The sequence below is a fragment of the Canis lupus genome, chromosome X (assembly GCF_011100685.1).
Source record: "Canis lupus familiaris isolate Mischka breed German Shepherd chromosome X, alternate assembly UU_Cfam_GSD_1.0, whole genome shotgun sequence".
NCBI classification, from domain to species: Eukaryota; Metazoa; Chordata; class Mammalia; order Carnivora; family Canidae; genus Canis; species Canis lupus.
In genome coordinates, this window is record NC_049260.1 from 1,433,234 (window position 1) to 1,577,412 (window position 144,179).

The 144,179-nt window shown below is 46.2% G+C and overlaps 5 protein-coding genes and 2 long non-coding RNA genes across 11 annotated transcripts in view; 3 read left to right on the plus strand and 4 right to left on the minus strand.

The window, feature by feature from the left end:
• Positions 1–10,665: 10,665 nt before the first annotated feature.
• On the plus strand, positions 10,666–47,232 carry GYG2 (glycogenin 2). 5 transcript variants are annotated; one of them, XM_038586729.1, is made up of 11 exons: positions 10,666–10,720; positions 11,690–11,793; positions 16,559–16,700; positions 27,368–27,542; positions 28,529–28,691; positions 29,608–29,734; positions 31,140–31,362; positions 32,588–32,719; positions 41,322–41,426; positions 42,551–42,658; positions 45,377–47,232. In XM_038586729.1, the coding sequence occupies exons 2-11, from the start codon at positions 11,787–11,789 to the stop codon at positions 45,536–45,538; spliced, it is 1,344 nt and encodes a 447-aa protein (XP_038442657.1). In that variant the 5' UTR covers positions 10,666–10,720; positions 11,690–11,786; the 3' UTR covers positions 45,539–47,232. The 5 variants fall into 5 exon arrangements, with proteins under 5 accessions (XP_038442657.1, XP_038442660.1, XP_038442661.1 ...); XM_038586732.1 differs by having other exon boundaries at positions 42,554–42,658; XM_038586731.1 differs by lacking the exon at positions 10,666–10,720 and adding an exon at positions 10,756–10,816.
• A 3,641-nt stretch (positions 47,233–50,873) lies between these two features.
• ARSD (arylsulfatase D) lies at positions 50,874–70,350 on the minus strand. Its single transcript, XM_038586734.1, is given in 11 exon segments — positions 50,874–52,195; positions 53,223–53,344; positions 54,643–54,805; positions 56,968–57,102; positions 58,194–58,330; positions 58,514–58,937; positions 61,196–61,318; positions 63,623–63,680; positions 63,682–63,745; positions 67,794–67,943; positions 70,036–70,350. Coding segments are annotated over 11 exon segments (1,794 nt in total). The 5' UTR covers positions 70,089–70,350; the 3' UTR covers positions 50,874–51,830.
• A 1,265-nt stretch (positions 70,351–71,615) lies between these two features.
• On the minus strand, positions 71,616–89,074 carry ARSL (arylsulfatase L). The gene is given in 10 exon segments (NM_001048122.1): positions 71,616–71,974; positions 75,122–75,243; positions 77,560–77,722; positions 78,466–78,600; positions 80,785–80,921; positions 82,451–82,874; positions 84,668–84,790; positions 86,726–86,847; positions 87,711–87,860; positions 89,052–89,074. Coding segments are annotated over 10 exon segments (1,758 nt in total).
• Positions 89,075–102,542: 13,468 nt separating this feature from the next.
• ARSH (arylsulfatase family member H) lies at positions 102,543–121,362 on the plus strand. Its single transcript, NM_001048123.1, is given in 9 exon segments — positions 102,543–102,634; positions 104,128–104,249; positions 106,597–106,722; positions 108,814–109,237; positions 110,620–110,760; positions 114,757–114,887; positions 118,090–118,252; positions 119,253–119,374; positions 120,995–121,362. Coding segments are annotated over 9 exon segments (1,689 nt in total).
• On the minus strand, positions 119,999–132,422 carry LOC111094673. The gene is made up of 4 exons (XR_005386056.1): positions 132,287–132,422; positions 124,858–125,016; positions 122,234–122,313; positions 119,999–122,043 (listed from the first exon to the last, which is right to left on the minus strand). It is a non-coding gene; the product is annotated as an uncharacterized LOC111094673 (long non-coding RNA).
• A 1,691-nt stretch (positions 132,423–134,113) lies between these two features.
• Positions 134,114–139,716, minus strand: LOC111094830. The gene is made up of 2 exons (XR_005385888.1): positions 139,458–139,716; positions 134,114–134,685 (listed from the first exon to the last, which is right to left on the minus strand). It is a non-coding gene; the product is annotated as an uncharacterized LOC111094830 (long non-coding RNA).
• A 64-nt stretch (positions 139,717–139,780) lies between these two features.
• ARSF (arylsulfatase F) overlaps positions 139,781–144,179 on the plus strand; it is a 31,718-nt gene continuing 27,319 nt past the window's right edge. The window contains 2 exon segments of the mRNA XM_038586735.1: positions 139,781–140,076; positions 141,009–142,596. The gene's annotated coding sequence lies outside the window, so the exon portion shown is untranslated.

Sequence of the window (144,179 nt, forward strand, 5' to 3'; positions counted from 1 at the left end):
GCGCGTTTCCAGCTCTGCAACCTGAAGCCAGTTGCACGACCTCTCGGGGTTTAGTTACTCCTTTAGTATGAGGAATCCATATAATCATGGGCTCTGCTTCCCCCAAATGGACAGAGGTTGCATGGCTTGACGTGTGACAAGCATTTCCAGTCGTGCCTGGTAGGTAGCGAGGGCTGCAGGTGATATGGGGGGAAAAAACCCCACAAATAATTTTTTTTCTTAATCTAAATAGAATTAGGATCGTTGCAATATATGGGGTATTTCTTAGGGTCAGCGGAGACGTTGAGACCATGAAATCCAAACTGCAGACACGAACTAAAAACCGGGAGGGTTCGAGAATGCAGGTTTTCTGAATCCATAGAGCTAGGTGCAAGGCTTCCCAGCTGAACTACAGTTCCCAGCATCCTTTGCAGGCATGATGGTCATGTGACAGCTCTGGCCAATGGGAGGCCACCTCTGTCCCCAGAGCTGCAAGACCCTATTAATTCCCCCAAACTTGCACCCGTCAGCGTGAAGACCTTGTTTCTCCACAAGCATTTTTGCATGCAGGTGTCGCCATGCACGGATGACGTTTGCGGCGACTCTGGGAAGATTCTCCTGTTTCTTTGTGTAGGAAATCCACTATAAATGTGATATTCTGTGGAAATCCATTATATGTATAGAATTGCATGGATACAATATATCACATGTGTATATAGGTGTGTGCATATATATACACACAACGTATTTCTGTATAAATACCTATAAATACCGTATAAAATAAATACATAGAATATGCATGTGTATAAACACTTTATACATTATATATAATTTTATATACATATTGATGTGGTGCAGGGGTGGCTGACCTTTCTTTCTTTGTTTTTTTTTGTGGCTGACCTTTCAATGTGCGTGGAATGTGTGTGCATTACATGTTTGATACGGAATCGGACTTAAAATTTGCATTTTTTTCCCCCTGACTACCAAGAGGATTGTCCGTTTTGGAGACTTCATAACGGGAGCTGTCTGTGCACCATTATTTTATCTTGAATTGCATAATTCAGTGTAGACTGGGTTGCTTTAGCTTCCAGATAATTTTTTTTCAAAACATTTTATTTATGGGGGATCCCTGGGCGGCTCAGCTGGTTTGGCGCCTGCCTTTGGCCCAGGGCACAGATCGAGTCCCGCGTCGGGCTCCCGGCATGGAGCCTGCTTCTCCCTCTGCCTGTGTCTCTGCCTCTCTCTCTCTCTCTCTCTCTCTCTCTGTGTGTGTCTCTCATTAACAAAAAAATTTTTAAAAATTTTAAAAATGTTATTTATTTATTCATGAGAGACATACAGAGAGAGGGAGGCAGAGACCCAGGCAGAGGGAGAAGCAGGCTCCATGCAGGGAGCCCGACGTGGGACTCGATTCCGGGTCCCCAGGGTCACACCCTGGGCCGAAGGCGGCGCTAAACCACTGAGCCCCTGGGGCTGCCCAAGGGTTCCAGAGAATTTGAGCATTATTCATCTTCTTCGAATTTCTTCCTTGTGATTCATCATCATCAGAGCTCTCTCCAGTCTCATGCATTGTCCCCAGTTCCAAGGGCCCATTGTCGGTAGCAGCGTGACCTCCACCTGAAGCAAATGTTTCCTGATGAGTTTTACTCACGTTTTTCTTTGCCTCGTTGGGCTTCTTCGAAAAGCAGCCTCAGGTACCCCTGCAGGCGGGGAGTTCAGCCCGCGCCGTCTGTCCTGGCTGGGCCGTGAGACGGTCGGTCGTCCTTAACGCTTACAGATCTTTCGTCTGGCTCGCTGGCAGATGTCCTGCCGGAATGTGATCCGCAGGATGGAGTTCAGACCCGGTCAGACTCGTTCTCCTATCCGGCATTTTAAAGCGGTGATGACACCGTGTAGCCTCAAACCTGCACAGACGGGGCTCTGCGTGTTTGGACGCTTCTTCGGGATCCAAATTCTATCTTCACCCCCTGGGATGCTGGGCTCCCAAGCTAATTCTTGCCGTGCACCCCTCAACATTCTGGCGCGTGTTCATCTAGTTTCACGCGGGTCTCGAATGCGTGTTTGTACTGAGCCCAGTGAGACGGTCAGAAACAGCCAAACACATCGTTTGAAGGGAATGACTAGCCTGCGAACATCGGTGGCTTTAGCATTGTTTCAAAAACATAAAATTACTCAGTTCACTTTGCTCATGAGCTGCTGATGGAATCCTAGTTTTGGAGACTTTTAGGAAGAGCAGTCGGCTGGACTCTGAGCCCCCCCACCCCTGCCCTGTTCATCCTGTGAAGTTTGCAAGGACAGGAGTGAAGAATTTGGCTTTCCAGAGATTCACCATCCTGATGTGGGATGCAGATCTGGAGTGGACTTGTCATGGGGGACCTGCTTTCTGTGCTAAAAACCATGTTTCCCGAGTCTCTGGGGTTCAGGGTACACCCTCGAGGCACATAATGCTTCCCTACCCTGTAGCCTTCACCTTGGCCCAAGTGTAGACGGTTCTTTGAAAATCGCTGAATCTCTTCAGTGGGATTCTTGGGCATCCCCCCGCCCCCAGCATGATCCATTCCCAGTGGATGGCTTTCCACGCTTCTTAGGTCCTTTCACAGGGGCCAAGGGCAGGCCACCCCAAAAAGCACCACTTTGGCATATTATTTTGCGGTTTTGAATTTTTTTAGATTCCAATATAGTCAGCACGCAGTGCTGTGTCGGTTTCGGGTGTACAATATGGTGATTCAAAAATTCTCGACAACAGCCAGTGCTCGTTAGGACAAGCACACACCTTCATCTCCCGTCACCTGTTCCACCCATCCCCCGCCCGAAGGCAGCCATCAGTGTACTCTATGCATTTAAGAGTGTTCTTGTGTTTGTCTCTTTTTGCTTTGTTCATGGATAAAGAAGATGTGATATATATATGACATATATGTACAAGGATATTATATCCCATTGTATGTATATGTATATATCATGCATATGGTGATAGATTTTATATAATATATAGTATGTATGTGTATATATATTATATTCCATTGTATGTATACGTATATATCATGTTTATGGTGATAGATTTTATATGGTATATAGTATATATGTGTATATATATTATATTCCATTGTATGTATACATATATACAATATATATACACATTGTAATATATTTTATATAATATATGCTATATATGTATATACTATATTCATCTATATGCATTCTCATATATACAATATATATACATTTTAATATATTTTATATTACATACAGTATATATGTATATATCTATTATATTCCATTGTGAGTTTACATATATAATACATATATACATGGTAATATATTTTCTATGATATATATAGTGTATATGTGTATATATTTATTGTATTCCATTGTGTATACATGTATATTATATCCTATTGTATATGATATATACACATGGTAATGTATTTTATACGGTATGTATAGTATATATATGTGCATATTATATTTCATTGTGTATATATACATTATATATGCACATTGTAATATATTTTATATAATAAACATTATATAAAACACATTTTATATAATAAAATATATAATCAACATATATTTTATATAATAAACATCATAAACATTGTAATATATTTTATATTATAAGAAACACTGTATATATATTATATCCCACTATGTGCATACATATATACACAAAACTATACATTGTAATATATCATATATATTGTATATATATACATACACCCAAAATGGAATATTATTCAGTCATACAAAACAGTGAGATCTTGCCATTGGCAAAGACGTGGATGGGTCTAGAGGATATCACGCCAAGTAGAATAAGGCAGCCAGAGATAGACGAATACCATATGATTTCACACATATGTGGAATTTAAGAAACAAAACATGTCATTTAAATAGAAGCTACTCGATACACAGCCAGGGCAAGGACACCGAGACCCTCCTCTGTTCCCCTGCAAGCAGGAAACAGCTCTCCCGTATGAAAAGTGCCTTCCCTTTATTAAGAAATAAAAAGACACCCTTAGCACCAGAAACTGAGGCCGTAAAGCTGAGAAAGCTGTGAAAATAAATCTCATTTTTTTCTAATCTGCCTCAGCCCAATTTCTGCTCAGAATTCCTTACTCATGATGACAGCTCCCAAACACCTATTTTGTTTTGTTTTCATCCTGTCCCTTCTTCACAAATATATTGTCTCTTTGTCTAAAAATGTGTAAAACTGTCTGCCCTGGCCATTTCTTTGGGTCTCAAATATCCATGTTGGGCCTCCGTGCACACGTGATACACCTTTGTGCGTGGTTTTTCGCTGGCTAACCTGACTCATGTCAGTTTAATTCCTAAACCAGCCGGAAGTCCTTGAAGGGGTGGAAGAAGAAGTTTCCCTTCCCGACACGCTGGAGGACTTTTCTTCAGGAATTGTGACGGGGACGGTCCTCGAACACAGGTGCGTGGCTGCCCGTGACGTGCACCCGCGTGTGCAGAACACCTGCCGGGGGTGGGTTCTCTCTCTGCCTCGGGACACGCCCGAAACACAGCGGCCAAGAGCGCCGTGCACACCTGGCACCTTCTCCATCCGCTCAGCTTCCCCGCTGTGAGCACAGTGCGGACCTGGAGGTGAGAGATTCTACAGCTGAGGGAGGCATTTGGGTGCAGGTGATAATTGCTTCTGCAGCCGCAAGAGGCGACTGTCCCCAGGCTCCTGAGACGGTTGTGCTGTACACTGTGCTGTGGCGGACTCGTGGATGAGTTCACACTTCGTTGTGGGCGCACGGGAGGTTGTGTGGCCCAGAGCCGCCGATTCCCTGCTCTGGCTTATATTCTCCGTGCAGACGAGACCTTGGGGCTGAGGATAAAATTTGCGGTGCCGAGTTTCAAATGGACGTAAGGCAGGTTAGCGGATGATGGTGCTGTGTTGTCTTGTGATTCTAATGGGTTTGGGTAAAGGGGAAAAGGTGTATTTTTTAGATATATGATTACATATGTGTTATAAATATATAGTACTTAATATATTATAAATATATACATGCAAATAAATATATATTAAAATTAATATGACTAATATAAACAAAATATTTTGGTTACTATTTCTAATACAGAAAATACAGATTTTTAAAAAAGATTTTATTTATTCATGAGAGACACGGAGAGAGGGAGAGAGGCAGAGACACAGGCAGAGGGAGAAGCAGGCTCCACGCAGGGAGCCCGACGTGGGACTCGATCCTGGGGCTCCAGGATCACACCCTGGGCTGAAGGCGGCGCTAAACCACTGGGCCACCCAGGGCTGTCCAAGAAAATACGGATGTTGATAACACACGTAGAGCAATCTCTTGGGGTTCCTCGATTGTTTTTAAGAGTGTGAAGGAGTCTTGTGACCAGAGCTTCTGAGAACTTCTGCTGTGTTGTATCAGTCAGGACGTTGAAGTCATGGAAAGCCCATCTCGAAATGGATAAAACCATAAAGTATCGCCTAAGAAGACCTACTGAGGCTTGAGCCTCTGGGGTGGAGTGATTTGAGGGTTCAAAAATTTCCTCCAGTGGCCAGCAAAAGAGAGATTTTGCGGCCTGGCTTTTTTGCAAGGCCCTATGAGCAGGGTGCCTCATGGCCAAATGTGGCTGCTGTAGCTGCAGCCATCACAGCCTCACCCACTAAGATGCGGAGCCCTAATTCCAAACATCTCTTATCGCTTTCTTTTTTTAAGGCTAGAGATTTCCTTCCAGAAGCTGCCAGGCACCTTCTCCTTCCTGACTGACACACCACAGGCCACACCACCCCTAACCCAAATTGATCAGACGGGGATGTGTGCGTGAATCCTGGAGGAGGAGAATCCCAGCTCCGTCCACCCCAGTTATCATATCGCGACAAGGCCGACACCTCGCGGGGTTATCTTATTTATCTAGTTAGTGTTAAGGAAACCTCCACACCCAACGTGGGACTCGAACTCACAACCCCGAGATCAAGAGTCGCACGCTCTCTGGACTGGGCCAGCCAGGCGTCCCCGGGCACAGTTTATCTGAAGCTTCACGCAGATCTTTTTCCATTTATGATGCCGAGTGGGGGCAAAGTAGAGGTGGAGGATAACCCAGCAGCCTGTGCTATAAACGCTTTGCTTAGTTTTTATTCATTTTTTGTATCAAGTGGCTTTGCAACTGTAGCTCTTTCTTCCTCCCCCATGTGCGTCTTTGCAAACTGGTAGCATATGGATATATAGTTGCGATCGTGCTAGCCTGTGTAGACATCGGCAATATTACTGCAAATATCCTCTTGCTCGACTTTCACGTTGATTCCTAGGGCCACCGCCACAGAACAAACATGCATGTTGCGCAACCAGACTGGTTGGTGTCTTTTTTGCTGTTTCTGGGGTTGAAAGCTCTCCCAGCCCTGGAGGTCGTGTACTGGTCCACTAACGCGGTTTCTGGTGCATGAAGCGAGGTCGCCTTTTCTTGTCCCCACGGCTCCTTCGGGGAGAAGGCACGGCCCGCTTCTGCAGCCAGCACACGCCTCGTCACAGGAAGGCACCGGGGAGCCCACCTTCCGCCGGAGGCGCCCACGCTGGAGGTCGCTGGGTGTCCCCGGTGCGCGCCTTTCTGGAGCCTAAGGCGTGCAGGAGCCCCGACGGCCACCCACGCTCTGGGCAGCGGGGGGTGGGTGGGGTGGGGTGGGGTGGGTGCCTTTCGCACCGGTTTCTGTGCACCAGTTCGGAATGGTGAGGGTCCCAGGGGGCAGGCGGGCGTCTGGGGCAGAGGTGGGGACACAAGGCAGTTCCGTGTGCACAGAGCAGAGCTTGCGGCTGGAACGTGCATCCTGCCCGAGGCAGCCACCAGCCCCCACACTCGCTTTGCTGATCCCGGGGGGTCCCCTGGGGCAGCTGCAGGATGAGCATTCCCACATTTACTTCCCCGGGGCGGGGGGCTGCTAATGGGCTGACCCAGGGCTTGGAGGCCGGGGTGGAGCGTGGACGGGGAAGTGATGCTTACTCCTTTCACCCCCACCGTCTGCACCTGTCGCTGTTTCTTTCCGGTTCCCCGAGAGCCCCGCGGACACGGGCATTCCAACACCCCCTTCCCTAGAGCCTATGGGGCAGTGGGATGCGGAATGGTTGCTTTAGGGGCGGTGGGAGCCCTCCCTGACTCCTAACCCTCCCACCCTCTCTAGGAGAGGGTGTCCCCCGCCCCCACCCCGCGCGTCCTCAGCTCCTGTCTGTGTTTTGGAGGCTGCTGGCATCCCGGGGTGGAGACCAGGGAAGCACCCTGCACCCTGCGGAGCACAGGACGCCCCACCCCACAGGCACTGGAGCCCCTTGAGGACCGAGACCCCAGCACGGAGCTGCCGTGACCTGACTTTGGCTCCTGGTAATTCGCCCAGACGCCCGTGCCGTGCGTGCGGATAGGAGCCAGGGGCCTAAGCTCCACTTGGAGACAGATGTGCCGGCCCAGCGGGAGGCTGGGGAGGCAGGAGGCCACCCTCGGCGCGGCTGACCAGCCACCCGAGACGCTGTGGAGCACGCACACCCGCACACCCCCCACGGCAGTCACCGCCTCTGTCTTACTTGTTCCACACAGAGACCCCTGAGACATACGTCCAAGATGCCGTGGGGGTGACCGGGGAAGGGAGAGCACCCCCTTTCTTTCCTCAGGCCCTGGCAGAGGGTTATCCGGGTGACTCAGCCCCAAGCTGGCCTCCTCCCAGAAGGCTCTCTTGCTACAGGACAGAGTTTCTCAACGATGGGGTAACTTTGCCCCCAGAGGCCATGGGGCAATGTTTGGAGACATTTTCAGTTGTTACAACCGGGGGTGAGGGTGCTCCTGGCACCTAGGGGGTGCACACTGAGGATCCTACAGTGCATAGAACATCCCATAGCCAAGGATGGTCCAGCCCCAGATGTCAGTCCTGGTGATGCCAACAAAACCTGCTTTAGCACAAGAGACTATCCATCCATCCATCATGTCTATATGCAGCCAGCCAGCCAGCCACCAACCGACCACCCAACCCTCCAATTATCCATCCATCCATCCATCCACCATCATGTCCATCCATCCATCCATCAACAATCCACCCATCCATCCATCCATCCATCCATCCATCATATCTATCTATACTCCAACCATCCATCCATCATCATGTCTATCTAACTATAAGTCTGTCCATCCATCCATCCATCCATCCATCCATCCATCCATCCACCATCATGTCCATCCACCATCCATCCATCCATCCATCCATCCATCCATCCATCATATCTATCTGTACTCCAACCATCCATCCATCATCATGTCTATCTAACTATAAGTCTGTCCATCCATCCATCCATCCTAGTGGTTAGCACCCCAGGCATGATCCTGCCCCTTAGGAGGCCACTGGCAATGTGTGGAGTCATTTCTGGTTGTCACAATTGAGGGAGGGAAGAGAACGCTCCTGACACGTGATGGGTAGACACCACAGACACTGCTCCACACCCTAAAGCGCACAGGACATCCCACCTCAGAGAGTGACCCACTGCACACATCACTAGCACCCAGTGGAAATCCTGCTGGAGGGTAAATTCTAACCCATGTAAAGGGGACAATGTGGGAACCCCACTGCCCCATGTAGGACATCAAGGAGGCAGCAGCTGTCTGGGACTTTACAAATGGATCTCTTATTGTTGCAGTTCTGTCCCAGGCCCCAATCCTCGTAGGAGGGCGCTTGCACACAGGACCTCACAGTTTGCTCACTTGAGGCCAGAATGAGGCCAAATGGAATGAGCCCACAGCATGGGTGTGCGGGTACACGTGGCAAATATCGGGGCCAACAGCAAGACCAGCAGAGAGGCTGGGGAACCTGTGCCTTCCCCTGGAAGTGAGGGGGCTTGTCGGGGGCTGAGCAGGACTCATGTGGGACCTGACCCTTCCCGCACGTGTCCAGCTTCATGAGAACCTGTCTCCTGTTCCAGGCAGGTGTGCATTCTGGAGACCGTTAGAGGGGAAGCCATCAGTGTGATGAGGCAGGGTGCCACGCTCGTGTTTTCCAGATGGCGCTGCCCAAGCGCCTGCACCTGGTTGCAATGCCTTCGCAGCTCTGGGCCTGTGACGCGGGGTGAAAAACGCCGCCAACGTCTGTCCCGTAAGAGTGACGGTTACTGATCCAGGTGCTGGGTCTCTGGACAGGTGCATCTAGAACCTGGCGCCCTTCCCTTCTGTCTCCATCCTTGTGATGCCCAAGCCCCTTCTTTTCCGAAGCCAGTGAGCCTCGATGGCTTTTCACCCCGTTCCCCGTGGGGTCGTGAATGGGTAAGTTGGCACAATGGGGAACCAGATGACATGCAGCAGAGTCCTGCTCTGGGGAAGCCGAGATGCTGGGACAATAGTAATAATGATACTGGGATAATAATAATATGGCTTGGCAATGTCCCGGTCTGATGGGCTATGGATGACATCCCCGCCCTACAACGCTGATTCCTTAGTGGGGTTTAGGGGGGGCCATGTCCTCTTGGCCCTTTTCTCTTGTTTCTGGAGCATAAATTGTGTCGGTGCCCAAAGTGTGGGATGTGGAACGCTAGGAGGGGGTTCCCTGACACCCCGAAGTCTTTGGGGGGGCTGTTGGGACAGGCAGGTTTCATCAGAATACCAAGACATCATTCGTGTTTTTAAACTACGTCGGTATGCACACTGATGGTGTGGACACGACACAGGTGAGCCTGCAGGGCAGGCGGCTGGGTTAGAGGGGGCGTGACGCCCCCCTCTCTCCTCCTCCGTCACCCCAGGACGCATTCATTCATGAACACACGCATTCCGTCACTAGTTCATGTGTTCAAGTCCTTCATTCATTCCTGCGTGCAGCCGTGGACTCGTTCCCTGCACGCACCCATTACCCCCTTCGTGCTTGGGTTCATTCATTCACTGCCGCGCAGTGTCACTCATTCACGGAGCTGGGCGCTCCCGCACTCCTCCAAGCGTGCGCACGGGAGCTCATTCATTCATGCGCTGAACCCAGTCATTCATTCATTCCTAGATGGGCTCCTTCACCCATGCACGAGTGCATCCAGTTAGTCCTTCCGCCACCCACTCACGTCTCGGGCGCGCACGCATACCCTCCCCCCTGCAGTAGTCCTGCACGGATACACGGCTGCATGCATGCATGCATTCATTCATTCATGCATGCATTCGTGCATGCATGCATTCATTCGTGCATTCATTCATTCATTCATTCCTGCGGCCAGGCGCTGGCGCATCCGAGTGGGGGGCGCACGGCCGCACCCCGGCGCCCACACTTCGCGCTGCCCGCACAGTCGCACTCCTGCACGCGCACGCGCGTGCACCCCACGCACACACACTCGGCGGCGTCCGCCCACGCGCGCACGGATTCAAGCGCCGAGGCGCCAAGTGTCCATCGGCCACTTGCCTCCCCTTCCCGGCCGCCCGCCGTCCCCGCCGTAGGTTCCAGCGCGGCGTTTGCAGGGCGGCCCCTGGCCTCGGGCCCGGCCTCCGCGCCTCTGCAAACATCGGCCGTGGCGCGCGCTGGGTAAAGGTTAAACGTCCGGAGCTACCGACCCGGGGCTCCCGGATTCCGCGGGGAGGGAGGGGGCGGCGCCGGAAGGGAAGGCGGCCCTGTCCCTCCGCGGCCGGGTCGGGGCGGCGGGCGGGGGCTGCTGGGGACCCGGGCCCCGGGCGCCGGGCGGGGGTGGGGCCGGGCTTCCGGCGAGCGGCCAATCGCGGGGCGCGGGCCTCTGGGCCTCCCAGGGCGGGCCGGGCCGGAGGCCGCAGGAGCGCGCAGGAGGTGCGGGGGTCAGGGGCTGCGGGGGGCCGGGAGGACCCTGGGGACCCTGGCGCGGGGACTGCCCGAGCACCCCGGGGGTGCGGCGGCGCCAGCGAGGTGCGGGGCGCGGGCAGGGCGGGGGCTGCGGGGGCGTGGAGGCCTCTGGGGCGCGCCGGGGGCGCGGGCAGGGCGGGGGCTCCGGGAGCGCGCGGGGGGTGCGGGGGCGTGGAGGCCAATGGGGCGCGCCCGGGGCGCGGGGGGCGCGAGCAGGGTGGGGGCTGCGGGAGTGCGCGGGGGGGGGACCTCCCAGGAGAGGACGGGAGGGGGGCGGGCCGGGAGGGGGGCGCGGGCCGGGCGGGGGCCGGGCGGCCAGGAGCCCGCGGAAGAGGGGCGGGGCGCAGCCGGGCCGCAGGTGACTCGCGGGCGGGGGGCTCCGGGCGGGAGCGGAGGAGGGAGGAGGAGGAGCCGGGAGGAGGTCCCCGGGCCCCAGATCGCCGAGTCCAGGCGGGGTGCGCGGGGGGTGGGACGGGAGCGTGGGTGCCGAGGGGCGCCCGGCGGGAGCGCAGGACACCTTGGAGCCGGGAGGAGGTCCCCGGGCCCCAGATCGCCGAGTCCAGGCGGGGCGCGCGGGGGGCGCAGGTGACTCGTGGGCGGCCGGGGGTGGGGTGGGGGTTGGGTGCCGAGGGGCGCCGGGCGGGAGCACGAGACGCCTTGGAGCCGGGAGGAGGTCCCCAGCGCGGCGGGGACGCTTCTGACACCCGGCGGGCCGGGGCCCCAGATCGCGGAGTCCAGGCGGGGCGCGCGGGGGGCGCAGGTGACTCCGGGGCGAGGAAGGGGGTGCAGGGGGCCGGGCCGGAGGGCGGAGGAGGAGCTGCAGGGCGCCAGGGGCGCACAGGTGGCTTGGGTTCAGCGGCGCCCCGGTGCCGCGCGCGGGTGGGGGGCGCAGGGCTGCCGCGGTGGGTGTCTGGAATGCCGAGCTGTCGCCTGCAGGCCTGGAGGTCGGCGCGGGCCCCGGGAGACGCCGCTGCTAGGCCCTGCTCAGCGCCCCGGAGAGCACAGGCGCACGCCGCCCCGCTGCGCCCACGCCATGCCGGGTGAGTACCCCAGCGCTTCGCGTCCAGCGTCCCCGCCCCTTCTCCCACCTCGGACGGACATGGATCTGCTTTGGGGAGAACCCCGCTTTGAGGGCCCGGTCACCCCAAGCCCCTCGCCTCCCCTGTGTACCCCCGCGTGTGCAGAGACCCGCGCTGCGGGGGACAGATGGAGATGGGGTGGCTCTCCGCAGCAGGGAGGGGGTCCGTGCAGAGCCTGGTCGGAGGGCCCTGAGAGTCCTCAATGTTCCTTCTGTAAGGCGCACCCCGAAGAGCCATGCACTGGTTTTCTGGCCATCCAATTGCAGGGGGCCCAGTTCCTACACAGATAGGAAGCTCACGCCCCCAAAACTTTAGGAACAGAGTGCCTTTGGGGTTTCCCAAGCTCAGACCACAAGCATACTTGGCTGTTGCAGGAAAGTTTGGGGAGAAACCCCCAGCAGGGCAGCAGACTTGGGGTGGCCACGTGGCTGGGGCCTAAGGCAAGGCGTCGCCCCTGAGGGTCACAGGAGTCCTTTGCACCTGCCCTTTGGTTTTCTGGACATCACATGTGGGCAGTTCAGAGGGCCAGAAATTAGATAAGGGGCCTGTGGCCCTAACCTGAGAGAACCATGCCCGTCCTGCTTTTATCCCGGAGACGCCCCGGTCTTGCACCAGACCAGACCTGACCAACCACGAGCCCATTAAAAAAAACAAAAAACAAAGAACAAACAACCCCCCCCCCCCCAAGAAAAACAAAAACAAAAACCCAGACTACTTTTTGTTCAGAGGAGCGTTTGGGTAAAATCACTGCTTTCGTCCCGTCTGCTTCAGAAGGGAACAGGGTTGAGGCCGGGGCAGAGGCGCGGTTTCCTGCGGTTGGCGCGGGGACCGTGCTGGGAGGAGAAGCTCCGCCGAGTCTGTGTCCCAGGGGGCTTCGCCGCTCTCCGCCTGAAGCCGGCTGCCCCCGGAGCCGCGCGGGCCCATACAGTGGCAGTATTCAGCGTTGGGACACATCTCCATCAGCCCTGGAACGTGCTCGAAGACCCCAAGAGGGCATTCGACACGTTTCGGGGAACAAAAGCCACCTTTGAGTAAAAGAGGAGGGGCAGACCAGGAGGCTGGCCGTGTTATTTCGGGGTGTGCGTGTTGGGGGGGTGCGGATAGAAGATGGGTCGAGCGGAGGACCAGGCAAGGAATCGAAATGGATTGAAAGGAACGTTTCTCCCTGGTTCGATACGAAACCCTCAGGCACCATGTTCTTTGGGCCAAAGTTGATTTTTCAATAGTTCATTTTTTTTTTTTCTCTTAAGCCCGTGGTTGGAGTACAGCCACACGTGCTGTTTCCCCGCTCCGTGGCGGTGACGAAAGTCCCCACCCTGGTGCCGTGTGGGGCTGCAGCGGACTCTGAATGCGGTGTCCTTGGATGTTGTTTGTATCAAACCGAATCTTTGGTTATTGGTGGCTTCTTAAAAAGCAAGGCCGTGTGGCATCTGAAGACATGTTAATGAGTTTTCATTCTTTTTTGCCTTAAAATCCACTGGCCTGTCTTTGGGCCTCTGATGGTGCTCTTACCCATGGGGGATCTTGCACCGCAAGAGCGTGAGTTTGCGTGTCGGGGTCGCTGGAGAGAGGGCCTCTGCTGTCCGGGGGTGCCGAGCTGTCATCCTGTTGATATGACCACGAATCCCTCCATCCCGAGCGGGGGCAGAGCCTAGGAGCTGGGTGAACACAGTCCCCAGAGACCCAGCCGTGTCTTTGTCCATCCCGCGAATCAGGAAGCTTCTGGAGAAGTGACCTGTCCTCAGTGTATCATTTGGGGTCCCCAGAGCCCTCCCAGGTGACATGCTTCCCTCCACGGACCATGGCAGCTCTCCCCTTCCCCCTGCCTCACGTGCGACCGTGTGTCACGTGGAAGCAGCTGATGTGTCCAAACGAAGTAGGTCTGAAACGTGAGACGGCTGGAAATCCAACTGTTCTGGCGTCTGGCTCGATGGCTCTCCGGGGAAGGCGGCCCGCGCTTATCACCCGCGCGGACTCCAAACAGGCCTCGCGACTTGGAGAACAGTTTCCTTAGTGATCATTGAGAGGATAAATGAGTAGGAATAATCTGGTTGGGTCTTTTTCATGTCTTTGTTTTACCTTCCATTTAGAGAGAAATTTATTTATTTTCTGTTTTTTTTTTTTTTTTGGAAAGGCCAACCAAGCTGCTTTGCGAATTTGCTTTTTCTCTTTGAGGAGGATCCCGTTTAAATTGTTTAAATAGGAAATATGCAGCCAGTGACGATGATGCAAATGCAGCTTAGTGGAAAAAGGTAGTATCTCAGCCTGAAAAGGGCAGATGCATATAAACTTAAACCTGAAAGGGTCACCAGGTGATTGCTGAGCTTCTTTTCCCCAGGGTGGGTGGCATTCCTGGCTCTGCTTCCTGAGTTTAATGCTCCAATTTATTAGGGTTCTAGGGTTGCCGTAACCCACAGATGGGGTGCCTTAAAGGACATACACTTATTTCTCCTCATCCTGGAGGTGGGGAGTCCGAGGTCCAAGAGGGACCGAGGCTGGTTCCTCCTGAGGCCTCTCTCTTGCGTGTGTAGACACCATGTTCTCCCTGTGTCCTTACTTGGTTGTCCCTCTGTGCCTGTCTATGTCCTCCTCCCCTCTTCCTGTAAGGACTCCGGTCTTACTGGATCATGGCTCACCCCAGTGACCTCGTTTTACCTTAATCCCCATCTTTAAAGACCCCACCTCCAAATATATCTGCATCCTGAGGCCCAGAGAGAGAACTTCCTACGAGTTTGGCAGGAGGAACGTATTTCAGCTCACAATACCCGCTGATTACAGCAGTTACATCTACGTCCTTACAAAAATGCTGCGAAACCAGTGTATGCAGTTGCCAATTTTGATGACTTTGCTGTTTGTATTATGTTCCACCCTGTACATTCCCTTGGGCAAATGCAACTGCACCTTCTGGTCTGGATGGCTATCCCATTGCAGGGTGGTCCATTCTGGTTATGGGAATCTCTCATCACCTTGAACTCTCTTGGAGGAATCCAGTCTTTGTTCCCATGTCTCAGAAATGTCCACAGACAGGGGTGTCTGCTGCCCCTAGGCGTTTCTTAGATATTGGTAGATACATGATAGATACACACAAGGTAGATAGAGTGGATGGATAGAGGGTAAGAAGGATAGATGTAGTGGATGGATGATGGATTGAAAGATGACAGATGATAGATCAATCGAGATGACTATGGATGCATGGAGAGATAGATATGGATGGATGGTTGCATAGACGGTAGGTATGATTGATGGATGGATGAATAGATGCTAGATCTACATGATTATGGATGGATAGATAGATATGATGGATGGATATGTGGATGATAGATTGCCGATTGGAAGGATGAATGGATGGAGAGACGATAGATCTAGATGGTTATGGATGGATGGATGGATAGTAGAAGTGATGGATACATAGAGGATGCATAGATATGATTGGATGGATGGATGGATGGATGATAGATATGATGGAAGGATGGACAGATAGATATGATGGATGGATGGATGCATGGATGGATAGACAGATACTTTGGGGGGCTGCAAAGTTGAGTTTTGAAGTCTACTTTCTGAGTATAACCCACAAGTCACAGTGGAGACAGCGGGAGTGTGCAGACCCCTCTTAATCCAGCAAGTCAGCAGCAGCAGCAGAAGAACGTGCAGACAGGAGCGTGTTGTAACAGGCACATTTTGGAATTTACCCCCATGGAATGTAAAGGTCAAGGAGGCGGCCCTCGGGGGAAACAGGCCTCAGAAGCCTGCGTCTGCCACGTTATATTTAGCGTGAACAGGAGCCCTTCTAGGACCCTGCAGTGGGAGCCACTGGCCCGGGGAGGGGAGGACGCTCTGGTCTTTGAGAAGTGAGGTCTGTGTGTTCTGGCCCCGAGCTGCTGCGTGCTGCGCATTTTAATTTCTGCAGACAGCACGAGAGTCTGCGCAGGATTTCTTTCAACTGTTGTGTCTCTCCTGGCAACACGCTCTTGGGGGAGCAGGAATTAGAGTTGTTTGGAAGTCCCCGTAAACGCCACCACCACGAGGACGCACTTAGACTGGAAATCACCGTCAATTGAATCTGCCATGAGCATTTCTTCCCCTCCTAGCGGGACACTGTGAAACTGGTCATAGTTGGGGTTTTTTTGTTTTGTTTTTTGTTTTTATAGTTGGGTTTTTTGTTTTGTTTTGTTTTTTGGTTGTTTTTGTTTTTGTTTTGAGTTGAGTGGACATCTGCATCCTGGCTCAGCTAGTCGGGCGGTTGCCCACACGTTTTGATGTGTTTGTGTCTCAGATTCAGATATTTGGGGTGAGTTTTTCAGACTTGAATGTAGAGCAAAGCAAAGAGTCTTGGGTATCCATCCAGGCAATATATTTGCAGTATCAGGACATTTTAACCATATTCTGCTTGGCTTTGCCTCATGTATTGGGTTAGAAAGTGCTCTGTGTGTGTGTTTTAAAAGGAAAAGATGCAGGGGGTGCCTAGGTGGCTCAGTCATGCACTGTGTGACTCTTGATCTTGGGGTCATGAGTTCGAGCCCCATGTTGGGCAGAAAGATTACTTAAAAACAAAAAAGAAAAAAACAAAACAACAAAAGAAAGGATGTAGATGAAATGTTCCTAGTGAATGTTTATAAGATATGAAACAGCTACTTGGTTCAGACAGAGAGCGGTGACCGCCAAGCCCGCCACCTGCTGAAACCCCCCGGGGCTGTGACTCTGGTGTCTTTGTCCACATCCGCAGTGTCTGACCAGGCGTTCGTGACGCTGGCCACCAACGACATCTACTGCCAGGGCGCACTGGTCCTGGGCCAGTCCCTGAGGAACCAGAGGGCGACCAGGAGGCTGGTGGTGCTCATCACCCCACAGGTGTCCAACCTGCTCAGGTAAGTCGGGAAGACCCCCAAGCTCGCCGACGTCACGGGAAGTGTCGTGACTCTGGAGCGTTGCCGACACGCTTGTGCGCTCAAGCTCTTATCAAAGCAAGCAGGTCTCGTAGAGGAAGGGAGAGATCGCACGTTGGAAGTCATAGCAGGTCACATGTGCTCCTGCAGCATCCTGCATGGCCCAGAACAGGTTTCTGGTCTGTCCCCGTGTTGGCCGCTTCCCAGGGAAGATGAGTGGAGGTACGTCCGGGGCGGTGGGGGGGGGCTGTGCCTTGTGCGTGGCTGTTCTGCTGTGGTGGTGACTGTGTGTCTAGGAGCAAAGCACAGCTCTGGGCTTCTCTGGATTGCTCTAGAGCACAGAGGCTGGATACAGGTGGCTCGCCCACGTGTAGAGATGTAACCAGCAGGTGGGATGCAGGATGCAGGACGCGGCCGTGCATGTGGTCGGTGATAGATGAGCATCAAAGAGCACAGCTGTCCAGCCGACCAAGCCGATTCCCAGCTCCTGAGGTCTGGAACACACGGGACACTTGATAGCTGTGTGCATGGTAGCGGCATTGCCGTGAGCTTCGGACACAGCCTCATTCGTGTGAATCTCACCTTTTCTCTGGGCTTGTGTGTTGTTGGTGCCACTCAGTTGACACGGTGTCTGTAGAAGGAAGCTTCGGAGGCAGGGACAGGGATGCAAGGGCAGGTTCCTACCATGATGGGGCCATGACATGTCTCATGCAAATGGCCGGGCTCCCGTGGACTGATCTGAAGTCAGGTGGTTCCCAGTGTCCAGGAGCTGCGTGCACTTGGCTTGACATTGCCATGCAGTGCTTGAGATGGGAGGTCAACGATGATTCCAGACTTAGTTGGATAAGGATGCCTGCAGGTTCACGTGTGCGTGCTCGCAAATGCAGACACCTGAGCACCTCGGCATCCTGGTTCTGTTGAGCGGGTTGTGCATTCCAGCCTGAGTGTGGGGACGTTCCCATCTGTAGACACACATGGTGGTGTCCCCACAATATCATGAATGGCGTGAGTTACTGGGGAGACCGTTTGTTCCTTCCACATGCTCCCAGGTGAGTGATGTCACCATGGTGAAACCTTGTGCATGGAGAATTCATGAATTTGCAGCTTCTGGAGGCTGGTCCAGAGGCCTGCACTTTGGAAGGTGTGCAGTTTGCCACAAGGAAATACAAGCATTGGTAGGAGAGGTTGTGATAGCAGCGTGGGCATGAAGGGTCTTCCAGTTTGTCCTCGCCTGTGCGCATGGTGGACAGGGCCATGGCGCTCATGGGCAGAGAGAGCCTGGAAGGGGTCGTGGCCTTTCCTCCTCGTGGGAGGTCAGAGCCTTGAGGCCTTCTTGGAGCCAGGGTTTGGCAGGCGAGAGTCAAGCTCTGGCTGACCAGCACCTAAGGACACGGGGAGGCTCGTAGTTTGCAGGAGTGATGTCGGGTTAGCTCTCGGGGCTGAGATCTGAGAGGCCAGCTGTGATCAGGACTAGGTAGTGTGAGGGGAGGAGGAGAACCCAGAGTGAACTGAAAGTAGGTGTGGCTGTGAGCTGAGGAAATGTTCGCAGTCAAGAAAAGTTAGTAAAAAAATATAGTTCAACTTCTTAGAGACCCTGTTATGTGCAGTCGGCCCTGCAGACTTGTGTAGACTCCTTGTTGTGGAAGACGTCAAAGACTTCCCAGCGTGTGAGCAGAAGTTAGTAGAGTAGGAAGCTTTAAAGGAGACCTGGCCCTGCTGCAGAGCTGAGAGCAAGTGAAATCAACTCCGTCAACAACGATATACTTGAAGAAAACTTCCCAAGGTGAAGAAATATCAGAGAAAATGGTTATCGCCAAGGCGTGAGGGAAGCAAATGAAGACCCCACCTGTAGATATCTACATATCGAGGACTTACTCGTTACTGCTGCAGTGATAGAGGTTTCTGGATACACCCAAGAAGCCACGTGGCCAAGTTTATCGGTCATTGGCACCATGGTTGGAAGTGATTGTGAAGCATGTAGGTGCTCAGGGGCTTTGCTACTGAAAAAAAAATTGGTGTCTGCCGGCCGAACGTTACATCAAAACACAGAACTTAACGAGAAAGTTCTTTCTGGCAGGACAACGAGGCGAGGAAAGGCCTAGTACGGAGGGTGAATCACTGTTGTAAGTATATTTATGAAACTGGGCACAGTGAAAAGGGACCCGGGTTATCTGATTTATGAATTTTTTTATTTTTAAAATGTATTTAAATTCAATTAATTGATATAGAATGTATTATTAGTTTCAGAGGTAGAGGTCAGTGACTCATCAGTTGCACATAACACACAGTGCTCATCACATCATGTGCCTCCTTCATGCCCATTACCCAGTTACCCCAGCTCCCCACCCGTCTCCCCTCCACCCACCCTCAGTTTGTTTCCAATGATTAAGAGTCTCTTATGCTTTGTCTCCCTCTCTGATTGCATCTTGTTTTCTTTCCCTCTCTTCCCCATGCCCCTCTGTTTTGTTTCTTAAATTCCACATGAGTGAGATCATATAATTGTCTTTCTCTGATTGATTATTTCACTCAGCACAATACTCTCCAGTTCCGTCCACATCATTGCAAATTTCTGGATTTCATTCTTTCTAATGGCTGAGTACTATTTCATTGTCTATATATCACATCTTCTTTTTTTATTTTTATTTTTATTTTTATTTTTATTTTTAGTTTTAGTTTTAGTTTTTACACCAGATCTTCTTTATCTATCGTCTGTTGATGGACATTAGGGCTCTTTCAACATTTTGGCTAGTGTGGACATGGATGCTGTGAACATTGGGGTCCAGGTCTCCATTCAAATCACTATGTTTGTATCCTTTGGATAAATACCCAGTAGCACAATTGCTGGGTCCTAGAGTATTTCTATTTTTAACTTTTTGAGGAACCCCCCCCATCCTGTTCTCCGGAGCGGCTGCACCAGTTTGCATTCCCACCAAGAGCCTAAGAGGGTTCCCCTTTCTCTGCATCCTCACCAACATCTGTCATTTCCTGACTTACTAATATATTTTTTATTTTTATTTTTTTTAAGTTTTTATTTAAATTCCAGTTAGTTGACATACAGGGTAATAGTACTTTCAGGCATACAGCGTCGTGATTCAACACTTGCTTACGTCGCCCAGTGCTCATCTTCATCCCCATCACCTGCTTAACCCATCCATTCGCCCACCTCCCCTACCTGACATATTTGTTTAGGAAACGATGGACAGAGTCACTGCATCTCACATGTAGGAGAAAGGAAAGGCAGAAATGATCGTATGGTTTCCCGAGTGTAAGGATCCAGGCGAGAGACACTCTGATAATAAACTGGAGAATTCCTATTTCAAGGAATAGGATATGTGCTCAAGATCCCTTATGCACCAATGAATGTGTGCTCAATAGGAATAGGATATGTGCTCACGATCCCTTATGCACCAATGATCACCATATACAGCATGTAAAACAAAAAAAACCAAAACCTATTTGATACACAGGCAAATGCAAAAAAATGGTAGAGGGAGAGTCTTTTTTATATAGTTTTCCTAAGTTTAAATCAAAAGGCAGACACGTGAGTAAATTGGTGTAATGAATAATGCATGAGGTATCTCTTAAATGCTATGCATTATGTAAACAGTGATCTTTGTTCTCATCAGTATGGACCACTTAGAAAAACTGATTTTATACTCATGGTACAAGGAAGCATTTAATGTGTCGGTTGGAGCAGGAATTGAATGTTATGATCTCTGACTATAATGTAATAAACGTAGGCATTAAGAGCAAAACAAATTTAAAAACTGCATTACCCTCGGACATTTTAAATCAGAAATTCTCTCCTAAACACTTCATGGCTTGACAAATCAAAGCTTGAATTCTATGGTGCTTAAAAATATTAGCAATATAAATGCTACCTATACAAACCAAAGGGGAAAGCTGGAATCACTCCAGAGAGAAACACTAAAATCAGCGAAGAAATCAAATACCGAGTTCAAATAATTTTTAAATTAAAACAAACAAAAAAATATGAAAGGCAAACAATACAAAAAAGCAGTGAAGAAATTATCCAGTTCGAAAAGCTTTTAAATTAAAACAAACAAATAAAAAATACATTAGGCAGACAATACAAAAATTGAAATCGGCAAAGAAATTATCCAGTTGGAAAAAAATATTTTTATTTATTTATTTTATTTTATTTTTTATATAAATTTATTTTTTATTGGTGTTCAATTTGCCAACATATAGCATAACACCCAGTGCTCATCCCATCAAGTGCCCCCCTCAGTGCCCGTCACCCAGTCACCCCCATCCCCCACCCACCTCCCCTTCCAGCCCCCCAGCTCTGTTTCCCAGAGTTAGGAGTCTCTCATGTTGTTTCCCTTTCTGATAGGAAAAAAAATTTTTTTAATAAAACAAACAAAAAATCCGTAAGGCAAGAAGGGAGAGATTCATTAAAAACTGAAAACTGGGAACAGGAAACAAATCTAACTTCTGGATTATTTAGAAAGTAAATTAAGACTACAGAAAACATAAATACCCAAAACTAAAATGAAAAAGTAGTTATTTGCATGCAATTTGAATTTTAAAAGCAAATGGGACACAGAGCACTTTGCCGGTAACGTTGACAAAATGCTTGATCCTTCTAGGGAAACTCGCATGACCCCACGCTGAGACTAGAAGGCATAGGATACACTGCTAGCGAGTAGCCCAGGGCGGGAAATAGAGAATCGTATCAAAGGCTTATCTGGTAGAGGGTTCTGAGCCCCGGTGGTTTATAAAGGACGTTCTGTTACATGGGCCACTATGGATGAATTTCCGTGTGATAGGAGCTATCTCAGAGCTTCGGAGAAAAATGAGTGTGTTCATTTATTTAAAGAAGCTGCCCTAATCTTGATACCCAAACGTGATTTACAGGTTTGGTTGTGTTTTACTTATAGACCAAAAAAAAAAAAAAAAAAAAAAAAGAGCCACCAAATACACAACACCAACCAGACCGCTCCATATGTGTCGTAGAGAAATGAATGGTGCCCGAAGGAAGACAGCTCATGAGCGCAGTGTAATTCGTCCACATATCAGAGAAAGGCAACGATATGGTCCTTTTAATGTAGAGCTAATGTACCAAGATGAATTCAGGTAAATTATGAGTATAGACGGGACATTTCTTTTTTTTTTAGGTTTTATAATAATCTGTTTTTTAATTTATTTTTATTTTTTATTATTTATTTTTTATTGGAGTTTAATTTGCCAACATATAGCATAACACCCAGTGCTCATCCCATCAAGTGCCCCCCTCAGTGCCCGTCACCCAGTCACCCCCAACTCCACACCCACCTTCCTTTCAACTACCCCTTGTTCGTTTCCCAGAGTTACGAGTCTCTCATGTTGTCTCCCTTTCTGATATTTCCCACTTAATTTTTTTTCTCCTTTCCCCTTTATTCCCTTTCACTATTTTTTATATTCCCCAAATGAATGAGAACATATAATGTTTGTCCTTCTCCGACTGACTTACTTCACTCAGCATAATACCCTCCAGTTCCATCCACGTTGAAGCAAATGGTGGGTATTTGTCGTTTCTAATGGCTGAGGAATATCCCATTGTATACATAAACCACATCTTCTTTATCCATTCATCTTTCCATGGACACCGAGGCTCCTTCCACAGTTGGGCTATTGTGGACATTGTTGCTATAAACATCGGGGTGCAGGTGTCCTAGACATTTTTAAGGCAAAGAGAAATCTTAGAAGTCAGTAGATGAAGGTGTCTCAGCCTGGACACTATTGACATGTGGGGCATCCTGGGCACTGTAGGGCATTGACCAGTGTTCCTGGTCTCTACCCACCATATGCCAGTAGGATCACCACCTACAGCCCTCCTTGCCGTTGTGATAGGAAAGACTGTCTCCAGGCACTGACATGGATGGATGTTTCATTCATCTGAAAGTGGAGAAAACCATCTTAAATTAAAGCAAAGGTGGACATCAGGACCGTGATAGGCCAGAAATTACCATGTGTAAAAGTAAAAAGAGTAAAAAATCAAACGAATAAACTAAGGAACATATTTACAAAGTGCACAATGGAGAAGAGGCTTGTTGTCTACACACTATTCAAATAATTCTTACAATCAGGCCTCACAAATGGACGGATGGACGTAACCATGCCAGACGGTACGTCTTTGGGGGATCTTTACAACCAGCTAGGTTGGCAGTGGTGTTTGTTAATGTTGGTATTTTAGGGGGCAGACCTTTGCCTTTGACATCAAGTGACATCATCAGACCAGAGGCAACTTGGCTATAACCCATCCCCTCAAGAAGCATTTTAACTTAATTGATGCATAAAATGCATTTCCTCTTGCCAAAGATGAGCTCTTCGGGCCCCAGAGAGAAACACATTGAGCCGCAGTGACATCCACCTGCGTCTAGAGCCTTGACCTTCAGAGTCAGACCAGAGGTTCCAGCAGACACAGAGCCGGGAAAGCTGACCCTGAGGTGGACACACATCCTTATGTGTCTCGCTTGGGACCAAGACGGGAAACACGAGGTCTTTCTTGGTTGCCTGTTGTCCCATCAGTCCCCCTGGTGATTGGGGGCAGTCATATATATATATATATTTTTGGTAGAACTGTCCTGATAAAACCAAAAGGATCCCAGAAGAGCACATGATTCCCTCCTCCGTTCCTGTCTCATCAGGGTCAGTAAAAGCTGTCCGCACTCACTTTCTTCAATCTTCTGGTCCACTCACGATGAACTGTAACATCGAGGAATCCTGAGAAGGTTCAGTGTTGCAGAACCAGTTCGGTTTTCTAGGACCCATTATAGGCTTTGCAACCGTTGGGAAGGCTGAGGAAAAGTGCCCTGTGGTCCAGTGACAAACAGTGACAGGTGACCGTAAGTGAGCAAGGCTGTGGGTGTGGATGCCGACCACCACTGTGCTCTTCCGGGCTGTGGGCTGTGTGGTCCAAGTGCAGAGTGGGGTAATCTCTCCTGCAAAGAAACAAAGCCAGGAGCATATGCTCAGAGCTACAAACAGATTGTGGTCTTGAAACTGAATTCCAAGTCCAGGCGCTTATTTTGAGAAGACAGGCAGCGTTGAACAAAGGGATTTAAGGCCCAACGTCACAGTCTATTTGTAGCAGCACGGAGTGGGATTTGTTTGGCCCGCCACACCCCCGCTCCCGGATCTTGATACAACCCTAAGGATGCCATAAATTCCATAAATAATCGGGTTAAAAATAAGGGGAAAACTTGGAGATGAAATAGTACTTTCTCAGAGATGTAGGTACTTTCAATACCGTTCGATGAAAAAGCACAGAAAAACGTAAGGCACAAGCCTACAAGCCAGTCCGGGCTACAGCGGACAGGCCCCGGAAGCCCCAACACCTGCCTAACAATGAAGTTTCAAAAAAGAGCAAAAGAGAGAACGGACTGTGGGAAATAACTCCCCTCCTGTTTCGGCTGTGAGAATGCCCCGTGAGCGTCGAGCGGAATGAGTGAAGGCAGGCGTTGATACCGAGGGGTGGCATTCCGGAGCCCCAAGACCCGAGAAAGGTGCTAAAAGCACTTCAGCATCAGTTGAGTCGAGCCGGCCGATGTCTCAAATTTTCTGGAGCAAAATAATTTCATGTGTGTGTCTAGGAAAGTTATAGTTGATGGGCAGTATCACGGTAGTTTCGAGTGTTTGACGCGGTGATTCAATATTCTGTGTGCTACAAAACTTTCACCACACCAAGTACGGTCACCGTACAGAATTCTGACAGTATGATTGACTATGTTCCCTGTGCTGTACTCGTCATCTCTGTGACTTATTCACTTTTTTAACGACAAGCTTGTACCTCTTGATCCCTGTCACCTATTTCACCCATTTCCCCACCACCCTTCCGGGGCAAGGTGGTTCGGGAGGGGGGCGGGCAGCGCACAAAGTAGTTTTGGAATGAGATCTCTGTGTTCAGCCAAATTAGTGCAATTCGAAAGCAAATTAAAGATGTTCCAAATCCGTAAGAGCTTGAAAATGTTACCCCTCAAAGATGTTCAGGAACAAAATGATTTGAGGGGGATCCCTGGGTGGCGCAGCGGTTTAGCACCTGCCTTTGGCCCAGGGCGCGATCCTGGAGACCGAGGATCGAATCCCACATCGGGCTCCCGGTGCATGGAGCCTGCTTCTCCCTCTGCCTGTGTCTCTGCCTCTCTCTCTCTCTCTCTCTCTGTGACTATCATAAATAAATAAATAAAATAAATAAAAATAAAACAAACAAACAAACAAACAAACAAAATGACTTGAGGATGTAGTCCAGCAAAGTGAAATGTGAATCCAAGGAAGATCCTGTAACAAAGACGCAGCTCTAAGCGAGTAAGTGAGTGAAACTCAGAGTTAATTGTAAAAGGATTGAGGCATAATTGTGGAAATGATCTGGGATTTGCACTCCACACCGAGGTGATCAGTGGCGGCAGAGGGGTGAAGATACACAGGCTGTCTTTATATTCGATCAAAAATATAAGTTTAGATTCGTGTGCTGCCAGCTTGAGGGTGGAAACCACCAGAACACTAGAAAGGACGTGTACAACTTCCCAAGCATTAGTGGCAAATGTGTTGAATGGAAGCAAAAAAAAAAAAAAAAAAAAAAAAAAGAAAAGAAAAAAAAATTCTAATCCATGCAATGGAAGGTGAAAAAGAATTATGAAGACAGAGAAAGTATGATAACTGTTTAAAAAAATAAGGAAAAAAAAAACCTGTAGGATTCCATTTGAGTAGATCAATGATCATACTAAAGGTAAAGGCATTAAAACCCTTGTAAGGGAGAGAGAGATGTTTGTCGTAGCAAAATAAGCGGAAAAGGCCAGCCCTTCCCTGGACGTGTGCAGGAGGCACCTTCGACCACCACACAAAATGTTGAAAGTAAAAGATGTGTTCGATGTGATTATATGACTCGGTTCCCATGCAGGGCCCCACATCGCGTTAGTTAGCATGTCTGCCCTGTGGCTTCCCATCCACCATCTATGTAACATTTCCTCCTTCTTTCCTTACGTGTCGTGATCTGGACATTTTCGAATGGTACTAGTCATTTGTTTCATGGAATTCTTTCGGCTTGTGTTGGTCCCATATTTTCTCGTTAGCAGACCGAGGTTATAAATTTTTGGCAAAAAAAAAAAAAAAAAGTCCACAGGAGTGGTGTACCTTTTTCAGGGTATCCTTTTTTTTTTTTTTTTTTTTTCATTTATTATAGTCACAGAGAGAGAGTGAGAGAGAGAGAGAGAGAGAGAGAGAGAGAGAGAGGCAGAGACACATGCAGAGGGAGAAGCAGGCTCCATGCCGGGAGCCCGATGTGGGACTTGATCCCGGGTCTCCAGGATTGCGCCCTGGGCCAAAGGCAGGCGCCAAACCGCTGCGCCACCCAGGGATCCCCTGGGGCATCCTTTTGAGGAGTATGTGATGTTGCTGTGTCTTGTCCCTGGTGATATTAACCTTGAAAACATGGATGAGGTACTATCTGTGCGGTTATGATTTTTGTAACTGATAGTTATCTTGGGGGAGTTGCTTTCATCCTATGAAAACGTGCTGTTTCTTCTTAAAACCTTTACCCTTGATTTTAGCATCCACCAGTGAACAGTGTCGGCTATAGTTATTACTGTGGTGTTAGCCAAAGGGTGATTTTAAGAAATATTTTATTTAAGTTCAATTTGTGTAACATTCAGTGCTCATCCCGTCAACCCAATGATGATTTTCTATTTCCCTCATTCCTAATGTGTTTAGAGTTTGGAATCCTTCTGTAAGGAATTGCTGTTCCTTCTTCCCCATTTACTTACTTATTCAATTAATAAGTATTAGTATGGATGTTAGGTTAGTTTTAGATTAGATTACTATTACATATGTATGGGGACGCCTGGGTGGTTCAGTGGTTGAGCATCTGCCTTCAGCTCAGGGCGAGATCCCGGGGTCAGGGATGGGGTCTGGGATCGAGTCCCACGTCGGGCTCCCTGCATGGAGCCTGCTTCTCCCTCTGCCTGTGTCTCTGCCTCTCTCTTTGTCTCTCTCATGAATGAATAAATAAAATCTTAAAAAAATATTCCTTGAATATTCATTTTATACTTTGGGTTTCCTATTTGTTTCCTTGTTCAAATCCTGATCGTCACCCTGTATCCTTTTGATGTGCCTGCATCTTTTTTCTGGCTTTTCCTCAATTTTTTTTTTTGTCATCACAAGATATTCCAGCCTATGATAGAGTAGAATTGAAGAAAAAAATATATATATATATAATGGAACACAGGAAAATTTCATTTTGAGAAAAGGTACAGTCTTTCAAAATTTGAGTCCTGAACTTGTATGCTACTAACAATGTAGGTTTTGAATACATAAAATAAAAGCTGATGGAGATCGTAGTGGACATCTGTCAGTTTCTCCTGGCTCAGCATTCATCCCAAGGCCCGTGCATTTTTGAAAGAGAAATACCTTTCTGCGGGATGACTGGAATCAGCCTACCTAACACAGTTAGGTATAGGGGTCAAGATCTTCAAGTTTGCATAAGATTTAAGGATGAGCAGAACGGATGCAAAGCTCCATGGGAAGATTGCGCTGAGTTTGATGGGATCTTGGATGCACGCTTCACGTTTGTATGAAGCAAAGGGGACAGCACGTCCTGTGTGTTGAATGTTCCCTTGGTCTCCTAGTACTTGGTGCTATGTCTTTTCCAGGGTTATCCTCTCCAAGGTGTTTGATGAAGTAATCGAGGTAAACCTGATAGACAGTGCAGACTACATCCACCTGGCCTTTCTGAAGAGGCCTGAGCTTGGGGTCACCCTCACCAAGCTTCACTGTTGGACTCTCACCCATTACAGCAAGTGTGTCTTCCTGGATGCAGATACTTTGGTGAGTACAGAGGGATAATGAGGACCTGATACTCCACTTGGTGAGGAACCCTTCAAGGACATTGCCTTCCCCTTTTTAAGGGGGTTGCTGATTCCTACAGGTGGATTCCCACCAGGTAACATGCATCTGTATCACCAGCATTGGCCAAAATTAGATATGACATAGCACTAGCACTGCTGTAACCCTGCCCCCGAGGCTCCTTTCCTAGGAGGGGTTAATAATCACGTGATGTCATCTACACAAAATAGAATAATTAGAAAAAATATTTTGCCTTGGTTGCATATTGAGTTACATAGTTCTGATTGGACTGGTGCACCTGGCTTCTTAGGCTGTGGCATCCTCCGTGCGTCATTTGGGGTAGTGGCCTACGGTGTAGGAACCAATGACGACGACTCTGAAAAACGGCCATTGGAAAGTTGAAATGGGAAATGACGCTGGGGTGTTGGCATCCGTTCTAGATTGTCTTGGTTGTGTCAAAGCGGGTCTCTAGGAAGATGGAGAGGTTCAGAGGAAAGTGAGGCCAGTAACGCAGTTGGAGGCACGTTTTCTTTGTTCCAAACGGAGCACAATTTAGCAAGGCGGCGGGTGTTGGAGGGGGTCTGGCGTCAGTCAAGTTCTAGAAGGCAACAGATTACATCATACCGACTTGCAGGCCTCTTCACGTGTGCATTTTCAGAGGTTTGTTGGTCACGTTTGCTAGGTTAAAGAGGATACACAGCCAGGCGAGCTCGCTAGAGGATTTTAAGAACCTTGAGAAAATAGTTTCAGAGACGGTGTTAGTTCCATCACTCGAAATAAACCGGAGGGCAATCTTAGGGTCTCTCCTCCTCCTAAAGCAAGCCTTAGAGAAAGCGTCAGCTCAAAAAATGGGCACAGGTTTCCAATCACTACACGTTGGCCACCCTCGGGTTCCTGCTGCATTTGTCACCTGCATCCCGGAGGTAAGAGACGTGACGCTACGGGTTCCCCATGCTCTGCTCGGCCAGGTGCTATCCAACATCGACGAGCTGTTTGATAGGACAGAGTTTTCTGCAGCCCCCGACCCCGGATGGCCGGATTGCTTCAATAGCGGGGTGTTTGTCTTCCAACCGTCTCTCGAGACGCATGGCCTCTTGCTGCAGCACGCCACCGACCACGGCAGCTTTGATGGTGAGCGACGGGATGCTGGAGGTCGGTGGGAGGGGAGGGGGCCGTTTCCAGCGCCCATACCCCTGCCTCATCCTCACTCCCCCTGGATATGGGAGTGGCACTAATCAGTTAAAGAGGGGGTGGGAGCATGAGGACGGTCGGGGTGGGAGGGATAAGTGAAGTCAGTAACTAAGTACGCGACAAACCCATTGAGGAAAATATCCTCAGTGAGTAAGAAGAACGATTCCCCAAACCTGACCATACAGAAATAAGTAGGCGAACCTTTCTCTAAAGACCCGGTAATAGAGTTTTTTTCAGCATCACAAGCCATCCGATCTCTGGGGCAGATAGGGTTCTGTAGTTGTAGAGCGAAAGCAGCCACCGACAAGGCTTCAATGAGCATGGCTGCGTTCCTGTAAAACCTTATTAACAAAAACGGATGCCAGCCTCCTTTGACCAGCCCCTGACGTAGCATAAAGTCAAGCGAGCCACGAGAAGCCGATATTTGGTTTGATTGCGCGTTAGTAGATGCGGAAAATGCTAGAATTGTTGTCACAAAAAGAAAACCGTACACCGACCAAGAATCGTCTCTGGGTAAGGGCGAGGAGTTGCCCACCAGGCAAACACGGTTGGGGAAAGAGTGTGGCTACAAGATAAAATTCATTACGGGAGGAATGGAGAATTTTGGAGACAATGTGAGGGTATAATTATCAAAGGTTTGGGTTACGAGTGGAGAATTTTGGAGAGAATACGCACTGTTAAAATTAGTGATATGGGTGATCCATTCTTTTTGAGACAAACGATCATATTGTAATGGGCTTAGAGAAAAGAAGTACAATGGGACCGCACGTGCGACTGTGTATTTTAAGCCCTTCAAACACGTGGAAGGGCTGGACCACGCGTGATTAACCTCCTTGGGTGTACGTTCACCATTTAGGGGCAGATCAAGGCTTATTGAATAGCTTCTTCAGTAGCTGGTCGACAGCAGACATCCACAAGCACTTACCGTTCATCTATAACTTGAGCAGTAACACGGCGTACACCTACAGCCCCGCTTTCAAGCGGTAAGTTCTCCACTTTCTAGATCCTTCCATGCCTGGTGCCTTCCAGCAACCCTGTCTCTAGAATCCTTATCAGCCTTTGGCATGTGGGACAAAAACAAATTAGATCATCCCTCTCGTTGCCTCTTGCTTTAAATTATAGGTAGTCAAGGCGGTGAGGCTTAATGGTTGTGGTTCCCAAAGTATGGCCTAAGGAACCCCCGACGGGTTCTCCACAATTCTTTCAAATGTCTGCAGAGTCTAGATGACTTAAAAAAGTTATTCTAAGATGTTATTTTTTTCTTCTCTTATCATTTTTCTTTTTTTGTAAGTATACAGGGGGATTTTATAGGAATTCCATGACGTGGTAAAATAACACACTAAAAATTAAAAAAAAAAAAATAGAACCACGCACTAAATGCAGATGCAGATAAGAGAAAGCACCTGTCTCCTCTTGGGATGGTCAGCATCATTCCTTTGAGAATTGCTTTTCGAAAATACAATTATTTTTCACGAAAAAGTATGAAATGAGCGTCAACATCTCGTGAGTGGATTGATTTCTAACAAATTGGTTAAATCTGTCTTCAGATTTCTCGGCTTTGTTGTCCGTGACGGTAAATGCATACAGATAGGATCCACGTGAACAAAGCTCAACTCTCGGTCCTCGGTGTGTTTTAAGAATGTCAAGAAGAAAAAAAAAATTAAAAAAAAAAAAAAGAATGTCAAGAAGTCTTAGGACCAAAACATTTGAGATTCGCTGCTGTCGGTGATGTTGTTATAAACAAAAGTGGAAAGTTTGAGCAGAATCTAGGGAAAGAATAATTCTAGAAGCATGTATTTTTAACAGCGAACATATTGCCTCCAAGGAGCAGAAATGGGTCCTTGGGGAGTGAAAACATCCTATTTTTTCTGATGTATAAAGCAGAGATGTACATACAGAATGCGGATATACAGTGCAAATTTCATGGGAAGATGATTATGGGGAAAAAATGTTTAAAAACGTTGAGAGGAGAAAATTCACAATCTTGTAAGAGAACCCAGTTTTCTTGTTTGTAGCTAGTGTTGTCTACCATAAAAGCGATTTTTGGGAGGGTCCTTGTTGTTTTAAGATGATGTTTTGGGCAATCTACGATAATGTTTATCTTTATAAGACTCTTGATTTAGTCTTCTGGTTTGAGGATTCCCTCAAATGGGTTTGAGGATTCCCAATAGGTTATAGTGAAGTTTCTTGGTAGATAGAAAACAAAATACTCCAAATGTTCATTGTTTAAAAAAAATTAAGGAAAATTACCACCCGGTCCACCTAGTAGCGTTGAGACAAGTGTCCATGTACTGCTTTCTTTGATGTGTGTGGTGGTTGTGGGGTGCCTCCTGCATGCATGTGATCACTTCCACGTGCAAAGTAGATCGTTTTGTGTTTCTTCCTCAGATTTGGCTCGAGTGTGAAGGTCGTCCACTTTTTGGGGCCCACGAAGCCCTGGAACTACAAGTACAACCCCCAGACTGGCTCGGTTTTGGAGGAGGGCTCCGGGTTGGCCAACCAGCACCAGACATCCTTCCTTAACCTCTGGTGGAAAATCTACCAGCACAGCATCCTGCCCCTTTACGAAAGCTTCCGGGATGAAGAAGATCACGCATCTCCGGGACACACCGTAAGCCAGCGACACCCTCTAAAAGCAAGAGTTGAGGACGGGCATAGGCTCTGCGCGATCGATACCCGGTGTACTTACTCGGAACGCTCCCTTCTGTTTGAACATGCCGTATTTCATAGAGGACGCCGAAGATACAGACACCCTGGTTTGGTTTTTTTTTTTTCTGGCTCTAAATCATGAATGTTTAATGAGCCAAAATGTTGGTGTGATCTAGAGGGTTCGTGCATAAATAGATTATTTCAGTTGGCCGCCTTCATCAGGGAAAGAGCCACTTGCAGCTAAGTGGCTGCGGGTGATTGATTACCATGTTGTTCTAGGAGATACTTGCCAATTTACATCATCAATACAAGTGGCTTTTGGAGGACGTTGCTCAAGAGGATTTTTGAAACCGTTGATTGAGACCAATTTGATTTTTAAAAAAATGTAATGGTAACCCTTCATGCACTCAATAGTCCCGTTTGTGCAGCCAGTTTAGTACGGATACACCTGCCGCACAGAAGGCTTCTTGAAATTCGGTCCCAGGAAAGGTTATTACCTGATCGTTATTTACCAGCGCGTGTGTTAGTACCAAGCGGCCTGATTGAAAAGAATCCATACAAATTGAAAATAACCTCTGCCACAGTTTTTGTTTGGTGGAACTAGGGGCTGCTTCTCTTTGGAAGGACTGAGTTTCTCTGATCATGTCACACGAGGGAATAGGAGTTTATTTGTGTTTGTGTTGCCACTTATTTCCTGCCAGGTGGTTTGCAAGGTGTCACAGTTTACGGGGAGGAAGAAAAGATGTGGAAGTCAGGTGGTTCTGAGGAATAAGTCTAGGAGACGTGACCCATGTGGTGGTTCTTGCCAGAATGGTGGCAACTTCCTGGAGGACCACCTGTCACCTGTTTTATTAGAACTTACCTTTGTGAGTTGTCCCATGGCCACGAGCCCTACGGCCCTGGGGGTCTCTGTGTCGGTCCTGCGGCACGGCAGTGCTTGCTTTTGTTTCCACAGTGTCAGACCCTGGCCCTAGAAGATTTATAGGTTGTTGATAGGTTCTCAGGGCCTGGTTTCATAAGTCTGTGTGCATTCCTTGGGTGAGCTTATGTTTATTGAGTGCAGATGATTGATACGGTTGGGGAGCGCTGGCCTCATAGAGGACGGGACGGGTCCTGGGGTCCCCAGGGCAGCCAGAGAGTTAAAAAGATGTAAGGAGGACTTACCGGATGCATCCCTCTTTGTGCAGGCTGCTGTCGAGGAGTTGGGTGCAATATCAGCAGTGGGGTCCAGCCAGCCTTGGCCTGCTCAGGGCCCTGTGGAGCAGACCGTGGTCTCGGATGACACCCCACCCTCACCCAAGGGATGCCATGCGGAAGACGTAAGTACCCGCCCTCCACACAGGTGTGCCGGGAGAGTCAGACGCTGGCTCCCGGAGGAGACAGAGCTCCGAGCCTGCTCCCGGAGCTCCTGGGGCTCCCGGGGAGGGAGAGGGCGTGGCCCCGTCTGCGGGGTGCTCCGGCTTCGAGGGGCTCCTGCGTTCGTGTGGATCGTCGCACCGTTTCACATGGCGTACGTGGCGTAGTGCTCTCACAGGTGTGCGTCCCAATCCTGGGAACCTGAAACCGCTACCTTATCTGGAAACGGGGTCTAGGCAGCTGTGGTTAGGTTGAAGACCTCGAGAGGATGACTCTAGGTTTTCCAGGGTGGCCCTGTGTCGTCACCAGGGTCCTCAGACGGGGGAGGCAGAGGGAGATTTGCTGATAGAACGTGAGGTGATGGAAGAGGCCACATAGAGACGGGAAGAGCTGCGTGCTGCTGCCGTCAGGGGCGCGTGGCCATAAGCAGGGTTGGAGGGCCCTCGGGACGCAGGAAGAGGCCAGGAGATGGAGCATCTGGGGGAGCCGCCAGAAGGAACTCCACTGGGCCCACATCTTGGCTTCAGCCCAGGGACACCCGTGTCGGAGTTCTGAGCTCCAGAACCGCAAGATGGTCAGTCTGCATCGTTTGGGGCCACCCCAAAGGGGAAGCAAGAGTGAGCATTTGTCCCAGCGGCCACAAGAAGCTAATACCCTGAGAACAGGTGTCGGGTCTCATCCTGATATTGTGGGGTCCCCAAACATTCAAGTTCAAGAGGTGTCGCCTGCATCTCCCTGGAGCCCAGCTGCCAGGCCACGCAGTTCTGCAGCCGGAGAGCTTTCGCCAGCCCCTCGATGAGACTATGACTTGCAGATCCGTGCTGACCCGTGTGCTCGTTTCTCCTGAGCCTGGGTCTGCTGAGTGCTCCTCCTCGGAGAAGAAAACTAATACCGGGTCTTATTTGCAGAAGGGATAACACCAAACGAGGCCGTTCTTTCTCCCTCCCCGATCGCTGAGTGAGTACGTTGGAATAATGTCCAGTGTTTAAAGATTTCTGAATTTGAATCCTCATGTTGAAAGCCGGTTTTATTCCCTTAATTCCTCACCGAGATTATTAGGAATTTGTAGCCGGAGATGGCTCTCGGGGGTGGTAGGTTCAAGGGCTGTTGTATTTTTCTGTGTGCTTCACCCAGGGTTGGTGGAACTGTCATAGATTGGGAACAGCCAGCGTTTAAATTTTAGGAAACGTGTCTGTGGGAGGGACTCTACGCTTTATTATAATGTGGAGTAAATTACCTCGTCTGGGCAGCTTCACGCCGTAATAGTCTTTGAGTTGTGATTTCACGTCAACGCAAACAAATGGAGCAGACGCAGGGACAGCCGGGTCCATCCGTGGTGAAAGATTGTGGTGCCATTTGGGCAAGTTTGCTCTGGCCGCGAACCCTACCCCATCCTCAAGGGGCAGGACTGGGGGAAGGAAGATGGTGGGAGAGAGCCCAAGATTGGAGAAAAGTGGGCTCAGAACAAGTCCCTGTGTGGAAGGAGGAACGTCACTGAACGTCATTGAACGTGTGACCCTGCGGGCCGTGGGGTCTATAGATGGGGCCTGGGGCTGCCATCTTCCTGGGCTCCGTGGAGTCTGAGCCCGAGGCCCAAGGGATCAGTAGACGGGAGGCGACTCCCCAGGTGGGTTGAGTGTGGCCCGTTCAGGACAGTTCACTAGTCCTCACAAGTAATTGTGGGACTCCCAACTCTAGTCTTGGCTGCCGTCCCTGCTCCCGCTCACCTCCGTACGTACCCCCACGCCCCGGGCTTGGAGAACCTCTCCAGACGGTGGGTCGCTGCGGTCAATGACCCGTGTCTACAGATGGCGAGAGGAAGCGGCCGGGGGAAGGAATACAGAACAGTCCACCTGGAGGTGTGACTTTGATCCGTACTAACGTGGTGTTTCGGGGTGTCTGCTTCACTCTTCTCTCCTGCTCTAACCCACCCTTCCATCCTGCCGTCTGTGAATTCTGCGTTGCAGTGATTGACGGTTGAAGAAATCTGGGTGGCCTGCCTGATTGCTGATGAGCACGTGTCTCCAGAAGCGATGAAATCCTCACGCTTTTAAAAGGAAGGGATGCCCACCTCAGTGCCCGCCACCGAGGGAGGCACTTGACGGGATGAGCACTGGGTGTTATTCTGTATGTTGACAAATTGAACACCGATAAAAAATAAATTTATTTAAAAAAATAATAAAAAAATTAAAAGGAAGGGCTGAAAAAATAAATAAATAAATAAATAAAAGGGATGCATCACTATATTCTACTCCTGAAGCCGATATTATACTATATTGACTCACTAGAATCACGCTGTATGTTAACTCACTAGAATTTATTTTTTTTAAGATTTTATTTATTTATTCAAGACAGAGAGAGAGAGGCAGAGAGACACAGGCAGAGGGAGAAGCAGGCTCCATGCACCGGGGAGCCCGACGTGGGACTCGATCCCGGGTCTCCAGGGTCACGCCCTGGGCCAAAGGCAGGCTCTAAACTGCTGAGCCACCCGGGCTGCCCTCAGTAGAATTTAAATAAAAATTTGAAACAAGAATTAAAAAGGAAGGGAAGCTTCCACGGTATCTGGGGTATGGTTCCTTATTTGGGAATTAATTATGCATCATCACTGCCACCTACCGGCCATGTATTGAATCATTGACCCCGGGTCTTTAGTTTGCGGAGCTGGAACCCTGTCTAAAAATAAATTCAAAAAAATAAAATAAATAAATAAATAAATAAATAAATAAATAAATAAATAAACAAGTAAATAAGTAAATAAATAAAAAATAGAAGATCATTTTCATAAATTCCTGAAAGTGTACAAGAGCTGGGTCCTGAAATTGGGATCCTTATTGAAGATAGCAGCCTTTCTATATATAATGATGGCAACAGTATTGACAAGGTCTCGGTTTTCCAAAATAAAGCTAAATGTCTCATTTTCTTCCTGTATGAGTTAATGTATTCGCCATGTACTGTCTTCACAGCCAAGTGTTTTGTCCTCCAGTGTCTTGGGTGGGGAAATGTACTTAAATGGAAAGTGAGGAATGCCCTTTGTTTTTTTAGAGTTATTGGTTGTTTTTATTGTGACTTCGTAGAACATCCCATTTTGTTTTCGTAAAAGCTTTCGTGGAGGGATAACACACATGTAAAAAAAAATAGGAAAAACAAAAACAAAAACAAAACAAACAAAACAAAACAAAAAGGCCACACATGATAAGTATACAGGTTGATGCATTTTCAGAGTGAAAAGCGTCCTAAATCGCCGCAATCCAGGTCCAGAAACTCACCCCAAGGGACCTCTCGCACCCTCGCAGCCACTAGGAAATGCTCTCCCGAACCTTGACCCACACCACTTCCTTGCAGGGTGCTTTCGAGCGCCTTCTAAGGGGGGGCCCCACAGTATGTACTTTTGGGTCTGGTCTCTTTCAGTTGACATCTGTACGAGATCGATTCGTCCTGCTGAGTGGGTCGGTAGTTCATTTATTCTCATGGGCTGCATATTATCAAATCGTAGCAAGACCCGAAGAATCGATTAATTCCGGCGTTGATGGGCGCGCTGCCGTTTTGGGTAACACGGGTATCACCCTGCTAGCAGCAAGCCTATTCATGCATGTTGTTGCCCTTGCTAAGCGTTTTTGGAGACGTTATACCTAACAACGGTGCGGTCGTTACATCAAAGGGCATCGCGTGTTAGTAGATTCCGCCCAGGATTTTGCAAGCGGCTGCAGCCCTAGCGGGGTTTGGGAGCTCTGGATGACGCCACATCTTCATTCCGCAACCTTCCAAGGTGCCGGTGAGCACGTGGGGCATCTCCTTGTGGTTTTATTTTTTATTGCATTTTTTATACATTTATTTTTTTATTGGTGTTCAATTTGCCAACACCCAGCGCTCATCCTTGTGGTTTTAATTTGCACGGTTGAGATGATGTTCAGTTAACTCGAGCCAGTTCTTAGGTGCTTATCAAGCTTTGACTCTTTTGGAAATGCTTGTTCAAATACTTTGAACATTTTTCTCCAGAGTTTCCTTTTTTTCTTTAAGTTAGCGTCTGGACGACGTGTATATTCGAGATACAAGTTCTTTTTCGGTAGTAGAGTACGTATTAATATTTTTTTCCTACTCTGTTGCCTTTTCAGTCCCTAAACGGCATCTTTCTACGAAGAGAAGTTTATAGTTTAGCCACGTTTTAGTATTTCCTTTAGGAGTAGTATGTCTTGTTTATTCTTTAGGGTATCTGTCCGTAAACTAGGGTCATGAAGATAATCATCTTCGTTGTCTTACAGAATTTTTATTGTTTCCACTTTTTACACAGAAGCGCATCATCTACTTGGGATGGATATTAGGTAACGAATGCGTTTGGGGTCAACATTCACTAGTGTGACTTGGGTGTCTGTCATTAATTCACGGCACGGGTTATCGACCACACCAGTGCTCCCCGCCTGCTTAGTCATGTTTCCTTTGCCGTCAGTTTAGTGCCCATATGTGGATGAATCTATTTCCAGACGCGAGTTTTTTGCTTTATTTCTCCCTTTCTTGCACCGATAATTACTGCCCTGGTTACCGTGGCCTTAAAAGTCTCATTACCGGTCCTGCAAGTACTTCAACTTTTTTCTTCTTTCCTTGCCTCTTGAAAATTTCCTTTAAATTTCCATATGAATATTAGGATCAGCTTCACAGTTTCTTGGAATACAAAAAAAAAAAAAAAGAAATCATCTGGAATTTTGGGTAGGATTGCATTGATTCTATAGATGGGTTTTAGAAGAATTAATATCACCAAAGTTTGAGTCTTCTGCTCTATGGACTTCCTATTTTTAGATTTTTTAAAGGATTTTATTTATTTATGAGAGACACAGAGAGAAAGGCAGAGACACAGGCAGAGGGAGAAGCAGGCTCTCTGCAGGGAGCCCAAAGCGGAACTCGATCCCAGGACCCCGAGATCACGACCCGAGCAGAAGGCAGATGCTTGACTACTGAGCCACCCACAGATCTTCTTTAATTTCCTTCAATATGGTCATTTTCCTAGTAAAGATCTTGCATACATTTTACTGGACTTATTCCTAGTTTTTGAGGCCATTATAAATAGTGTTATTGTAAAACCTACGATTTTTGCCTGGATCCTTTTGGTTATTCTGCATACCTCATTACATCACCTGCAAGGAAAAAACAGTCCCGTAGTTTGCTAAGATGTCAATCATACATCGACCGTGTCACCTGTCCATTCCACTCCTACGGTATTTACTCAAGATAAATGAAAGCATACGTTCATACGAAGACAGCAGATTTGATGTGTAATAGCTCAGAACCAGGAGACGACTCAAGTGTGTGTCCATCAACACGTCAAAGTGTGAACACATTGCGGCCCGTCCATACACTGGAATGCTACTCGGCAATGAAAGGGAATGCACTCCGGAGACAGGCAACCGATGTGCAAAGCGTAATCATACCGAGTCAAAGAAGCCGGACCAAAAAAAAAAAAAAAAAAAAAAAAGGATATGTACCAAGTGGTTCCATTTCTCTAAAATACTAGAAGAGGTGAAATAATCTACAGTGTCAGATAAAAGATGAGAGAGGGCCCCTGGGGATGGTGGAGGAAGGAGGGAGAGATTACTGCGGAAAACTTTTGGCGATGACACGTATTTGCTCTCTTGACTGTGTCAAAATTTGCCCATTTGTACAGGTTAGTCCCAATTTATAGTATGGAAACGGTACTTCAGTAAAGCTGTTAACGAAGCAAGACGCGTGAAGTTACTATATGGTCTTGGCACATCTTCGTCTTGTTATGAAATAATTTCTACCAAAGTTTATTGCCTTAAAGCTTCGTTTTGCTTAGTACTTACGTGGTATGTTTCGCTCTGCCTTTTTCCTGTCAATCTTTCCATGTTCTTAACGTTGAGGCTGGAACTATCTAAAAAATTCGGAATGGGGTTCTGTTTTCTTTTTATCCATTTCCTTTTTTTTTGCCTTTTAACTGGGGTAGATTGTTAACATTTGATACAATTACTGGGATATTTATGTTTAAATCTCTCCTATGGTTGGTTTATTTATTTATTTTATTACCGATTTGAAAGATATTTTTCTCTCTTTTTAATCTTTCTTTGGATACACGAATGTATTTTTAGTTATTTCATTTTAGCCTCTCCTTCCATGTCACTGTGGCATTATTTTGATCGTTTTTTAGTGGTTACTTGGAGATTTTCCAATTGTCATTCCTGACTTTGATGTCACAGTAATGTATTTACGACTTAGAGACTTCCGGGAGGTAGAAGAACCCAGAAGGGTTTCAGATTGTTCTCTTCCCCCCGGCATTTTGTGCTGTTGTTGTCTGTTTTAATTCTGTAACCACTTCCTGCCGTCCAAGTCCACTTACCTATGTCATCTTATTTTCATTCCGTGTTTCATTCTATCAATAACAGCTGTCTTCTCCCCTTAAAGAACTTCCGTTATTATCCATTTTATTTTATTATTTTATTTATTATTATTATTTTATTATTATTCATTTTAATTCAGGCTTCATGCTGAAAAATTCTCTCCACTTGTATATCTGAAAATTCCTTTACTTAACCTTCATTTTGCGGCCAGGTTTTCCGGGATGCAGAATGCTCACTTGTCAGTTCCTCTTACGAGGCACTTTGACGATGTTGTTCCTGCATCTCCTGACGCCCATCATCGCTCTGCAGATTCATCTCCTAGATTCGTGTTTAGGCACTTGAGGGCGATTTATCTCTTCTCTCTGGCTGCCCTGAAGATTTTTCTCCTGGGCTTTAATTATCTGTTTTATAATCAACAGCTCTGGCTTTATTATTTTCCCTATTTGTCCTACTTGCAGGCTGTAGCTTGAGGCTGTATTCCTTCTGCGCATTCTGTGTCTCTGTATGTCTCTGTCTCCCCCTCCCTCTCCCCACTCTTCTTTCCTTTTAGGACTCTGATGACATCTCATTAGGACTTGTTACCATGTTTGCCGCATCTATGACTCCCTTCTCTACATCTTTCCTCCCATTTCTCCTTCCATGCTTCATTCCACTGGCCTATTTTCCAATTGATCGATCTTCTCTTTCATTGCGTTTCATCAGTTGTGAAACCCATGGTCTCAACACTCCATTTCAGCTATTTTTAACCCCAATTAACATAAAATGTTAATAGCACAGCTTCCATATTTCATTGAAATTCTCCAACTTGTCCCTTTATTTCATTTAAAGTATCTCTTACACTTGATTACAGTCCACGTCTGATAAATCCTATATCTGGGATTTCGTGTGGATCTTGTGGTTCTTGTGGTTTGATTTTGTTTTTCCTCTTGCTCTTCATTCATGTGGTCTTGTCTTGCTCTGTGCTAGGTGATTATTGATACCACACGACACATTGCTTATGGAGAAACTGCAAGGATCGTTGGGAGTTTTGAATCATCAACATCCAGTGGGCATTGCTTCCCCCCCACCCCCCAGGAAGGAAATTTTCATAGAGGTGATTTGCCCACACCCCGTGGGAGGTTGAGCTGGTGTGAAATTGGGCTTCTGTGTTTGTAAGAGCGCTCTATTTCTGCCCCTCTTTTTAGTGGAGTCCCTCATGAAAGCCTGCGGTGTACAGCGGGTCCCTCCTGAACACCTCATCATTTATGAGTTCCTCGGCCTCATAGCACCTCTGAAATGTCTGCTTAAACTCTTGTCTACAGCCTCTTGCTTGCCTAAAGGGGAAATAAGATGCCGGATGTACTTATGATATTGATATTACAGGCGCAGCCCAGCCTGCCCACATGACTTCTGCGTGTGTTTGCAGGGAGAATTGGGGCAATGTGTCAGCGTTCTCTAGCCTCTGGCAGACATGATTAGGTTAATCTTGTGGAAGCCTTTGGATCATTTACAGACCCCAGCCTGTGGGCACAAACTTGCTTCCTGACCATGAATTGATTAGGCGCGGGGTATTAACAGCCCCAAATAGGTAAAAATCTATGTCTGTGTCCCAGGTCAGCTTTGGTGGCAGAGGCATGCTGGGCTCCATGCAGTCATCGTGGGATCCAAAATCTTCCTGTTGTTCTGCTCCAGCTTCTTCTAGGACATTCCATGTCCACTGTGGCTCCCTGAGACAGAATTAGCCCTCCCCGCTGAAGCCAGCCATTGCACACAGTGCCCTGTATTTTCTCCTGTGCACATGGAATGACCGTAGCTATGGACCATCCTTGGAAGCATGGAGAAAATAATCCCTCGAGTTGCTCTCTGTGGGGGGTTGTTTCTTGTGGAACCTCAGTTGAAATAGGTTGGAGGGATCTTGTTCCTCATGTGACATGTGAAGAGCGAGAGTGAGAAAAGCATATCCCACCTCAGTGGAGGTGAGTCACAGTGCATCTCAGTGGCATGGGTGAGAAGTCGCCGTGCGTCTCCACTTACGTACAAAGAAGACGGGAGCCCAACACAGTGTGAACCCAACACAGTGGAGCAGCTGCAGGAGTTGGTGACCCTGGCCGTGTCTGCCCCACACCTGATCCTTGTCGTGCTGCCTTTGTATCATGGAATCCAACAACCTAGATATTTGCGTGTTTTCAGATATTTGCAGGAGGGTTATTCTAATGTACTTTTCTTTCTCTCTTTATGACAGACGATAGGGTGGCCTGAACTTGAGACATCCGCTGGAGTGAGGTGTGACCCATTGTCACCACCCTCCCCCCAATGTGCAGACTCCTCAGGGACCCAGAGCACCTCGGTACACCTCATTTATACTCCTCCTGCACATCTGTGTCTCCTAGTGTTGTTTTCTTGGTGTGTCTGTGTCCGTCGAACAGCAGAGAAGATGCCCCATGCTTTTATTCTTCATCCTGTGATCTTGCCGAATGGTTTTCCCAACCTCGAATACGTGTTGCGATTAGTCCATAAAGGACCCAAGTGTCTGTTCAGACTTCTGTTGGTCATTTGGTCAGTCCATTTCCCTTTAGGAAGCATTAGAAATGACAAAGGTGTAACATCACCATAACACATATTCCCCCTTTTAAAAAGTTTTTTTGGTAGGATTTTGGATCCATCTTTAATATCAGTATTAAGGGATTATGGGTCATACCCTTGTTTTTGCTAAATGTGCCCTCATGAATCTGAGCTTCTGTTACCATGCATCATCAGAAGACAGAACTCAGAGTCTGCTATGCTCATTGAGACACGAGCTTAGTAAGATACTTTCATGGGCACTTGGTATAAGCTATAGTCAACCCTTCAACAACACAGGGTTGACTTGCACGAGTGCACTTATACACATGGATTTCTTCCCAAAAAATGCATGATAGCACTATATAAATGTATTTTCACATCTTGTGATTGTCTTAATCACATTTTATTTTCTCCATCTCGTTTTATTTTAAGAATACACTCTATAATATGTAGAACGTGCAAAATACATGTTGATCGACTTTTCATGTTACTGGTAAGGCTTTCGATCAACAGTGGGCTATTGGTAGTTATGTTTCTGGGGCGTCAATCGTTATATGTGGATTTTCTTTTTTTTTTTTTTTATATGTGGACTTTCGACTGTGTGTCGGTCAATGACCCTAATGCCACGTCGTTCAGGGCTGAACTGTAATTGAATCCCTGTGTGAAAAATTACCTTTGGTGCATCCCATAGAAACTTCCAGCAACTCATCTTGTGTGGGAAATAGTGGGTGTCGGGGGTGGATGGTGGGAGCGGACAGGCCTGCCTTTTCAAGTCTTTGCAGAAAGGGCCATTTGGCACGAGATTCATTTGATCATATTTTCCTCTGGCAAAGAGTTCTCTGTCCTTGTGGTTAAGACTAGTTGCCCGAGGCCGTCTGCAGACTAACAATGCAATGGTTATGTTTCTAGCAGCCCACGGATAAAGCAGAAGGTGACCCATCTCTGGAAATTTTGGAACCAAGCCAGGAGCCCCCTGTGGATGTCACCGGGGACCCCAGTCCTCAGGATGCTTTGGAGGTGGTACCCTAACTGTCTTGTCTGGCACTCCTGGTGGACGCTAGCTATCCACCATCTCTGGGGCCGGCAGCACTCGTGCGGCAACTGCTACCTCAATTTCCAGCTTGATTTGGTTTGAAATAAGACTCTGCCTGCATCTCTTGGTACTTCTGATTTGTCTTCCTCCTTCCTGGCATTTGCGTGGGGTGCTTGGTCACTTTATTTCCCATCCTTAATCACTGTGGCCTTTCTCTCTTTGCACACTGTTCTGCAAAACTGAATTGACATTCAGGGCTTTGCTGTTCTGTACGGCGAGCATGGGTACAATCACCCAGCAAGCCATTGTCTCAAATGAAGAGGATGAAAGCGAGAAAAATCTGGGGATGAATGTTTTGAGCTAAAATGGCGCTAGTGGTGCCTTTCCTTCCTCTTCTGTGTTCTTGTCTTAAATGTTCTTCTTTCTGTGGATATGTTTAATCAAAGCAATTGCAAAACAATTTTCTTTTTCTAACAGTGATTGAATGACACCTTTTGGTTTTAAGTAAAGTTAATATGACTCCAGAGTCGGGTATTGGGTCTCCAATGAAAGTTAATATTGAACATGTATCCATTTGAGAGGCTATAGCAGCATACTATAGAAGGGGGGCTTATGCACATGGTACATTTATTTCTCACAATTCTGAGGGCTGGAAGTCCAAGGTCAAGGTGAGACGCGCTTCCTAGTTCATAGACCTCCATCTTCTTGCTGCGTCTTCATGCAGAGCAAGGGATGAGGAAGCTCCCAGGGGTCCCTTTTATAAGGACACTGATTCCATTCATGGGGGTTCCACCATCATGACCAGACCACCTCTCAAAGGCCCCCCTCCTCATACCATCCTATTGAGGATTGGCATGAATTTTGGGGGAGCACAAATATTTAGTTTATAGCAATAGTCACAATATGGCCTATTATGTAATACATATTTTAGTTTGTACAATGCCTCTACTAGAATTTACTGCTGGAGAAAACATGTACGCTCTTTGTCAGTGTGTTAAATGCCAAATGCAGTATTATGAACTTATTTCCAGAAGTGTCAGTGACAGGGTTTCTTCTCAACCTGTGCTGTCCGGCATGTGGAACATGAGCATATTCAGCTCCTGCACTATGGCTCTGAGGCTCTCTGATTCAGATAAATAGCAGTTAGGGGGTAACACGGTATGGGGGTGCTGCTGAGCAGACCTCATGTGACAGCCCAGCCGTGTGGTATGGTGGGTTTGGGACCGTTGGTGAGTTCATTACCTTCTCTGATCCATGAAGTGGAGACAGGGGTGCCCACCTGAGAAAGTGGGAGATGGGGGTAGGGATTAGACCCAGGAGTGATTTAGAAGAATCCATGACAGTGCCTTGCTCATAAGGATCAGCGCCACCCCTACCACCAGGGCTTTAGCCTGGCTGTTCCCAGCGGATGGCACCAGGAACACTCGCACCTTCTGGGGCGATGCACCTGCATGCACCTGATGCATCCCAATGAGGTGGTGTTGTGAGCACCCAGGAAACAGGCGCTCCACTACTTGTCTGCTTAACTGGGGCGTGTTCACTTTCTCCTCCTATGTGTGTCTCCACTGTCCTGTGGACGACCCTCACTGTTTTGTATAATACCGTGTGTCATAAAATCAAGGGAGTTTGTGGTTTTCCTAGATATGTACCTCTTCTTGGTATCATGGATGATGCGATCACCACACTGTTTTGTGTTGAGCAGTACTGTAGCATGTGTGCTATGCGTCCTGTTCATTCTAGAAAGTTTAACTTCCCAGACATGCACTGAGCCTGAATCCAAGTGCTCTTAGAGGAGAGAAGGGCTAAGGTATGCTGGAAAAGAAAAAAAAAAAATTAACTATTGCTATTATTTCCTTGACCAATAGGATGGCTATGTTTGAACATGACGTATGGAAACAAGGGTAGGACACGGAAAGTTATCCATACAACCTCTTCAAAGACACCTGCAAAAAGTTAGAGTAGAGAGTACGTACCATATGCCCAGTGGCATCGAAAATCAAATTGAACCATCTGGTATTATCCCACCAATGCACACGGCGTCTGGGGAGTACCTGGGTGTCCCCTGTAGCATCTGTGGGTGTGTATGTTATCACCATGTGCATATTTCTAGACGTCTTTTCCTAATCCTTGGTAAGAAATTTTTAGAACAAACGTATTTACTACTTTTGTTGGCTCATTGGGTGCCAAAGAAAAGGTGAGTGTGTTTGCACATGTGTGTGTTTATATATTCTCTCATATTTTGGCTTTAGGAAGATAAAAACCGCACCATCTGCAAGCAGAAAACCACTGGGGTCATTGCTGAAATGGCTTTGCCGGGTGGTCCAAACTACTATGGGCTTTATTCATATATGGCAACCATTCTCTTGATTTCACGTAGTTTCATTATATGCGGTGATGCAAGACATTGAGGTTTCGGGTGCGTGGAAGCATTAAATAGGTGCGAGTGTGTGCGTAAATCAGTTTAGTGGCCAGAAATTAAAACACTTGTAACGCAAAAGTGAACACATGTAGAATGGTATTTTGTAAGACTTCACAAAACGTGGCCAGGAAAAGCATCGTCTTCAAAGAGTGTGATATTCAGCTCAGCACGTATTTTGTTCAGAAGAACTGAGCTTCATTTGTAGAACCAGTGGCTAAAGCGGACGTTATGTCACCCCAGCGATGGCCTCAAAAACTGTCTCCTGTCTGTCTGTCGTCCCTAGGTTGACCTGGCCGTGTCGGTTTTCGAGATTTCCATTGAAGAGAAGGTCAAGGAGCTGAGTCCCGAGGAAGAAAGGAGGAAGTGGGAGGAGGGACGCATCGATTACATGGGGAAGGATGCATTCGCGCGCATCCAGGAGAAGTTGGACCGGTTTCTGCAGTAACCCGAGCGATCCTGTTACGCCGTGTGTGGTTAGACAGTGTTCTGTTGCATGATCCCATGAACGCGGACATCTCCTCCACGCCCTTCAGAGGGAACAGGTGTTCAACTATGTGCCTCTATTTGTGGCTGACCAACTTGAGTGCCTCACAAAAATTATGTAGACCGCCAAAAACTCAGCTTAAAGCCCCCTACCTCCCCGCTCCCGCCCTGCCGATCCAAGCTACCCATGCCTTCTTGGCTTCCCTGAGCTGCCAGTTCTTTTCAGCAAATGGGAGCAGGAATAAACTTCTGGTAGACCCTTCTTTGTGCTCTCTGGTCCTGCTCCAAAGAGCTCTGGGATGCTGCCTTGGGCAGGTGCTACCATGACCTATCCTATGTAGGGTTAGACGTCCCTGCAGATTCTCTTCTGTCCCTGAGCTAATGACACCAGTGTATGTATTCAGGACCTCAGGAAGCCTCAATGATGGAAAGTCTTTTCCTTGAGGACTAGGGAGACGTTCAGACGAGGGTAATTCTCATGGAGACACTACAGCTGCTATTTCTCTTCTGCAAAACCCAGTGGGACTGCCAGGTGCCATTAACAGATGCCCAACTGGGGAAACGCTGGAGGTAACGTGGAAGGGAGACTCTAGCTGGCTTGGGACATAGAGCGTCGTCTTGGTTTGGGAGAACCAAGGGTTTACTCCTGCTGGTTCTAATGACACCTCGTTCACACTAACAGGATCTGGGGAGGCTCTTGGTTTAGAGGCAGATCCGTTTGCCGTCCCGTGCACTTCACTGCTCTATGCTGGATATCACTACCTCAGTCCCAAGTAGTGAGTCAAGTCACTGTGTTCTCCAGACCATTTCAATGCACCTGTTTGCATCTCACTTTTATGAGACTGGATGCTGTAGGAGAAATCCTCATCTTCCGAAGTACCCCAATTTTGTGAATTCATGCAGTGTGTTGGAACAGCTCACAGGGTCACTGCTCATGGCCACCACAATCATAATTAGAAACAGGCATCACTGTCCTAAAGAGAGGGAAATGTGTGTGGGTTTTTTTTTTTTTGAAGTTAGAATGCATTATCATGCACATGGTGTGGAACATCAAAAGGTTTCGTACAGATAGGTTTGGACCAAGTGGTGTTGGCCCTGCTATAGCTGGGTGGGTGTGTTTGGCCACATTTTACATCATGTCGAGCAGGTGAGCCCTTGGGTAGGGGAATCTGGGGGAGTGCATGACATGAGTTGTGATGTGAGCTTCCGCAAGATGTGAGTTATGCAGGGGTTGTTTCCTTTACGTCTGGGTGGCTAATGGTCTGCAGTCTTGGTTGGCATCACACCTAGGATGCTTCCAGAGCTAAGTGAAGATAGCCATATGGATATAGCCTTATAGGGATTGAGCTGGGACGGTCATCAGCCATTAGAATGACACTATATTTATTCTGGGGAAAGACCGTGGGTGCTGTGTGCTGTGGTGTTGGGTTATGGAAAACAGAAGCCTGGGTCTGCATACTGAGAAGGAGGAAAGAGTCCAGATGATGGATATTTGAATCTGGTTCAGCTTCTGTGGGGAAGAGAACTCCTGTTTCTGGACACAAGTTCCTTGCTTTAAGGTGTCCGTTCAACACGGACTTCTGTTCTGCATTCTGGTCTCTATCTTCTGATGTGAATGGATGTTAATGCACTTCAATTAAAATTTTAAAACAGCGACATGGTGTCCCTTCTGGTGTGTGTTTGCGTGCGTCCTGAGCCATCAGAATGATATATTATATGTAACAGAGGGAAGGGATGTGGGTGTCTTTGTCCTACACTAAATTTAAGTCACCAACATTTTTTTTTCCAGAATTCCTAATTGCAGTAAAATGTGTAGAGCTATTTACTTCTCAGTTTGTGAAATTCCCTAAGGTCTCTCTCTAGGGAAGCTGCCCATTTCCTAACACTGTTTTTCAGTGTTGTGAATTCATTCATTCATTAATTCATTCATTCACTCAGTCTATCCATCCATCCAACCACCCATCCATGTATCCAGTCATTCATCCATCCTTTCATCCATCCATCATCCATTTATCCACCCATTATACCTCTTTTCATCCATCCATCATCCATTTATCCACCCATCATACCTCTTTTCATCCATCCATCTACTGGTATATCCATCCATACACCTATCCATCTATCCTTTCATCCATCCATTATCCTTTCATCCAGCCATCATATTCCTATTCAGCCAGCCACCCATCCATTCATATATCCATCCATCCACTCACCCATCCACACATTCATGCATCCTTCCATCCTCCAGTCATCAATCCATCCATCCATCCACCCACCCATCCTTGTATCCATCCTTCCACCCATCCTTGCATCCATCCTTCCATCCACCTATCCACTCATCCTTTCATCCATCTACCCATCAGTCCATCCACCTAACCTTCCATCCATCCATCCATCCATCCATCCATCCATCCATCTATCCCTCCACCCATCCTTCCATCCAGTCACTCACCTATCCATCCAACCATCCACTCATATATCCATCCATCCATCCACCCATCCATCAATCCATCCATCCATCCACCCATCCATCCCATAGTTATTGAGTTCTCTGTATGGCAGACACTTGTGACATGTTCATATGTCATATCATGACATATTCAATAAATGAATAGTTCATTCTGAGGTTTCTAAATAACATATTTGTAAGAGGTGTAATATGGTGTTGTTCTTTGAATAATGCCAACGCCAGAATCTATTCTACGTAAAGTCAGGACTACACGGTTGTAGAAGTTGAATCCGCAAGAGATTTGACCTGTACTATAACTAATATTTTGGTGCATTAAAAGAGGGTTGTGTGGGTTTTTTTTTTACATTGCATTTTCCTAGTAATATTTTTCAATTATTATTTGGGGGCAGGAGGCAATGGCATGTGGGAGAAGCACTTGTAGATATACTGACGTTGTAGGGTGGGTGACAGTGCGTAGATATAGAGGAACAAAGTATAGTGTCCTCAGTTGGTCGTATCCTGCTGAAACCATTGAGTGCTACCTGAATGCACGCGAGCAGCCCGAGTGCTGATGGGTTTTGGCGTTGGACTGGAGACAAGTTGAAGCAGAACAGGGGTTCTTTGGGGCCACCACTCCTGAATTAGGAAACACAGACCAATTATCATTTTACATGCTTATTAGTCATTCGTATCTTTAGTAAAACGACTGCATGTCTTTGCTCATTTACCGGATGGTTTGTCTCCTTATTATGGATTTGTATTCATTTGGAAATATTTTTCTCCACGGTCCCGAGCTTATCTTCTCCTTTTCTTCACGGTGCTCTTTGAAGCACTCAAGCTTTGACTTTTGATAAACTCTCATTTATCAAGTTTTGAATAGTAGATCAGGCTTTGGGTATCCTTAAAAACAAAAATCTTTTCCCAATCCCCCAAAAATAAAGATTTTGTCCTGAGTTTTTTTTTTCTTTTTTGAATGTTTTGCAGATTCTTCTCATAATGTTTAGGTCCCTGGTGGGTTTGGCATTCACTCTTGGGGACACTGTGAGAGGTAGAGTGTCCAAATATGTGGGGTTTTTTGCACGTGCTGGTGAGCACCCCACTGGATGTTTAACCAGCTGATCTTTGGGGCCACCCAAAGCTGAGCACATCTGCAAATTTTCCCCAGTTTGGATGTTGGAGTGCACCCCCGGGACCCCTCTGGGTGTGCTCACACTCAGGCAGAGCTGGGTACAAGGGTGTGGGAGGGGAAGGCAGGCAGCCGTGGGGATTCAGCAACATCCGACACCACGTGCAAAGCTCCCCATTTGCTGTGTGGGAGGAAACTCCTCTCAAGCTGGCTCAGAGCGGACAGCGGAGGGGAGGGGTCTGTCCTGCCCCTTAGTTAAGCCACAGCCAGTCTAACCGGTGAGGCTCCTTGCCAATGTTTCACTGTGAGTCCAGAGCCCTGGAGACTGAGCTGGGGCTTGTCCGGTCAAGTTGTGAATGAGCTCTGAGTGCCCGAGCCCTGCTGTGAATCCCGCTTACCCCAGAGGGTCTGCACACAGCTCCCTGTGCCTGGCAGTGGCGGGGGGGAAGGGGGGGGCTTTCCCCCATCCCCTCCACGCCCCCACCCCCTGCTGGGCATCCCATCTTCTGCCTCGGTTTTGCATTTTTTTGTGTGTATATTTTTTCATTGGAGTTTGATTTGCCAACATACAGCATAACACCCAGTGCTCATCCCGTCAAGTGTCCCCCTCGGTGCCCATCACCCAGTCAGTTTTGCATTAAAAAAAGAAACACAGTGATGTAGAGCTGGATACTGATAGTGTTCTGTGAGCAGAAAGACATTTCACTGGAAAAGAGTGACTCACAAGAAGATAAAAAAAGTCATAAAGGACGGAAAAAAAGAAAAAAAATCCCTGGAGGAGATTTCTTGCAGAAATTCCTGACGTTTATAAATGAACAGCAAGGGCTAAACATGCTTAAGAAGTCACTTAATTAAAAAAAAAAAAAAAAGAAGAAGTCACTTAATTTAGCAATGAAATGATGTATTAAAGACCTTGGTCAAGTCAAAAAAAAAAAAAAAAAAGGCTGTCTCACCTTCAGGCTGAGACGAACCCTGATTCTAACACCGGGGCTGATATGTGCCCACTTGCAAGAGTGCATCTCTCAATTCCCAGTTCTATCTATGGATGGAGGTAGGGGTCTGGGGTTAGGACTTCTGCAAAATCCCCTTCGCCGGGGCTGACTCGACTGGGAGGAATGCCCTTCTTCCTGCAGCCCGGAATGTCCACGTCATGGCTGGAGCTGCTGCAGCCATCCTGAGACCATGAGGCAGAGGAGAGTAGAGCGTGCATTTGCAATGAGGCTGCCAGCCCGCGGTTGCTCCCCTCCGAGAGCACACATCCTTCTCTCGCTTATGGCATTTATTCCCGATGTCTGTTACTAGCAGCCCCAAAGTAATTTCTAACTCGTAAGATGAGGACAGAGGGGCAGTGAATGTAATGTGTGCGGTTACATCAGCCGCTTAGGAGATCATCCAATCCTCAACACCAGACATGGAGCTGGTTTCTCTGTTAGCCAGAAAGACGAGGCTCGGAAACATCAGCCTCCCCTTGTGTAAGGCTGTCCGCAGACACAGCGAAACCCCAAGGATGGATGCTTTAAAATCAATGTGTACAAAAATTGGATCCTGGCATCATGATCACTCCCGAGCTTTAGGAGAGGAGCAGGACTGGGGGCATTACTGGGTGTCCACTGCCCACTCTGTGCCCAGGACACGGTACTCAAGACAGGGAAACCCAAGCTAGACCTTATGGTGTGTGTCCCCTTCCATCGTCCTGGTTTGTGGGCGAGATGTGCTTCTCCCTTTTAAGTATTTAATTTAAACATTCAATATTTATTTCGCAGATTCACGGGGGCAGAACTGGCAAAACTGTATGTATTTATGGTGTACAGCACGATGATGCGATACCCGTACACCACGTGAAATGACCACCCCGGTGAAGTGAATTAACGCACCCATCACCTTCGCTAATGATCACGTAGGGTGTGCACGGCGACGACACCGCACGGCTAGTCTCTCAGCAGATTTCAAGGACAGGATACAGGATCAGAAACTAGCCCCTCCCCCCCACCGCCGTGCTGGCCCAGGCATCTCCAGGATGTGATCCTCTCATAACTGAAAGTTCGTGTCCTCTGAGCATCCTCTAGCCATCTCCCCCCAAACTCCTAGCAGCCATCACTATTGTATCCTCTCTTTCTACAAGTTCGAATTTCTTTTTATTTTTAAGATTGCATGTATCGGTGAGCTCATGCTTTTTTTTCCCTAGGTGTGTCTGACTTATTGCACTTTGCACAATGTCCTTGAGGTCCACCCCACGTCATCCATAAATGGCAGGATCTCCTTCCTTCTCGTGGCTGAGTCATGTTGCATCGTGTGGATGGACCACCTGTTCTTTATCCATCCATCCATCGATCCATCCATCCATCCATCCATTGATCCATCCATCCATCCATCGATGAGAAGTTGGGTTCCTTCCAGGTCTTGGCTGCCATGAATCATGCTGCTGTGCACATGGGGGTGCAGATTTGTTTGAGATCCTATTACCATTTCCTTTGGGGTAAATACCCAGCAGTGGAATCACTGGGTCATAGGAAGCTCTATTTTGAATTTTTTGAGGAGCCTCCATACTGTTTCCAGAGTGGCTGCTCCAGTTCGCATACCCACCCACAGGGCATGAGGGTTCCACTGTTTGCCACACTCCCGCCAACTCGTTTCACCCCGTCTGTCTGTCTGATGACGGGCATCCTGCCAAGTGTGAGGTCATGTCTCACTGTGATCTTCATCCTGCCCACACGCGCAGAAGGGGAAGGTCCCACAGCAAGGCTGCAGCCACGGCTTCCAGATGATGTTGCTCAGGGAAAACTGGGTGGGCACAGGGCTCAGGGTCTTTCTGTGCTGCTCCACAGCCTCACCCACCTGTGCTACTACCATGTTGTACAGAGGTTCAGAGTCAGGGGACAGGGGCCGTGCCTCAGAAGGGTCCCTGGAGAGCTCAAAGAGCAGGGGCGGGCTGTGCTGGGTCACACCGTCCCCCGAGCAGGGGCACACACCCCGGCCGTAGCAGGCCCCTGCGCCCTTGGGGTGGAATCGTGGCGTCATGTAGTGGACCTTCCAGAGTCTTCCACCTAAAGGCAAATGGAGACGTGGTCAGGGCACCCAATGAGATGAACATTTATATTGGTAGGCTGCCCTCCATACTGATGGGTCTCACCCAATCAATTGAACGTGTGAGACAAAGGAGACTGAAGGTCCCTAAAGAGGAAAGAATGACTGCGGAGTACGATCTAGAAATCATGCCTGAGTTTCTAGGCTTTAGAATCCAGGTGGCAGCATCCACGCTGGCCAGACTGAGGGCTGGCCCTGAACATTTCAGACTTGCCAGGCCCTACAGCCACATGAGACATGTCTTTCAAACCTCTGTGTGTGTTTCTATCCATCCATTTGTCTACATCTCCTTATCTTCTATCTCTGTCATTCATCCATCTATTATCTACTTGTCATCTATCTCATTACATGTTAATTTATCCTATTACCAGTCCACCATCTACCATCCACCCAAGCATGCATCTGTCCATTCATCTGTCTGTCCATCTGTTCATTTGTCCATCCATGCATCCATCCACTCATCTCTGAAACAGCCCATCCATCCATCCATCCATCATCCACCCATCCATTTATCTATCCATCCACCCATCTCTCCACTCATCCATCCATCTCTCCACTCATCCATCCATCCACCCATCCATCTATCCATTTGTCCATCTGTCCATACACCTGCCCATCCATCTATCCACCCATCCATCTATCCGTCTATCCATCTCTATCTGACCATGCATCTATTCATGCATCCATACATCCATCTACCTGTCCACCCATGTATGTCTCCACCCATCCATCCATCTATCCATCCATCCACCCACCCATCTATCCATCTGTCCATCTGTCTCTCTCTGTTCATTCATCTGTCCAACCCATTCATCCATCTCTCCATTTTTCCTCAATGCATCTCTATCTATCCATCCATCCATCCACCCCTCATCCCTCCCTTCCCTCCATCTATCCATCCATCCCACACACGGTGGGTTCTGTTTCTTGGGGGAACCCTGACTCATGCAAGCCACCCCTTGCACCGGGGAGAAGGTATGTACTTACTGTCCTTCTCGTGCCAGCGTGCCGCGTGGAGATACTTTCCACAGTAATGAAACAGGAACTCATGTGCTGAGTGCTCAGCAGCCCCTCGAAGCAAGGGCACCAGGCTACGGCCATCAATCACCCTGATTCCATGAACAGACATAGGAAGGGATCAGACCAAGACCATTCAGTCTGTGTTGCACCTGGAAATGAAACTCTAACCTTGTAAGGGCCCCCCAACTAAGAGCAACAACAGCACAGATGAGCTGTCTCTCTGATACTATGCAGATTGCAAGCTGCTGAGCAAGATGCATGTCATTGTTTTTAGACACAAAGTCACTAAGTTGTGGGGTCATTTGTTACACAGCACTACAGGCAACATTTTAAGACATAACAGATTCCAAAAGATGCCATCCGGTCCGCAGGAAGCGGATGAAGACAGCCAGTGATGGCCACATGACCTGGAGAGTCTTCCTTACAACAACTGATATTTAAAAAAAATCCTTGATCTGAATTTAATGTGCAAACATAGTGTTTTTCCTTACGGTTGTAAAGCACCTTTATTTTAATTATACCCTAATGATGACAGTTCTGTTTTCTGTGTCTACGTGGCTGGGTTACAGTCTTCAGTGATTTGGTAAAACACCAGTCTAAGGGTTGCTGTGAGGGCACTTGTTTTTTCAGAAATGGTTGACATCCACAGTCAGTGGGCTCTGTGCAAAACAGAGCCCATTCATAATGAGGGTGGGCCTCACCAAATCCGTTGACAGCCACCAAGAGCAAAGACGGGTTTTCCAGGGAAGATGGGATTTTGCCTCAAGATTGCAACACAGCAATCCTACCTGAGTTTGCAGCCTGATGGCCTGACGTAAGGATTTCAGTTTGCCAGCCTCCACAATTGCATGAGCCAATCCCTTAAGATAAATGTCTTATTTTATAAGCACAGACATGTACCTGCACTGGTTCCATCTCTCTCATACGGGAGTATTTATTTGCCCCTCTAAATGGAGTAAAATCCAATCATGATCAAAATATTTACTGCTTTGTTTTTATCTTGTGTTAGCAAGAGACTTTGGTCATGTGCTAATATTGAGGTAATAAATCATTTTTTAAAACATGCTGTGAGAGCCTCACTAAAATATGGGCAAAAGTCCATTTCAGGAAATCATAGGGAGATGAGTTTCAACGGATCGACATCTAATGCTTTCAATCCCCCCATTGCTGTGCGGAGTTATAAAATTTTACCAAAACAGCAAAACGAGAAGGACCCAATATTTTATATCATCACTCTTTGCCGAGTGTGATTATTTTGCATTAGGCTGTCCCCTCCATGCGAGGATGTGAGAACTTTAATCTCGTGGTAGGTTTTCTCATTACATGTGAAATGGTAAAGGATAGGTGTCAGGAATTGGGCCATGAAGGGGTCTCACTGCATGTGTACCTGTCCTGAGGCACCTCGCCGCCCCCCAGCTGGACCACGGTGGGGAAGACATCCATCAGGCTGGTGGGCTCGTGGATCACTCGGCCGGCTGGCAGCACCCCAGGCCACCGGAAGATCCCTGGGACGCGGATGCCGCCTTCCCAGCCCCCCATCCCTTTGCCACCTGTAAGTAAGTAAGTGCCATTAGAATTCTCCAGGAGATGGTCCCATCCACACACACACACCTGGATACACCTGTCTGTCTCTGTCTATGGACCTGGGCACCCCTGCTCACAAATGCACACTTTAGCAACCTGCACCTCCCAAAATGTTTGCTGCAATAATTCCAGAACCTCGCCATACCCCCACTGGCAGGTGGAGTCCATATGCTCTCCTCTTGACATTCGATGAGTCTTTATGACCATTGGAACACACGGGGCGTGCGATGCGTGGCTTCAGAGGTGTAATGCATTTGGATTTCACAGTGTGCATGATCCTTCCTCTATCCTTTTTCTTTCTGGAAGGACTAGAAATTGGGTCTGGGATCTCTTCCCCTGCTTCTCTTCCTCTCCCACCTGCTTGCCATACCACCCACCTGTTCCTTTACTGCTTTTCCTGGTTATTTTTCATTTCTGGGACCCCTGGCAATGGGTTTGGGCCCAGATTGGCTCTTGGGGAAAGGCGTATAGGTACTGAGCATTAGACAACATGCTTACACTCCCTAGGAACTCTGGGTATGGGAGTTAAAGCCATCCTATGTTACAAAAGGAGACTTGTAAACAAGAAGGGTACATGTGTTCGGAGTCTTGCTAAATAAATGCAGCTTTGTTGCAGTTTGGAAACTGTAATAACTGCACTCGCCTCGCCTGCTTTCGTTTTGCGCTGCTGCTGTTGCATAATAAGTTACTGTAAACCAGCAGCTTCACTCCTGTGTATTAGGTCTCGGTTCTGTACGTTGGGAGTCGGATGTGGCTTTGCGGCTAATCTGCTCTGGGTCTCACAGTCGGAAATCAAGGTGTCGGCAGTTTGTAGAATATACTACTGGAAATGATGAGAATCATGAACCTATTACAGCTTCAGGATGTACACGGAAGACGGGAGAAAACATCCACTTCCAAGTTGTAGGAACATATACAGTCGACCCTCATTACTCCCCAGAGTGATGTTCTACAAAGTCGTCACAAACACCCAGTTAGCAAATACTGAACCCCTACTTCCAGATTTAATTCAGGGCTCAGTACCAGGGAGACTCTGGTCCCTGTATTTGCAACAGCCAATTGGTCTATTTTCATATGTTTTGGTTTAAAGACCCCTTCTTGGGTAGATACTGCAATTCGTTTGCATTGACCTCACGGCCAACAGTGCGGGAACTCGAGTCTGGATGAAGCTAATCTAACGTACTTATTTTCTCCATACGGCCCATGGCAAGCTTCTTGCCCTTGGGAACAGAGCACAGCCCTTTGGCAGTACAGTTGGAGCCACTTGAAGCAGCAGAGTCATCAACAAAACCCAAACAAAATCACAAAAACATGGCCACTAAAGACACCACAAAAAGGACACGTGTGTATAGTCTGAGAGATGAAATGTAGGCAACAGGGTCGCCTCATCTGACCTTAGCTGAGAACGTGTGTGTTGGGCAATGAATGTTTTCACTGCTGTTCACATGAGCGCAAAGACATTGCAAGTACTGATTTTGGGGTTACAGATAAATTTTAGCAAGTAGGTGAATTCGTAAATATGGAATCCACGAATCATGCAGAGTGACTGTATCAGATTTTTTTTAATGGCAATATAGGGGCGCCTGGGTGGCTCAGCTGGCTAGGCATCTACCTTGGGCTCAGGTCATGATCTCGGGGTCCTGGGACCAAGCCCTCTGTCAGGCTCCCAGCTCAGCAGAGAGCCTGCTTCTCCCTCTCGCCCCCTGCTCATGCTATCTCTATCTCTATCTCTCTCTCAAATAAATGAATAAAATATTTTTAAAAATGGAAAAACAAAGGTATAATGCCCCAAATCTCACATGACATAGTGGAATACAGGGACATATGTAACTAAGCTTATGGTTACTGCCTTACCTTTGATTTAGGGTGGCATTTATTTTAATTTTATCTTATTTATTTGTATATCTCTCTCTTCCACTACAATGTAAACCCTTGAAGGGAAGGGCGTATGTCTTATTTTCTCTCTCTTAACATCTGGATAGAATTTGGTGTATGGCAGCTGCTCAAGAAATCCACCTTTGAAAGTGCACACTTTTCCCCCTTCTGGTTGTTTTCCAACCTGTATTTCTGGGAGTCATTTGGTGGGTCCTTTATCTGCCTTTTAACCCCTGATATCCATTGGTCTCACCTCTGAATATTCCATTCCATCCCCCCAGCTGGCCACGTTCGTCTCTTGCCTCCAAATGTCCTCCATGATCAGAGGTAAAATAGGTGAATGTCGTGTTTTTCAAACCGTTTTCTTCAATGGCATTAAGGACTTCACCTTTGAGAGAATTGGAACATTTCACGACAGAGCCAGTGAAATAGCATCAGCGAATGCAACCCCAATTTGTCCTTTCTTGCTAGAAAGTCTCATAAGGGGACTCGGCAGTCGCCAAGACACCATCATTATGAATGTGATCACAAAGTGTGAGCCCCTATCTTGATTTTTCTGATACCACAAGATTCAGAATCTTGTTTACAAAGGTATCACAAATATGGAAAACAGAATAAACGCCTAGAGGCAGTATGCCAGGGATGGCGTGCTCTGAACATGCACTGCTGGGATGAATATGTGTGTCTGTAAAGAGTGCATGGGGGTGGGAACGTGCTGAGAAAGGATTTCATGGGAGACCCCTATTGAGATAGGAGGAAGCCAGAGCCGTGAGCATCAATTAGTGGTGTTGGCACATGCGGGCCAAGGCTCAGGAGAGCAGAGCCATCTATAAGCCCAGCCCTTGCTTTCTCTACGGAGACCAAATGCACATCTAAAGCACTGAAAGTAGAGATTTCAAACCACGTGGGCAGGTGCACAGTGGAAATGCATGTTTTTAAAGCATTATGTAACCCACCCTCATGTTTTGAGGTTGTTTGCCTCTTTACTGGTCGACTATAATCATCATGCTTCTCCCAGGACAAGTCATCAGGTCCTGCAAGAATTTAGATGTCTACGTTCTTTTAAGAATCTATATACACTTGAAATGTGGTAACCTTGTGTATCAACTATACTTCTTTGTGAAAGCAAACAGAATCTACAAGGTCACTCACTGGATCTCTCCAGGCTTTCTCAAGGTCATTGGGGGGACCAGCAATGTTGGTCCGTTGCCCTGAACAACAGTGTTCTTGGTTCCCTTTCTGTAATGTCACATGACAGCTTTAAATAATGCATTCTGTGGAAGGATGATTTGGTGCAGGAATAGATTGAGGAACCGGAAGTGCTGAAGGAGCATGTGAATGATATGGGGAAGTCTCCCCCTATCCTTTGCCTTTTCTTATTCTTTATTGCAACCCAGTTCATAGTCGGGAGACCCATCTGTTACCAAAGTTGTGTGGTGAGGCCAAGGGTGAATGAGGGACGGCCGCACCTTGACTTACCTACAAGCCAATCCATCTCTTCCACGTTGTCGCCATATAAGCCGTGCTGGCTTTTCCCGAGAAACTGTTTTGTGGTTACCAGGGGAATGTGTACATGCAGCAAGGACAAGAAGAGAAGAAATGGTTGGTGCTTATTTCTGAAAGAAGAAAAACATCCTTCAGATACAATGGCACCTGTTTCAACACTATTTGATCCATCTGAGTCCTTGAAACCCATCTCACCATTGGGGCTGGTTTAAGAAATCCCAAAGATGGCAAAGAGACCCACTCAGGTGCTCTGAGAACTCACCTCCTCTTTAAAAATGGGAGGGTTTTATTACCTTTCGATATACGAAACGGCCTCCCGTAGCATGTGACTCGTCGTTCTTTCCAAATCCATGGGCTGCTCTGTGACGTCATGATTTCTCATCAAGATACAGTTCCAACGGCGCACGAACCCAAAGCTGGCGTACCAGGAGACAAAGAAGAGGAAGACGAGGCTGGCCGCACCCAGAACTACCTTCCAGGACACGGAGATTAACCCGCAAACCTTGCCAACAGCAATGGTCAGTACCGCCAGGGCCGCCATCTGGGTGGAAAGCCACAGCTTTGCTCTGGTGGTGGCATCTACTTCCGGGGGCCTGTCTGGGTGACAGTCATTCACCAGCGTGAAAGGCATGCCATAAAAATAGTCAAATCCATGGTTCAATGGGTGGTGGCAGTGGTCGGTTCGGGATTCACAGTTTACACCCTGGTGCCATTTTCCTGAAAATAAGAGCAGAGGGGTAAAGAACACACATTGAAAGTACTCTTGAAGGAATTCTGCGTGCTACCGATCACCTTCTCAGTAACTGCCGTGCTCCAATCAAAAGGATGCTATGCAAACAGCAAAATCTGAAATAGGAAAGGAACATAATAGGGACTCCTGGGTGGCTCAGCAGTTGAGCATCTGCCTTTGGCTCAGGTCGTGACCCTGGGGTCCCGGGATCGAGTCCCACGTCGGGCTCCCTGCAGGAAGCCTGCGTCTCCCTCTGTCTGTGTCTCTGCCTCTCTCTCTGGGTCTCTCATGAATAAATAAATAAAATCATTAAAAAAAGGGACATAATAGAAATTCAAAATAGAAAGGAATAAAATGAATTTGTTTGATATAAAGCGCATGGCACTACTAAACGAACGGTATGGAGTCATGATCGTTATCAAGAGATTGAAAGTTTAAGATTTTCTGGACTGTTAGGAATTATAAGTTTGCAAGCTTAGACTATCCTGCTATTAAATAACTCAGAAAATATCATTTACTGATATTTCTTACTTAAAAGACAACCACTCAATAAAGGGGTTGGCTCTAGAATAATCTTACAACAGAATAGAAGGACTGGCTCACTCCACTAACTAGTGAGCAACAAATGCTTGTAATAGACTTTTTTCCAAAGGCAGTAACTTTTATAAAATCACTGAGATGGAACATGAGGAGACCCATATGTCTAATTCTAGCAGGATATACAAGAATTGGGTTCTTCCTATTTTATGTGCTCCAGACACTCAGCCAGCTTAAATCTAGCTACAAAATAGGACAGAAAAGGGTTCAACATACTATTTGCCATAATTTCCAAGTGCAGAGGTTAAACCAGGTCTCCACCCTGTTCTTCCCTCCCATTACAGAGCATTGGTTCTAGTTCCAAGCCCAAGGACATCCCTTTGTACCCCCGCTTACATTTAAGGAAACGAAAATGCCGGAATGGGTTGAAACGGGTGGAGAAGAAAAGTATAGAGGAGAGTCTCCTTCTCGTCCGCTTTCTACCATTTGGGACGTGAAGAACAGCCTTGTCTAAATGTAGATGAGGTGTGTGGACCAGAAGAATAAAGATTCACAGAAGGAACCGATACCCTGGTCCGTAGTTCCAGTAAACACTAAATAAATCTACTTATCTAGTGTTAAAAACAATTCCACCCATGGAGTAGAAGATACATGGGTGGTTGTGGGGGTGAAGGACATTGACCCAATGGCAGTGAGCTGGTAATGGAAAGTTCTAGTAACTAAGAAGCTTTGCTCTACGTCTTAAGATTGAAAAGAGAAATACAGGCAGTAGAGTAGATGCGTACAAAGTCCTTGAAAATGTCCCTGAAGAAGCGATAAGCTGTGTCTTGAGTATCTATGTTTCCCCAAAATTCCTACGTTGAGACCTGACCCTGAGGCTGATGGTATTTGGAGGCAGGACCTTGGGGGAGGAGGAGATCAAGTCCTAAGGCTGGAGCCTCCACGAATGGAATTAGCGCCCCAGAGAGACGGTCACTCCTTCTTCTCACGAGTGACACATGGAGAGAAGACGGTCATCTGTGAAGCAGGATGAGGGTCCTCACCAGACACGGAATCTGTCAGCCCCGGGATCTTGGACTCCTCAGCCTCTGGAACTGTGGGTAGTAAATCTACATAATCTCTATTTCTAAAGTAGTAGGAAATTTTAAAAGGGGGGAAGGGTGATTACCCCTCCCTCGTCCTGACAAAGTGGGGGTGTCACGGTCCCCTCTAAACTCAACGGGGACTCTGAGTGTGGAAAAGCTGATGAAGACTCGAATGGGACCCCCTTGCACACGGATCTGACCCAGCCCTCCCTTGACCGGGGGGTCAGGGAAGACGCCGTCGTCATCCAGCCTCTGATTCCTGTAAGACGGGATACGACTTCTAAGCACACAGGCTGAGCAAGGAATGAAAAGGGTCAAGCGTCTGGCCCATGACGGGGGAGTGCCCATCTGCAAAGAAGTAACCTAGCAGGTGTCAGAGTGCCCTTCTCAGACAGGTGGTCTTACAGGGTTGGCCCTTGAACTAATGATGTCTGAGAACCGGCTCTCCAGAGGATTCCCATCATTCCCTACAGAATGACAGACGATCCAACAGTATGACTGGTCCAAGAGAGGTCACATGGGGCCAGCCCCTGATTTGGGTTCGGACGCGTGACTTTTTGGCCCTGCAGGGAAACAAGTTCTTTTGATGGTTGACCGTCCTGCTCCCTGAACAATAGGAGTACCTATGAGGCCGGTTGCATAACCTTGCTGCTGCAGGATTCTCGCAAATGTGGTTTCGTTCTCCGGGAGTCCGCCCGATGCCCCGTTCCACTGGAGGGCGCGGTACCCATCATGGGCTTCCATGCCTGTGGAGCAGAGCAGAGAGCACGCACTCACTCTCCCACGGCTACAGCACGGGTTCTCACCTGGGGAGGGGCCTGGCCCAAGCCAGTGGACTCTTCACTCTGCTCGGGATTGGTTTGGGTGATCGCAGTTGAGGGAGGGATGCTACTGGCATGTGGTGGGTGGGGACACCCTAGCGTGCCCAGGATGTCCACACCACAGAGAATCATCCAGCCCAGATGTCAGCACTGCTGAGGTTGAGAAACCCTGTCTTAGCAGGAGAGATTGCGTCTTTATCTTTCTCTCTCTCTTCATCATCCAACCATCCATCCTCTCATCTATCGATCGATCGATTGATCGATCGATCTATCCATCCATCTACCTATCTATCCATCTATCGATTCTATTATCTATCTAATCTATCTATCTATCCATCGATTCTATATCTATCTATCTATCTATCCATCCATCCATTGATTCTATTATCTATCCATCCATCCATCCATCCATCCATCCATCCATCCATCAATCCATCCATCCATCGATTCTATTATCTATCTATCTATCTATCTATCTATCTATCTATCCATCCATCGATTCTATTATCTATCCATCCATCAATTCTATTATCTATCTATCCATCCATCCATCGATTCTATTATCTATTTATCCATCCATCCATCCATTGATTCTATTATCTATATATCTATCTATCCATCCATCAATTCTATATATATGTATCCATCCATCCATCAATTCTATTATCTATCTACCTACCTATCTATTATCTGTCTATCTATCTATCTATCTATCTATCTATCTATCTACCTATCTATCCATCCATCCATCCATCCATCCATCCATCCATCCATTTATCCATCCATCCACCTACCTATCCATCCATTGATTCCTCTATCTATCTATCTATCTATCTATCTATCTATCTATCTATCATCTATCTATCTATCTAATCTATTCATCCCTCCATCTATCCATCTACCCACCCATCCATTCATCTTTCTATCCATCTATCCATCTATATTAATCTATCAATGCATCTATTATCCATCCATCCATCCATCCATCCATCCATCCATCCATGTATCTATAATTTATCTATGTATCTCCCCAGCTATCAATCTATTAATATCACCTATCAATCTATTATCTATTTATCTATCTGCCTACCTACCTATCTCTATTGTCTCTCCATGATCTATCTGTGGCAGTGGCTCCCAACCAAAGGTAATTCTGCCCCGCAGGGAATCCTTGGCAATGCCTGGAGGCATTTTTGGTTGTCACAAGTTGGTGGGGAGAGTGGCTGCTACTAGCATCTTGTGCATAGAGACCTGACCCCCAGCACCTCAGAATGCAACTGTATTTGAAGATACTTTAAAGAGGTATAAATGAGTTCACTGGGGTGGGCTCTGATCCCATAGGACCAGGGTCCTTATAAGAAGAGGAGGTGAGGACGCAGACATGCACAGAGGGGCCACCACGTGAGGACACGGGGAGAACACGGCGTCTACATGCCCAGGAGAGAGGCCTCACAGGGAGCCAGTCCTGCCCACACCTGGATCCCAGCCTCCCAGCCTCCAAGATGGTGAGAAGATTCATGTCTGTTTAGGCTGCCCCATCTGTGGTACTCCGTTTGGCTGCTCAGAGAATACAACAATATTCCAATACGTGGATACGCCAGTTTATTAACGCAGTCTTCCACTGATGAACTATATCTATGTCAGCACCTTACAGACTGTGGTGCTGTGAACATTCCCATTCCATCTTCTGCAGAACATGCACATGTGTACATGGTGGGCACGTACTTAGGCATTGCTGGGTCACGGCACGTGCGTGCATTCAGCTTCAGCAGACAATGACAAGCCATACCTGAACTGCACCACACCAACGTCCTCCTTGTCCTCTGACTCCTGCTTCTCTCTCATAAGGACCTTTGTGAGGACACGGGGCCACCTGGATAATCTAGAATAATGTTCCCATCTCAAGACCCTCCACTTAATCACCTCTTCGAAGTCCCCTTGGCCATATAAGGAAATATTCCTCTAAACTAAAATATTTAAATTAATAAGCGTGATGTCAACCCAAACCAGCTACCGTTGGACAGCTTCGGCCTCTGAATTCCCAATCAACCCAATCATCGCGTGACTTACCTAAAACACAGTATTCTTTTTACATAATTTCAGGGTGATGGCACCGCAGATGGTAGCTGCACCATTTTCCCTGCATCTCAAGCATCGCTAATAATACCATGGACAAGACACGAGTGGACGCAGACGTGCCCCCGTCTCGGTCGTCCCCACCACACTGACCTGATCTGAAGGAGTGCCTCCCTGTGAGGAAGGAAGATCTGCTGGGGGTGCAGAGTGGGGGCGGCCGCCAGGTGCTGGGTGAGCCTCACGCCTTCCTCTGCAAGCCGGTCGATATTGGGTGTCCTGAGCAAACCACACACAAACATCCCTGTCAGGCGGGGGACGTGCTGACCAGGACCCCTGCACCGAGAAGCAGGGCTCGGAGCACACCAGTATTTCCTTAGGGTTTTACAGGTAGCTGCCTGTGGGGGTTCCACCCACCCATCCCACTCTGTGACCCCTGCAGCTTCTTTCCTGACGACTCCGTTCCTAAAGACACAGCGCCCCTCGCCCTGTTGTGTGCAAGCTGTTCTCCGTAGTCCCGCGGCTGTGGCTTCCTGGCCCCTCGCCGGCCCAGAAGCCACAGCTGATGCTAGTACTCGACACCTGCTCCCCCGGGCAGCTGCGGGGGCCTGGCCACGCCTCTGTTTTCAAAGAACAGCTGTCAGTTAAGATTGCTCTGGCTGCTTTTGTCCCCTTTGACTCTTTTTAAAATTGTGAGCAACTGAAATATAAATGCTGTTATTAAAAATCACCCATTTCGGTATTCATGTTGGGTGTTTTCAATAACCCAACTATTAAAATTTACTTTTTTTTTTTTACTAAGCTCTGAATATGAATTGCAAGGGCTTATAGGATTCTAGCAGCGAAGTATAATTATGTTAGTTCTGACCTATGTCTCAGTTTACAAAAGTTCTATCTCTAGTTTGATATCCAATGGTCGTCCATCTATTACCTACCGATCTATGTATCATGTATCTATCCATCCGTCCATCCATTCACCCATCCGTCCACTCATCTTTCCATTCATTCATCCTTTCACTCATCAGTCTTTCCATCCATCATCCACCCATCCGTCTTTCCTTCCATCCATCGATCTTTCCATCCACCCTTCATCCACCAATGCATCCATGCATCCTTCATCCATCCATTAAACCAATCATCCATCTTTCTACCCATGTATCCATTCACCCACCCATCTTTCCATTCATCCATCATTTGTCCATTCATCCAACCTTCCATCCATCCATCTTTCCATCCATCCTTCATCCACCAATGCATCCATCCATCCATCCTTCGTCCATCCATTAAACCAATCATCCATCTTTCTACCCATCTATCCATTCACCCACCCATCTTTCCATTCATCCATCATTTGTCCACTCATCCAACCTTCCACCCATCAATCTTTCCACCCACCCTCATCCATCCATCCATTCATCCAACCTTCTACCCATCCATGTCTTCACCCATCCATCCACCCATCTTTCCAATCATCCATCCATATTGATGGAAATCCATCAATACTTCCATCCATCCATCCTTCACCCATTCATCCATCAGTTCATTTCACCATCCGTCAATCATTTATCTGTCTAGTATCTATCTCTCTTCTATCAAGTATTTATCTCTTACAGATGTCTTCATGATTATCTACGCTGTGGAACAGAATGAAAAACATCACAGGTTTCAACCTCAGCATTGAAATCTTTCCTGCAGAATCTCATTCCTCTACTTGTTAAAACACACCTTAAAACAGGAAAGATGCTGCTAGTGATTTTAAATTCTCTGCTTCTCAGTCAATGTATGTCATCTCCCTGTTTCCCTAACGAAGTTGATGGGCAAATATAATCCTGAAATACTACACTCAACTGCCTTTCATTTTTTATGTATTCTTTTTGTTTAAAATAACTCTCTGGCATGTGGGATCAGATATTTAAAAAAAAAAAAAAACAGAGGAAAAAAAACCCAGAAAGAGTTCTGAGAATGATATTAATATGCTGAAGGAATAGCCCAGTGACTCTCAGCAAAGGAATGGAGGGGCAGGGCATAAATGCGACTTTCCCGGGAGAAGAGATATCTTTTCTTCCTATGATGGTAATAAAACGGGCAGTTTCCATGTTATTTACAGACTTGGCTATATCGTTAACACATGCCTGGTGTGGATTTGCTGTTAGAGCATTAGGGGTCACTTCCGTGTTTTGCATTATGGGCCCAGAAAGAAACATGGAGATCATCCAATGGCCTTACATCAAGAAGGGAAACTGAGGCTGGACATGTGACTGATGGCACAGCTATTCAGAAGCAGGTTGAGAGGGCCACAGAGCCAGTTCCCGGGCTCCCTTTTTTGTCCTGAACTTCTATTCCTCTGACCCTCCGCAGCTACATGTGCATTACACACCTCATGTGCTCTCGAGGCCCCTTTCTTACGAGGCAAGATACGAAACAGAGCTGGTGTGGCCTACACGAGCGACCGGAGGGATTGACAACGAGGATGTGTGAGCTCTGATTTCGCGCACAACCGTCTTACAGGGTATTTAGGCACGCACAGCGAATACTGTGGTTGCTGGAAATAATTCGAGGGGACGGATTTACTAGTGAAGAGCGGCTTATGTGATGTGCTACAGAAGTCAGAATGATTTCATAGCAAATCACTGAAGGACGAAGGGAAAGATGGCTTATGGGACGTGGAGCCAAAGACAGTTTCCCTCAGGCAGGTGGTCCTTACACACGTTAAGTCTTCACCTGTCAGCCTTGATAGCTTACTTTGGCAGGATTTTTAAAGGGGGGTGTGGCCTGCCCGTGTTGGGGTGAGTGGACGTGCAGTGTAGACAACATTTTGAAGACCAGCGAAGTGTAATAGGTTTGGGTACAATGGCCACGTTTCTTACAGGTGCATCGTTGAGGGGCACGGCCCCACATCCCTAAGTGGCATGCTGCAACTCGTGTCGCTGGTTGGCCCAATGTCTTCATCAACGAGCCAATGAGTTAAATTAAGAGAACATCTTTGCTGGCTTTAGGATGTCCCCAAAGACCGTCCTTGCACTGCCAGTATTTTAGCTGGAAGGAGAAACACTAGACATAAAAATCATGGGTGCTGCCCCCCTAGGGGTGGTAATGGGAATGCAGCCCCAGTTTCTTGATTTCTTAATGGCTTATGTTTGCTGAACCCAAACCAGCAGCCCACAGAAGGTCCTGAGGGGTTAGGAATTCATCATATATGAATTCTGGGGACACCCTTCAGTCCATAACAGGGCATGATGGCTCAGAGAGTGCAAGGCGTTCTTTGGGGGTGTGAAAATATTCTAAAATGCATCGTGGTGATGGATGCACATCTCTGAAAATGCCAGAAGCCAGCGAACTGTCCACTTCCACTGGGTGAGGGATCTGTTCTGGCAGATGTAAGTGGGCAGGGTCAGCGTGGGGAAGGAAGGTCCCTGGACACACAGGCCAGATTTCTGCTGATGTTAGAGGGGCTGTGACCAAAGGGGGGTGGGGTGGGCCTCTGCAGGCCAGTCCCAAGGTGGGCAGCTATTCCAAGGCAGGTTGTGTGACGTTGGGGTGGTGGTCTTCCTAAAAGAAATGGAATGAGGTGCTTTCCTACCTTTTCTCCTCTTGCTGCATCAGCCTGCAAACATCACCGGCCACTTGTTTGCCTGCAGGGATGGCCTAGGAGCCTGCATACTGTGAATATGCAATCAGCGCCCATCGGCAGTGGGTGAATAGCAGCCCCCAGAGCAGATCCGCCCGGCCTAATCCACTAGGGTGGGGGGGCCTTAATTGGAAATGGGGTCTCTACAGGTGTAATTAGGTAAGGATTTAGTGATGAGCTCATCCGGGATGAGGATGAGCCCTACAGGCAATGACAGGGGTCCTCATAAGAGACAGGCGAGGAGACACAGATGCAGAGGAGGAGCCCCGTGAGGAGATGGAGGCCGAGACTGGAGGGACTTGGTCACCAGCCCGGGGGCGCCTGGGGCCCCAGCCACCGGCAGAGACGGGAGGGACCGTCCCTGGAGCCTCTTGGGGGAGCGTGTCTCCCCTACTGGGCCTCGATCTCAGACATCTGGTTTCCAGGACTGAGACAGAATAAATTCCTATTGTCTACAGTTACTCCATGTGGGGCCCTGTGTTAGGGCAGCCCTCCGAATGAATCAAATACACCACCCACCGGAGTGCCCTCTCTGAAAATTTCAGTTTGGCACCCTGCTTCCCTGTCAAAAAATCACTTCTTCGGCCTTCACTCTGAGGCACTAAGGAGTTTCCCACTACTTGCAGATTTTAAGCGCATCATTCAGCGCCGTGTACCCCCCTATGCTAGGGCACACCCAGGACCACCAGCATACTGTACCTGAGGGTGCTGTTCCCATAGCAACCAAGATCCCCAATGCCAAGATCATCTGCCATTATCAGTAGAATATTGGGTCTGAACGCATTTGCTGCTTTTAACTGGCATGTCCCCGGGAGCAAACACAGAAGGAGGAGAGGCCACCAGGAGTGCCTGCAGAGACAAGCCAGCGGCCAAAAGTAAGGTCTCGGGTTTACTTGCAATGTTAAGTCGGCCTTTCGAGGCAGCTTGCTGGGAAGGCAGGTGGTGCCCGCTGGGTGCTGGGTTCGGATTTACTGAGGGAGCCGTCTCCTGTGCGTTCTGCCTCCTTTTGCTCTGATTGCTCCCATACTGACACCCCCCCCCCCTCGCCCGGGAGGACCCCAGCAGGACCGTCTGCAGGATCCAACGCAGGACCCTCCACAGGATTCCCCGCAAGACTCCCCGCAGTAGCTCACATCAGGACCCCACGCAGGACCCACTGCAGGACCCCCCCGCCGGGCCCACTGTAGGACCCACCGAAGGAACTCTCCGCAGGATCTCCCCACAGGACTCTCCCCAGGATCCCCCCGGCCAGACCCACTGCAGGACCCACCGAAGGACCCCCCACAGGACCCTCCCCAGGACCACCGCAGGACCCCCCAGAGGACCCTCCTCAGGACCCCCGGAGGACCCCCCACAGGACCCACCTTAGGACCCTCCCCAGGACCACCGCAGGACCCCCCACAGGACCCACCTTAGGACTCTCCCCAGGACCCCCGCAGGACCCCCCGCAGGACCCTCCCCAGGACCCCCGCAGGACTCCCCGCAGGGGCCGTGTGCCCCAGTGAAGTGTCTTGCGCAGAAGGAAGCCCTTGGTGCCCTCCTCCCGACCCTTGGTAACCCCGCTCCTTCTGGGAGGTGCCCTCGCTAAAGGGTAGGGTCGCCTCCCCAGGTCGCGCCGTCCTGCCTCCCGGCTGCCCAGGTGTCCCCGTCCCTCCCGGGGCGACCCCCGGGACGCAGGCCGGCCCAGAGGTCGCCGCAAGGGCGGACACGCACTTTCTAAGGAGGAATGTGGGGGGGCCCGGGGCGCCCTGGTCCCCGTTCCTGGCTCCAAGCTGGCGGCCCGAGCGTGCCCGCGGTCCCCGGCGGGGTCCCCCCGTTGCGCCCGGAGACTGGGGCCCGGGGTCTGGGGTGGCCGCGGCAGGACAGGCCGTGGGCGCAGCGTTCGGGGGCGGCCGCAAGCCGGGAGGGGGGCCCGGCGCGTCGGGGAGGGTGGGGGGCGCCGGCGGGCGGGGGCACGGGGCACGGGGCACGGGGCACGGCTGCGCTCCGCCCGGGGGTCGCGGGGGCTGCGCGGGCCCCAGGGTGGCGGTGCGAGGCCAGCGCCGCGCCAGGGCAGGGGTCGGGCGGGGCCGGGGCGGGAGCGAGCCGCGAGGAGGAAGGAAGCGGCGCGCGGCGGGGCGGGGACCTGGGGGTGGGACCGGACGTGCCGCCGAGTCGGGGAGGGGCGGGGGCGGGGAGCGGAACCCGGCGGGGGCGCGCACGGAGGGAGGGAGGGAGGGAGCGGGGTGGGGGTGCAGAGGGAACCGGCGGGGGGAGCTACCTGCCTCGGAGAGTGGGGGGCAGAGAGTGGGGGGGGACATTGGGGGCCAAGGGAGCGCGTGGGGGCGGTGGGGACCCAGCCTCGCCCGGGGGGGCAAGGTCGTGGAGGGAGGGGACACTGGGGCCAAGGGAGCGTGTCCGGGCGGTGGAGGAGGGTGGGGACCCGGCCTCTCCGGGGGTGGGGGACAGAGAGTGGGGAGACAGGGTCATGGAGGGAGGGGACACTGGGGGCCAAGGGAGCGTGTCCGGGCGGTGGAGACCCGACAAACAGTGGGGGGACATGGTCGTGGACGGAGGGGACACTGGGGGCCAAGGGAGCGCGTGGGGGCGGTGGGGACCCGGCCTCGCCAGGGGGGGCAAGGTCGTGGAGGGAGGGACACTGGGGCCAAGGGAGCGTGGCCCAGGCGGTGGGGACCGGGCCGTGCAGGGTCGTGGGGTGAGGGGACACTGGGGGCCAAGGGAGCGCGTGGGGGCGGTGGGGACCCGGCCGCGCTCTGCCCGAGGGTGCCCTCTCTGTGCCCCCGACCCTCCAGCGCCAGCTCTCCAGCCCCGCGTCCCTGCGACTGCGACACGGACTCTCCCCGCGATTTGGCGACTCCCGGGGCTCGCCCCGCCCTCCCTGCCGCCCCTGGGGCCGCGCTCCCGCGTGTGCACCCCGCCCCCTTCCCCGGGCCCCGCGCACCTGGCAGCGGGCGCGCTGCGTCCCCCGGGAGCCCCGGGAGCCCCGGGAGCCATGGCCGCGAGCGCACGGGACGCGCAGGACCTTGGCCCTCGGCGCCCGTCCCGCCCACGCCGCCGCACCTCCTGCCGCCCCGGGGCTTCCGGGAACCGATCCTGCAGACCTGTTTCCGCGGGGCCCTGGCGCACCCCCGGGACACTAGGGTGCAGGCGCCCGTGGGGAATCTCGGCCGACGAGCCCCTTCCTTGCAGCAAGCGCTGCAGCGCGCGTGCCCTGGGGCCGTGGGTCGGACCCTCCCCGGGGACTCTCCCTCGGGGACCTTCCTGGTGCCCGCATCCCCGCCCTGCCCCCCATGACCTGCCCCCCATGACCCGCCCAGACTTCTCCGTTTCCCTGCCCAACTCCCATCTGCGTGTTGGGGACACAATGCTTGGGAATTCAGCTTTCCCAAAGTGTGTGTGTGTTGGAGGGGCCGGGGCGGGGGCTGCCCTAAGTGCCCTGGAGGCTGTTTCTTGAAAACTCTGCGAAGGATGTGTTTGGAGAAAAGACCTGTGCGCCTTGGAATGGGCAGACTTAGTGAGCTCCCGACTCCTGCGAGGCCTCTGGGCAGGAACCCACCCTGCTGCCCGCACCTTGGTCCCGGCTTCCAGCCTCCAGAGCTTGGAAAGGATGAGGGCGAGGCCTAAGCTGCCACCCTGCTGGTTCTCTGGGGTGGTGGCCTCGGCACACAGGCTACCTGGGATCCAGTGTAACAACCCACCCTGAGAAGGGGAGACCCCAGGAGATCCCTGGGTGACTCAGCGGTTTGGCCCAGGGCGGGATCCTGGGGTCCTGGGATTGGGTCCCGCGTTGGGCTCCCTGCATGGAGCCTGCTTCTCCCTCCTCCTGTGTCTCTGCCTCTCTCTCTCTCTCTATCATAAATAAATAAACAAATAAATAAATATTTAAAAAAAAGAAGGGGAGACCCGGGGGCCAACTCAGAGTGTCGGTTTATTATTTTCAGCGTCGAGGAGGAAAAAGTCACTTCAAACGGGGCCTCTTCAAGTGATTCTTGGTGAACACATGCCCTGGTGACTTAGGGAAGCCCAGAATTGGGGGGCCGTCCTGGGTACTCGGTGTCCTGCTCTGTACTGGGAGGTCACTGCATGAGGACCCGGCTCGTCGCACTGGACGCGCCCAGGATGGGCCTCCAACAGGATGGGGATCTTCCCCCAGGCCCCACAGCCAAGGACGTCTCTGCGCACGCGAACCCCTACTCCGTATGACACAGGAATAGCTTCCACTGGGACTGCGCACTCTTGGTGGGGTCCCACCAAACGGATGGGGCTGGGGTCCGCTGGTGGAAATGCCCATAGCAGGACGGGCTTTGCTCCCCACTCCCTTGTTGCCGGGCCTGAACGACCCCTCCTGGCTCGTGTTGCCGCGATGAGCGCACGCCCCTGCCTCTTCCTTATACCTCTGCGTTTTGAAGGGCACAACTGTTCCACTCATGGAAATGCACGACTTAACTTCACAGGGGTGTTTAATTTCCACCGGCAACGAAGGGCAGGGGTTGGGGGTGACCCGGCTGTCCCGCCGGGCAGTTATCGTGGGTCGCCTTCCCGGTCACACCAGCAGAGGGGGAACTGGCCACAGCACGGCTGCAGCCAGGGCCTCCAGATGTTGCCCAGCGTATCTAGCTGCAGCGGAACTGGGATGAGGGTCCGGCGATGCTCCTCCACGGCCCGAGCCACTGTGTCCATCACGTGATAGAATGAGGGCTCCGTGTCCGGAGTGAGGGCGTGGGCTTCAGAAGGGTCTCTGGACAGGTCGAAGAGCAAAGGCGGGTCGTGATGGGCTACCTGGTCCCCAGAGCAGGGACAGACCCCTCTCCCGTAGCAGGCACCGGCTCCCTCTGGGTGGAACAGTGGGGTCATGTAGTGCACCTTCCACAGTCTTCCTCCTGAGGGAAGGACAAGGATGTCAGGGGGCTCACGTGGAGACATAGAATGTGTTGCTGGAGACAGGCCCATGTGTCCTTGAAGCAAGGAATGGATAAGCAGATAAGCCAATGTGGCCCAGCCCCGCAAGGGGATGGCATTCTGCCATAAAGATAAATGGAGCTCTGACATAAACCTCAAAAACGGTGAGAGAAGCCAGACACACGAGGCCACAGAGTGTGCGATCCCAGTTGTATGAGGCATCCACAACAGGCAAATCCATAGACCCAGAAAGTAAAAGGGTGGATACCAGTGCCTGGGTGGGAGAATGGGGAGTGAGAGCTAAAGGGGACCGGGTCTCTGGAGGAATGGGATGTTCTGGAACTAGGCACAGATGATGTCTGCACAACATGTTGAATGTGCTAAATGCTCCCAAGCTGTACATTTTAAAAGACTGACTCTTACAGTATGTGAATGTTACACACCGAATTTGCGTGCCTCCAAAATTCATATATCGCAGCCCTGACCCCCAACAGGATGGAACCAGGAGGTGGTCGTTGGGAGGTTAACAGGTCAGGAGGACAGAGCCCTCAGGAATGGGATGAGCTCTGACAAGAGTCAGGACAGAGTTTTGCTTCCCTTGTGTCTCTCCACCATGTGGGGACATAGCAAGAAGGTGGCCATCTACCACCCAGCAGATGTCTGTTGTCTGGAAGCCACCAGTCTGTCCCGAGCTAAGACGGAATCACAACTCGGGAAAGCTGTTGGCAAAGGAGTGAGCTCCTCCTGTCATAGGTTGTCCCAGGCAGGATGCTCAGAGGCTTAAAATGGCACCAGTGAGTCTGGGGAAGCCATGTGTGTCACTGGAGGGTAGAGAGGACTCTAGTGGCCCTGCCTCCTCCAGGGGCAGAAAGACCAGGAAGCAGGGACAGATATGGGTCACAGCTGCTCCTGGGATCAGGAGAAGGAGGCCAGGAAGCACGGCCCTAGGCCCCTCCCTAGCAAGTGTGTGCAAGCAGGAGGGCATGCCCCCTCCTTCTTACGCCCTGCCCAAGTCCTGCTTCCTGGAGCTGGTGCCCCTGTGCTTTGGTGTTTACAGACCTGCACCCTGTGATTAACGTCTCTGTCCTCTGTCCACCTCTGAGCACTTAGGGTGACCTAGCAACTCCCAGTTTGCTCACCTGAGTCATGGGCATAGCCTTTGTCATCTACCATTGTCTCCGGGGTGAAATGGAATACCTTCTGTCACCTGCTCAATAAAGGTCACTCACTACTTCCATAATCCAGCAAATGTGTTAAGAACAAAGAGAAGAGAGATAAAGTCTCAGACCAGATAGTGGTAAACATACACAATAAGGAAACGGTGAAGTGCAAAATGCCTGGGGAAAAAATGCAACTGGTCCAGGTGGCAGGAGGTGATGGTGGAGGTAGGTGTGAGTGTGTGGGGTGCATGAGTGTAGGGGGACTCGTTTGGGTCAAGAAAGCCTTGCTGGGAAGGTAATTTTGCACTTGACCATCAAGAATGAGCCAGTCACATGGAGATCCAGTCGCCCTATGAGTGTTCTGAGATGGGGAGGGCCTCGCTCATAGTACAAGGACGAATTTATCCTGATGTGTGTGCAATGGGTGGTCTTGGGATGATTTTCAGCAGGGGGTTAAGTGGATCATGCATGTAGGATGAACAGGAGACCTCTGGAGGCCACTTAGGGGTACCATTGAAGAGGCTTGGGCCGTGGGAATACACTCTACTTACCGTTAAAAAAATATAGAAATATTCGCCCAATAACAGAGATGACAGGTCAGTGATGGGGTAGCCACAGTGTAAAAGAACAGATTTGAACACTGGACCTGGTTATCTGTGCTGCTAGGCATGCATGGTTGTAGACTGGGCTGTACAATGGAATGACGGTTTTTAGAAAACCCTCAAAAAGGGAAGGAGATGTGTAATAAGTGATTTTGAAGAACCAAAAATGTAGCAATGAAAGTCATACCAGATTACAATGATATTGAAAAGAATGGATGAAAAGGAGGGACATTCAAAGAAAAAGAAAAAAAAGATGTCTCTTAAATAAGGGAAATCCCAAGAGGTATGCCTTCGCTCTTGATTCACACCGCTGGAGGCTTCTAAGAGGATGGTTTTGAGGAATGGAAAGGTAAGAGATAAATCACAAGGAGAATACGGCTCTTCCCAAACACCAGAGGAAGAAAAGAATCATAAAACCTACGCAATCACAAAGTCACACATCCAATCAATCGTAGGGCAAATCCAAAAGAGAGGAGAAAATATCAGCACGTGGCAAAATAATAGGGAACTAGAAATGAAGAAAAGTCACTCAATTAGGTGAAACTCTGTTATCAGAAGGCAAAGGTAGCGGTGGAAATCAGCTGCGTATAAAATTTAAAAATAACAGTTTTTGAGCAGATGTAAGAACTGGATTTTCGAAAGAAAAATGACGCCTAAAAACAGAAAACCTCTGGATATGCCAGTTAGCTGAAGATGGAGAACAGATCCATATAAACGTGGAGGCAAATGAAATACAATGAGATTACTTGGGACAGGAGAAACTGTGCTTGATGAAATGAATACTTTTGAAATAAGAAGAATAAGTGGAGGGACATAACATGTTTCAGTTGGGAAAATCTGATATGAAGATAACCAGTCTTCTCCCTGAGTAGAGTTTACACATGGGATGCAAAGCCAATTAATTCATATTTCCATAGGATTTTAAATAATCTAGCTGTAAATTTAAAAAAAAATGATTTTACAGTTATTTTAAAAGCCCAGTTGGGCCAAAACAGCCCAGGGAATTTCTAAGTACAAAGATTATTCCGCACGGACGTTGCTGCTTATATCACAAAGTTATGATTATTACAACAAGGAGGTAATGGAGTCATTGAGTTGAGGCGGTTGAGACGGGTGGAAACCAGCGTTGTTAAGGGCAGAGGCTTCGAAGCGGGAGAGGCCGACTGGAGCACTCGTTCGCAGGAAAGCCATATGAAAATCCCATAAGCGCCGGTAATGGGGTGCTAAGGTGATTGGCGGCTTGCGTTAGCAAGGATGTTGCTGATGTCAGGAAAGATCAGTGCCAAGAAACAGAGAAAAGGGCTGGTGTGAAGCAGAGCCACGGGAGCAGAGGCCAAGATGCGACTCAGTCACCCAGAGCACTCACCGTCCCGTTGGCGCCAGCGGGCTGCGTGCAGGAAATTCTCGCAGTAGTGCAGCAGGAACTCGTGGTCAGAGTGTTGCGCTGTCCCCAGCAGCAAGGGCAGCAGGTCCCGGCCATCAGTCACCCTAGACAGGAGCACGGAGACTCACGGATGCTGCAAGTGCGCACACAAGGCACGCGCGAGCCTTAGCGAGCTTGGGGAAGCATTGAAACAACCACTCCCATGACTCGTCTACAGACCTCAGCTTTGGCTAAAAGAGCCCCGAGGATCCGACATGCTCGGCTTGTTGTCACCTGCCCAACCTTATTATGAATGCAAGAAAAAGCTGAGGATTCGGTGAAATGCCTTTTTGGTCTTACACTCTATTGGGCTCTAAGCCATTAAGGGATATGGTGCGTTCTTCATCAACACCGGGTACCATTTCCTTGTCTGCCTCCGAAGCCCCTCCCCAACGCCTGCCTGCCTTGTCTTCCCCCCCCTTTCCAACTTCCTCGTCTTCTTCAGTTTCCAAGATCCAGCTCCAGTCCCATTCAGGATGGGTGGAGGTTTCTTGGGATCCCACTTGCACTTTTCTCCACCCTTCTTAGGAGAAAGCCCAAATCCACCACTTGTGATTTGCAGGGATGGCCCTGAGCATTTTCTGTCCCAGTGACCTGGTCAGTTTTCAGGATCAAAAGTAAATCATCGATACTGAGGATAGATTTTTACAGATGTAAAAGTCTAAAATCTAAAGGGATCTTTAGATCTAAAAAATCTCATCTAATCTTAAAAATCTAATCTAAAAACTCTAATCTAAAAAGGGATCTTTCTCTGTAATTTGACCCATGTTCTTTATCAAGGTAGAGAATTCAGAACCCCAAGTCGACTTTACTTAGAGTTACTAAGTAACTCTAATTTATCATGAAAAATGAAATAAAAGAATCTATCAAGAACATGGATGTGCGTGCATACATGTGTATACATATATATAATTACACCTTCAAATATATGTATTCATATACGCACAAGCACATATATATGCACACACTATATGGCTGTATTTATTTTACCTTCTAGTGCAACAACACATTTGCAATATACATGTCACGTAAATTTGTATTTTTAAAGCAAATGATACATTATAACTTAATTTAAAAATAAGCATCCGGGCAGCCCTGGGTGGCCCAGCGGTTTAGCGCCTGCCTTCAGCCCAGGGTGTGATCCTGGAGACCCAGAATCGAGTCCCGAGTCGGGCTCACTGCATGGAGCCTGCTTCTCCCTCTGCCTGTGTCTCTGTCTCTCTCTCTCTCTGTGTCTCTCATGAATAAATAAATAAAATCTTTAAAATAAATTAAAATAAATTAAAATAAAAATTAGCATCCAATTAGGGGAAAAATATTAAAAAAACATATGATATTCAGTGCAAGAAAAAACAGAATGTTAAGGTGAAACAGTCAACCTCTCTAGTGATAAAACAGTGAAAATTACAATACACACATATATGTATGTTTGTATACACACATATGAGGAACCTATACAGGAATTTATATTTATTTTAGTTCTATTATGTTTTAAAATAGACATCTCCCTTATGGCTGGTGGTGATCCCCAAGGAACGATTTGACAAAACATATCAAGAGATTTACCTATAAATGGCCATATTCTTTGACTCAGGAATTTACGTTCTAAAGGATTCTTACTAAGGAAGTAATTATGACAGGCAGTAACGTGACAAGATAGTGGTTATTTTTGTTGTTGTTGTTTGTTTTTTTACGGCAAGGCTAGTGTCCAACTATAAGGGGATGGTTGAAAGAAAATACCATGAAGGCATTAAATTCTTTATTTATTAATTAAATATTAATTATTAAATATTTATTTAGAGGCACAAGGACCTCTAAATCTCTATATATATTTACATAAATACATATAAACTATGGAAAATCTATCTAAAAGATATATCTAAATCTGCATATCTAGATAGATCTAGATGTAGATCTAGATACATGATATATATCGTAAATTTGTAATTGTATGAGGATCGTTTATCATGTGATTGCGTAATAATTATATGATTGTATACATAATTATCAATTATGACATAATTTTATTTTCTACTCCCCCACCCTAAATTTTCTGTAATTTTTAAGACAAAGGAAAATTGGAATCTATGCAAAATCTCTACCACACTACGTGAAAAGGAGCTTCCTGTGATGAACTGTTACCTTTTTCAATGACCGCCATAATAAAATGCCTCCACTTAAGAATCGGGAGAGGAGAAGTGGATTCGTACGTATAAAATGAAGCAGACAGCTGACCCCTGTCGCTAATAACAGGGAGCCTAGAGTGTTGTCCCAGATACTCATTTCATGGATGTGTCATGCAATACAAGAAGGACAATGACATTTCACAGACATGTTTCTGTGCAAAATTGAGTTGCTAGGGTTCCCTGGGCTGACTGTACCTGTCCTGGGGCACCTCACCGCCCCCCAGCTGGACCACGGTGGGGAAAACATCCATCAGGCTGGTGGGCTCGTGGATGACGCGGCCGGCCTGCAGCACCCCAGGCCACCGGAAGATCCCTGGGACGCGGATTCCACCTTCCCAGCCCCCCATCCCTTTGCCACCTGTGTGTAAACATGAACAGAAAAGAATGTGATTGTCCCATGTTTTTTTTGGCAGCGTGTTTTACGATCTTTGGGCGGGGGGGAGGGTACATCCAAGGATGATGTGTCTGTAGTTGATAGGATTCCAGTTTGAATATGATGTGGCTGCCGTGGTACCCACTCTGCTTGGATGCATTGCCTAATTCCTGAGTCCATCACTTGATGGAGGGATAATCAAAATGTGGTGCATCCATACAACGGAAGGTTATTCAACCATGAAAAGGAATGAAGCAGTGACACTTGTAAAAATGTGGATGAACCTGGAAAACGGTGAAGGAAGCCGGTAGCCAAGGACCGCATATACTGCATGGCTCCATTTACATGACATGGTTACGATGGGGAAACACACCGAGACTGAAATAAGTTGGTGCTTGCCCGGGGCTGGGCGAAGGAGGAACCGGGGAATGATTGCAAATGGGTACTGAGTCTCTTTTTGAGTAGGTGACCATGTTCTGCAATTCAGCGGTGGGGACGGTTGCACAATTCCGTGAATATACCAAAACCCATGGCATTGTGCAAAAGGAAAAACACACACACACACACACACAACTGATTTGACCATGACAAATTGTCATTTCCACCCTGAATCGCAAAGCAAAGTCGCTGGTGATTCTCTTGAGGTGGGTGGCCCCATTCCATGGGAAGGGTTGGGAACTGTAGGATGGGGATAAAGACCATACACAAGGATCTGGTCATCTCTCTACCTTTGTAGATTCCATTCCAGCCGCCATATTGCTCCTTTCCGAGTTGGGCCTCTAAAGATCCCCCGTGATCCGACGTAAAATAAACAAGCGTGCTGTTGGTCAACCCTTCCATATCCAAAGTATCAAGGATCTGCCCTGCAGAGGATACATGCATTTGAGCCGGTCAAAATGGAAGAGGGTCTGAAACCAAAGTATTCAGCGTGTGCTTCAGCATTCTGGATCTTTCCGTGAGAAGGAGGCTTTAGCGTTAACATCTAATGGGGGTGAGCAGCAGTAGAATCATGCTGACCCAAGATTCATATATGCCCTTAGATACACCCCATCCTGTTTCCAAAAAGTTTAAGGCAAGCTGTAGGGCATACACTACATAGGACAACATAGCAAAGTCTTAAAAAGGAGGTAGAAGATTATAGAGTCAATCATACTTCAATTTAAAAAAAAGGAAAGGGGGAGAAAAAAAAAAGAAGGAGATGGAAGGGGCTCTAGGAAGAAGGCTGACAATGGCATTGGCGACATGTGTCCATTGATGAAGAATAGTTTACACCTCTGGCTCCAGGTGTCTTATAGTCACCTCAAAGGGAAAGCTTATGGTTGATGCAATTTGCCATGTCCATGAGATTTTTTTTTTTTTAACTGGACGAGAAGAATCATATTATTTTATTTCTAACAATGGGTCAGGCTTTTAATCTGCCCCCTGTCATGAGGACCGGACACCGTGAAAGTTGAGTATGGTCTCAAATAGATCCTGTTTTTGGATAGCTTTTCCTGTGACCTAATCTGTGCCGTTAGATCTAAACAGCATGTCTTTGGGGTTCCGGTCTTGCTTTTTGATACGGTCTGATGATCCTGCATTTTATTGGTTCGACTGAGCGCAATTAAGACAATTAATTGTCCATTCACTTAACTTTAAATTAACCGTGTCATTATTTTTGCTCTTTCTTGGTCTCATCCACGGTTCAACCATTTCTTTGTTTTCAGGTGCTTTGTTCTGGACACAGATTTGTGAATTTGCGGTTCTACTAAATCCCCCTCCTTAAATTAATAATATTTTTATTATTTATTTATTTATTTATTTATTTATTTATTATAATCTTTTTAGAACAGCTTTGGGTTTTACGGGTAAGCCGAGTCTTCGTGTCATCAGTGAGCCAATAGTGACACATTACTATTAACCAAAGTCTAGTTTCTGTGGTAGTTCACTCTTGGTGTTGTACATTTTAAGGGTTTTGACCAATGCATAATGCTATGCATCCAGCATTATAGTATCAGACAAAATAGATTCTCTGTCCTAAAAATCCCTTCTCCTTCACCTACCTGCACCAGGACAACGGTTTTCATTTAAAAAATGATCATACTGTGGCTTGAGTTTGAAACTGGAACACAGAGGCACAGAAGCCATAGAGAAGATTCTTGAAATACGGCTTCAGAGTTCCTTATCTTGAGGGACTTAAGGTTTTTTTTTTTTTTGTTTGTTTTGTTTTTTAACTCTGTACTGGAGAATTTCAGACTTTATCATCCAGTACGTGTTCTATTACCTACATCCTCACCTATATTCACAGAAAAAGTGTTTCCCTCAACTTGCGTCATGGTGAATTGTGTTTTAAACGCTTAATATTTGGTATCACGTAAAACAGCCTGTATTTTCCAGCGATTCTTAATCTCTTCCACACCAGGACCATAGTGCAGTACTGAGTGAGTTTGTCCTGAAGCCCCACTAGGGATGTGATGTGACATTGCTCTTTGCCTACGTGTCTCCCAACGTCCAGCATTTCCCCCAACAATTCACTCAAATAATGCATTTTCCTCCAAGGTGACGTTTTCAACAGATTTTTAAAAGTATGTTTTCTCCTGAAATCTCTGATTCCCATGCTGCTGTAGCTCCTGGCCCTCTCTGTCTGCCACTACATCAACTCAGGGGCACCCAAGTCCTTGGGTGAGACTCAGAAAAATGGCTGTGTCCATATCCATGTACCATTGAAGAAATGTGTGCTGTCTGTCGTGCCAGATACGATTCCAAGCCCAGGGGATGCAGGAGGAAAACAGAGCAAGACCATCCTACCCATGGGGATTTTAATCTATGTTCTCCTGGGAGACAATCGAAAATCACCCCACCTAAGACAGTGATGAGCAGAAACAAAGCAAACACAGTGAGGAAAAGGCTATAATCGCGTACACCCTTCACGTTTGAGGAGATGGCACTACTCACACTGCCTCTCCCAGCTGTCGCCTGGATTAATGTCATCTCATCCCGCATGTCCTTTCCTCCTGCTGTTCCGGGAGGAGCACCAGTTCCGTTTTCACCGGGGAAAAGGCACTTACCCACCATCCAGTCCATCTCTTCCGTGTTATCCCCGTATAGCCCGTGCGCGCTCTTCCCGTGGAACTTCTCGGTAGTGATCAGAGGGGTGTGCACGTGTAGAAAGGAGACAAAGAGGAGGAAAGGTCTGTGCTTGTTTCTGAAAATAAATAACAGCGACTGGAGCCACTTTTACATAAAGCAGAGATTCGGGTCCCGGGGATGCAAAATACAGACGGAGATGATCACGTCCAAACGAGTGTATCTGCTACTCTTTAATGGGATGACTTGACACTTCTATAAAGCCTGTTGCAAAATTTGCACTGATATTGTGCATTCTTTCCCTGAATTTATCAACTTATAACCCTACATACTTCTGGCAAGCGAAGATAAGACAGAAGAAGGCCAGGCAACTGTCTGATCTGACAATTATTCCATTCAATTATTTCGGGATATGTTCCCGTCCCGAACATTAGCGTGTAGAACAAAATGACATTGCGTATATGGTTTTCTGTTTAATTGCTCTCAAGCAACAAAGTTTAGGCTCTGACATGATTGTTGAAAAACACACTTTTAAAATGATGATTATTAGGTTATTGATTTCCGTTTGACCGTCCCCCCACCGAGGCGATGCCTCACCTGTCCCTCTCTCCATCTGATCTCTATGACCCACTGTGTGTCGTTAAAGTACAGAAACAAAAGCGAACGTCTTAGACTTACTTGGGGCACCTCAGGCTCACCTGCTGCCGTTTGCAAGCTACGGTTGACCCTTGAACAACACAGGTTCATTGTGTTGCAGATCCACTTATATGTGGGTTTTTTTTAAAGATATAAATACAGTACAGTACTATAAATGTATTTTCCTTATGATTTCCTTAATAACATTTTCTTTTCTCTAGCTCACTTTATTGTAAGAACTCATACAACCTATGGGTTGACCGACTACTTATGTTCTCAGTAAGACTTCCAGTCAACAATAGGCTATTAACAGTTAAGTTTTGGGGGAGTCAAAGGTATATGTGATTTTCAACAACACATGGTGTCAGCTGTTGATACCCCAGGGACCCCATGTTGCTCAAGGGTCAACTGTAATTATCAGCTTCATTTCTGACCCATGTTAGGCAATTCCATGAGAAGAACGTTCTGGAACATGATCGCAACCTCATCACCACCAGGTGAATTGGGTTTCCACGGTGTCCCCCACTTTACTGGGACACACTTGGGGAGCATGGAACTGACCCTGGTGTAGCTTTTTACCAGGCCCCTCTTGGCTCTGACATACTGAGTCCCTTTGTGATTCAAATTTACATTTAGGGTCAAGTTAGCAACAGTTCTGATGATAGAGCTTTAAAAATATTTAGAATTTGTTGTAAATCTTCAGTGATTCAGTTTGTTTTGTTAGTTAAATATGGCCTGAGGTGATCAGTCAGTGCTTACATAAGAGGACTGGCTCCAAGTAGGAGGGGCCAGCAGCAAGTTTCAACTGACCTGTCACTTGTTTCAATGGGCGCGATCAAGCTGGACTCAACTGAACAACATCTCTGGCCCAATTTACCAAAAATATCTTTCTGGGCCAGGGCGATTTCCCCATTCATATCTCCATTACAGAAAGGAACTCAAAAGATTTTTTCAAATGCATTTTGAGCATGGACCAGAGCGCTAGGATGGAGCTGACTCTTTGATGCTCACCTTTGGACAAAGGAGGAGACCTCTTTGAGAATAAGAGATGTCGTCCTTTGAAAGTGCATGGGCTGCTCAGTGATGGTGTGGTTTCTCATCAGAAAGCAGTCTGCGTGAACAATCAGGACACCTATAGAATATGAGGTCACGAAGAGCAAGGTGGCAGCTATGGTTGACCAGACGACCGGAGTCCACGAGCCTGACGTCAGGTGGGTGAGTTTCCCAGCAGTGAGCGTGAGGGCAGCGAAGGCCATGATTTGGAAGCAGACATTGAGTTTGTGCTCCATGCCAGCACGCTTCTCTGACAGCTCCCAGTGGATGCAATCTCCCATCATGGAAAAGGGCATTCCGTAGAAATGGTCGAATCCATGGTTGAGTGGGTGGTGGCAGTGATCATTGGAAGATTCACAGTTGAGGCCCAGATGCCATTTTCCTGAAAGGCAAAAAGTACACCCGCATGACAACTAGTTGATCGCTGGCTGGTAGGTATTGTGTGCTTGCTGCATTCCAGGTGCTCTGCTGGGTTCAGGAATAGGGCAGGGAAGTTGAGGTGCACGGGTAGAGTTCCATCACAACCTGGCTTCACTGTTACAGGGGAATGAGGACCCTGCGTGGCGACGTTACATGATACATGGTTTCCTGAGCTGCTGAAACAAATTTCCAAAAACGCGGTTGCTTAAAATAATAGCAATTCATGCTCACCCAGTTCTAAGGCCACGAGTCCAGAATCAAGCTGTGACAGGGCCATGTTCCCCCTGTAGGTTCCTGGGAAGGATCCTTCCTGCCTCTTCTAGCTTCTGGGGACTCATGCATTCCTTGACTTGCGGTCATATCCCTCCCATCTCTGCCTCTGTGGCGACACGAACTTCTCCTCCTCCGTGTCAAATATCCCTCTACATCGCTCTTAACAGGACCCTTGCCCTCGCATATAAGGTCCACCTGGGTAATCCAGGATAATCTCCACATCTCAGGATCCTTGAATTAGTTCCATGAGCAAACACCCCTTTTCCATATAAGTCAATATTTTTTTTTTTTAGCTTCCAGCAAGTAGGACACGATATCTTTGGTGACCATGATTCAGTCTACTGTACCTGAATTTGCAAAGGTCTGTGACTGAGCAATAAGGAAGGCACGGAGCGGTCTGATTGCTGTAGAAAACGCAATCTGCTATAATCAGTGGGTATACAAGATTTCCCAACTTTGGAATTATCTTTCTTTCCCTGTCTTTGTTAAACCACTGTAATGGTGGTCAGAGTCATGGTAGGCCATAGGTTCTACATGGCACAGGTTTCAAGTACAATCAATGGCACATGCTTCTCTATGGTCACTCCTAGAGTGTTGATAGAGACCTATGTGCCTTCCCACCACCCCAAATGGCATCTCTCATCCAGAAAGCCTCATGCAATTTTCCAATTTTCCAAGGAACGTTCCACAAAAATAGATTTCTCTCTTGAAAAATGATAATAAGCCTATTGCATTTGATATTCAGTGTATCAGCTAGTGTTGCTCTTCATGATCAATAGATGGCACTGTTAATAAAAAATTATTACTATAACATGATAATGGTAGTGACAGCTTGGGCCCCTATCAAGAAACGATTATCCTTCATCGTACTTCATTCTATATATGACATGGTTTGTTGACATCTAGAAACATAAGTATGCTATTTATGGAAGCAGAGAGGGAAGTAATTAAGCCTTGCAGTCGCATTTTTGTGCAGAATTTAGGGAAAACAGCATTATGGAAGTTGATGGTAATTTGGTGACTTTAGGAAAAAAATTTCCTTTTTTTAAAAAAATCAAGGTGCATCAACAAATACCAAGAAATGCCAGGTGTTTCATTAAGCTGATATTTCTTGAGCAACTACTTTGCAGTAAGCACTCTTTTTTTTTTTTTTTTAAAGATTTAATTTATTTATTCATGATAGACACAGAGAAAGAGAGAGAGAGGCAGAGGGAGAAGCAGGCTCCATGCAGGGAGCCCGACCAGGACTCAATCCCGGGTCTCCAGGATCACTCCCTGGGCCGAAGGCAGGCGCTAAACCGCTGAGCCACCCGGGCTGCCCCCAACACTAAGCACTCTTTGTAGTGAGGTCATCCCTGCATTCATGGAGCTTTCTGCCTGGAGGACAATCCCACTGCCTCAAAACCACTGCCTTTCCAACCTTTTTGGTTGAATATACTCTCCATAGAAAAGAAAGGTGCTTAAAACTAAAAATGTACATACCTATTAGTCCAGTGGCGTATCCTCTGTCTTTTAATATTTTTGCAAAAGTTGTCTCATTGGTCGGAAGCCCTCCAGATACTCCGGTCCATTGAAGAACACGATAACCATTACTGGAAACCATACCTTTGGGGAACCATTTTCAAAGAAACGTTACCATCGCACATTGACAGATTCTATCATTATTATTAATTGACAGATTTTATCACTATTATTAATTTTTCACTTAAAATATGTGGTGAAAAAAATTTTTTTTAATTTTTATTTATTTATGATAGTCACACAGAGAGAGAAAGAGAGAGAGGCAGAGACATAGGCAGAGGGAGAAGCAGGCTCCATGCACCGGGAACCCGATGTGGGATTCGATCCCGGGTCTCCAGGATCGCGCCCTGGGCCAAAGGCAGGCGCTAAACCACTGCACCACCCAGGGATCCCCTGTGGTGAAAAATTAGTTGAAAACTTAGCAAGAAGGCTTAGTGTCCTTTTACGTGAAGGTTATAAACACAAAGAGACTTAAGTAAAAAAAGGAAAAAGACTTAAAAATGGTTTTATCATTTCACCAAAGTCTTTATATAATGCAGGGATTCTCAAACTCACCTGTACTTTGGAATCATTTGGGAAGCTCCAAAATATTCTGAAACCTGGTTGTCAATCCATAAAGTTTTATTTTATATTTTATTTTATTTATTTTAATATTTTATTTATTTATTTATTTATTTATGTATTTATTTATTTATTTATTTTAGGGAAAGAGACAGAGGGAGTGAGCAGGGAGAGGAAGAGAATCTCAAGCAGACTCCAGGCTGAATGTGGAGCCTAATGTGGGGCTGAGGCTCATGACCCTGAAATCATGACCTGAGCCAAAACCACGAGTTGGATGCTTAGGCAACTGAGCCATCCATCTGCTTCCGCTCCCCACTAGAGACTGTGGTTTTAGTTGGTTTGGGGGTGGAAGTGCAGATTTGGAACGGTTGCAGGATACCGCAGACAATTCGTATGTGCTAACAAAGTAGGACGCCGCGGATAAAAATCACACGGACTCTGATATATCCAGGGCATCTACTCCAGTGTTTAAAAAAAGGTAAATTAAGCATTTTTCTAAAGTTCTGCAATATGCAGTGGAAAACCACCGATTCGGAAGATGCTCTGTGCCTCCTAGATCATTTTGATAAATGCAGCTCCGTCTTGCTAGAGATCTACCTGGTTCCAAGAGTGAATCTACCTCATCAATCATTATTTAGGAAGTTGGAGAATTCTTTCTGAGATTTTTCTAAACCTTTGAGCATGCGTCTGGTTCAGGGGAAGACTAGTGAGACATACATGGTTCTTGGCCATAACAAAGACAGCCGGCGTGTTTCTGCTTACGTTGGGTGGGACTCCTTCTTCCCTGGGGCATGACAGGGTGCCAGGGACCCACACATGTGAGGGTCTAGAGTCCGTTTGATGTGTCCCACAGCCAATTGGTCTCTAGTTTAGTTTTTCAAACACAAGTCCACTAGTTGAGGAGTTTCTGTGAAGGTCTTTCAAGATATGGTTAACAATTGCAATCAGTTGGCTTTAACCAAAGGAGATAGCCCTTGATGTGGAGGTTTCTTATCTTTAGGGTCAAAGAGCAGAAGCACTCTAAGGACATCACACAGACTTTTTGAACTTTTCGTCTACTCCCTGCTCAATCCCCCTGTCTGTGTGACCTCACTATCTGTGGGGCTCTATGGCTCTTACTGACCTAATCTGATGGTAAAAACATGGAGGGATTAGATTATTGTCTACCCACAGGGAGAATAATCTCCCCCACCCTTTAATTCCTCTAATACCGGGAGCTTTTTTTTTTTTTTTTTTTTTTTTTATTTATGATAGTCACAGAGAGAGAGAGAGAGGCAGAGACACAGGCAGAGGGAGAAGCAGGCTCCATGCACCAGGAGCCCGACGTGGGATTCCATCCCGGGTCTCCAGGATCGCGCCCTGGGCCAAAGGCAGGCGCCAAACCGCTGCGCCACCCAGGGATCCCACCGGGAGCTTTTTCTTCTCCAGAACCATGGTTGGACATGAGGGAGGACAAACCTGATCTCAGAGGGTATCTGCCCGTTAGGAAGGCAGCCCTGCTTGGGGTGCACACTGAAGCAGCCGCGATGTGCTGGGTGAGCATCACCCCGTCCTCTGCGAGGCGGTCAATATTTGGAGTCCTGCAGAGGGAAACAGGAACAGTTTTATTCCTTAACAAACAAACTCAACAGGCTTTTCCACAGGCACACCTACATAGTCAATAGAAAACCAGGCCATCATCATGTAACACATCAAGGTGTTCTTGGGAATGACCAAAAGGCAAGATCTTCAAATGTCATCCAAACCATCAAAGAAACAGAAACTCAATTTGATATTGTTTGCTAAGTTTTTGCAACTCGTACTGAGATGGGCATTAGGGGAAACTCAGAATTGAGAGTCTGCAGGGCCCTTTCACGTGGGATTCACAGTTTTGATTGGGAAATTTGACCTCCTGGCACCAACATATGGTAGTTGGTACGGGAGGGTGGGATTCAGATGTAGCTTCGTGCTGTGGCCTGAGCCGGGCCCTCGAGGGTAATGGGAATGTGACTAAGGCGATGCAGTGAGCTCATTCTCAGAGAGATGGACCAGCACTGACAGATAAGCATGTCGTGGTGGTGACATGGATTCGGCTGTCTGAAGCAGAGCTTTTCAGCAGGAAGCGCTGAAGTCATGTATGAGCGAGTGGTCTTGGCCTGATGGGTGGAAGCGGAGCATGAGTAAGCTCGGGCCTTTGCCTCAGATGCAACACAAATGTTTTTTCAAACACTGTCTATCACAGGCCGTGCTGATGGAAACCATGTCTCAAAGTGAAGTGATGAGTCACAGGCAGGATGAATTCGAGCTGGGGTTAGTGCTGGGGTGGGAAGAAGGAAGGGTGAGAGGGTGTTCAAGGAAACATGCACAGAATCCTGTCGAAGTCTGGATCGCACGTATGAAGAGCGAGATCCATTGTACTGGTGCCTTCGTCGGGATGCCCAATGAGCGATTTTCGGATCCTTGCCTGATGCTGTTGTTGCCATAGCAGCCGATATCGCCGATGCCAAAATCGTCCGCCATCAGAAGAAGGATGTTTGGACGCGAACCGGATAAATCCCTGCAAGCCGAGGGCCTCGCACCCAGAAGCACACCGACCATCACAGCCAGCCAGCTCCTGAAAGACAAGGTGCCGATGAACGCCTCACCCTGCTTCCCATTTCATTTACGTGACTTCTGTAAATGGGATTTTTTTAGGGGTGTCACCATTTTAGGGGACTTTGATATTAGCATCCCACTGCAGAAGAGTTTGAGTCCATTCTTAGGCATTTAATTTTTTTTTTAGCTGAAGACAATTCATGCTCTTGATGGTTTTATTTCCACTGTAAATTTTTTTTTGAAGCCCTGTTGTTAGATCATCATACCCATGATTAAGAAAAAGCCCTAATTTGGTTTCTTATTATGCATGGATCAGGTCCAAGGAACGTCTATAGCTCCTTCCCCTTTGCCTCTTGTTTATTTTTCCTTAAATAAGTGAACGGTGCTGAACTGGGTTATCTTTGGCACTTTGTGGGAGTGGACCTACTGACCAGAGTAAGGCAGAGGGGAAAAGTCAGGGCAATGGTTTACCGATACCATCTGGTGATTCTTTTTTAAAAAAAAATTATTAAAGATTTTATTTATTTATTCATGACAGACACACAGAGAGAGGCAGAGATATAGGAGAGGGAGAAGCAGGCTCCCTGCGGGACTCGATCCCAGGACCCTGAGTAACGCCCTGAGCCAAAGGCATATGCTCAAACCACTGAGACACCCAGATGCCCTCCACCTGGTGATTCTGAGTCCATTCAAAGTCTCCGTATAGTCCAGCACGAATGTGACTGACCTTTTTCGCTCACTGATACCTGATGGGAAGTGGGTCTGTTGGGGTGATGGAGGTTCCAGCCCAGGGTAGAGACTCCCTCGTGCTGGCATATCAGAAGGAAGAATTGCCACAAAGGCTGGTGGCTGTTTCACCTTCATCACTCCCATAACTGTGGCATCCGTGGAGCCACTTTGGCCACGTCCACACAGAGCAGGACAAGAGTGTTCCAATCCCCAGTGCCATGAAATACAGATGGGATCTGAGTCTCTGAAGAAGATTGGCCATATGGGCTCCATGGAAAACATGAAAAGATTCCTTCAGAAGCTCCCGGATGCGGGGAGTGTGAGTCACTGATATGAATCCTGAGTCCCAGGACCAGTCCCCCCGATGCACAATCAGCGCTAGGTGAGCAAGCCTACTGTGTCGACGCATCCTGGCAAAGGGACGTACAGAAATGTAGAAGCAGAAACAGAAGATTAACGATCACCCGTAATCCCGTCTTACCAGGAATGCTCCAGATGCAGCATATTGTCTTCTGCCTTTTATTCCCTGTAGGAAATAAAGAGGTGTATTATAACAAAGGCAGCAGATTTGCACCAATTCCATATGTAAAATAGTAAGTACGGAGCAAAAGGGCGACTTTCTCTCTGATGCTCTCAATAAAACCTTAAAACAATGACTGAAAACTCATGAAAAGAATGATCTTCCTTATCGGAGAGACTTAAGATGCTGAATGCTGCGTAAAGAATATAGGACGCGTGTCTATTGAGGGCCAGGTGGTAAGCATTTAAAATATTTGGGGGGGATCCCTGGGTGGTGCAGCGGTTTGGCGCCTGCCTTTGGCCCAGGGCACGATCCTGGAGACCCGGGATCGAATCCCACATCTGGCTCCCGGTGCATGGAGCCTGCTTCTCCCTCTGCCTGTGTCTCTGCCTCTCTCTCTCTCTCTCTATCATAAGTAAATAAAAATTAAAAAAAAAATTTAAAATATTTGGGGCTTTCCTGCCCCGATGGTCCATTCTGTGGCTGTAACACGGCAGCTGTCATGGACAATACACACGTGACTGGGGTTGCTGGCTTCCGCTGCGACATTATTTGCAAATCAGGTGACGTTTGCCCCCGTGAACCACAGATTTGTGAACTTTGATATCGAATGTAGAAAAGAGAGAAAATGCAAAATTAAGTGATAAGATTATTGACTTGAAATAATCTCCAATATCCATCTTTTAAAAAAAATTGTCATACATGCATAGAACGAAATGTACCGTCTTAGCCATCGTTAAGCACGGAGCTCAGGGGCCTTGAGCATATTCACACAGTTGTACAACCATCGCCACCACCCACGTCCAGAAATTTCTCATCCATCCAGAGTGAAACTCTGTCCCCATTAAATATGAATTCTTCGTCGAATTCCCCAGCTCCTGGCTCAGACATGAAGGGAAAGCCAAGTTGGGGTTCTGTGGGTCAGGGACCTTGACCTGGCATGGCCTTTGCAGTGACCTGAAGCCCTACTCATGAGTTATTTGAAGAGATCTTGGCTTCCATAGTTGGGGGGCTTCTGAGCCCAGAGGGCACCCAGCCCTCCTATGAGTGCCACCCCCCACCCCGAGGAGGGCCAGATGGGCTCCTCGTCCTTCCAATCCAGCCTGACCTTTCCGTGCCCTTCATGTTCTGTGAACATCAGTCCTTGGCCACAAGGTGGTAGGGGTTTTTCCCAAGCTCCTTGGCCATCTCAGGTGATTTCTCACACCGTTGCACACTTGATTCACCTCAGCAGAAGGGCAGGGTAATGAGCCTGTGGTCAACCAGATGCCCGTAATGCGCGGAGAGGACAGGGCCAAGCATGTGTAGAGAAAGACCCCACGGAATAAGTTCATTTGTGGGCTGTACGTGGACACCGCACGTAGGGTGGTAGGGAAGTTTTCAGATGCGATAAAGGCTGACGGGTTCCATCACCGGGCAAAGTCTAGCACCAAACCATGGCTGTTGATTTGCTTTATTCATTTCCAGGAAGGATTTTAGTGAGGTGTGAGCCACCCAGCTCCATGGACTTTTTTTGTTGTTGTTTTCCCTTCTGGAGGATGTATGGTGTCTTGTGATTATACCTATGTGCTGTTCCTATCATCCAAGACGTTCAGTTTACATCGGGGCTCACTGTTGGTGGTGTCCATTCTGTGGGTTTGGACAAACGTATAATGACATGGATCCACCATTGCAGCATCCTACAGAGTGGTTTCACTGCCCTAAAATCCCCTGTGCTGCACCTATTCATCCCTCCCTGCACCAACCCCGGGCAACCACTGAGATCTCCCACTGATGTTTCTGCAAAATCCCTTCTAGAGGATTGCCAGAGACTGCCTCCGAGGATGGGGGGGCGGGGCGAGGGGGGGGCAGGGGGAGGGTGCCCTGTAGGGGGGAGGGGGCCCTGTAGGGCGGAGGAGGGGGATGGAGGAGGGGGATGGGGGAGGGTCCCCAGCAGGGCGGGGTGAGCGGGTGCCTTGCAGGGGAGTTGGGGGGGGCCGGGGGTGCAGGGGGAGGGTGCCCTATAGGGCGGAGGGGGGGACAGGGGGAGGGTGCCCTGTAGGGTGGAGGGGGGGGGACGGGGGGAGGGTCCCTAGCAGGGTGGGGGGAGCGGGTGCCTTGCAGGGGGGGTGGGGGGTGCCCATAGGGCAGGGGGGGCGGGGGAGGGTGCCCTGCAGGGCGAGGGGGCACAGGGGTAGGGTACCCTGCAGGGTGGGGAAGACGGGGGAGGGTGCCCTACAGGGCGAGGTGGGGAGGGAGGGTGCCCTGCAGAGCGGAGGGGGGCTAGGGGAGAGTCCCGTGCGGGGCGGGGGTAGGGTGCCCTGCAGTGGGGGGGGGGCAGGGGGGAGGGTGCCCTGGGGGGGGGGCGGCGGGGGAGGGTGTCCTGCAGGGTCGGGTGGGGGGACGCGGGAAGGGTGCTCTGCAGGGTGGGGGGGGTGGGGAGGGTACCCTGTAGGGTGGGGGGGGTGGGGAGGGTACCCTGTAGGGTGGGGAGTGTTGGGGGTGCCGTGCAGGGTGGGGGGGCGGGGTGGGGGGGCCGTGCAGGGTGGGGGGACGGGGTGAGGGTGCCCTGCGGGTTGGGGGCGGCTGGGGGGGGTGTCCTGCAGAGCGACGGGGGGCGGGGCGGTGCCCCAGCGTGGGGAGTGCTAGGGGGTGCCCTGCAGGGTGGGGGGGGGCAGGGGGGAGGGCGCCCTGTAGGGCAAGAGGGGGCGGGGGAAGGGTGCCCTGCAGGGTGGGGTGGTGGGGACGGGGGAAGGGTGCTCTGCAGGGTGGGGGGCGGTGGGGAGGGTACCCTGCAGGTTGGGGCGGCTGGGGGGGTGCCCTGGGGGGAGGCGGGGGGGGGGAGGGCGCCCTGCGGGCAAGAGGGGGCGGGGGAAGGGTGCCCTGCAGGGTGGGGTGGGAGGGATGGGGGAAGGGTGCCCTGCAGGGTGGGGTGGTGCGGATGGGGGAAGGGTGTTCTGCAGGGTGGGGGGGCGGTGGTGAGGTAACCCTGCAGGTTGGGGCGGCTGGGGGGGTGCCCTGCAGTGCGGGGGGGGGTGCCTTCTAGGTCGGGGGGGGGGTAATGGGGACGGTGGGGGTGGAGGGTGCCCTGCAGGGCGGGGAGGTCTGGGGGGGGTGCCCTGCGGGGTGGGGTGGGGGGGACGGGGGAAGGGTGCTCTGCAGGGTGGGGGGCGGTGGGAGGGTACCCTGCAGGTTGGGGCGGCTGGGGGGGTGCCCTGCAGGGCGGGTGTGGGTGCTGCTCCGGACAGCTGCGCAGCATCCCGGCGCTCGGGCCCCGCGGGGAGGGCGTCTTACCTGAGGGGCTGCGCTCCGGGAGCAAGGCGGGGGCGGGCGCTGGGCGCTGGGGCGCTGGGGCGCTGGGGGTGGGGGGTGGGCGCCGGCCCCGCGGGGAGCGGAGGCTGCGAGTCCGGGGCCTGCGGGCCGCTGCACGCATGTGCGCAGCGGACTCGGGCCTCAGAGCGCAGGCAAGGAGCTGGCGGGAAGCAAGTTCGGTTGCGCAGGGAGCGGCGCCCCCCCCCCCCCCCGCCCACCCGCCCCGTCCCGCCCCCGCCCTGCAGGGCACCGTGGCCGGGTCGCACCGGGGACCCGCTGTTCTTCCGCAGGAGCCTTACCGCAGCGGGGCGGCCCCTCGGGCTGAGCACAGTGACTCATTCATTCCCCCTCCGGACTGTGTTAACCCCCGGGGGAGCTCGCCTGCTGCGCTCCCTTCCAGACAGGGGAAGCCCCGGCCTTGACGAATGCCTCTAGAGCAGGCCTGGCATTTTGTGGCTCCCCCTCCCCCTGCCCCTGCCCCTGCCCCTGCCCCAGCCCCCGCATCTGCCTCAGAAATGACCAGATTACCAAAAGAAGAGGAAAAGAGCCGAGGACAGCTGTGCTCACAGCACCGAGCATCATCACCGCCGGCAGGTTTGCACCTCCCTAACCCTTCCACCGTGCCCGTGAGCTCCTTCCACGCCCAAAGCCCATTCCTGTTTGTGTGTTTTCTATTCACTGGCAGCCACCTGTCTTCCTTCCTCCGGTGGGGGGCAGGATGCAGATTCCAGGCATACGTGATCCCTTTCAAAGGCTTCTCTGGAGGAGAGCTCTCTGCACACTTCCCGAGGGGGAATCACATGCAAACGCCCGAACTTGTAGCCCCCCTCGTGCATTTTTGCTCTCTGTGAGCTCGGGGGAGGCCTGATGTGAGGCTCACGCGTGGCCCATAACCATCTTATGACTTTGCGGCTTCAAGAATCCGTCATGAATTGAACAAATCATAGCAAAAAGGAGGTGAGCGCCTTTCCGAAGGAGCAGCTGGTGCTTGTGGTGAGGCCGGTGAATGATGCTGGGGGGTAAGGCACTAACGGGTACACTGAGGCTCTGGGCCCAGACTTACAGCGACCGGGAGCCTCTGGATCCTCTTGGTAGCTGAGAAATCCCAGGAACAAGCCCTTGGAGACTTTTCACTGTACGTGCCCCACACGTAGCACCTCTTGAGACACCTGTTTTTCTGCTGCCCTGAAATGGGATCATTGTGCGTTTTGGTTTTGAGTCATTTGTGGCTCTAAGATGACATGTAACACTGTGTCTATGTGGCTGGCATCACTTCCTGCCAGGATGGGCTCTAATTCGCACCACACCCCCTCCCCATCCAGCTTCTACTGTATTTGCTTTTGTGCGTCCCGGCAGTGGCCGTGGAGTCTCCAGCAGCAGCCCAGACATCACAGGGAGATGGTAGATTGGCCTTAGAAGCAAACCAGGCTCCCTGGGGAGCAGGTCTGTTTGCAGAGATTGCATAATAGGATGACGGCTTCCAGGATTCCAGGATTAGAGTATCCGTGAGGTGTGACCTCCTTGCAAGGCTGGCTCCTTGCTTCTATCTCCAGAAATGATGGAGCTCTGGCTGAAGCTGTGTGCTTGGCCGATGACATGCCTGCCTTTTTCGTGGTATTTCTCACCTCAACACACGTGTCTCCATGTCGTTGCACACATATCCCCATTTCAGACACATGATAGGACCGCAATAAAGGGTGATTAAATGAGAAAATGTGTTGTGATAGAAGCCATTCTTCTATCTATCCAACCACCTATCATCTATTCGTCCATCCATCCATCTATCCATCCATCATCTACTTATCCATCCATCATATCTATCATCTATTGGTCCATCCAACTATCGAGAATATCTACTATCTATCCATCCATCCATCATCTATCCATCTGTCCATCATCTATCCATCCATCATCTACCTATTCATCCATCACCTATCATCTATCCATCCATCCATCTGTCCATTCATCATCTAACCATCCATCCATCATCTATCATCTATTGATCCATCCAACTATCGAGAATATCTACTATCTATCAACAATCCATCATCTATCCACTGATTTATCCATCATCTATGTATCACGCATGCATCCAATAATCATGTATCTATCCATCAATCCATTCATCCACCTGTCTTATCTGCCATCTATATCTATCCACCTTTTCATCCATCCATCCATCCATCCATCCATCCATCCATGTATCTATCTATCTATCTATCTATCTATCTATCTATCTATCTATCATCTATCTTCTAAGCATTTCTTCAATCACCTATTTTTCTAGGAGTGTGTAACTGAATCTTGCATCCAGGCTGTGTCAGTGCGATGCTATATCCACCTATACGTGCAGCTAATGATGCTCACCTTCCGGAGAGGTGTGCGTTGAGGCTTAAAGATGCAATGCTGATAAGACACATTTAGACGGCGAGACGGAAGCTACTCTTGAGAGTTTGCAAAAGATTTTAAGATGCTGAAACTCCCCTTGTACATCTACTCTCTCTTTGCTCTTTTGAAAAACCTACCTGCAGTCGTTGGTGGAGATTTTAAAAGAATTATCCCGGCGGAAAACATATTTGACTTAATTAAGTCCCCTTAATTATATATGTATGTTTGGTGGCCCTTGAAAGCTGAGATGAAAGATCCTTTTGCTAAATAACTATGTATCGGGGCTGCCGTGGTAGGTTATGCCTACATATAAAGATAATTGACAGACTTGAGTAGTGCCCAACCTCGGTACTTAATAAACGTTTAATTATAATAATGAGTGCAGTCACTTGGAACTGTGGCAGGAGCCTGGACACACAGGATCAGTACCCACAAATGTAGGAGCTGGAGAAACAACTTGTTTCCAGTAAGTAAAATATGTTAAGCTCATATGATTCAATAGATAATATGTGAAGTTCATGTAATTCCAGCTTGGCCTGCTTAAATTTTTAATGGTCAGCAAGGTGGAGAGTGAAGGGTTGAGGATTAGTTGTATCAAATCATCATTCTCTCTCTCTTTTGCGTTTCCTAAGATTTTAGATAAATGGGAGCAGAAGGTATTAGATACTCTTTCCTGTGGCTTCTTTCACTCGGCATACTCATGTGGAGATCCTCATGGTTGTCGCCTGTATTATCAATAGCGCACGGCTTGTGGTTGCTGGGGGGATTCCCTTGGATTGGGGACTTATCCATCCACCTGTTAGTGGACACTCGGTGTGTAAAATTCTATTTTCTGGAGTGCATGCTATGTGTTCAAGAGGGTTTTTGTTATTCCCAGGAAGACAAATGGGCTAATCAAAGGTCGTGGAGGTGAGTGACCTTTGCTCGGTAGTAAAATGATAAAAGTCTCTACAAGTAAGCTTGCAAACTTTAAAATTTGTTTCCTTCCTTCCTTCCTTCCTTCCTTCCTTCCTTCCTTCCTTCCTTCCTTCCTTCCTTTCTTCCTTCCTTCCTTTCTTCTTTCCGTCCTTCTTTTGTTCTTTCCTTCCTTCCTTTTCTTCTTTGTAGATGCTGTTATAATCCTTGAATGGGACAATGCAGCTCGTACCATTGCAGTGAATGAATGAACAGCAAAATATTGAAAATCGTAGGTTCACACATAGCGTAACAGTTTTGCCTATTCAGAAACCTGGCTTCTGGTCTGGTCTCTGAATTTACTTCACGGTGGTTGTCATTTAATGTTTGACTATTGGACCTTTTCTTAGTGGAAAGCAAATAATGGAGGGGTGGGTTAATCTCATCAGGCAGAAAATGTGGCTTTATAGGAATTGTTGGGGGTGGGGAAGAGAGTCGGCTTTTAATGGCAGATGTATTTAAGACGTTTCATGCTGTTGAGTATTCTCTTTTTCACTTTATAATAATGATGTTGCAAGAGTCATTGAATATCAGTCAATTTGGAGGAAGTTTGGGGCTTTATGTGAATCTTTTCAGAAGTGTCTTGTTTAACTGAGGAACCACAAGATGCCGTTCAACCTATTAAACGCTCTCTAGCAGGAATTAGTAAAATAAAGCAATGAGAAAATTGCTACTTTCAATTATTTAACATTAAAAATATTTAATATATTATTCAATTATATTTAATATATTTAAATGAGGGGGGGGGAATAGAATCACAGCCGGTCTACTCTAAATCAACAGCTCTGGATGAGAAACCAGAATCTTGCTTCATGAATGAACAGCATTTGAAATCATCCAAGGGTGATTTCTGAACAGTCTGGTTCAATGGAGCTCACCACGGAGATGGTGATTTCATGCCCCAGGGGCACTGGGCAATATGTGGGAATAATTGTGGTTGTCATATCTGGGGAGGGGGTGCTCCTGGCATGTGGTGGGTGGAGACCAAGGATGCTGCTCATCACCCCACAGTGCACAGGATGCCCCACCCCAGAGAACCATCCAGCTCCAGATGCCCTCAGTGCTGAGATGGAGAGACGGCCATCTGGTACGTCTGACCCGTTTCCCTTGTCTGCCTCTCAAGCTCTTTTTAGGGACACGGGTGGGAATTTACGTCTTTGAGCATCTCCTCTGCTTTAGCTGCATTGACCGGCCTCGCTGTAGACGTTGGTCCTGAGCATGTAGCAAAGGAAAGAAGGAAGGAGATGCTCAAGTGAAAATTATCATCAGTTGTTTGCTCCACTTTGAGTATGACCTGCTGAGTTTTGCCCGGCTCCCCCTGGGTTGCAACTATGTCTCTGACTCGCTCTCCTACACACGTACTACTGCCGCCCGCCGTAGTAACATGGTGGGCCTCCACCGGACATCAGGCCACCAGCACTGAAAGTCGGCTGTGGCTTTGGTTATATAATTGCATGATTTTCCAGGCGTGTAGGGGAAAGAAGGAGCTTCCGCTTTTTTGGAAGAACATACAGGTAGTTCTGAGACTAGGTTCAGTGGCTAGAAGATTTTTATTAGTGAATATTAATAGAGAGAATGTTTTAATTAGTGGAGAGGGTGCATTTGACTTTACTAGTTGGCCCTAAAGCTATACCCTCACCCCAGGGGCCCCCTGTATCCACAGAAGAGTGGGAGTAATCCTATCATTACCGTCCTTCCTCCAAAGCTTAAGGACATAACATCCAGGTAGCATCACTATGTCCTTGGATGAAAGGTCCCATGAAAGTAATTACTGTTTTGATTGCCGCCCTGCTTGAGGAATGCCTCACAGGATTATACAGCTTTACCATCAAAGAAACCCAAAAGGTCAATGAGGGCATCCTCCTTCTTTTCAAGGAGATAGCATAGACTTCTGCACTATGAATAAATTCCCATTTATCCAGCTATTCTTCGTCAACATGATTTCAGTTGGCTTCAGCCTGATTCTATTTAAAAGTGATGATGCAATGAACACCCTTTCTCCCGCCTTTTGCTTGTTGGCTGAGAGTTTCTCCGGGGTGAGAAGCCATGGTGTCATGGCTTATGATTTTTTTAAAAAATTAATGTTTAGTGGCAACAAAAGCTTCCACTGACAGTGTGCAGGTAACCTTCATGGAATCTTGCTTGGAAGTGCATGCTATCAAACTTGAAGAAATTACTGGGGTTTTGATAGATATGCAACCTGATGATCCTTAAAATTTACTTTTTCTAGTTGCTGAAGAGACTAAGCATATAGTCACGAGCTTATTGGCCACGTGTGTGTCTTCCATGAGTGGCCGGTAGACACCAGATGTCTAGTTTTTCTATTGTATTTTTATTCCCTCTTTCAAACTATTTATAGAAAATATTGCAGATATATTCTCCTTCTCCAAACATGGCATTTTTGCTTTGTGGATGGTGTCTCCTGGTGTGCAGAAATTGCCCCCCGCCCCAGTTACTTATATTTGTTTCTTGGTGTTGCTGTAATAAATGACCACAAACCAAAGGCTTACATCAACAGAGATATATCTTACTGCAGTTCTGGAGACCAGAAATCTGAGATCCAGGTGAGGCAGGGCTGTGCTCCCTCCTGATGCTCTAGGAGAGGGTCCTTCCTGCCTTTTCCAGCTTCAGGAGCTCCAGGAGTCCCTGGGCTGGTGGCCATGACCCCCCCCCCCCCATCTCTGCTTCTGTCCTCACATGACTTCTCTTCTGTGTCTCTATCTCCTCTCTGTCTCTTATGAGGACACCTGTCACTGGATTTAGGGCCACCCTCATCCACAACGGTGTCAACTCCAGATCCTTCACTTAATCACATTTGGAAAGACCTTATTTCCATATAAAGCCCTACCCACAGGTTCTTCCATGTAAGCAGCTGATAACCTCTCTCTCACTAAGCTGTCTATGACTGATATGTTTTGCTATTTCTTGGTCGTTGGGAGTTAACCTCTAAAGCCGAAAACATGAAAATCTGGAATTTTAAAGACTTTTCTCCAGCTTTATTGAGATGGAATTGACATAGAGCATGGTGTAAGTTTAAGGTGTATGATGTGATGATTTGCTGTCTGTATATATTGCAGAGTGAAAAAAAAATATATATATATTGCAGAGTGATTACCAAAAATAGGTTAGAGAGCACATGAATCACCTCACATAGTTGCATTTCCCCCCCCCCCCCAATATTTTAGAAGGGCCACACCACCATCCAAGGGCACTGGTTTGGTTTGGTTTTGGTTTGTTTTGACTCTTACTCTCAACACAGTCCACGCATATGTGCACGTGCATTTTCACCCATTTGAGGATGTAATTCTCGTGTTGGCTAATGTGTTTCCTACTTTTTCTTAGATGCAAGTTATTGACAACGTGATCTTATAGGGTAGTTTTTCGAGTGGTGCTTCTTGATTAGGTCCGTAACTTTGAACATCTCCTCAAAGGCCTGAAAAACCATAATCTTATGTTCCCCCTCTCCAACCCCACTGCCTAACCCATTACATGGCATTCCTGTATATTTCCAGTAATTCCCAGAATGCATTTCCGGTACATGCTCCCCGGAGACATCAAACATTTCCTCAGTGTTGGGTGAAAAAAAGCAAGAATGGTGCTTTTTAAAAATTTACCAATTGTAGCCGTGTCATTTCATAAGAATGTATCTCTCCAACCCAAGATTGGTTAAGAGTCACAGTGGATGGTCTTGGTCACCTGTGCAAAGTTCTTCCTAACTGGCAAGGAATAAAAAGCTATTTGCAAAATAAATGGAAGTAAAAGTTAACTTCCTGGTGTAAGAGCTCCTAGAGTCTCAAAGAATTATACATATCAGATCTGGATTTTAAGGGGTATCAAGAAGACCATGTCCACCCAGGTAGCTCCTCTATCTCTACCCCATTCTGCATGATCCCATTCTCCACTTCCTTTCCCTACTCCCAAAATTTAACATAGGATTTTAGAAAAGGTGGGCAAACTGCTGAGGCGTACCTGGGCTCCTGGAGGTGTAGAAATGCATGAGGCTGGCATCACATATGAATGTGGCTTTCCAAATTGGTTTTATTTTCCAGCTGCCTTCAAGGAGATGTTCAAAGGTCACCATGGAACCAAGTCGAATGCACAAGTATTGCTCCGGGGTTCGTGGGGCAGACACAGTGGGAGTGTAGGTTTCATCAAATGCCCCCTCGAGAGTTGGCCTCTGGCAATGCCCCATTTGAGAGCCTTACCGGAGGTCTAAGATGGTGAGGTAGCCCTGGGTATGGGACACACATACCTGATTACAGAGACCTCCCGAATGCCACATCTCCAATTTACCGTCCTTTGTGAAAGTGTTCTGAACCCTATGACCCCAGCTCCCTCTCCCATAAAACAAAAGAGGTGTCATTAAGCCTTCGAGGCAAGCTGGGTGAGATATTTTGAGGATCCAATGGGAACGTGTGTAGAGATGCCTTGGGAATGAGAAAGCCCAATAAACTCTGTGGTGGTGTCATTAATCATTATTACATAGAACTTGTCTTGTGGGATGGCTCCTCAGCTTACAAAGCATCACCTACTTGGAGCTGTTTGAGGGTCTTCCGTGGGGGTGGGGTGGGGGGAACACAAGACTCTACCACTCTTTGGACTCTTATAAAAGGATCATAATTACAGCTCCTAAACATGCTGCTAAACTCATTGTGCTCAATGAGTTTGGGCAACAAGACCATAGGTCCATGGTGTTCATCACTGGGTTTTTTATTTATCCACCTTGGGCAGAAAAATGTTCTTTGCAGCAGAGTACGTACGTACCGGGTGCCTGATACAAATAGTTATGGAATGCATGCGTAGTCGTGGATGGCTTATTTATTTCACTGACTTTGCAATAAAGAGTTTTTGTTGTCAGATCCACGTAATGTGTTGGGAATCAGCCGTGATATCTCTCCAGAATGGACTGGGTCGTGTATGTTCTTGGTCAGATTGACTCTGGAGGAACATGACTTGTTTGCAATTAGCTGTGAAGAATTGAGAGGATGACCACATTAACACGTTCTCTAATACTTTGGATCGAGTTCCTGGCTATGAGAGACATGTTGGCTGTGCAGTACTTCGGGTTTTTCTTTTCTTCCCTAGGGGAGCCAAATACGCAAACATGAAGCAGCTGTTCTATAACTGGTAAGTAGGCGACTTCCTAAACCTTCCTTTTTCTCTGTATGCCAGACAGAAGGGTTCTCTGTCCCCGGGTTCCTCACCCCCGCTGATGTTTGGCCTACCTAATCTGTGTGACACCTCCTAAGGATAATGAGGGGTGTGCTGGGGGCATCCCACAGGGTGGCTGTTTTGAGGAGGCAATACTTACCTTAAGAATGCCAGCGTGTGTGCGAATTTATAGGGCAAAAGGCAGGATGTTGCAAAGGTGAGGGCTGCACAAAGGCCAAAATCACGGATCATTGAAGGGATTGTAAGGACGCCCATGGATGAGCCTAAGCTGGCGGTTGTGTAATGAGAGGAAAGCATGATGAAAGAGCCAAGAGCGCCATTTTGTGAGTCTCGCCAATCATGGGGGAATGGGAAGCCACTGGACTTGGTTAGGGAGCATTGCAACCAGATTGGTACATTGATAGGGTTGTCCACCTTGGCTACATTTTGGAGGGTGCCCAAGTGACCAAAATGGGACCAGTCAGGCCACTTAGGAGAGTTTTGAGAAACCCAAGTGAGAGACACCGTGAGTTACTTGGCCTGCCATGATGGATGGATGCAAATGGGTTTAAGATGCATTTTCTGAGGTAGAGCTAACAACTTATAATGGATCAGATGGAATTTGGGGTTGGGGAACCCATTTCCTGCATAAGACAATGGTCCTCAACTTGGAGCAATTTTGATCAAAGGCTATTGTGCGTTTTTGAGCATATGATAGCCATTAGCAGTAAGGATTGCGTGAGTGTACAGCCTAACACTTAGTAGACTATATAAATATGTTAATTTTCCTTTTTCAGATGTTAAAAGAATTCCCAATGTTATTTTAAATATGCATTTTAATGTATTAAAAAGTACAACTGAATGTCCAAAAAAAAAAAAAAAGAAAAAAAGAAAGAAGCTGGACTAGCAGGCAATTAGCCTCCTATTTTCTATTTTGCTTACATTTTTATTCACATAAATCAAATTATTAGGACTTCCAAGGAAGTTTCACCACTATTAGGTCTTCTTTTAGGAATCTCATATCATGAAACAGTTTGAAAAGTTATAAGAAAAAAAAGAAAAAGAAAAAAAAGAAAAAAAGAAAAAAAAAGTTATAAGAATTTAAATATCACAAGGCATAGAAAATTAACATAAATTAAATCAAATTATTAGGACTTCCAAGGAAGTTTCACCACTATTAGGTCTTCTTTTAGGAATCTCATATCATGAAACAGTTTGAAAAGTTATAAGAAAAAAAAGAAAAAGAAAAGAAAAAAAAGAAAAGTTATAAGAATTTAAATATCACAAGGCATAGAAAATTAACATAAATTAAATCAAATTATTAGGACTTCCAAGGAAGTTTCACCACTATTAGGTCTTCTTTTAGGAATCTCGTATCATGAAACAGTTTGAAAAGTTATAAGAATTTGAATATCACAAGGCATAGAAAATTAACGTGTATGTTATACGATGTTAACATAAAACAAAACTTTAAAAAAAATTCTGGTTTCTGAATAAGGCAGGTCAGGTGCACTGTGTAGTGGGAATTGGTAAGGAATAGCATGACTTCAGGCTTTCAAACACGGATTGACGGCGTGTGTTGTGTTTGTCACGTCCCCACATGCTTTCAGGACCTGCCGGCTGTCGCTGTGGCTGTGCTGTTGGTTGGGGGGCCTGAGCGCAGGCTTCATGACCAGAAACTCCAGGCCCAACATTGTGCTGCTGATGGCGGACGACCTGGGGGTAGGGGATCTGTGCTGCTACGGTAATAACACAGTGAGGTAAAGAAGCCACCCCGCTGTGGAGGGGGTGCCTCGGGTCCTCTGGTTCCTTCTGAGGCTCTGTCTTCGGTGTGTAGACCCGTCTTCTTCCTATGCCCTCACACGGTCATCCGTCTGTGTGTGTCCTCATCTCCTCTTCTAAGAACACCCTGCTCCTGTTGGGACCCACCACTGACCCACCACTGACTTTAACTTAATCTCCTCTTTAAAGACCCCACCTCCAAAAAAGAAAAGAAAAGAAAAGAAAAAAAAGACCCCACCTCCCCATGCTCCAGAAACACTCCCATTCTGAGGTCCTGAGGGTTAGGGCTCCTACTTACGAATTTGGGGAGACCACCGTTCAGCCCATGACACACATCACGTGCCCTTTTGTGTCTGGTTTCTTTCACGGAGCATCATGTTTTCAACAACGCGGTAGCAAGTGTCATTCCGTCCTGTCTGTAAGGAAGTAACATTCCACGGCCCAGATGAACGACCCCTTAGAGATTTTTCAGGATCTTCCCTGATTTATTTCTGAAGCTTTTGGTGACCATGATCCTTGCTCCTCAGCACCAAACAAATCTTATTCGTGTGCAAATACACGGTGCCTCCTAGCGTGAATTTAAATACCACCGGTTCTCCTTGGAATGTGTCTCACGCACTAGTCCTATATTTTAAGCAAATTTTTGTACTTTGAAAGGAGCTGGTCTTCTTAAAGGCGTTTAAGGTCTGCATGAGCACATCTGTTTCCCATTTAAACTCCTGCAAGGAAGTAACGGGTAAGGCAGGAGACGTTGCCTGGGAATCTAGTACTGTCACTCTCAGCCAGATGCTGACTCTACTTGCACAAAATACCGGTCTGCACAGATGGACTCTCCCCTATGCAGATGCTGAGAGTGTTTGGGAATATGGGGCTCTCTCCCCCCCCCTCACATTGCTGTGGGGTTGTCATTTGTGTGTTATTAAGATTGTGGATACCTTAGCTTATGGGATTTGCTAAAAGCACCTGTGTGAGCCTATATCCTATAGATGCCCCCAAAAATCTTTGGAGATCGTAAAATACCAGATGAGCAAAGTGGGCAGTAAGTGAAACTCCAAAATGCTACCATTCCTTTATTTTTAAAAAAGGATACATTTTACTACAAGAAATATGGTACAATTTTATGTAATCCAAGTCACCCCTTCATTTCGGGGAATATAATATGAACAAATGGACTAACGTTTGCATTGAAATGCCTATGAGCTCACACTGGTTATAGTTTAATTATACCCGCGGACCTGTATTAGTCTGCAATTGTTTTGCCTGAAGATATATTGTTTTAAAATGTGCTTTCCATTTCCTTGTGACCGTGGATGATGCATCTAAACAGGCAGATGGGTTGAAGCTTTAAAAGCATGTATTTTAGGTTTACAGAAAACAGAGTCATTGGACTCAAAAAACGGGATGGCTTTGAATCTTCTTTATTTTGTTGAGAATTGGAAACCCACGTGATGAACCCTCCTTCTGTCTATAGCACACCCAATATCGACCGCCTGGCAAGCGAAGGCGTGAGGCTCACCCAGCACCTGGCAGCTGCCTCCGTATGCACCCCGAGTCGAGCTGCCTTCCTGACAGGGAGGTACCCCATCAGATCAGGTGAGTCAGGGCAATGCAAGGCCAATGTTGTCTATATGTCGTGCTTTCTCCTTATTTATTTCTTGCTACTCTTCATAAAGACTCTCCAAAGGTCGCTTACAGTATTAAGGATCTAAATACAAATGGGGATGGTATTGCTCTACCTGCACAGATTAAATAGGTGGGTCTCTTGCCAGGTGCCACTAAGCCTGCTCACCTGTGTGCATACAGCAAAGGGTTTCAGGCTCTGGTGAGCAATTTCCCAACTGCTTCTAGGATTTGCAGGTACGTGTAGTCAGAGCCTTCAAAGTGTTCCTCTTGTCCTCAAGCTAGCAGAGAGCATGTAATAGTTACAAGAAAAGTGGATCTGTGCAGTACCTGGGGATGTGATTGGAACCAGAAGGAGCTCTTGGGGAGGACGTGGAAAAGAATGAGTCATACATTTTCTCTCTCTCACACACACACACACAACATAATGTTGTAGAATCAACATTACAAATATCAATATTTATACTCAGCTACAACATATCAAACCTTTTATGATGAAGAAGTTACCGATATTCCCGATCCCTAAATTTCCACATTTCTACCTAAGTATAGAGGTGTCTCAATAGGACCTCCACTTGAGAGGAGGGCCTGGAGGAGACATGGGTTTCTCACCATATAGAAAGATGGGATCGAAGTTCTGCTTCATCAGATTTTCTTTAAAAAAAAGAAAAAAGATTTTATTTATTTATTCATGAGAGACACCCAGAGAGAGAGGCAGAGACCAGGCAGAGGGAGAAGCAGGCTCCATGCAGAGAGCCCGACATGAGACTCGATCCTGGGACTCCAGGATCACACCCTGGGCTGAAGGCGGTGCTAAACCGCTGAGCCACCCGGGCTGCCCCTTCATCCAATTTTCATACACACACTAACATCTGTACATATATTTATAATTAATTAAAAGATGTAACCACTTTTCTTGACAATGACAGGTAGGCTTCCATCTTTTAGGATTTGGCAAAAGGCACCCTTTTTAATGTACCTGTTTCTGTTGAGAAAGGAAAAGCAAGAGGCAGATTGGATCACTGCTATTTTAACATATTCTGGGTTTTTTTAAAATTGATTATGTATGTTGGTGTAATACCTTTCATTATAGGTTTATTCTTGGTAGTTGTAATTTAAGTAGGATATATGCACTTCAAAGTGCAACTATCCCAGTGGTCGTTCAATGAGCATTGGAAACCCATAGGAGCCCATGAAGCATCCCAGGAGAATCCTCCTGGATGATGTTCCTTGAAATGTGAGGAGTGAGAAGTGAGGATGTGCTAGTAGAGGTAGTGGCATGCACAGATAATGCAGTCCCACGTGAGTGCACTAGGAGAATAAGGCAGCCACATCAATAATCAGTCGTCTCAAACTGTCTCAAACCATCTCAAATCAGTTGTTATCAAATACTGTGTAAACTATACCCCAGATTTAGATTTAGATGGACAGATGGTAATGAGGTTTGACCAGAGGAGGGACATGGGTTGGAAAGTTCTTCAGAAGGTACCTGAGATGGTAGATGGAGATCACCTCATCTTGATCATTATTCATGCTTTTGATTCTCCAGCTCAAGAGGAGCTGGTGGACATCACAGCACAACCCAACTTAAGCTCTACCCCAAAGCTATGGCATCAGAGATAAATATCTGAATCGTTTACCAGGGTAGAGTTATCAGGACTTGACATGGGATTGGACGGAAGAGGCAAGACTGAGTGAGACGGAGGATTCCAAAGGCATTTGTGCATTGAGTGGCTGGGGAGGGGATTCTGGTGTCCTTTGTTGAGGCAGGATTGAAGTACGATGACCATCGACTGACTCTGTGTTGCTCACGTTGAGATCAGGGTTCCTAAGTATAGAGACGTCTAGATAGGACCTCAACTTCAGAGGGTCTGGAGGAGACGTGGGTTTCTCACCATGTAGAAAGATGGGATCAAGGCTCAGAACTGAGGTCCAAGGATACGGTCCAGAGTAACATGCACAATTACATTTGAATTTTGAATAATCAATGAATAGGTCTTTAGTACAAGTATGCCCTGTGCAGCGTTTGGGGCATGCCTGCACTAAAAAAAAATCATTTGTTATTATTATGAAATTCTAGTGTGACCAGATATCGTGTATGGAGCTGGTGATCCTGATCCCAACAGGATACCTGCATTTGACAAATGGGAGGACGAGCTCAGTAGAGACGAAAAAGCAAGGGAAAGGTCAGGAAAGAACAGAGTGGTGGAGGTGCACTAGCACACACTTCGAGGAGAGGAAGAAGATTCCTAGAGTTAGTCATGAGTGTCATGAATGAGGGACTACGATACTCATTTGGTGCCCCCTTCTGTGACCTTAGGAATGGCGTCTCCCTACAACCTGAACCGCGGGCTCACCTGGCTTGGAGGCTCGGGCGGTCTGCCCACCAATGAAACGACCTTTGCCAAGCTGCTGCAGCACTACGGCTACCGCACGGGCCTCATAGGTATGGCCCGCTGAACTCTGACTGGGAAGCGCGGTCTTGCACATCCCGTCTCACTGGGGCTCTGCCTTCCCTGGGGACATCAGCTGGACTCACGCCAGCTGACTACTTGTTGAGAGGAGATGCGAGCAGAAAGGATTTAATGCACGATTGTTCAGGACCTTTGGTACCTAGAGCAGGGTGTTGGAAGAATCGTGGGAACGAATCGCAAATGTGCTCATCCATTGTTATAACCAAAATGGAATATTCTGTAGGGGGTTCGGGGCGGAGGAGGGGAGAGGAATACATACTTTGATGACATCATTACTAGCAGAGAAGTGAATGCGTTTTGATTTTTTTTAATTTTTAAAATTTTATGGTTTTAACGATTGACTGACTTAATTTAGAGAGAGAGTGTGTGAGTGTGTGTAGGGAGCAGAGGGAGAGAGAATCTCAAGTAGATGCCATATTGACGGTAGAGCCCCATGCAGGGCTTGATCGTACAACGCTCAGATCATGGCCCGAGCCAAAACCAAGAGTCAGATGCTTAATTGATGGAGCCACCCAGGTGCCCTGGGAGTGTGTTTTTATTTTTTATTTTTTTTTATTTTTTAAAGATTTCGTTTATTTATTCATGAGAAAGCCAGAGAGCGAAGGGGAGAGAGAGTGAGAGAGAGAGAGGCAGAGACACAGGCAGAGGGAGAAGCAGGCTCCATGCAGGGAGCCCGATGTGGGACTCGATCCCGGGTCTCCAGGATCACACCCTGGGCCGAAGGCAGGTGCTCAACCGCTGAGCCACCCAGGCTGCCTGGAAATGTGTTTTTAAACAGCTCCTCTTGAGCTGGAGAATCAAAAGCATGAATAATGATCAAGATGAGGCGATTACTACATTAGACCCTTGACTAATGAGGGAACTATGGACGCTGACACCCACCCCCCGCCCACCCTGCACAGTGGAAAATCCACGTACAGATTCTGAGTCCCCCCCAAATCAACCGCCAACAGCCTGCTGTTGACCAGGAGCTTTGCCAATAACATAAACAACTGATTGACGCATATTTGTAAATCCTACGGGTTATATGCCATGTTCTTACAACAAAGTGAGCTGGAGAAAAGACACTGATCCAACGAAATCCCCGGGGGGAGAAAGATACATTCACAGGACTGTACCGCATTTATCAAAAATAATCCCCGTGTAAGTAAACCCACAGAGTTCAGACCTGTGATGTGTGACGGCCAGCTGTAGTCTACTTAGGCGGGTCACCTGATATCTTACGCCCTTTTTGGGGGAGGCATGACATTTTGACAGCATCCCACCACATTCGTTCTGTGGAATTCCAATCCAATGAGTGAGGTGCTGTGAGCAAATAACTTTCAGAAATGCCACCTGTTTACTATGTGCATGGTTTTTAGGATTCTCCACGTGGAATGTCAGACTCTTAAATGTTTTGAGATGTCCTCCCTTAAAGGAATAAATTAACAAAAGAATGACTTTGTACCCGCCCCCCCCCCACGTGACCACTATGGTGTTTGTCCCTATTGAACTGCAAGCAGCACGGTGTGGACGGAGACCTCATACACTGTGTCTCTGGAATAGTCCAGAGCACGGCCAAACCCAGGTTGAAATTCAGCTCTGCCATTATTAGTTAACATGACCTCAGGGTTATTAATCCATCTACAGGGTGAATTTCTCTTTGGCAATCGAGGGAGGGCCTGGAGTGGATTAAGTCCAATAGTGTGTGGAAGTGGATTAGTAAGAGCTCAATAAAACGAATAGTGAGCATCACCTGAAGCCTTTTGCTTATGGCTACTCTTTTGCCGTTACCTCGGACCCTTGGAGCCGCTCCATTGGTAGAATTTTGGTTCCCTTTCAGTGGGATGGAATAAAAGAGTCCGAAGGCACTGCTGGATAACAGGTGCGGGGTGTAGGGAAAGCGGTGTTGGTGACAAATATGGGGACCTTCTTAGCATCTCCCAGGGAGGTGGTTGGAGTACCAAGGCGACACCCTCATGGCGAGCGAGTGCAAGTCATATTTAACTTTTCTAAGCGAAGCCCACGTTCCGGAAACTGGTGGATGTATCTGCTCCCCTGGTGCCATTTTGTTTCTCCCGCAGGCAAATGGCACCAGGGTTTGAGCTGTGCCTCTCGGAATGATCACTGCTACCACCCCCTCAACCATGGGTTCGACTATTTCTACGGGCTGCCCTTTGGCCTCCTAAGCGATTGCCAGGCCTCCAGGACGCCGGAGCTCCACCGCTGGCTCCGGATCAAACTTTGGATCTCCACGGCCGTGCTCAGCCTCGTCCCCCTGCTGCTCCTCATCCCCAAGTACGCCCGCTGGTTCGTGGTTCCGTGGAAGGTCATCCTCACCTTCGCTCTCCTCGCCTTTCTGTTTTTCATTTCCTGGTACTCCAGTTACGGGTTTACTCGGCGTTGGAACTGCATTCTTATGAGAAACCATGAAATCATCCAGCAGCCAATGCGGGAGGAAAGAGTGGCTTCACTCATGCTGAAGGAGGCCCTTGCCTTTATCGACAGGTATGGGGTCATTTCCAGCCCGATTCCTTGCACGGGAGTTTTGCTTGTGTTTCGGAGAAGTCGGGTTCGTCTTGGGCGTATGGGCCTCCTTGTGTGTGCACGTGTGTGTGTGTGATATTTGCCATATACTAGAATCTCCCCTTACAATAAAATTGAACATGAAATTTCCTGCAAAACACTAAAATGGTAAAGAAATACATTTTGGGACCTCTGGGTGGCTCAGTGGTTGAACTTTGGCTCCAGTCATGACCCCTGGGTCCTGGGATCGAGTCCCACAGGGAGCCTGTTTCTCCCTCTGCGTGTGTGTGTCTCTCTCTCGAATAAATAAATAAAATCTTTTCAAACAATCTTCTTTAAAAAAAAAAAGAAATACATTTTGTTCACTCTTTTTTTTTATAAAAACTGGAATGCCTATGACTTTGATCTATATCACTTCAGTGTGGATTGGGATCTGAACTGAATCAATCTTAGGGATCGATCTTGATTTTGGTTTGTCTTAGAAGCTGCCCGAAAATACTTCTCTAACCGTGAATGATGAGGGAGTGATTCTAGGCGTAAATACGTAATTTGAACTTTTATGCGTTCAGTAGAAGGTGAAGGTCTCCTGTCTTCTGCACGCCAGCTCCCTTCTAGGTTACCAACTAGAAGCAGATTGAGTTGTAGATGTGGATGCTCATTCATCGGCTCTGTCTGTGTTATTGGGGAGTAGATGGAAGAGGAAAATGATAATTTTGTGGAATTAATGAGTCCGACAGTGGAATTTCATCCACTCTTATGCTTTGATTCTTTGCTGCATGTAACACAGCGGTCAGAATGCGGTCACTCAGCTCTGCTTGCCACTCCCATGCGCCCTCTTTGACAGAACACACCCAGGCTCTATGCCCTTCCCCCTTTATCACACCCGGTTGTAAAGGTGTGAAGGAGAAATCTTAAATGGCTCCATATGACATTAAAATGCATGACACACAACAAATAAGGCGTATTAGCACCTTAGCTCTTTCTATGTTGCTTCCCGGGATTCTGTGCAAGCAGCCTCATGGTCCAAAGTTCATGCCAAAGCTCCAGCCATCGCTTTTATGTTTCAGGCAGTACTGAGAAGGAAGAGGAGGAGGAAGGAACGAAGACAGATTGCACTCACTGCTTTGTCGCTGCTGCGAACGTTCTGATATTCTTTGTTCCCACTCATGGCCTTTCCACTCACGTCCTTCTGATACTGCATTAGTTGCTACTCGTTGTGAGTGGTAAGGGTGACGTAAGGACATAGACAACCACTATCAACCATTTCGGGATCTTTCAACTGATATAGAATCATATCTGAGTGGAGAAAACACCTCGGTTTGCGATGATAACTCACTTCTCGTGTCCCACCCCCTCCGACTTAGGTACAAACGCGGCCCCTTCCTGCTCTTTGTGTCTTTCCTGCACGTCCACACTCCGCTGATCACCAAAGACAAGTTTGTGGGGCACAGCAAGTATGGTCTCTACGGGGATAACGTCGAAGAAATGGATTGGATGGTGGGTAAGTATCGAGGGAAATCATCTTAACTGTGTGAGGCGTGAGAAAGCGAATCCGCACCGGTTCCCTCAAACAACGGACAGCCCCTCGGGTGGGTCGGCCGGTCGCTGAGTAGTTGTTCCCATGAACAACTGTGCAGCTGAGACCAGCCACACTTAGAAATACGGGTTTCCCTGTATTACGGGCTCCTCCGTCCTTAAGGTCGAGACCCGTTGTTCAAAATCGATGAAGGTGCCTCGTGAAGGATACGGCCCCTTCCCCATCGTTTGGATGCATGTAAGTGCAAATGCCTCATTCTCATGAGCTCACTGTTACGAGAAATGCTTAGAAAAGCAGGACAGAATTTACCAAAACCGAAGCCCTGCGTTTAGAAGTCATAAAGCGTCAATACGGAGATTAACACAAAGGGTCATAAATAAACGTGCATATCAATAAAACAACCAATCGTGTTTTCCAAATAGCCTCTTTCCTCATCTGGACGTGATGTAGGATTTCTTCGGCTCAAAATAGTATTTTACTTTAGAAACACGGGACTTTTTTTTTTGTTTGTTTGTTTCGTTCTACTAGTGGAGGCCTCTGAAAAGTGTTCTGTGCAGAACCACCTAAACTAATATTCACAGAATTTTACATTTTTTTAAGTTTCTTAAAGATCAAAATGTTACTTTTGGATATACTGAACACATATAAACATGCATTTAATCTCTATTAATATGAAGTCAATGAAGCAAGGAATTAATTTAAATTGATATTTTAGATATATCCATGCAAGTTAAATATTAATATTCATATATGTGTACATGCACTGTTTATATGTCTTTATATGCATAATAAATACTTTTTAAAAAATTTTACTGGCAGATACACACAAACATTGAAACCTAGTGACACCTGCTGCAGTAAAAACAGCTCTAACATTATAACGTCAGTGTAACTGTAAAAGATTATGATTTCTTACCTTGACGTTTATCCTCCCCCAGGACAATCTGCTTTGGAAACAAGGCATTTTGCTGCATTTCTATCTCGAGGCCAAGAACACTTTTATGCAAAAGGACTTTCTGCTCATGTTTATATGTAGAGTTTGCCATGAACAGCTAATGACGCTTTTATTTTTATTTTTTATTTTTTTAAATTTTTATTTATTTATTTTTGCTAATTATGTTTTTATTCTGTTGTCTATGTAAATACATGATGGGGATGTGCGGTGACTACTACTAATTGCGTTTAGTAATACTATTAATTGCATTCCTGGGCTGATACTGTTCACATGAGAGAAATGAAAAGTAGGTATTTCTCTGCATGACATCTTCCAAATACGATGCTTTTCCCCACTTCGTGGCTGATGACAATCCTATCAAAACCAGAGGCAGGTTGAAAATCAGACAGGTGTCTTTTGTGTGCATGTTTTTTTTTTCTACTTGGCGATATGATGATAAAGCTTAAGACCATTTCCTAATAACTTTCTCAAGAAGAAGCTGTCCCAATGCTAGACTCAGAATGACACACAGAGTGAATCTTCCAAATGCCCCAAGCATTCAGCAATATTTTAAATTCTCTGTTCAAGGGAACTCGTATTTAAAAAATATATATTTTAGCGGCTTTTTATTTTTGTCTCCTTTCCTTGCATTTTTGTCTAAGAAGTTTTATGATTATTCTTCTGCAAAACGCACATACATATGCACACACACTCCTATAGGTTTTATGCATCGAGTGCACAGAAGGTTACAGATATGGATTTCCAAAAAATAAAATGATTCGCATGTATTTTATTTACTTAGTATAAATAGCATAAATCACCATGATGCTAAATATGATAGCCAGCTCTGATAAGAACTGATAATTTACATGTAATTATTTTCTTACCAAGAAGCCATAATTTTGTTTATTTTACAAAATCTGGGTTGTAAGATATTTTATTTTATTATTATTTTTTATAAAATATTTTAATTTCTAGCTGCAACATTCCTTTTTTTTTTTTTTTTTTAGCTGCAACATTCCTAAAAAATGGTCAACGTACCTTACAAAGCAAATCACTTTTAGACAAGGAAGCAAGGATAATGAGTTTATGCTTAAATCACTTTTCTTTGAAGCTGGTCACGTTGTCTTTGCATGTCTGAATGGGACAAGGTTGTGGCGGGTGGGGGGTGTCATGCTGGACGGTAGGACCACAGTGCGACACGAGAAACCCAGGGCGAACGTCCAGCTGGAATCAGAAATTAAATCAGCATAGTTTGGGATGTGGCGACATCAGCTTTCTACTAGTTTTTTTTCGAAAACCTTTTGTCCCCTAAAGAGAGTGTCTACACGGCAGTGCAATGCCTGCTGAGTCTAGCGGATGTACTAATTATGGTCCGATGCTTAGCTACGAGCTAAGCAACAAGACTAGCCGGCCGGTCAGATGAGAGAGGTGAGGGGACAGTTCATCCTTTGCAGGGTGGGGCCCATGCTCTCTGCAGCAAGGCTAGGGCTCTGCTAATTTACTCCTGGACGTGTCTGGTTTCAAACCGTCTCCTGTCTTATTAGCGTTCGTAAGTTTCTTTTAACGGCCAGACCTAGTATTTAATGGTTACTTGTATTTTGAGTGATGACGATACTGTATACTACATACTAGTTCAGACTTTCTAATATAGTGTATGTGTATATGTAGTGGGTGTATCTAATATGTGTATATTATTACATGAGTTGTAAAATATATTTTCTTACATATTATATATAATATGTTTCTTGTGTGTATCATATATTGTCTTATTTTATGTATATTACATATTATATTTTAAAAACATTACATAATGTATGTGCTGCCAAAGCGAGCACTTAAATATTAGAGAAGAAAATAATTTATTTATTTATTATTTATTTATTTATTTTAAAGATGGGATGTTCCCATTTTTATTTATTTTATTTATTCACTATTTTTTAAAAAAGATTTATTTATTTATTCATGATAGACAGAGAGAGAGAGAGGCAGAGACACAGGAGGAGGGAGAAGCAGGCTCCACGCTGGAAGCCCGAAGTGGGTCTCGATCCCCGGACTCCAGGATCGTGCCCTGGGCCAGAGGCAGGCGCTAAACTGCTGAGCCACCCAGGGATCCCCAAGAAAATCATTTATTACATACTGAAATGATGGATCAAATGTCATATAATAAAATTACACATTACACGATAAAATATCCATTAGTATTATAAAATAAGTAAATATTATATAATGCTATGATATAATATATAATAATTAAACATTATACAATATTTTAATAGATTATACTATATAATAGATTATGTACTATATATTATATATTTAATATAATATTTTAACATATTATCAATTATGCTTATAAATATTTCACTATACCTACATATCATATATTGCATATTTGCATATCATATATTACATATTAGTATATAATACTCATAGTATAAAAAGTACACAGGATTATAATATGTAAATTATATTTTATATATTTACACACAAATAATATATTTATCATATATTATCTATTACAATTTAATATCATCTAAAACATACAGGAACAATTTATCATATATTATGTACTACAATTTAATATCATCTAGAACATAGGAACATTTTTATATTTTGAAATATAATAATATTTATTGTTATATTATTAGCTATAAATTATTTGTATGTTTACTATTTATTATGAATTTATATTGAATATATTCTTTTATATACATATATAAGATATTACAAAATATAAAATATATAATAAATAATTACAAATATATAAAGCTCAATTTTATATTGTACACTATCTAGTATATTCTATGGCATGTAGTATATATTTATATGTCTACTGTATAGTCTACTTATATATGCTACATGTGTATTAGAGTGTGTAATAGCGATTTACCATATGTTATGATAGCCTATACAATAAAATAACCCTTAATTATTCTGTTGTGCTAACAAACGTCTAATAATAAAAACACTGTGAAAACTGTGGTCCCTGGTGAAAGGTGAGAGTCTCTTGTTTCCACCTGCAGGTAGGATCCTGGAGACCCTGGACCAGGAGCGCCTGACCAATCACACACTGGTGTACTTTACCTCAGACAACGGGGGTCGCCTGGAGGTGCAAGAAGGCGAGGTCCAGCTGGGTGGCTCCAACGGCATCTACAAAGGTGATGTGCACAGTACCCATGTGGTTTAGTTATAATAATAATAATAATAATAATAATAATAATACTTCAGTGCTGTCTACTCCGTTTTGTGTGCGTGCACATTCATTCACAAACTCGGTTTGCAGATTATTGTGGGAGTTATATTCTCTTATGAAACTAGATGGGAAAAGTTGCAAGTTCTGGGGCAATTTCTGACAATGTAAGACGAAAATGCCTGATGTAATGAAAGCTTCTTGAGTGTCAATGTGTAAGGTCTCAATGACCACCTATGGCAGGTCTCTCAGCCCTTGTACTCTGGGCATTTAGGGGTGGATGGCTCTCTGATGTGGGGCACTCTGGGAACTGTAGGGTGTTGAGCAGAGTCTCTGATCTTCACCTTCCAGTTGCCAGGAGCACCTCCTACTCCCCTCCCCAACATAATAGTGACAACCAAAACTGTCTCAAGACATTCCCCAGTATCCCCCCAGGGCCAAAGTTCTCTCTAGTTGAGAGCCACTTGCTCTAAAATAATACTCACTTGAATAATCAAATTCAGGTTTTTCAAGGAATAAAACCAATTTATGTTACCACTATGCTTCAAACACTGTGAAATGATCATCAGGAAAGGAGGTATTCACTTGGAGTGGGTGCCTTCCTCCTCATTGCAAGTGGACTCTTCTGACTTTCTTGGATGCACTCCATGCTGGAATATTCAGTAGCTCCAGTGAGTCTGCCCTTATGGATCAGAAAAACGGATGAAAACGAATATTTTAAAAATGAATTTGGTGCTTGCTACATCCCTCCTTCTATCCCCAATCCCAATCAAACAAAAACAAAAACAAAAACAAAAGGGTGTCAAAATTGTCATCATTACAAAAATCAGAACTTTAGTAGTTCCTTGTACTTTATGGAACAATTTAGGATAGATTGGTAGATAGATGATGGATGGATGGATGGATGGATGGATAGAATAGATCGAGGATAGATAGATAGATAGATAGATAGATAGATAGATAGATAGATAGAATGGATGGATGATTGCAAAGAAATGATAGGTAGCTGGATAGGTAGATAGATGATGGATGGATGGATGGATGGATGGATGGATGAATGGATGGATGGAAGGATGGATTGGTGGATAGAATAGATCAATGATAGATAGATAGATAGATAGATAGATAGATAGATAGATAGATAGATAGATGAATGGATGAATAGTTGCAAAGACATGATAGATAGGTAGCTGGATAGGTAGAGAGATGATAGATTGATCAATCCATAGATACATAGATAGATAGATAGAAATCATATATAGATAGAAGATAGGTAGGTGATAAATCAATGGATGGATGGATGGCTAGATGGATGGCTGGATGGCTGGATGGACGGGTGGAAAGACAAGATAGACAGGCAGATAATTGGTAAATGGATGATAGATATATTGATTGATCCATACATAGATAATACATGATAGGTAGATGATTGATAGATGGATCGATGACAGATAGATGATAACTAGATAGATAAGTAGTAGAAAGATAGACATGATAGATACGTTATATGTAGTGACTGACAGCAAGTGAACTCCTAAATGTATTCACCTTTTCTGGTGGGTCATGTCAGGTAGCATGGACTAAGTTGGTGCCAAGCCTAGTAGAAACGGTGTGTGATAAAATTAAGTCACTCTATATATACCATCAAATAAGCTGTGATTATATTAATAGTGATATTGCTTGTGTGTGTGTGCGTGTGTGTGTGTGTGTGTGGTGGGGGGTTGTTTGTGCATAAAACCATCACTCTAAAAAGCTCCTTCATATGTCTCTCAAAGACACATGGCAAAATTGTCATGAGCAGTTTTTTTTAAATTTTTATTTATTTATGATAGTCACAGAGAGAGAGAGAGAGAGGCAGAGACACAGGCAGAGGGAGAAGCAGGCTCCATGCACCGGGAGCCCGATGTGGGATTCGATCCCGGGTCTCCAGGATCGCGCCCTGGGCCAAAGGCAGGCGCCAAACCCCTGCGCCACCCAGGGATCCCCATGAGCAGTTTTTAACTTTGGAGCTGGCCTCCAGCTCACCAGGAGGACAGACACCGTGTCTGGGTAGATGATTGGTTTTGTTGTAGGTGCCTACCACAGTCGCTGGCCATTAAACATGACCGTGGAAGTGTCAAGGTGGGTTTATGTTTGCTTTTTTGTCTGTTGCTCATTGGCATACAAAACAAACACAAATTCAGGGCAGGCAGCTTGTTAAGCTTTCCAGAAAGAATGGTGCTCATGAGCTGGGATGGCTTTGGACGCTGGCTAGACCGGTGTCTTTGTCCCTTAATGTTTTACCATTTAGCGTCTCTCCACTTTCACAGAGAGACCTTGTCTTTTTCTTTTCTTTGTAATTCATGCTACCAGAGTGATGGCATGTGAAGGGCATTGCATGAGCATTTCATGTTTGTTCTACTTTGGAAGAGTTTCCTCTTACCCCACCCAGAGAATCTGATTGTTTTCCCATAAAGACACTATATGATCTTGACCATGTCACTTGGCTTAGGACCGTATCTCTATTCTGCATGAATGTCTTGACCTCAGGATAGGTCCTAAAGCATGGGCTTCTTCTATTTTGTGCTCAGGAACACCCGGAATGACCATAGTCTGAGATGCAATCTTGAACAGTTTATCATTCTCTGCACCCCATTCATGTGACTATGACCCCTCCGTCTCCATCCATATGGGGGGGATCACTGAAAAAAAACCAAATTCCTTATCGTCTCTCAAGATTCAGCATGACCTAGGTAGAACCTGTTTCTCTGGTCTTTCTTGGAGCTTCATTTACGTATCCATCTTTTAGAGCCCCGCGTGATTCCAATAAAGACTGAAGATTTGCCAGAATGTTCTTATCTCGTAATAGTGGAACTGCGTTGGCACTCTTGGCACAAAAAAATGCTCTGTATTAGGACAACACTTGCTTTTATCTATCATACCTGGGTTTGTCGATTGAGGGCCAGATGTTCAGAAGTTGCATTCCAACTTTGTGAAAGCAAGAAATATATCTCAGGTTGTCTGTATCTCTGCATGTGTTGTGTGTGTGTGTGTGTGTGTATGTGTGAGAATATAGCACACTGGCATGAATTTGGAAGTGACAGGAAAAACTCCATCTACATGTGATTTCCGACTAAGTGGACAAATGCAGTTGACTCGAATTCATATTTGGCTTTCATCTTTGGTTTCAGGTGGGCAAGGGATGGGCGGATGGGAAGGCGGCATTCGTGTCCCAGGAATATTCCGGTGGCCGACAGTCCTGCAGGCTGGGAAAGTGATTAACGAACCCACGAGCCTAATGGACATTTACCCAACACTGTCTTACATAGGCGGAGGGATGTTGCCCCAGGACAGGTATGGACACCGCGCTGGCTCCTAACCTAGGGGGATATAGCTGACGTGCACTTGGACGCATCAGTGAATGTTCTATGGGTCTACGTGGTGATTACTTCATTTTTCAATATTCTGCTAAGATAGGCAGACAACATCTTTCTCTACCTAGTGGATGGTGGGAGAACTTCTCTGTTTCCCTATTGGAAAATATTCTACTTTGTCATAGTTACGCAGACACAGGCTTGGTTGTCCTCATGTCCTCAGACACAGGCTTGGGATTGAGCCTTTCAGTTGTATATTCCCACAAAGCACCCAGACGATTAAGCAAATATTTATTAGGTAAATTACTGAATAAAAGTAAATATGGGTCAGGGCACCTGGGTGGCTCAGTGGCTGAGTGTCAGGACGTGATCCCGGGGTCCTGCCGAGTCTCGCATCAGGCTCCTGCTCGGTGGGGAGTCTGCTTCTCCTTCCGCCTGTGTCTCTGTCTCGCTCTCTGTGTCTTTCATGAATAAATTAATAAAGTCTTCCCAAAAGTAATTATATATCAATGTATGTGTGATGAATTATGCTTTATTTCTCTATGGGCTCCCAAGATGCATAAATACATCCTGTGCTCTAATGGTTTAATTCCATGTGTGAGGACTAGTATCTGTTCATCTGCAGTGGGGTTTTTTTGAATCCAATATATGTCGAGAGCTCAGTTTTCTAATCCATGATGCTCATTCATAGCATCCTACAAGGTAGTGGAATAACATCTCTAGCCGCTCACCTCTTCTACTATCTTAAAAATTATGAGTTTTACCTCTTTTTCTGTTTTTTTTTTGTATTCTCTTTGTTATAAAATGAGTGAAGAGGTGTACTGTTTTTTAAAGTCCTCTTCCTTTTCTCTCCTTCCCTCCACCTCCCTCTCTTCCTCCTCCTTGTCTGCTTAACTAACTCCCCCCTTCCTGCTGTCATAATATGTGTGACCAAACCATGCCTCTCTCACCACTTTCTGCATCTCTTCCTCTCTCCCCAGAGTCATCGATGGCCGGAACCTAATGCCCCTGCTGGAAGGCAGAGTGTCCCACTCGGACCATGAGTTCCTCTTCCACTACTGTGGGGTCTACCTTCATACAGCCAGGTGGCATCAGAAGGACTGTGAGTATGAAGATGGCAGTTCTGTGGGAACATGATAGAGATACAGCCCTGTTTGCTTTTCCTCCTGGGAGAAGTTGTGCCATGGACAAACAGCATCCAGCCACAATAGTTCTTTCTCCTTAGGGAAGTTAGTTACGCAGCCATTGCTCTATGGTAGATTCTAGAGGTGTGTGCAAGCTCGTGTGCATGAATACATCAGAGAGAGAGAGATAGAGACAGAGACAGAGACAGAGACAGAGAGAGAGACAGAGAGAGATTCCACAACTAAGGACACTGGGATAATTAGCAGCAAGGAGTAAAGTCTGCATGTAACCTGCACAGCAGTTACTGTCTCCTTCCAATTAATCATCTCTGCCTCACCTTCGTGCTATAGGATTCATACAAATGAATATAAATTAACAGGAAATACTCATTTCCTTACATCTGTAGAGAAAGCTCTATCACAGACATTTGGATAAAGTTCCAGAATTCTTGTTTGATGGGAGATAACTTAATTTTCAGAAAAGATATGGATTTTCTCCCATGTGATGCATCACTTGTGATGTGATCCATTCTTCAGGTCTCTGTGGATGAATGTCCCACATAAAACAAGAACAAACCCACAAAAACCTCTTCCTTCTAGATTCTGTATCAGTTAGGGGGATGTTCAATGGTAAGGAAACAAGAAAATAGCTCCCCTCAACAACCAAATCTTCCCAGATTTAACTACCGAGGGTTAAACAAATAGAATTCTACTTATATTTTCATAATAAGGTTTTCAGAAGTTGGAAACACTGAGCTGGGACAGTGCTCAACGCCATGACCGGGATCTGGGTTCTTTCTCTACTATCTCCACTCGGCCCTCTCTGGCACGCTGGTTTTCATTCTCATGCTCCTTCTAATGCTGTGGTTGCAAAGTGGCTGCTGTTTCTCCAACCATCACCTCTGCACCCCATGCAGGAAGGAGAGGGAAGAGCAAAGGGTGTGAAGGACCGAGTCATGTGATTTAGCCTAATTTTATTAGAAAAGCCTAGTGTTTCTGCAAAACCCCACCCACAGCCTTCTGAAAAAGCCTCATTGACCACAGGCTGGAGAACACTTACAATGTTTTCCAGTTAAAATTGATCTCTGGGAAGAGAACCACTAACCATTTATACGGGAAGAAAAAAAGGAAACAAGGAAGGAAAAAAGAGAGAAAGAGGGCCAGAAGGAGGTAGAAAAGAATGAGGAATGATGGACTTTGCCAAAGGAGCTTTGTCCATTTCAGACTGGAAAGAGGTATTTAGTCTTAGAAAATTTTCCATTAAAAAAAAAAGAAAAGAAAAAAAGAAAATTTTCCATTTTGCCTATGCCACGTCAGGTTGAAATAGTGATTGGAGTCAGAATTTCAAGGATTATAGCAGCCATCCAAGTGGTAGCTATTATCTCCGAATGCCCTCATGATAAAGTCAAAAGAAAAGTCTTGAAATTTGCAGCAAAATTGGGAGTTGTGCCTATGGTTGAGGAAACGCTACAGTTGCCATGTAATTCTGTGCACTAGATTATCAGTTGTTGGCAAAAGCATTTAAGAAATGTATTTTCAATGGAAAGAGTCCTAAAATGATACGAAATATGGCACTGTAATCGAGCTCTGTTTTCTAGGTGCAACCGTGTGGAAGGCCCATTACGTGACTCCCAAATTCTCCCCCGATGGAGCTGGCGCCTGCTATGGAAGCGGAATATGTCCGTGTTCTGGAGATGTCACCTACCACGACCCTCCGCTGCTCTTTGACGTCTCAAGAGACCCTTCTGAGACCCGACCCCTAAACCCTGACAATGAAGCATTATTTGACTCAGTGGTCAAGAAAATCGAGGCGGCCATAAAAGAGCATCGCAGGACACTCACACCTGTCCCACAGCAGTTCTCAGTGTTCAACACCCTTTGGAAACCATGGCTGCAGCCCTGCTGTGGGACTTTCCCCTTTTGTGGGTGTGATAAAGAAGATGACATCCTATCCACTGCTTGGTGAGCGGAAAGGGGCCACTGGTTCGTTCAGTCCACGGGGGATAAATAATTCTTCCCTCCACCCTCAGATTTCAGTTCTTTCTTCAAGTCATGTCCAGGAGCTCAATGAAGTGAAAGTGGATCTGGACACCAGTGTACCTAGAGTTGTGCCATGTTTTTAGATAATCGAGTCATTGTTCAAGCAAAAAGACAGGCCAAGGTGACCTTCTGCAGATTCTTATGGAGCTGTGGTTCTTAGAAGGTGATTCGAAGCAATAGGTCGAAGGCATTGTGTTTACATAGTTCTGATAGAAACTTCTCCTTGCGGATCCTAAACCGAGACGTCTTATCTTTGTGATCAGTAATGATTAAGTATTTTGTTTCATCCTGAAGCAGACGGTGTACATATTACTGGAGGTGATGCCACTCTCATTTCTACTCCTTCATTTCCTGTCTTTTCTTCTTTCCTCCTCTTCCTGTCTTAAAAAAGGCCTGCCGACACGTCTTTGTCCTGTTTTGCTGACCTTTGAATGGGAAGGACTTGTTGTGTCTTGGTATTTTCGTGTGTAAAATGGAGGAAACCAATGTCTCTTGCGTAGAGTAGCTGTGAGCACTACATGCTGAAAACCCCCTATATCCAGGAAGCACTCAGTCAATGTCATTGTTACGAATGTTGTCATTGTTGTCCATTGTAATTCATCATTTCCTGTTAAGTTCACAGTAGGAAGCATAGAGAAGAGGCAATATTTAAAATAAAATAATATTTAAAATAAAAATGGATGAAAAAAGCTTTTACTTGAAGAAAGGCATTCAGGAAGCACACTTAGGAAACAATTCTAAGCAGTATAAACAAAAATAAATTTAAAAAATAAAAGTAAAAAAAAATAAATCTATACCTTGAGCAATCTTGGGAAAACAGCCGGGTGCAAGACCAACAAAATATCTTTAAATCGATCACAGGGAAACATCAGCTTTCCTATGAAATAAAAAGTATTAAGAGAAAAGTGGGTTTGCTAATGGCTCCAAGGGAAGCCATAAGACAAGGGAATAATCTCCTTAAACTACTAAGAGAAAATTGTCAACCCAGGTACTGCTTATGTTATAATGATGGTAAAAAATTTAAAAACATAGACAGTTATTACTTTAGAATTTTTATCCCTCTGTTTCATCTCCTTTCCTGTATTGTGAAGCTCTCTGGTATTAGAAGCTTTTTAAACAATTATTTTCCTGATGAATCAAGTCTTTAATCATTATGCAATTTATCTCTTTGTATCTGGTAATGCTCTTTATCTGGAAGTCCAGTTAAGCTGAAATGATCATAGCCATAGTGTTAAAATTTAATTAAATTGGGACACCTGAGTGGCTCAGTGGTTGGGCGTCTGCCTTTGGCTCAGGGAGTGACCCCGGGGTCCCGGGATCAAGTCCCACATTTGGCTCCCTGCATGGAGCCTGCTCCTCCCTCTGCCTGTGTCTCTGCCTCTCTCTGGGTCTCTCATGAATAAATAAATAAAATCTAAAAAAAATAATTTAATTAAATTGAAAATTGCTTAGTATTTAAATGGTGTGCCTTTCCTCATCCCTTGAACAGATGTGTGGCTTTGTATTTAAAGTCCTTCTCATTGTGTGTCAACTACTCTCAAATAAAAAATAGATTAATTAAAAAAATAATAAAGTGCTTCTTCTCTGGACCTCATATCATTGGGTCTTGCTTTTTTATCCTATTCTGATCACCTCGGGTATTAATTGCAATGTTTTTTTCCATTAACATTTAGTGTAATTATTGATATGGTTGGATATGGGTCTTCCAACTCTGTTTGCACCAACCATATTGCGTTTCTGGCTTCTTTGGGTTCTTTGGTTATTTTTTTCTTTTAGAATATAATTTTATCTTTTATCTTTTTGCTATTCCTCTTTGCTAGTGCTGGATCTAGAAAATATAATATATATGTTTAGCTTACTATGGTCTAATTAGAGTTAATATCCTATCAGTTCCCATAAAATGGGAAGCTTTGCTACTCTACATATTTGTCAGTACTCCATCATTCTTTATGCTCTAGTTGTTACATGGATTGCAACTACACGTGTTATGTAGCTGCCAGATTGTGTGATTATTTTGCTTTCAACAAGGTGTACATTTTAAAGAAATGGAGAGAAAAAAATAGTCTTTTATGTTTAGCTCAGCATTGACTTTTTCTCATGTTCTTTGTATCTGGGATTTGTGTTTTCATCAGTCATCATTACCTTTCAGACTAAAGATAAACATTTGCATTTTGTGGACAATGTGCCTAGATATGGTTTTCTTCATACTTATCCTACTTGGGTTTTCCTGAGCCTACTGAATCCGTAAATTTATGTATTTCAGAAAAGTTTGGAAATTTTGTATTTATTCAAATAATGTTACTGTTCTATTCTCTCTCTCTTCTCCTCTGTGACTGGACTTTAGACTTTTTGATATTGTTTTATAGCTTCATTTAAATTTTTTTCATCCTGATCTGAAAATTGGATAATTTCTGCTGATCTGTTTTCTTTTTTTTCTTTTTTCTTTTTCTTTATACCAGTTACTGATTTGTTATATACACATACATATGTATGTATTGACTCTTCCCCTTTGTGCTCTAGTTTTTAGGCATTTACAGCAAATTTTTATTTGAGTTCTACATTTTGATTCCAAAATTTACATTTAATTCATATTTGATTGTTACTATGTCTTTGCTGAGATTTTACCATCTTGTTTTTGTGATGAACATATTTTTCTTCATCTCATTGAGTATAAAGATAACAGTTGATTTAAAGTCCTTGTCTAGGTCATCTTTGGGTTGGTCCCTGTTGCTATTTTGTTTGTTTGTTTTATTCTTGAGAGTGGGTCATAGTATCCTGACTCTACGTACACTGCATAATTTTGGACTCTATCCTGGACGTTTTGACCATTATGCATGGGGATTCTGGTTTCTGTGATATTCATCAAAAGACTGTTGATGTTTTTGTTTGATCAGGGAATTAACTTGGTTGGACTCAAATTGAAAGCTCTGGTTAGGGGTGCCTGGATGGCTCAGTGGTTGAGTGTCTGCCTTTGGCTCAGGGCATGATCCCGGGGTCCTGGGATTGAGTCCCAGATCGGGCTCCCTGCTTCTCCCTCTGCCTATGTCTCTGCCTCTCTCTCTGTGTCTCTTGTGAATAAATAAATAAAATCCTTTTAAAAAGAAAGAAAGGAAGCAGGCTCTGGCTACTAGATAACAGCTCAGATTCCTGTTCTGATCTTTTATCTTTAACTGGTCATTTTGTGTTTGCCCCGCATTTGTGCAGTTCTCGCTCCAGACATAGATCTGGGCAGAGCTTACATGCAGTGTTTACAAATGTCTCGCTCGGGCTCTTTCTTTTCTTTCTGCGATGTTCACCTTCCTTTACATGTATTTTTGGTGTTTTGGACTCTACCCTCGAATCCTATGTGAGCTTTAGCTGCCCCTTGCATCATCTGTAGGCTACTCTCAGATTAAGAGCCTTAAAAACCAGACAAATTCACCTTTTGATGGTCCCTTCTTCCAAATGTTGACTCTTCTCCAGAATCTGCCTTTTTTGCTCCACTCTCCAGAGCTTTCACCACTTCATTTTTGTATTTTGTGTAGAGATTACAGCTGTGATCTCTGGGGAGACAGGTCTGTCAGGAGCTTGCTCATCCATTCTTGAAATAGAAATCAGAGGAATTATTATTAGTGAATGGTTTTGGGGATCAGACATTGCAATAATTCAGTTCAACCATCCTCAGTGACACTATTACACTTTTTGTGATTCAGTTTCATGGATGAGTTATGGGAATTAAGTGTCTGTGAACTGATAGGAGTATGTATGTTCTAACTTCTAAGGATCTTTGTTCAAGTGGAGCAACAGGCTTATTTCTTGCTTAAGAGAGATAAGTCAGCCAACTTTACTAAGTAGACTAAGCCCCACGGCCAAACTCATGCCATCTCTAAGGAGTGTCACCTCTTGATAACCCTGTAATATCTCATCTGGGAAATGTAGATAGTCATCCCTCCTCATTAAAGGTTAATGATAGACATCATGAATTTATTTATGATGTAAACCCCACACAACTATTATCACCCATATAGTGACCACAAGAATTTCCCATTCATTAAGTATGGAAATTTACTCATTGGTCTCACAGGATTACTTTTAATTATTACTGTGTTTTAGGAAAAATACATATGTTTATCAGGGATTTATCTCAATGTACTCAGTAATTAGAGTGATATCTTTTTCTTCTGTAACCCTCATGGTGATTTTGTGGGGCCAGGCACATATTAGGTACATAAATACACTGTAGATTCAAATCCTGCAGGATTCCATTCCCATGAGGCGTCAAAAATCATTAAACTTGTAGAAATATGGAGTAGACTTGTGGTTGTCAGAGGCTACAGGAGAAGGGTCATGGAGAGTTGTTCACTGAGCACCTGGGTGGCTCAGTGGTTGAGCATCTGCTTTTGGCTCAGGTTGTGATCCTGGAGTCCTGGAATCGAGTCCTGCATCAGGCTCCCACAGGGAGCCTGCTTCTCTCTCTGCCTGTGTCTCTGTCTATCTCTCTCTGTGTGTCTCTCATTAGTACATAAATAATAATAAAATCTTTTATTTTATTATTAAATAAATAATGCAGGGAGCCCAATGTGGGACCTGATCCTGGGATCCCAGGATTGCATTCTGAGCCGAAGGCAGATAGATGCTCAACTGCTGAGCCACCCAGGCGTCCCATGAATAAACAGAATTTAAAAAAATTTTAATTCAGTTATGCAAGATGAATAAGCTCTAAAACACCGTGTCTACAGTTAACAATATTATATTATGCACTTAAAAATTTAAGAGGGTAAAACCTATGTGAAGTATTGTTACCACAGTAGAAAAAAATAAATAAAGGAAGTTTCAAGACTAAAACTAAGATGAATGAAGGGCTAAACATCTGAACTATCTTGTAAATACCACCACACATGCCTAAAATGTATATAATGCATGCGTGTCATGGTCACATCCGTGAAAATGAGACCTGTCTGGAATCTAAAGAGCAACATAGCTTTGTGCTTATTGTAAACCATATGCCCTAAAGTTTTGAAGTCACTGGATTCCTCACTGCTTTTGTTTGTTATACTCAAGAGCAGTAGACATTTTTGCAACAGGGGCTGGCATTCGGGGCAACATTTTTAGCCAGCCAGATGGAGACAGATCATGGTGCAGGATAAGAACAGAATTACACACACACTGACCCCAGCGTCACTGGATGCTGTGCTCATGCCGTTGGGACTTAGACCCTATTCTTGATGAGGAAGTTAACATTTTCTTCAGTGATTTGTGGTCTCCAACCAACTCACAATAACTTGAATGAAAATAACCTTGCATTCTTCAAGGTGGAACGTAAGTCCAAGAGCTGTGTGCACGTTTTATAATGACCCTCATTGCTAGATGGCATGTTGTCAATTATAGGTATGGCCCTGAATAAAATTGGTCCAAAATTGGATGTCCTTGCTACTCCTGGCATCCTTGGAGGGCTCCTGGAAAGGAATCCCAGATTTGCATCCCTCTTAAGGAAAGTAGGATATAGGACTGAAAGGATAGGTAAGAGGGGGGACGTGGAAACTATTAATGGTCACAGAGCTTAAAAAAAGGTAAAGAGGAACACCTGGGTGGCTCAGTGGCTGACTGTCTGCCTTCGACTCAGGGCATGATCCCGGAGTCCCAGGATTGAGTCCTACATCAAGCTCCCTGTGGGGAGCCTATGTCTCTGCCTCTCTCTCTGTCTCTCATGGATAAACAAATAAAATCTTTTAAAAAAAAAGGTAAAGAAAAAAACTTTTGGCTGATGAGTGAGTGACAGATCAAAACCATATCACCTCATCAAATAATTGCAAAATTGTGCCCTCTTATTATGTCCTATAAAACCTACAATTTGCAAGTCACAGTACTGGTCATATGACATGCCTTACTGGGTTTATAGTTTCTCCACTTAGATATGAAGAAGCTTGTGTCCAGATATCGCATATATTTTTGGGTGGTTTTAATTTTTTCAGATGGGAGGGTGTTTGACTGGAAGATTCACTTGTATAAAACGGATACTGAATTTATACTCATGAACTTGCGCCTTGTAGAAAAGAAGACTGTTTTCTCCATTCGGAAGGCTGTACAGAGTTTGTGAGACTCGTTGCCTTCATAGGGTTCACACCACCTGCCAATGGCCATCTCCTGCTTTGTTTCAGCTCCTTTGAGGCAAATGTTAGTTGTGTTCTGGCTTCCTGCACAATCTCTCTTCAGTTTAACGCCTCCCTAAAAGCTCAAGAGTATCGGGACAGAATGTGAAGAGTCAATGTCTAACCTATCACTGTGTGAAATAATCCACCATGAGGTCCCTGTGGATGTACTGAGTGGATGGCATCGTGGAAAGATACTAGTGAAAATATACTTATGAAGTTATGCCTTCCAAGGGTATTGACCCAAGAGGAATGAGACGCATGGTCATGAAAATCCCCGTACAAGGATGTTTCTAGGACATGTTCGTTTCCAAACCATCAACCACTGGTTTGTTTGTCTTATTAGGGAACTGAGTCTTTGCCATATTTTTATCAGATTTTTTCTTTCTCCTAAACTTTGGTTGTTGGGCTTTCCTATAAACATTGCATTTCTAATAGCCATTGATTAGTTCCCATCCGTTGATAGAATAACACAAAGTCTATCTTTCGTTGATAGAATAACATAAACAGGTTGCACAGGATGAAGTACTACTCAACAGCGAACAAGAAGAGACTACAACGTATACAACAGCCATAGAGGAATTTCAAATCCACCATCTTGAAATTGAGAAATAAGGCACCTAAAGAGCACATAAAGTATTGTAGTATTATTCTATTTATATGAACCTTTAGAAAAGGACAATAGAATCTTGATTAGGAGAAACCAAAGCTTTGGTTGTCCAGGACGTGGATCTGGTGTAGGCAGAGAGGTTTTCACGGTGATTGCATCAGTATAACATTTAGGAAACTTTTTTTCTTTGTCAAACGTCGTTGGTCTCGACACTTAACACACATGTTTTTTAACGTATGTTAATTATTAGTTGATAAAGTTCTAAAATATTTCCGCATTGACCTATCCATTTTTCATTGCAAGCTCACACGGTGGCAGACCTGGCTGTTTGTAAACATTGCTATCCAAAAATAAAACTGATGCATCTTGAAAATGCATTTGATTCAGTCTTGATAATAATAAGTGAGGTTTTGACACTCATCCTTGACCATGTAACAAACGAGGATTGCAAAACTCAAAATCCTAAAAATACTAGAAGGAAAAGGGGAAAACCGATCCAATATCCTTGGTAAGTGAGATGCTCTGGAAGCTGGTGGCTCTCACGCTCACTTGCTGGCAACGTATCAAGCGGCACACGTGCAATCTGTACTTCTTCCTCTATGTATATTTCAATGACAAAATTACATAAAAGGAGCCTTTTGCCGGGACAACGTTCTGTTCTTATATATTTATCTACGCATTTTCTATTAAAAAAACTTGCAGAGGGCAGTGACATCAAAATAATCCTCAAGCAAAAATAATAATAATAATAATAATAATCCTCAAGGGGTAAGAAGAAACTTAGAGCTGTCAAGGAGAGCTTGGAGGGCTCTGCTAGGTTTCTGGTTGCTCGGAACAAAGGGGACAGGCGTTCCCCAAACCAGGAGGGAAGCCGCCCACCGGGAGGGCTCCACTCCTACAGCGTGGATAAATGTGTTTTTAGTTTTTTGTGTAACACACCTGACAACCTGACAACTCCCATGAGGCGCGTATAATGACTGTCGCTTTCCCACGGGGAAAATGCATTTTAGAGCGTTTAGGTCATTAGCCGGGCTGACACGGATGTGCTGCTGGAGCACACTGCTGCCTGAAGGGGGTCAGGGGGCGAGGCAGTGTGCGTATTTTCCTAGTCTTTTCTTGGCTGTGTTTCTGTGGGAGCCTTCGTGGCCTCCTTACCACCTTGTAGATGCTGAGGTTTCAGGATAACATGGTTACTCTTGTGTTTTAAATAGTTTCAACTGCACCCGATCAGTTGATCGTGGGAGAGCTAACCTCTCGGTTGCTTAAAAAAGAAAAAAAGATACGAACATGGAAATGCTTCTCTTGACTACTCAGAAAGTTTCAATAGCCTCTTCTCTGTGAAATTCTGTTCCGTTTTTACCAGTTCAGCACCTCCGCGGCATTGCTTTCCCAGCTCTTCTTACCTTGACGTGCTTCCCGTGGTCACTCTATCCTGCTCCTCTCCTGTACAGAATAGTTACAAATGATGTCCAGCTTTAAGTCTCAATTAATTTTAAATCATTTAATTAATTAATTAATTTATTTTTAAAAATTATTTATGATAGTCACACAGAGAGAGAGAGAGAGGCAGAGACATAGGCAGAGGGAGAAGCAGGCTCCATGCACCGGGAGCCCGACGTGGGATTCGATCCTGGATCTCCAGGATCGTGCCCTGGGCCAAAGGCAGGCGCCAAACCGCTGCGCCCCCCAGGGATCCCTAAATCATTTAATTTTAAAAAATTCTTAAAAATCTCATTGTTTTTGCTTCCTGTGATTATAGACGTTAAAAACCGTTTCCGCCTAATGGGGTGATCAGTACAACGGTTAATGGGCTGTAATGCATCGGAATGCAGATCCACACATTGCCTATTTCTAGAATGAGCATGAACGAAAGCTGGTATCCATGGGGGCGCCTGGGGGACTCAGTCAATAAAGCATCTGCTTCAGCTCAGGTCATGATGTCAGAGTCCTGGGATCGAGCCCTACCCAGGCTCCCTGCTCATTGGAGCTCTGCTTCCCCCTCTCCCTCTTCTGCTCCCACTGCTCGTGCTCTCTCTCTCTAATAAATAAATAAAATCTTTTTTTTAAAAAAAGAAGCGTATCCATGAACGACACGGAGCTGGATTTTAATTCAGCTAATTCCTGTATCTGTGTGTGAATATTATCTGATGCCAGAGGTGATGGTATACAGTATCCCTTTTCTTCCTCATTTTCATTTTTTTAAAAAAATCTTTTAAGGAAACATAAAAATAAGAAGAAGAAACGGATAGGGTTGCAGGAGGCGTAGATCATATAATGGCCCTTCAGAGCTGCAGGGCAGGTATCTTGGGATCTAAAAGGTCTAAAGGAGCAAGACTGAGGGTTCTGCAGATTGGAACAGGGAGGGAGGGAAGCCAGCGGGACAGGCAGGCAGCAGACTCCCGAAGAGCTGGACAGAACCATGTTGGGCAGCTGGGAGAGAGGCCGGGTCGCCCTGGAGGTCGGGGTGCAGGGGCATAGGCTGTAGCCCCGTGAGCGTGCCATGGTTTCCCTGCAGTCCCGTCGGAGTAAAGCCAGCCGGTGGGGGGCCAGAGTGAGGAGGTCCCATGGGGATGAGATGCTTGCTGATGGCACCTGTTCCAAACTAGGGGCTGCCATCTCCAACCAAGGTATAAAGTGACCCAAGAAGGTAGGCACTGAGCTGTCACCAAAAATGTTCCCAGTTCAGCTCTCACAGGAGTCAAGATCGCCTGCTTCCGTTTCACTGAAAACAACCCCAAACTCACCAAAACTGCAATAGGATATGGGAACGATCCTACCGAGCTGATTATCCTTGGAGCGGATGGTTTCTTTAGGACATTTCCTGAAGTATTACCGGGGTGCCTGATTGAGAATCGCAGAATAATTGTGGTTTGAATGAGAAGCACAATGTGTAAAGCAAAGTGCCAGAGAAGCGTCTTCACTTTTTCTGGCACTTGGGACATGCTTCCCATGCTTTGAGCATCGGAGAAACGGGGACACTAGCCTTTCTATCAGACTACAAGATGAAATAAGTGGACACTTTCTTTAAAACCCCACCATGTTTTTGGTTTTTTTTTAACCATGAAGGGCCCTGAGCACCACCTCTCAGAAACATTGCAAGTTCTGCGTCTCCTTTTCGCACCTGCAAAGGCTCTTAACGTCCATGGCAGGATGACGATAAGGGTTGTTTTTGTTTGTTTGGTTTTTATATTTGTGGAGTAGGGAGGGTCTTGTAAGTCAAGAATCCAGAGACAAGTTTGTCTGTTGACATGGGAGCCGTCGGCTGTCGGATCCAGCCTTCTGGTTGACCATCTGTTCTGGCTCCAGAAAAGATAAAGGTAACCAGGAAAACCAACATAAGGTCAGAGAATAATTGGCTCAGAAGGAATAAGACACGCCAAGGTTCGTTTCTGGACAGACTTTGTTTGTCCTGTGTCTTAAAATCAGATTGAATTTCTAATATTGGAAATGTGAAAAAAGAACGCTAAAACCAATAGAACAAGCGTCTATATTCTTAGCACCCGGAAATAACACTATTAAATCCTTTAAAAGGATGAAATCTATGAGAATAGATCTCATCAAATCTACTAAATCTTAAATTCTATTACATCTATTAAAAAATACCTTTTTTTTTGGGCACCCCAGGTGGCCCAGCGGTTTAACGCTGCCTTCGGCCCAGGGCGTGATCCTGGAGGTCCAGGATCGAGTCCCATGTTGGGTTCCCTGCGTGGAGCCTGCTTCTCCCTCTGCCTGTGTCTCTGCCTCTCTCTCTCTCTTTGTATCTCTCATGAATAAATAAATAAAATCTTAAAAAAAAATTTTTTTTTACGAAAGTATGTGCATGCATGGTATTGTAATATCCTGTTGCAAAGTAGTTGTGCTTTGCTGCATATCAGAGAGATTGTAGACGTATGGAAAGCCATGTTTGCAAGGCTGTGCCAAATTTTTGGAACAGGCATGTGATGTACCTAGTAGATACATATTATTACATAATGATTATTACCAATGTATTACATATTATTACGGCAGCAGTGCAGACATATTTGCTGCCAACAACAAATTAATTCAACTACCATGTGGACAACGTGAAACAATACTGATCTCATCGCTCAGTACGAGACTCTAGGACCCACCTGAGTCGGCTGCTCGTGAGGGTCCTGCCTTGCGCTCAGGAGGGGGGCATTGAACGGATACTCTTTGTGTATGTAGACATTTGGATTAATCCACTTGTTGGTCTCAAGGTCCATGGATGGGATGAGCACTGGGTGTTATTCTGTATGTTGGCAAAGTGAACACCAATAAAAAATAAATTTATTATTAAAAAAAAAAAAAGGTCCATGGATGGCCTTAGTCACCCCCATCAAATCACCGAGGGAAAGGATGGCTTTTATCCAGCACCCCTGTGTGTAGAACTCTGCGGTTTCTAGCTCGTGGCATTCGCCTCAAGTATAGATAGATCGTGGGTGTGTTTCTCTAATCGCACAGCTGGCGTGAAGTAACGTACACACCTTACATACTCATTCCGCTTTCTTTCTTAAACCCTGAATTCATTACCTCGCTGTAGTTTTATAAGACAGTTGACTGTCGGGTCAACGGGTGGTATAATTTCTTTTGCAGAAGTATTTTGTGCTTTGTTTGTTTTTCTAGGTGGCATTCAAGGTCAATTTGTTCAGTTACAAAAACAATTTGAGTTTTTGAAAGGATTCCTTTAAAAACACGGGTCACGTAGGGAGGAGTTGTATCTCTAGAGTACTAAATTTTCCCATTAAAGGAAAGGTGTGTATTTTTCTTTACTTAAAACTTAAAAAAAAAAAAAACCTTTGTCGAATTATAGGTTTTTGTCCATTCGTTTCTTTAATGCAGATTTGTATCATTCTTATGTATTTTACATTTGTTGCCATAGTTATCTGGAGCCATGTTGTTTATTGGATATTTTTTTCATTTTTATAGTGTGTTTTGCTTTACTCAATATATTCAAAATCTTACCGTGTCCACACATAATTGGTGTAGGAAGTAATCAACGAGCTATTTTACATTCTTTTTAACACGTTGTCTTCAAAATCTGATGAGTATTTGTTGCCTACAGCCATGTCAATGCAGACACTAAGTTTTCATTAGAAATACTTGATCCGAGGATGCCTGGGTGGCTTAGCGGTTGAGCGTCTGCCTTCGGCTCAGGGCATGATCCCGGGTCTGGGATTGAGCCTCCATCCCAATTGGGCTCCTGCGAGGAGCCTCTTTCTCCCTCTGCCTGTATCTCTGCCTCTCTCTGTGTGTCTCATGAATAAAAAAAATAAAATCTTAAAAATATAAATAAAAATAGAAAAGACATACTTGATCCATGTTTAGATTTTACAACATGTATTCTCAAGAAAGCATAACCACATGGAGCTATTTTTTCATTACACTTTCTATGTTTTATTTGATTACATAAAAGATGGTAAGTTTGACGTTCACAATCTTACTCCCTCATGACTGAGCTCCTGTGTGTTATTCTGTGACCTTGAGGGGAAGATGTAGAATCACGCTATAAGCCACACATTTGCTTCGACAGAGTGTCAGTTTGTGTGCGTGCATGTGTGTGTCTAGGTGTGTGTGCTACTGTACCAAGGGAGTAATACAGCATTTCTCTTTCACTAAGAGGATTCAAAAATATGAATGGACATTTCCCAGATGTCTTTACACTGTCTATAGAAGTGACCGTCTTCTCTTTTAACATTCTTTTATAAGAATAGATTTTCTTTTACTTCTTTCCTTTTTTAAGATTTTATTTATTCATGAGACACACACAGAGAGAGAGAGAGAGAGAGAGAGAGAGACAGGTAGAGGGAGAAGCAGGCTCCATGCAGGGAACCCGATGCAGAACTTGATCCCAGAACCCAGGGATCATGACCTGAGCCGAAGACAGACGCTCAACCACGGAGCCACCCAGGTGTCCCAATAATAGATTTTCAACATTAGAATGACCCTAGTGTTTATTTGGGGTCTCAGAATTGCCATGCTGGGACAGAGATATTGGCTGCAAACGCGGTTCTCCTCCCCAGGGAACAAAAGTCAGGGGTTTTTAGAGATGACAGAGAATGCTTGTGTGTGCTGTTTTATAAGGAACTGGTGGTGGTGGCAGAAAACGAACCTTGGCTGAACCTGACTGCTTACTAAGGTTTTCACTAAAGCAAAGTATCTTCCTGTAGCAGGTTGCAGGGGTGTGGGCTGAATCCCTGGAGGATTTGTGGTTTGGCTCAGTTTCCAAGTTCGTGTTTTTGCCGGCAAGGACGTGCAGAATGTCCATGTCCTGCCTGGCCTCCCGGATCCATTCCACCTGCCACGGAGGTGACCCTGGTGGCCTGCTAGTTCCAGTAGAAACTGGCTGTCCTACGTTCTGACTCTGGCTGCCACCTCACCCGCCGGTGCATGTAAACCCAGAGGCTCCCCCGGCTTTGACATCCTTGGCGCTTCCCAACTGAAACTAAGTTCCTTGAAAAGATGCATCCGTGTCTGAAATCACACAGTGGGGATAGCTTGCACTCAGTTCCTAAAAAGAAAAGAAAGACGAAAGGATTATAAGCCTCGATACGTGTTGACATGACTTTTTTTTATACTAATAGTGATATAAATAATGCTGTAGGTCAGTTCGTACTTGTTTACTGACACTAAAATCATATAAATAATAGCACAGGTCGCTTCATACTTGTTTAAAATTAAGCGATGACTTAAATGACATGCTCTTGTCATGAAAATGCATGTTGCCCCCAAAGGCAACATGTCATGTTTTGGACATTTAATTCATAGAAAAATAAACATGTAAAAAAAAAAAAAGAAAAAAGAAAAAGAAGAAACATGTGAACTCAATTCTTAGACTCCTCAAACGTCCATGTGTTTTGAGGTCCGAGTTATGAGATTCAACTTGAGTATATAGAGAATAAAAAAATACAATAAATAATTAATGCATATAAAATAAAACAATATTATATTCTATTTTTGCATATTCTGTATGTAAATATGTGTAAATCTATACAAGTATAAACATTAAATTCATATATTTTAAATAAATGGGGATCCCTGGGTGGCGCAGCGGTTTAGCGCCTGCCTTTGGCCCAGTGCGCGATCCTGGAGACCAGGGATCGAATCCCATGTCGGGCTCCCGGTGCATGGAGCCTGCTTCTCCCTCTGCCTGTGTCTCTGCCTCTCTCTCTCTCTGACTATCATAAAAAAAAAAATTTAAATAAATGTATGTGAATTTATATATAAAATTAAAAATTCACTTTATATATTTTATATATAAATATATATAAATGTATTTTACATATGTAAAATTATAGCATCCCATAGGTTTAAAGGGGTCTTTTATACATTTACTCTTTTTCTGCTTTAAAGCTACATTTTGGGGTTGCTTGCACTTAGTCGAGCATCTGATTCTTGCTTTCAACTCAGGTTGTGGAGATCGAGTCCTGGGTTGGGCTCCAAGCTGGGCATGGGGTCTGCTTGGGTTTCTCTCTCTCCCTCTGGCCCTACCCTCACCCTGGTTTGCATGAGAATGCTCTCTCTCTCTTTAAAAAAAATTACATTTTGACAGTATTTTTTATAAGCTATTTTATTTTATTTTATTTATTTTTTTTATAAGCTATTTTAATTTTAAAAATTGCGTGATGTTTTAAACATACCACTAGTTAAATAATAAAATATGATCCTATCTCACATTTAAACATTCCAGCAGCTAAAAGATGGTAAGGTGAGAATCAGAAGTCAGTCTGACCCTGATTCTGGGTCAGAAAAGAAGAGTTTGGCATTTTGATGATGTACAGCCCACTGGCCTGTCGGCAAAAGAAAACCAGGAAGTACAAATTTGCACAGCGCCCTTTCCCGAAGGAGCCTTTCCTTACCCGAGGCCCACACCAGCGCCAGTTTCTCTTTATTTATTCTTCGTGCTCATCTCATCGTGTGCACTCCTTAATGCCCATGCATTGCCTTTTTTGAAGAAGTCACTGACTGAGATGAACACATCATGTATGATTTTCAGTTTTGGTTTTGACTTGGAGTCCGTTAGGTACATATTTTTATCTTTTTATTTTATTTTATTTTATTTTATTTTATTTTATTTTATTTTGTTTTATTTTATTATTCTATTCTATTCTATTCTATTCTATTCTATTCTATTCTTTTATTTTATTTTATTTTATTTTATTTTATTTATTTTATTTTATTTATTTTTCTCAAAGGCAGGAGCTTCCCCTAGATTGGCCAGAGGGAGCACAGCCCTTTTCAGAGCTTGGTTTTGGCCAAATGGTAGCTACTGGAGAATTTTGACCTCTAAAAATAGGAGACAATGGGGATGCCTGGGTGGCTCAGCGGTTTAGCGCCTGTGTATGGCCCAGGGTGTGATCCTGGAGACCCGGGATTGAGTCTCACGTCAGGCTTCCTGCATGGAGCCTGCTTCTCCCTCTGCCTGTGTCTCTGTCTCCCTCTCTCTCTCGTGAATAAATAAGTAAAATCTTAAAAAAAAATAGGAGACAATGGATCTGTGGCCATTAGTTGCAGTGGTAAGCTTAATAACCAGCTGGGGCTCCAGGCTATGGGGCTTTTTCCCAGTAACCAGTGAATATCCTTGAATAATATGTTAATTTGGACCTCTCATTTACAAATCTACAAGTTAGTGCCAATAGTTATTTCAAAGAATGCATGAATAAACAGCTCCTTGGTGGTTCATCTGCTGGCTGCTATTTGATTCCCTGTTTTACAATGGGGTGTTCTCATGGGGGGGGGCGCAGGTAGTGGCTTTTCAATCTGTAGAGACGAATGTTTGCCTGTTTCTTCCTGTCCTGCTTATGGCTAAGGGACGTGTGCACTTACCTCACGGACCGGAATTTGCAGTACTGGAGATCTGTACTCAGGCAAGTTAAAGGAAGCTCTCTGAAGCTGACTTATCCTCCACCAAAAAAGAGCCATTTCCTTATATATATATTTATATATAATTGAAAGCAGATATCTTAGCAACAGGTAAATCAGAATGTTTGGGAGATGAGCTATGGAATAAGGGATTTGGCCGACGCCAGAGATTTCAGGGAATAAGCGTTTAAGACCTGAAATGAGGTTCATGTATTTGTAATATGTACAATGTATATACATACACATAATATATAAATATGTATTTTAATATGGACTTATAGATACTATATATATGGCAGGTGTATACAGTGTTTACATATAGTTACCATATATAGACATGTACTCTGTATATATGGTGTGTGCTTATATATATGGTATGTGTATATATGTATATAGAAAATAAATATATGGTATATATATATATGGTGAGTGTGTTTATATATGTATATGGCGTGTATACGTGCTGTGTGTATAATATATACAGTGTATGCATATGTCTGGAGTATATTTATGGTATCTATATGTGGTGTGTATATATATATGGTGTATATATATGTATATGTTGTGTGTATATAATATATATGGTGTGTACATATATATGGGGTATATATATGGTATCTGTATATGGTGTGTATATATGTGGAGCACATATATGGTGTATGTATATATATGTGTGTGTGTGCTGTGTGTATATAATGTATATGGCATGTATATATGTATGGAGTATATATGTGGTGTATATATCTCGTATACAAATGTTACCAATGTATATGGTCTAAATATGTATAAACATTTATGTATATATTTGGGACACACACACAGACATATATATACACATATATATATATATACCATATATAGACACGAGGTGCTGGTCTTGAGGGCTTTATAAGCATATTTCCAGACACGAGGTGCTGGTCTTGAGGGCTTTATAAGCATATTTCCCTTTATTCTTGAATTAGAGGAACCCTGTGAGGTAGGAGTGGTTACCATCCTTGTTGTCTATATAGCTAAATTTCCCCAATCACCCAGCTGTAAGTGGTGAAGCTAAGAGCCCAGCCCTCAGGATCTTCACACTCCCTGCCCATATATTCATTCCTTAAAAAGATTTTATTTATGTATTTGACAGAGAGAAAGAGAGCACAAGCAGGGGGAGTGAGTGGCAGGCAGAGGGAGAGGGAGAAGCAGACCCCCTGCTGAGCAGGGAGCCTGATGTGGGTGGGACTCAATCCCAGGACCCTGAGGTCATGACTTGAGCCCAAGGTAGATGCTTAACTGAGCCACTCAGAGGCCCTAAGGCTCCTAAAATCTATGAAGGCCAAGAAAAAGATGAAACAACCACGGGATTTTTCTGCCAGGAAGATGGAATTCTTCAAGAGATAGATAAAGATATTTGAAATATAAAGCTGTGTCTTAATTGTCCTTCGATAAAATTAAATTGATTGATTAATTTAAGCAAAGAATTTTTTAAAGTTTTATTTATTTACTGAGAAAGAGAGAGAGAGGAAGAGTAGGGGGAGGGGCAGGAGAAGAGTGCGAAGCAGATTCCCTGCTGAGCAAGGAGCCTGACTTGGGGCTGAACAGAGACTCAATCCCGGGACATCAAGATTTCTCAAATCAATGAATTAAATTTTAAAAATTAATTAATTAATTAACATAAGGTAAATAAATGAAATAAAGAATAAATGAAATTAAGTCAATTAAATACATAACAAGTAAAAGATAGATAAAATTAAATTAATTAAATATAGTAAATTAATTAAATAATGTAAGTAACCTAAATAAAGACTCCTAACTCTGGGAAATGAACTAGGGGTGGTGGAAGGGGAGGAGGGCGGGGGTGGGGGTGAATGGGTGACGGGCGCTGAGGGGGGCACTTGACGGGATGAGCACTGGGTGTTATTCTGTATATTGGCAAATTGAACACCAATAAAAAATAAATTTATTATTAAAAAAATAAAAATAAAAATAAATTAATTAATTGACATAAGGTAAATAAATAAAAAAGTAAAATAAATGAAATTAAGTAAATTAAATACATAACAAGTAAATAAAAGATAAAATTAAATTAATTAAATATAGTAAATTAATTAAATAACGTAAGTAACCTAAATAAAATAAAATAAATTAATAAAATAAAACGAATTAAATTGAGTAAATAAAATAACAAGATTAATAAAATGCATTCATTAATAATGTAAGTAATGTAAAATAAATAAAATAAGGTAAATAAGTTAATTAAATAAAATACATGAATTAAATTAAAAACCTAAAACGTAGCGTGTGCTGTGCCGCACATCCTGTTCCATCTCTCACCCACCCATGTCACCCACCAGTGACATGGCTACAACGCTGCACGTGTTTTGCAGACATGGAAGCAGATGCTGGTAGAGAGGAGCCTGTCTAGGGACGGAGACTTACTTCCTAGTGGAGAGAGAGCTGATGGCCTGTCTTGAGGCCCATGGATGTGACACAGATGTGGCTTCGTGTGGCCGTCCCCAAAGCTGTCCTCGGTCCCTGTGACTTCTCCTAGGCAGGACGTGGGCACTGCCACCCAGTGGGTCTCAACTTCCCAGAGTCTCATCATCACCATGTGTATTTCTGCTGGGAAAAGGTGGCCTGCTTACCAGTTCCTTTCTGTCTCTATCCAAGATCCCAAGATGCCCTGTGTTGTGTCATCACCCTTAACATTCTGTTGGGACTGATTAGGTCATAACCACTTACTACTCTCCTGGAAAGTTCTTTGGGAGATGTCTCACTGCCGGTGTTGTGGGAAAGCCAAGCCTTCCCGTCCACCATGCTTGCTGCCGCACACCGAGCTTCTCCTGACTGGAGACGGAGGCCCACCTGTCAAAATTACCCACCGTCTCCGGCAGCTTCTACGTCTAGAGGTATGTAGGTGCTCACTCTAGTCTTCAGCAACGCGACGTCTTCACCCACATTGGATCCGTTGGGGACGACTTCCTTTCCATCACCTCCTTCTTAGTCCTGCTCTGCTGGCTGACTTTGCCTACCGATCATTAAAAACATATTTTAATATGTATGTATTTATGATCTATCACTATAATATATATCATATAGATTACTAAATATATTTGTTGTGTATTACTGTAATATATATTTATTATATATTGCTGTAATATAATTTATTATATATTGCTATAATATACTATTATGTATGTTACTATAATATAGACAATAAATATATATTTATTATATATTGCTGTAATATACTGTTATGTATGTTACTATAATATATACTCTATATTACTATAATATATTACTATATGTGTTTATTATGTACTATTCAAATATAAATCTAATTACTATGATATATATTTATTATATATTATTATAATACATATTATATGTACTATAATATGTATATAGTATATATATACTGAGTGTATATGGTACTATATATGTACTATAATATGTAATATATATTATATGTATATGTACTATATATTATATAATAGTACATACAATATATATTATAATTATATTACCACAATATATATTATATATTACTCATATATTTATTATGTATTACAATAATGTATATTTATTATGTATCACTATAATATATGTTGATTACATATTACTATAATATATACATTTATCATATATTACTATCATATATTTTACATCTTACTACAATATATACAATATATATACAATAAATATAATTTATTACATATTACTATATGTTTATTATATATTACTATAATGTTACTAAATATATATTAATAGTATATTATTATACTATATTACCTATTATAATATAACATATCTATGCTATCTTGTATTATATACATAATAAATGTTACTATATATTTATTATCATATTTTTTATATATTATATATAATAAACACAACATAGGTGTTATACATAATGTGTATATTCTTAAAATAGAGCCCTAAATGCTCCACTTAAGACTCCAGCACAGTTTTCCTCAATTGTCGACACAGGCTTATAGAGGTTTACAATCCAGCCATTCAAAGAAAACAGCTCCAACTTACACCCTACTGTGGAAATACCTTCTAAGAAGTAAAACCAAAATAGTTCGTTGCCGGAAAAGTGCAAAGTGAGGGAACATAGCTCCCGAGTGACAACGTCTTTGTTTCCCGTAACCCTGCTTTTCTTTCTCACCTAAATATATCCTAAATATCCTAAATATAATTTCGAACGATCGTTCTTTGTGTTAAGCCTAAGAGCGGCTCCCAGGACATTTTCCGGAGTCCCCGTCTCCGAAGCTCATGGCGCTAGCATCACTTCACTGTCCTAATTGCGAACTGTTTGTTGACACCTGATGAGATGAAAGTGCTCCTCGGTTGAAAGGACACCAGAAGGAAACGCAAAGGGGACTTGTGGAGCAAGAAAGGCCGGAAGCCGGCTGCCCCGCTGAGTAGGTGCCTGCCTGGAGCCCTCAAGTGCTCGCCCAGGGGTGAGGCAGCTGGAGGAAGCTGCTTTCCCAGGCACCATGGCCAGCCAGCAGCGTGTGGCATCCCGACACTCATCATGAGTAGCTCAGTGTCCTGAGCTCCATCCTGGGAGAGGCTGCGGCGGCTTCTCTGAGTCGCCCTGGGTGGTGCACTTCGCACGGACCTCTCATTTGAGGAGAGCTTTGACCTGTCAGCATGGAAACCTATTGCGTTGCTGGTTGCGCAACAGAATGAACGTTCAGTGCTCCTGAATACTCGATACTAGCACTTAATCACGGATTTGGGTGCGTGACGTTAGATGTGAAGACGGTACAGCTGCCTTCTGTGATGACCCCAGCTGTCCTAAACCTTAGGCATGTTGACGCTCACACCCCGGCTGTGAGAACTGTGACCTTCCCAGCTGCAGACACAAGGAAGAGCACTCTCGCGGCTACCTATCCCGGGGCCTGCCCGTCTTTCCTGTTCTGGAGCCCACAGGTGCTCTGCGTACATCACGTCTCCAACCGATCATCCCATTTTATTCCCTGCAAAGACTTTCCACCTTCGGTCTCTAGCTCAGTATTTCTCAACAGGAGTAGATCCGAAGCTGAAGGAATGCTTGAACAGACTCCGAGGGATGCTGTTCTGGTGGGATCACCCTTGGACGTCAATCCGTGGCACGTTGATAATTTATTAAGTGTCCGTCATTTGCTCTTTAGGCTTTATGTACCTGCATGAAGGTCATTTGGTTGTATTTGAAACGTCTCCCAACAAGGGTATGTCGGGGTACTTGACACCTGTCACCTGAAAATACATAAGGAAGACGCAGAAAGGAGAATGCAGTGGGCAACGGGTAAAACGAGGCCGCTGGCTGAGACATGGCTGCGCTTGCTCCAGGTGACCCACACAGAGGTGGATGGAGGTCCTCATCGTGACGTCAAAATGTGTGACCACAGCAGACGTGTCAAGAGGCCACAAGGTCGTGTTATCCTGTAATAAATTAAACAAGAAGCGCGCTGGAATGAGGTGGCCCTGATATGTCCATAGCGAACACAGCAAACCAAAACCAGCAAATGCACTCATCCCCAAGGAAATGAAATTTGGGGAAGGACCAAGCACAAACAGCCGTCCAGCTGTGAGCATCCTATAAAACCCTTTCCCGAGCTCCTGTCCCTACCGTGCTCAGGACGATGTGAGGTGTGCAGGTGCCCGCTGTAGACAGACCCTTTTGCTCAAATGAACTGCAACATTTTAGGGTCTTCGTTGGTTTTCTTTTAAGTACAAAAGGGGAGTCAGCTGAGTCGCGGCGAGAGGTCATAGATTGGGACCTGGCTTCGTGGTTCCGTCTTGAAGTTCCAAGCTGGGAGCCTGGGTTTGTTTAGGGAGGTCTACTGTGGGCTGGGAATGCAGATGGGGGGCGGCAAAGCCTGTCCTTAGCCTCATGCAGCTGACATCCGAATGGGGCACAAGCGGTCATCAGGAGAAGCTCCCAGGGATGGGGTTTGCAGGCAGGGATCCAGGAGGGGTGGTCAAGGAGGGATGGCCCCCCGTACAGCGTCGGAGAGGAGGTAAGTGAACAGCCTGTGTCTATGTCTGGGGAGTGGGCAACAGGTCAGGTTTGAGGGCGTGTTGTGGGTTGAGTGGGGTCCCCCACCCCTAAACCACATGCTGAAACCCTAATTGCCTGGGTGTGTTGGAGTAAATTGGGTCCATCCTGAAGGAGGTGCTGACAGGTTGGGTTCCTGGAGAGCAGGGACCCTGGGCTGTTCCCCAGAGTGGCTTGGATGTCACCTGAGCATGTGGTACCCCCCCCCCCCCGCCACCTGCCTCGCATCCTCCTCCCTGTAGACGTAGACAGGTCCCATTGGCGAGCGGCACACAGGCTAAGGCGGAACTCACCATCCCAACCCATGACTGTGGCATCCATGTTTTATGGCACCCAAGGTGCTTTTTGTTTCCTTTTTGCTGTGATGATCCAACATCCCAGGCAGCTCTGCGCCCCCACTTTGTCCATCCTCGTCCCTCGGAACTGGGGACCATCCCTCCTCTGCTTCACGCCATGTACTTGGCTATGACTCTGCGCCTCATCACTTTGGTGTAGATTTAGGGATCTACAGGCTTTTGGTTGATTAGTTTTATCCGATTTTCATGGACTGTTGGTTTTCCGGGCTGAAGATTTCTTTTTTTAAATAATAGCATGACCCCATCCTTTCTTTGTTGTGATTCTTATGTTCACTGGGCAGAGCTTCCGATGCTAGAGTTTAGTATTAGTGGAGACAGAGGTGGATGCTGCATCCCTGCCTTGATTTGGAGGAGGATGCCTCTGCTGACTGTGTATTTGCTCCTGGTGAGGTTAGGGGTTACATTAACCAGCGTCGTCAATCCTGCAAACTGTTCTGTGTGCAGGGCCGCAGCTCGCGGGCTGGGGGGAGGCCAGGCTCGACACCAAACAGCCCAGTTAGACTTGGATTCTGAGAAGCAACTAGGGCTTGTCCCCTGTGTGAGGCCCCCGTGTAGTACGTGGGAACATGCTTGCCCTAAAACGAACGTGGCTCGTGTCACTGAAATTCAGAGTGAGCCGGAGGGCATTTATCTGCTCCATCTGACAGCCCCGCGAGAGTGGGATTCAGCTCGTGGGCTAGGGAGCCATCTCTTTGGTGGCCCTGTAGAGCCTGCGTGGAAGGGGCTGACCTGGAGCGTGATGGCTGCAGGAGACAC

Excerpts from the sequence above, each read along its gene's own strand:
- GYG2 (XM_038586729.1), top strand. Across the intron at positions 16,701-27,367 it reads CAGGTGTCCAACCTGCTCAG|GGTTATCCTCTCCAAGGTGT; the intron begins GTAAGTCGGGAA and ends TGTCTTTTCCAG. Across the intron at positions 42,659-45,376 it reads GTCCTCAGGATGCTTTGGAG|GTTGACCTGGCCGTGTCGGT; the intron begins GTGGTACCCTAA and ends TGTCGTCCCTAG.